General features: G+C 36.8%; 1 protein-coding gene across 4 annotated transcripts; it reads left to right on the forward strand.

Moving 5' to 3' along the window:
• The first annotated feature begins 18,626 nt into the window (after positions 1-18,626).
• On the forward strand, positions 18,627-69,494 carry LOC122345675 (regulator of G-protein signaling 3-like). Of its 4 annotated transcripts, XM_043240057.1 has the most exons (7): positions 18,627-18,780; positions 31,117-31,992; positions 50,912-50,982; positions 64,209-64,310; positions 65,477-65,538; positions 66,537-66,703; positions 67,725-69,494. In XM_043240057.1, exons 1-7 carry the CDS (start codon positions 18,766-18,768, stop codon positions 67,923-67,925), a joined length of 1,494 nt encoding a protein of 497 aa, XP_043095992.1. In that variant the 5' UTR covers positions 18,627-18,765; the 3' UTR covers positions 67,926-69,494. The 4 variants fall into 4 exon arrangements, with proteins under 4 accessions (XP_043095992.1, XP_043095995.1, XP_043095993.1 ...); XM_043240060.1 differs by lacking the exons at positions 18,627-18,780; positions 31,117-31,992 and adding an exon at positions 50,712-50,816; XM_043240058.1 differs by lacking the exons at positions 18,627-18,780; positions 31,117-31,992; positions 50,912-50,982 and adding an exon at positions 57,343-57,440.
• Positions 69,495-110,536: the final 41,042 nt, after the last annotated feature.

Consider the following 110,536-nt stretch of genomic DNA (forward strand, 5'->3'; position numbering starts at 1 on the left):
CCAAGGATCCTTATTATCAAGTAAGAGAGTGAAACCTCCTCATCTTTCTCAGTGTTCAACAGAACAGTAGTCATGTTGATCTGGCTCAGGGACTTTTTCTACCATAAGATAAGCGGTAGTGAAGCAGGTCACTGAAGTGGGGGTCTGTGGAGTCACACCACTTGGGTGTTGAATAGCCAATGATGTCTTGAACTTTTGGAGGGACAGTTTCATGGCTCTTTGTCTCTAAGCATGGTAATTCTAGATATGCACTGAATTGAAGGCTGACACACAAATTAACAGATTCTTAGAATCAGGGCTGGATTATCCAATGGGCATTATGGGCAATAGGTACTGGGACCCATGCACACACATGGAGTGCTCATTTGAGCTAGGTGCAAAAAGCGTTAGCTTAGAAGCTATTTCTGTGATCTCTGCCCATCAAATGTGTGACTGACATTACTAAAGATACACTGCTCACAACCAGCTCGGTGGTGTAGGTCATAAAGTGCACAGCAATAGATTGATCATTAACCTAGTTCGAAACTACCCTCGGCCAAACTCCTTCTTTTTTTCCCATTACACATCAGATCAGATTTTTTTTTATTGTCAATAATATGGACATATTTAAAAAGAAAAGTCTAGGAATGCCTTTTATATAAAAATTATATTTATCGATGTATAAGCAGTAATCTACTATTAAATTTATTGCTAAATAATTATAATGTCCAAAAGACCCTATTGTTATTGGTAAGCACAGCATCTTGATAATAAAATTCAAAATGGAATCTATTTTTGGCCATTTACAACGTTAACTCCCGCTGAAGTCCCTAAAGGTTTTCTACAACATTTCAATTGATGGCATATGTCTCCCCCTCTTTAAAAAGTTAATTTCCATTGCTTAGAAAGTATGCTATTTTCAAATATGTGTAGGACCTATATGAAATAGCTGCCTCAACAATAAAAAAATTATTATTACTTTACATTTTAGATAATGACACCATTTATAATCCCAAATAACCATATATGTATATATATATATATATATATATATATATATATATATATATATATATACCTATATAAATATAAATTATTTATTTATTTTTGTACAAAAACAAAAGAAATAACCCTTTTAAATCTTTAAATAACCGCTTTGTTGAATTTAGTATATTGTAAGAGTAATCATCGCTGTAGTTCCAAAATGAGTGATAGAACCAAAAAAGAGAAAAAAAGAGGAGAGGGGCGTCGTTTTATTAAGGTTTGTGCCATCTATCCAAATGTTCTTCAAGCGGAACCATTAGGGGAATGACTTTGGATAATCCAGTATAGCAAAAACATGTGTTAATGCAATGCACTTTATGTGAGAAATACTTGATTTTCTGGAAAAATTTCAGAATAATAATAATTTAGGCTATGACTATATAATCTGCAAACATATTTTGTAAAGTGTCTATAGCACACTTTTTAATTAATGGACAAGTATCCAGCACTTCTGTAGCTTTCTTTATCTACTTTACACTTTAAATGTAAAGTGAGTACATGCTATTTTAATGTGGAAAAGAAGTGCTATTGACATACTAACAGGGTTATTGGTTTTACTTAGCCTGTTTAAAGGTTTCCTTTAACACAGTTAAGTATGTCAAAGGAATATCCAACATAGTTGGCGATGAATTAATTAGAGAAAAGGAGAATGCCAATTTATTAGATCTATTTGCTATTTTCATTCCAGACTTATCAAGCAGCTACTTATGATTGATATCACAATATGGTAACTTTTTTATCATGTAAAAATTTGTACTGGTATAGTGGAGACCGAATGATATGGTATACCCTCTAGTTGCAAAAACATTTTGAAGATACCGAAAAATCAGTTAATGAGTATAATGTACATAAAAAGAAGTTTACACCCTAGTTTTGTGTACTCAAGTCAAGCATCTAAACAGCAGTGACGAGAGAGTTTTATACAGGACATTCATGATTAACTTATTAACCACGAATGTTATAAAACCTCTAATGCATGTTATAAAACATCTAAACCTCCGAGGCATATTTGATCCGCCAGTCAATGACAGAATTTTTTTTTATGCTATTGTTTGAACAGATCTGTTGTGATACACAAAAACAAGACAGGAATTTATTTTGGCCTGTAAATTCGTAAGATCATTCCGTTATCAGTCTGAAGTAAACCTTGGCTGTGAAAGGAAAACAGTTTGTCATGGGTTGGATTAGCGGATTACATAATCCAAAAGATCATCAGATCAAATGTATTTCCTCTGACATCGACTGCAGATGTTTGAATGGAAGGCTACATTTACTCCTGGGCTGACATTGGCAGCGGCTAGTCATTTGCCTCTCAAGGCCTGGAAAATGTGTACATGCAGGCAGTGAGTGGGAGGCGCCGCTTCCCCCACCCCTGACTCTCAGATGCTACGCGGTCCTGTAAACACAGCCACTGTGCGCTTTGCATTGATCCCGTCCTCTCCAGGCTGGCTGATGAGGATCTGCAGAAGGAGGTAAAACGCCCATACTGCTGGATTTTCATGCGCTGAGGATGTGTTTTTCTTGAAAAAAATTTTAACTGGTCAGAGACTGTCGCGGAGGAGTTGTTTTGGCTCAAGATGAGTTTACAGTTCAGAAATGGAGGAGCAATTTCTGTGCGAGAAAACAGACACTGAATTGTTGCTTTTGCATTTGTACAATTTTGGACTTTGTAAATGTTTAATGCTTTAAAAAGTCTTGCTAAACCTAAAAGTGGTTTTGTTTTTGCACTGAACATAGTTAGTGGTTGGTTATCAATTAAACTACACACACACCTATAGAATTTAACTTGTTCTATCGACAAATAATCTCAATTGTTGTGGTTTGCATTTTTCATTCTTGGCAAACCCATAAATCGACACTGGATTGGATTGACTTAGTAGTATCTAGAAATTTTTTCTGGCATGGGTGTGGGCAAAACAGCAGCCTCTAGTAACAACATTTGCATCGTGGCACAGGGAAGCACCACTTGCATTTTTCACTACATTTACTTTACCTTAAAAACAGCTGGCATAACATAAAAACAGATCTCTATAATCCACAGTGACTTTTTCTGTAAATTAGCTGCTTATTCTATTTATTATTTTTCCCACATTAAGTCTTTTGTTTTGTTTTACAGTGTATATCTACCATAAAGAAAAAAAACTTGCAATTTACTTCAAGGTTATCAGACTTATGCCATGCTGTAGATAAAGACTGGTGAGTGGATGGGGAATAGTTTTTTTGCCAGGACTCTTAATTTTATTTTTCTATTAAATTGTGCTTCACTCACTATCCTCCCTCCAACCTCTCAAATATCTATTAAGCCAGGTTTCAAAAACAGCTTAAGGGTTAAAAATGTTCCGGGTGCATTTTTGCTGTTCCCTATGCTGTACTCAGAAGCATTAGTGTAATAAATGGATTTGATGGAGCTTCTTTCATCTCAGGTCACAATCACCAAGCACCCCACAAGTATGGTTGCAAGCAGTCCAGTTATTTTAACATCAGGCCTAGAAGCCCAACCTAGATTTAAACAAGACAGAGTTAGAACGCAGGAAGATTGAGAGTGCAGATATCCGAAAATTCTCTCTTTTTGCTCTGTATCTAACTAAATTATCTTATTACATCGCGAGAACATTTAGTGTGACATCAGATCAGTTCTTTTAAACATGTAGTCTAGCAAATGGTTTGGAAACCTTTTTAAGGTTTAAATAAATTATTTTGTTTATAATTTTAAGAATAAGTCTCTTATGTTATTGAGCAAATATTTGTTAAATAGAGAAATAAAACTTCAGTTTAGGGAACAATTATCACTATTAAGTTGGTTATTAGCATGCATATTAGTAAGCACGGTTGTTTTATGGAGCTTGGTTCTAAAAGTCTATAAATCCATTTTGGTTAATTTGAGTAAAAATGTGTTTTATTTTTCGCAAGAAAATGGCAAGATGAAAACCACTATTTACTGGTTTCAAACCTATACGGCTTTAGGTTATAGTAACATTAAAAATGATCATAGTAAATATACATGTAAACAAAAGCTTTTATTTTGGATGTGATGAATCGCGATTGATCGTGTGTCAGCAGTAATATAATTAGTGCCTGTAGCTAGACCAACACTGATGCACTCAACACTCATTCTCAACATGAAACACTTTGTGACTGAAAGTAGCAGATTATGAGGCCCTGATTGCTTAGTGGTAAAAGGCAACAATCCACTGCTCTGCAGTGTCAGTTAATGGGTGGTCATAAATGTAATCTTGGTAAAATGAGTGTTTGACAGCATTAATTATTCATTGTGTTCTGAGACTGTAATCCACCCATAACATCCAAGCATAGTTCAATAAACAGCTCTATTCTCCTGGGCATCTTTTACAGTTCACTCAGCCTTTAGTGCACTGATATATTACAGCTGGATCTGTTTTTATGTATTTATTTATTTATTTATTTTTCTTCCTTGGGTTGTGTGTTTTCAGGGAAGTGTGTGGTTATTGGATTCTGTGGCCCTTGTCAGCAAATTTGCCAGGTTTATGGTTGCCATCTGTAGTGCTGTGGCTGTCTTCTCTGCTCCCCTTGAAATGTTTTGAAAACTGTTTTGCCCTGTTTGATCCCATAGACTTGGAAAGTTTGTACTTTTGGGAAATATTAATATTCATATTATATATTCCTATATTAATATTACATTATATTATATTATACTCTGAAAAAGACAATCTTACGTTCCCAAAACCTAAAGAGCTACATTTTTGTCTGCTGTCTAATGTGTACACAGTTATCATCTAAACTGAAGCTCTAAGAAGATTCTAAGCAACTGAGGCAGTAGGCAGTAAAATTACATTTATGGATTAGATTAGATTGGAATAGAGTTTTCTGTTAGCATATAATCCAATAAACATAAATATAGCATGTACAAATGTTTGGGTAAAATTTGAGATTGACATTTTCCTTATAGGATGGATGCAATAGACACCCCACTAGATTGGATATAAAATAAATCATGAATAATGTCAGGTTGCTACCATGTTTCTACATTTAAAGAGACAATGAAACCATGTTTCAAAAAATTGAAATCTTTTAAAGGAATAAAAGGAGAAGCCAAGTTCCAAAATGGGCACACCTTTCTATTTTGAAGCACCTTTGCATTTATTACAACAGACAGTCTTTACAAATATCTGTCAACTACTCACATTTTGATTCGTCAATTTCCTGCATACAACCCAAGATGCTGGTATTGGAACAGAACCCCTGTGCCCCTAACAAGAGGTCAGAGTCTAGGATGGATGGATTTGTCAATTTTTTCCCACCCTTTCTGTATAAAAAGAGCTCCAGATCGATCAAATCTCTTGTCTACAACCCTCTTCAAGTTAGTCCAATAGGATTTGGGCCTGGGCTCTTAATGAGCCATCCCAAAACATTTTTCTTCTGGAACCCTTCCTTTTCTGATATGAAATTCATCTTCAGCTTTGAAATAAAGAGGCCGGCTGGTTTTACTTCATCAAGTATTTGGCACTATTCCTTCATATAGCACAACACCTTCATACACCACCATGATAGCATGAGATATGATGTTGTTTGAGTGACTAGTTTTCTTGTTTTGCACCAAACATTTTAGACAAAATGATGGTTTCAACTGGGTCTCATCAGACCATAAATCCACCACAAAACGTTTTGTGAAGCTTCTGTGGTTTTCAGTGGTCCAAATTTGTATTATTATACAAATTTTCCACCAAAGGACAAGCTTCTCTCTCTTCACCAGAATGGCTGCCCACTGGAGAATTATTTACAAAGTTTTGCAATTAAGGGGGTGCTCTAGAATGATGGTACTCTCGAGGTCTGTTTTAGGAAAGAGTTAGATAATTTGCTGTTTGTACTCATGCCAGCAGGGAGGTACCACCTATAACCTGGATCGATACATAGAATATACACAGTGGCTAAGTGAATCCTGCATTACCACTTGTGAAGAGGAAGAGTACAACATTACAGATTGGCCAGTGTCTTCAGTCAGCTCCAGTTCGCTGGGTGTTGTCAATCTCTATCTCAGTACTCCTCCTGATCCATCCCCACCCTCCTTCCAGCTGCTACAGACCTCAAGCCAGCAAAAGACTCGCCACAGACCCTTTGGCATGTTGAGATCCCCTAGGCACTATGGACTTTCGTGTCTGCAGCTGCACCTGAGCCTTTGATTCCTCCTTCTCCACTGGGCTCCATCATCCCTCTGGGCCTACTAGAAATGATCAGTTTTCATGGTGATTAACAAAGGGTAACAAGGGCATCTGTGGAAACCAACAAGAAGAACCAAAGCTACTAGAAGGCAAGGGTGTAACCATAAGCCAAAAAAATGGATGTCAATGGAGGAGGCTTTAATACGTTAAATAAACAGCTTTTCAGAGGAAACGACATCATTTTATGAAATGACAGCCTATCTGTTAATCTTCAACATATTTTACACTAAAGAATACTTTTGTATACTATTTTACAACTCTTTATAATGCTTACAATAATACATCTTAAAATATAATTATTAGGTAAAATAAGCATCAAGCTACACTTGAAATTTATGTGATTGTTAATGTCTTTGCTTAAAACCCACTTTAAACCCAATTTAAGTTAAATTTTTATTTTTAGGCTATAGTTGATCCTGTAATGGGCATACTTGCACATACAGAAAATACATTGTCATTTTAATTCAGTCTATTTGCTTTCAAATTTCTTGTGTACAAATGTTTCATAAGGAAGGTCAGGGGATAACTGACTGACAGATCTAGACTGAACCTGCTCTGACTCATAACACTTTCCACGCTGAAGAAAACGGACATTGCTCTTCAGGTCACATTAGAGAATTAATATAAAGGATATTCTGCATTATGAACATGTTAGAACAAATCTGTTCTCAGATACAAATGATAACAAGAACTTAGCATCTACTCTCCTCTAAGTATATCGTTAGAAGTGGAGATATGATCAATTGGGCTTACTATGCTTTGGGTAATACAGCCCAAATCTAGTTGACCCTTCGCAAAGTTCTTGATTGATGGGTGATCTGACCAATCATAACACAGAATCTGCCATTTTGTCAACCCCCAAAAAACCTCACAAAAAAAAAAACACAAAAAAGCCCAGAGCCTACAACAAAGAGTCTACAACACATAAACAATACAATCAGGTGATTTCAGAAAGGCTAGTAATAGCAAATTAACTTTTAAAAAAGCAAGACCCCAACCCTCCCTGTGTAATCACACTGTGATTTATACCAGTCTGATGATCATTCATGTTTATTTCATATTAAGTAAACATGAAAAAGCCATCAGTTCACATACTGCTTGAACTAAGACACTACAGATATTTGTCCTGACATCAGTTGTCAGTTTCCTTCTTGCTCTGCAATGTATTTTCACTGCATGAGAGCATGATGTGAGAGTTGCATGGCTTGTTGGACCTAGTAACAGACTTGGGAGGTAAACATTTCTGTTTCCTGTACAGAACCTATTATATGTTGCACATGCAAAAAACCCAAAAAACAAGCCAGTCTCTGACATGACTCGTAGTTTTTGATTCATATTAAAGATTTGTTTCAAATGAATTGTCCCATTATGGATCTATCATTTCGATTTAAAAGAGCGATTGTGCCATATTTTCACTTTTAATAAGAAAAGGCCTTTACTGCTTTATAAAAATACTTGAATTCCAGCAGAGGTGACTTTCAGAGGTGACGTTCATATACACTTGTATGAAGGTCAAGCATCTGTTTGACCTCATTTTTGGGACAAACTGTTAAATCTTGGTGGCCTGTAATGTATGACATCTGTAAATAGTTGATAAAGATGGTGTCCCTAAAAAAGCCTAAAGTTCTGTTAGATATGTCCAGCTTTAAAATCCCACACAGGCCCCTTCATTAAAATGTTAGGCACACAGACCCTTAAAATAGCCTTCTCTTTAACTGCAGTGTGATCTGCAGTGAAAAAGAAGGAAAACTACTGAATGAAAAGACCTGTTTTCCCTGTGTGTTTAATATTAATGCCCAACCAGTCAAATCTCTGACTGCATCATAAAAAAATGCCCCATGTGCTCTGACAGTTATCCTAATGTACCACAGCCAGTCGTCCTGGTTCAGGGACTCTGTGGCTGGATGAAGACCAGCAGCAGCTGGGAAATATTGGAACAGAAGTCTCTTGGTCCCTGAGGCAGCCAGATGCAGCCTATATCTGAGCTGAAGATCTGGCTGATAGCTGTCCAGGAACACATTTCTGGAATTGGATATCCCCAGTTACTCTGTTTTGTGGTGGAGGCTGTGTGAATTAGCTAATCTTTTGTCATCTCAGTGGAATTGTTGAATGTTTAATGACTTATTTTAGAGTCCTATTTCATAAACTCCTTTTAATGTAAAACTCAGGACACCAGAGAAATTGATAAGTGCATATGAAAAATTCCGACAGTAGTATTGAATATAATTAGTAAAAATAATAATCCCGCACACTATAAATCCATGCTAGAATTTTTTTGTAGAAAAGTAACGTTTCGGTCTATTGACCTTTGTGGGCCTGATGTAAAACGATGACCATTTTATTAAAGTGTCAGTCAAAACATCACAACATAGTTTTTTATGTGATGGGACATACAGTTATGGGGATGTAAAGAGGAAATGAAAATTTGATATTCACACTGTCATTCTTTACAAAAGAGATTCTTCTTCCTAACCTTTCCTTTTGTGAAAATGAGGAAATTATACAGAGCTAGGATAACATTGAGTCAATAAGGGCAATTTCCATTAAGGGAAACTTTTTCGATAACAATTTTTAATGCCTCTCAAGAATGACATCATCATTATTGGCTATATGCAGCTTTGGTCTGAGGCTGAGACAGATGGTCTCAGGCGCTTTATTAAGTTGAAATGATTGATGCAGCAGAATGACTTATATTGATTTTGGTGCTGGGCTGAGAAGCCACTGCGTTTCATCACTCCTCAAACAATAAAAGCTTCCTCCTAGATTTAGTTTCTCTTCTGTCTGGCAAAAGGCAGAAAAGCTATCACCCATGCTAAACTTCATCTATGACCTGTGATCAAATAACCTAGAAGACGTGTTTACACCTGATACACCGTTTCTAGTATTTAATTTAATAAATACATAAATAATTGATTAAAATGGACTCAATCAGAATTGAGTTTTCACCAGTTAACATATTGCAGTTCTAAGAGAAAATGGCAGAATTATGTGAAAGGTTTTAATCCACTTTATGTTGACTACTGTATATGATAACACTTTTTTTCTATAATCCACTTTAGACATTCTACTAACATACAACATTCTGACCGAGAGAGTGTTGGTCAACTTATTCTACTAACCCTAAACCTACTTTAACAGTCCACTCTCGCAGTTAGTAGACATGTAGTTGCAAATTAATGTATAATTAAATTATACATTAATATAATTATATACGCACACACACACACACACAAATGCATAAAGTAATATATAGAAATTAACTATGTTTTTCTCAAAATGTAAGTAGTAAATAATTTGAAAATAATGATCTTCAATTAGCATTGTTATGACAGCATCCTTCTGTCTTTAAACCAGAAAAAGTGCACAGTTGGAGTCTTAAGACATTAACAAAATGGATACCCATATCTCTAATCACTTCTGGCAGTAAAAATCTCTGCACTACAAACAAAACCAAGACCAACAAAGCCAAAAAAATTTTTTTTTCTCACTTCAGTTGACCGAACCCCATAAACATTTGTATGTTGCAATATTAATTGTCTCTTCTGTATGTGTCTCAGCAGAAATGTGATTGTCTTCTGAGCCTGGAAGCAGATTCCTGGAGCAAAAATCAAGAGTGTGTCAGTGTTTGAGCGAGAACATCAAAAAACAGCTACATCTGCACGCCTTGAGACAGACTTTCTGCCCACCTCAGCAGGTACAGTACATGCTTGCTTTTTCTCTGGATTTACTTATGACTCAATAAAATGTGCCTGGTACCGAAGAGGTAGGAGTTTTTTGGCCATGTGCCCCATTAATCTTTTGTTCTTACACTTGTTGTTCATACAAAAGCCATGTGTGATGTGTGTGCTTGATCTCTTGATATACTTCTTTATGCAACAAGTGAAGATGCCTTCTAAACTTGTTCTTGAGTCAGTCACTTAAGTCAGTAACACACATATGTCAGTAACTGAGCAAAGCTGTTGGTGTCATCAGCCTGGCAACTTGCGTGTGTGTCAAGTCCAAGGAGGCGTGATGTGACTTTCTTCTGTCAGACGAAGTTCTGTCGACGTTATATTAAAAATTGTGCAGACCCTCCAAGCCTTTGAATGGGTTTAAATGGGTGGTAGCTATATTCAGTTTGGAAGCCTTGAAATAATGTGTGTATATATTCCTAATAAAACATCCTCACACGGCTCCGGGGATGAATAAAGGCCCTGTAGGCAATCCATGCGTTTTTGTATGATAAATATCCATATTTCAAACGTAATAAACATTTTTCTCTCACTTCTGCTGACTGTGGAAATGTGAGATGATAGAGTTTGCCTGTCGAATTCACAATTCAACAAAGATGCCGATAATGCTAAAAGATCTTCTATTTGGGTGCTCTGATATCCATCCCTATAGACACGGATCAGCTGATGCATGCGTGACTCACGTTTCCAGCCAGAACTAACTCATGGCTTGATGTTTTTATAAACAAATCCAATAAGGCACTTTTAACTTCAAACCATTGATAATAGTCCTCTATTAATAATATTGCTTTGAATTACTTGGTGGATTATTGTGCTTTTGTTTTCATTAGTGGTTCAGACTCCGTTTACAGCAGTGGATCCATTGTGTGCAGGGTATTTAATGCAAAATTTAGCAAAATTTTTCTGATAAAGAAATAAGCACATCTATGTATTGGGTTGCTTGAGGATGAGTGAATCGGACTAACTATTCCTTTAAGGCCTTTAGTCTCTCCATTTTCAGGGTCACACACTCATGACTCCATGAGCACGCGTGACTCAAGATTACTGTCAGCATACTGAAGGCCGCAAGGAAATTGTTCTGAAGTGCTGACATCTGTTGTACTATTAGCTGTCAGTCCATAGACATCACAGTCTGTGGCACAGTTTTGAACAGCATGAACAAAACTGGGTAATAATCTCTTTCTGGATCGTGTTGCTCATCCAGACGTCTCTTATTATCACCCATTCTCTTTCCATACATAGATTGTAGGTACAGTATATTTCAAAATCAAATTATACGGCATCAGCTAGGAAAGCTTTCGTTTTGCTTCGTTCAACACATGAAGTGGACTTGGATTTAACTATTTGGTCATTCTGGAGATGCATGCTGTCACATAAGCACTATGTTAATGATAAATAATGACTTTTGAGGAAACAAATGCTAAATCTGTTGTCAGATTTAGTCAGATCTTCACTCAGCAAAATGCTGATATGGTTGGAAGTTTGTGATATTTAGTAGAAATATCCCACATTGATTGGGACACAGAATTAGCCCAATAGGCCTTGAGTTAGATCTCACACCTGGTATCATTTATTCCTCTGCTTTCCATTCACATGAAAGAGAAGGACGTGTTGATCACAGATGCTTTTATCAGCCTTTGAATCAGCTTTTCACTCCTTTTCAATCATTTTCTCTTCCCACTTTTTGCTTTATGGCTCTCTTCACCTCTCTGTTCCATCCTTCTGTCTCTCTCTGTTTGTCTGTGGGTTTTCAGATGGGTTTTTAAGACTCACTGCAGCTGTGAAATGTGGCGGATCGGTGTAAATGTCTGTGCGTGTTTTGACCAATCAGACACAATTTATTTGTTATACTACAAAGAACCATAAAACTCTACCTCCAAAAGTTCAAGACATCATTGGCTCTTTGACCCACAAGAAGTATGACCTTCACAGACTTCTCAAAGGCCTCACTTCGGTGACCCGCCCTGTTCTGGTTTCTTTCATGTCCTTTTCTTCCTCTCGTCTGCCAGTGCAACCTTGTCTGGTGGGCCTCCATACAGCCAGTCTTAAGTTTTGTGCCAGGCCTTCAACCAATGATTCTCAGATCTCAGCGGATCTCTCTCTTAGCTCTTTTCACCTTCTACCTGGGAAGAAATTCTCATCCAAGACTGCATCTGGACCCGCACCAATGAGGCAATGGAAGTATTGTACTAATCAGAGGTTCGGCATTAGTTATAGACCCCGTTATTAACTGTGCAGATGATTTACATTTGGTTAACTGAATTTCCATTCTCTGTTTTTCCTGATGGTTTACTATCAAGCCTTTGCACTTTCCCCATGTATGAGTGTATTTATGATTGTGTGTTGTTATGTGAGTTACATACTCTACATGCTCTAATGGATTGATACTGTAAGAAGGTAATTGTGTGGTCACAAATTTATATGAACTTACACTGAATATTCACTGAACTAACAGATTAATTGATGGCAATGTAATTCTGCTACAGTTACTGCTTCCAGCTGATATAAATGATTGCAATGAATTTAACAAGAAGAAAATTTTTTCTTAATGAGCTGATTTGCTACACTGTTTTCTTTATGCTAATTATAAAGAACAGGATGGTAACACTTCCTATGAAGCACAATGAACATCCACTTAGGAATTCATCCACTTAGATTACAATGGATAATTATAGCTTTTAAATCTCAAATCTTACCATTTTCTTACTTTAAGTAATAATAATAATAATTAATACTACTACTACTACTAATAATAGTAATAATGCTAATACTACACATTTTTTCTCAAGCTGCCGTAGATCAGATATCAGATCAGATGAATGTCTAATGACACATTTGCTTCAAATCTTTATATTTTTTATAATATTAGTTTTATTATTTTGATGGTATGCTATGGAAGTACGTGTCAACTAGCCTTCATTATTTTTTATGTATTACTAGTGTGCTAATTTTATGCTAACACTTTATTTTGATGGTTCCTCAACAGGCATACTGAGTATAGGTTACTTTGCAAGCATGTGCACATTATACCTACCATACCTAATTCTACAAATACTTTATTAATAAACATCCCATTCTTTTTCAGTAGAAAGTATTAGCTAGCTCGCATTAGCCTTAATATTAGCCTCACAGGAAACACTCAAATAACACTCAGCACCTAACCTCTCACGACACATGGTGTAGTACGGTGCAGATCTTAAATAAACAATGTTAAGATATGATACAGACCATAAAAGAAGTAGATTTAATATGGTGTTCATTGTGTGTTGTAAATAATCATACTCTTAAATGTAATAATCACATATATATACATTATTATATATCGTTACATTTTAGAACACATTATAAGGTTTTATACATTCATTATAATGCCTTGAGAATACCCCTTTTACAAATAGAGGCTTCATACAAAATGTGGATCCTATTGGATTTATTAAAACTACCTTCTGCATTCATCTTCATTCTTGTGTGTTCTCTGAAGATCCATGACACATGCATTGTTAGTATAGCCAATTAAAAACCAAGCAGCTTTTTAAAATGGAGCCATACTTAAAAAAAAAAAAAACATACTTTTGTCACTGATGTCAAAGGTAGTGTGCATCCAGTCCTGGCACAAATTTATCTGTCACATAACTGGACAAATTATTTATAGTTGCTCGATGTCCTCTTGTCCTTTGATAACTAGGAACAAACATACCCAACTTCTGAATATCTCAGATTTCAAATGTGAAACCTTTTTTAGGGTGAATGAATAGAAGTATTATATTTTTACAAAGGGGTCTGTCAAGTAATTTGTGTAGAGAAAATAGTGAAGACAGGTGATGCTTCAGTGTTGGTGGTCAGTGGTGTTGTTGTGAACTTTTGGGAGCAAATATAGGCCGTCATGTGAGACACCAATTATAGAGCTTCTGAGAGCTTCTAAATATGACAGCTTCCTACCTACACTGGTCATGACAGATATTTTCCAGAATATATTGTAAGTCTCCTGTTTTTTTCAAGCATCTGAAATGTTATATTCCAAAGCGACTTTTATATGGCAATTAAAGTGCCCCAATTATGGCTTATGAAAGGTTCATATTTTGATTTTGGGAATCCCCAGTAACAAGTTTACATGGATGCAAGGTCACAAAACGCTTTCATTGTCTTATAATATGCGTTTATTTTTACCTTATTTGCTCAACGACTCCCAAATGACTCACTCTGTGATTCATTTCTCCAAACCACTCCTTTGTGTGATGCTAATCTGCTCTGATTGGTCTGATTCGTACATTTCATTTGAGTTCAGTGTTCACAGCCATTAATGGAAAAGCAGCTATTTTACCACTCTAAAAGCGGCACCTAGTGGCAAAGAATGAATTAGCATTTTCATTTCAAGTGGGCTGCAATGTACTGCTGTGTTTTGTTTGTTGGTTTGTTTTCATTCCTCATGTGCCATGTGTGACTTTCTGTGCGTTTCTGTCTGTCTGTCTTAATTGTGTCATTATGTTCAGGCGTCTCGTCATTAATGTCATTAAGTCCCCTTTATATCTTAGATTCTGTTCAGTTTAGTTTATTCGGTCTCGTCTATATGTTAGTGTGGATTTGCTACCTTTCTGTGCAAAATTATATCTCTGTAGATCATTTCTACTTTCTTTTTAGAGCAATTTATATTCAGGTGCGACTTATTTTCCAGAAAATGCAGCAGTGAATTCCATGTTTCCATATTATTATATGAAATTAATATAATCTTAAATGTCAAATATCATGTACATTTTCAAATATTCCTTGGTCAAAGGTCTCAGAAGCTAGTACATATTTGAGTGCCTTAACAAATTTTTAGTCAGTATCAAGTCACTCATGTCTGGTATACATCTGTGTGCCTTTGACACCGTGATGCTCTTGTGAGATGTAAGAGGAAATGATGAGTTCACATGAATCATAGAGGCACAGAGAGAGTGTGACTGACACAAACACAGGGCAGCTTGATTAACGGCCGTGTGCAGACTCACGGGAAATGTCATCTAACTGTCATTTCCTTCCATACATGTTTCATTTCATTGTGCGGTGTAATGATGCTATTGCTGTCTGTGGTCTATCTACAGACTCAGTGTGTTCTGTCTGCTCTCGGGTTGAACACAGGCTCAATAGCTGTTTGTTTTATTGACTTTATTTCCATGGCTTTTGGAGGCCGAAACATTAAGAATGAGATTAATTGCATAAAGCTGGCACCGTATGCATATTTTTGAAATTCGGTTGTAAATGTTCCCTTTTTGCAACTCTAACCATTCTAATAGTCTAAAAAGTAATTTGTTAGTAGAATTATTTAATTTCTGTGTCAGACGTGCAGTACTTAATAAGATAAAAAGGGAAGTTGCATGGTTTTGAATTACATTAAGCATGCTAATATACAGCATTGTTCGCTACTAAATTGATTTATTGTAGTTAAACTGACTTGTTCTTGTTTTGTTTTGTATGAAACTGTGGGAAAGTTTTCTTCAGTTTAATTAAGTTAATGAAATTGACTTTTTAATGGAACATTTCAGTAGATCCAATGTCAAGGGGAACGTGAGATAAATTTGGTTCTCATTCATATTGTTATTATTCATAATAAGCAGTTATTTTATACTTAAAGTCATAATGCTGACTTTATTTTTACTGATATATATGCACATTAACTGCATATTAACTGATATGCACCATGATGTTATTTTTGAGTCAAATTCAGTTCTGCATTAAGTGGAAATTTAAACAGTTGCAAGAGTGTTTGCAAGAACTCAGGGTTGACATACTTATATACCAGAACTAAAGAATTGCAAATGTCTTTCATAAAACCAAAGCTTATCGCAATTAATCAAATAGAAACATTGTTGGGCATGTTTCAGATTACTGTTGAAGATGGTAAATAATTGCCCAATTGTATACGATAATGCCATTTACTTCGTACATCAGTGATGTTATTCTTGAGAAAATGTTCTTTCAGTATCACTGAATTGGCTGTTGACCTTTTTAGATGGTGAAGTTTGTATTTTTACTGCCTCTGCCAAGACTGCCTCACGACAGACAATGATGTCCTAAACGCATAATACAAGTGCAGATGGCGTCACTGTTTTCAAAATTGGTGTTTTTGTAGGATACACAGAGACAATAACAATATAACTTTTTAAAAACTAGCACACTGAAACCCATTTTTAGGCCCTCAAAATGCCATTTTCGTTTAGGCGAATGGCCAAAAAGCATCAAACGTTTTCAGTTAACACTTAAAGTGACAGTCCACTCAAAAATAAAATTCTGTCATCATTTACTTTCCAATCCTCTATGAGTTTCTTTTTTCTGCAGCACACAAAAGGAAGAAATTCGTGCAGGTTTAGAACAACTTAACGGTGAGCGAAGGATGACGCCATTTTCCTTTCTTTCTTTTTTTTTGGAGTGAATAAAAAAATGTGTCTTTGACTGTATTTTTGGAACAGTATTTAACGCTTAATGCGTGTTTCAGTGTTTAATGAACCGCACTTGTCTGTTGTTGAATGTTTTACAGCATGAGCTCATGAATAATTCATAAGCATGCTGTAGTCCTTTCTGTGTGCGATGTCCCGAGTTTGACATAAGGAGTTTTATGTCCAGAGATCATAGAAACATTGTTTTCTGCAGTCGTTGTTCTGTGGCACTCCTGGAAGGGGCTAAAAATAACCCCTGACCGTTCAACTGTTCTTGCGTCATGCTGGACACTTGGACTATCTTTACCTTACAATAGTATGCCTGCGTATGGACACACACGCATGCACACGCACACACACACACACACACACACATACACCTACTCTATATCATATGTGTGTAAGACTGGTAAAAGCAGCTTATGGGCAGAAATTCATGACTGTCAAATGACCTCCTTATGTATATATTGCATATATTATAAGTGTATTGTTTTGTAATTGCATTTGCCACTATTAACTAGTTTCTTTTTAGCGTGCATATTATAGCATGCTGACATTAATGCATTATTATTAGCAGACATTAATGCATTATTCTGCATGACCGTATTTTAGAATCCTTAATTTAAAATACTTTATAGTTAATAGTAACTTAACAGTTAACATGCGTTCCCTTAACTTAAAATATTATCAAAAATACATGCAACTACCTGCAAATAATGACGCTGGCAGCTCATTTAGTTTAAAAATGTGACCGTAGTAGTTTTTGGGTGAAATACTACAAAATGTTCAGACACACTCTTAAAACACACACAAGTTTTGCAGACCGTTTCTCGGAGAGCGCAATGAGCGAATAGAACAGAGACAAATGGCTGTGCAGTAAATCTGTCATTAAAGGGATACTTAAGGATAGTGTATTAATCAATGTTTTATGTAAATGAAAATGAAATCTGTTCATCGTCATGCAATTGAGTCGATTTAAGCTGATTAATTCATATAGATTACTTTTACAATACATGGTTTTGAACAGAATGGATGTGTTATGGACGGACAGAAAGGTTAAAGGTTTCTTTCAAATATATTTAATATTATTTTATGGGTGAATGATAACAGAATTTACATTTTTAGGTGAACTGTCCCTTTAAGACGTATTCTTGACGTCTGCCTTACAAATACGAGCTAGTTCTCAATCTTTACTAATGGCCACATATACCGCACTTCAATTTTTTTTAATGATTTAATTTCACGTCGTCAATCCTCTTGTCAGGCTTAAAACAGAAATACTCAGCTTGTGATGGATCTTGTTTGGTTGTCTTTAAAGAGAGGGCAATCTTTAACTAGGCTATTCATTACTTTAATGTTATGTCAGTCCTGCATGGCAGATATGTTTTATGGTAATTAAATGGGTCCTCCGACGGATCTCATTTATTGTTTTGTGATGAACTGATTTTAGTAAAGGCTCCACGAGACTTTAATGACACTGATGTGCAGCTGCGATTTAATGTGTATATATATCATCCAGGCTAATGCAATTTAATTCATGTACTGCAATTTAGAAAATATGAATTCAGTTTATTAAAAATAGACTTTGTGCATCATCCTTCGGAACTTCAATTGCTATTTCAAGCTGGTTCTAACTCTGTGTGTACCGATTGTTATTTTTACGTGACCTTGACCAATCTATCAGATTGGTTGGCCTCATATTTTTGGCCATTATTGCACAAACTGATTATTATAGCAGCTATGTGGAGGTTTCACTGCAATATATTATACAAACTGTATAATGACCTCACAGAAATCAAGCACTTGCAGGTTCTCTGCAGCAGGGCTGATGAAATTTGCACAAATGGCTGAGCGGGGATTGTGTGTGTTTGTTTGTGTGAGATAGACATCCCCTGATCTGCCCGGCGTATGTATGACATGTGCCTGTTTCTTTCGCATGAGCCTTTGATTCACGGCTCGGCCGCTTCTAAAAATAACAGCAAGCAGAGCGGGACAGCGGCCTGTCTCTGGAGAGAGAGAACGAGAGAGAACGAAAGAGAGAGACAGGACATGGGCAGTCCTCTCTTTTCTTTCTCTCGCTCTCTATCTCTCTCTCTCTCTCTCTCTCTCTAGTCATTTTGTTCAGCAGCACAGTCGCGCCTCAGAGCAAGCTGCTACACACACACACACACACACACACACACACACAGTCTGCAGCAATTGTTGTGGAACTCATGATGAAACCGTGGACAGAGTGAGACAAATCCACACAGAGAGCAAAAAGAGCAGGTAGACTGAAATAGAACCAAACAGACGCGCAAAGGGAACTTACAGTGCATTTCTAGGCAGAAGTACAGAAGGAGACGTCTACTGGACAGGATTCAGGATCAGCACATGTGAAAGAGACGCGTTCACAGCGGCCAGATGCCTGTATTTAAGGTACACCTGCTTTAATGGGTCCAAAACTGAGCTTTTACACCTAATTTGACACAGTTTGTGCATGCGTGTGTGTGTGTGTGTGTGTGTGTGTGTGAAGACGGGAATAGATGTTTCTAAAGCTGCGCGGTTTACTTCGCTGTTTTATGACATTTATGTTACGGTTTAGTTTAATATCATAGCAGATTTTATCAAGATTACATTTTTTCAGATATTTGTATTATTTTTCAGTTGTTTTTATTTTATTTCTATATTTTTTTATCCGGTTTTCTAATGCAAATAAATAAAAAAAATTATTTATTTCCTTTTTTAGGAAGCGATATTTTATGATGATTAACGAACAAAATATATGAAATGTTTAACATGCTCATATTTTATGACTGTTTTAGTGCGTGCGTGTTTTTTATTGCTTATAAATGGAGCTTGCTGAGATAAGCAAGTGGTAAATTGTTAAATAAAGTTTCTTGCACTCGTTTCACATATAGCAAAACATACACGGTGAGCGGCGACTTGCATGATGATGAATTGCTTTATGAGGTTTAAGTGACTGACATTTCCCACAATGCTCGTGAAGGCAAGGTGAACCGTAACTGTGCGAGGCAGACGCGTCCAGAGGAAATGTCCTTTCATAAAGTTTATAATGTGCACACATTCGAAGTGGAGATTTCTCAACTTGTTGTTCTTGAACACTTCCTCGTGTAGTTGCGGCGTTTGAGAATACTGTATCGCTTTTTACAGTTCACTACAAATCGTTTACCCACAAAATCGTCATTTATACACCTTCATGCAAATCCAAAGCTGCTTTCTGCGAAACACAAAAGAAGAAGTTCAGTGTTAATGCTGCTCTTTTCCATGCAGATAAGGGGCTTTAAAAGCAGCTATATTTGGCAGCGAATAGTACACACATATTTAAGTTCCTGAAAATATTCTATCATTGCTTGTTCACATTTAAAATATGCTACTGTGTGCCAAGACGTGTCATGCCAGGTTTCTTGTCACGTCAATGATAAGACATATTCAATCAATGTCAGTGATGTCAAATATGACACGACTTGTACATTGCAACAGGACACATTGAGATGCAATGACGAATGAGATGTAAGAGCTGTTCGTGTAGTGTCGAAGGCGTTTTATGAGAATGCACCAAAAAAAGGACCTGGAAAAGATTGGACCTAGAAGGAAACAAACGAATGAATAAATAAACAGACAACAGGTTTGTGCATCATTATGTGCCGCTCTGAATATCTCAAAAATTTATAAAGATTCCACGCAGAATGCATAAATGTGCAAGTGTGCTCATGATCGGTCTGCAATCTAAAAAACAAATACTTTGGCTCAACAACAAAACAGTAATAAAAATAATTACACAACATTAGTTTTGAGCTTTGAGAGTTTCTAATGAAATAGTTTACTCAACAAATTACACTTAGTTAGAGAAACTCAATTTGTAGCATATAGTAATACAAATAGTTAAATCAATAAACTAATTCCTGTGGATCCTTCTCTACGAAATATAAAGCCTTGAAGTTAGTTATTTGAATTTTAGTTACTGAAATAACGAAGCTATTAATAAAAGTCACTCCAATCTCTGTTTTTGTGTGTCAGTTAAAGTAGCAGATGCATTCAGAGAATAGATTCATCTGACTTGAAACCAGTGCATACATTTTTTTATGCATACCTGCCAGCCAATCAGAATCGAGAATTCAGACTGACCATTTAAATAAGTTTATTTCTAGAGTACCATTCTAGAGTATCTGCTTTTCTTGCCATTTTGACTAGCACAAACAGAGCAGATAGGACTCTCTCTTTCTCAGTGTGTGTGTGTGTGTGTGTAGTGGACGTTAATGTTTGTGTATTCAGTCAGACATGGAAGTCCAGCCAAGTGGCATGATGTCTTGAGTGAGGCTGGGGTGAATGATCAGTGCTTAATGGTGTGTTTGTTAAAGACTCTCTCTTTTTCTCACACACACACACACACACACACACACACACACACACACACACACACACACACACACACACACTCTCACTCTCTCTCACACACTCTCTCACACTCTCTCTCTTTCCTTCCACTCATGATGTGTTTATGTAAAGAGGGTGTCACCCGTCCGACCACTAGATTTCTCTTTTTCTCTCAGTCCTTTCTTTCTTTTCTTGCTGATCTTAAAGAAGGAACTGGAATCTGCATACATTGACACAAACACATGCACACACACACACACACACACAAACAGATGCGCATCGTTTGATTCTCAAGGCTGTTTGTCTGTCCTGATGGTGAGTGCGTGTGTCCGAGGTGTGGTTTACTTCTGTCTGTGATCTCAAGTGTTTCAGCGTATGTGCTTGTGTATTGTATTTGTGGTTGCTGCTGTTCTATAGAAGCTTACAGGATGTTAAAAAGTGTGTGGGGAGATGTTTTTGCTCAGAGGTTGCTCTTTCATATCTCTGGAGGCATCAACTTTGTCTCAGCTAACAACTGAACCTATAGATGATATAGAGCTATAAAATAAAGGTGCTGTTGTAAGAATGAGCATTGAATGAGAATTGTTTCGTATCTGACTTCTCTGTGACTTTACTAATCTTGGCCATCTGAGCTTGAGACATTAAAAACTTAAGTGGGGAAGCACAAAACGCTACATGCAGATTGTTAGTTGAATTTTTAACAAGTTAGAGGCCTTTTAGTATAATTGTACAAATATCCACCATTAGCTCGTGTGTCTTTCTGCCATGAACTCTTTACAGAATTCTCACTATATTACACAATATGAGCTATATGAGCAATGTAAAAGCTGAATAAAAAGTTGAATAAACTGTTTAAATCTGTAGTGTCGTGTGCAAATATATTAAATGAATATTGAGAAGCGCAATGCTTTGCATGCCTTCCTTCTCAAACGAAAATGAAAAAAAAATAAATACAATTTTTCTTCATTGTAAATTATTTTTACTTCTTTAATTTTAACATAGTACAGAGAGCATGTTGCAATAAACTGCATTACGATGAGCCCTGCTATGAGGAATAGATGACTCCATGCAGTTAGATGGATAATTGACATAATTCCCTATTGTAAATTCTATTTACTGCAGCATGAGAGAGTATGAAGTTCCCCAAGGGTCATCTACAGTAAAATCATTTTTTTCTTGTGGTTACGGTTTTGCAGTTTTGCAATTTATGAAATAAACTCATGAATTTGGAAACAGTTCCCTCATCTTTTTGCCCGCAGTTTTGTAATTTGAGCCCTCTATTTAGACGCCTGTATACTCTCAGATTTGACAACTGTACTCTTAGATTTGTAATCTACAGACAGTTTTGTAAACTGTGCCCACCATTTGTAGCTAGAAATTCACTGATACGTATAATACTAGAGATGCTAAACATTTGATTTCCTCTTATGTTACTTTAGAGGGGGTTTCTATAAGAAGTAGTATCTAAATATAAAATTATTAAATATTTTGCAGCATTGTTATTTTTCACAGCTATTGTTGAGGGTACATGTGTTTTTTTTAGATATGTTCATGAAGGTATTATTTTAAATAGTGGACTTCACTGATAGAATAATTAGAGTAGATGCTATTAAATTATTTTCATTTAATTAGGTAACATCAAAACATTAGAGGGACAAAGCTGTCGTTTGGTGATGATGCAACGTGTCCTACCGATGAGTTGCAACATTTCTCTTTCGTCCTTTCATTAATCTTTTAGGTCTAACAGCCCTAAACATGTTTGTTTGTGGAGGACAGACGTTAGTGAGATTGGGCACGAGGGATCAAGAAAATAAGGCTTCCCTGCTGCGGCCATGTTAATGACTACAGCGGGCATCTTTATTGGGCCGAATGACTTTGTGATGGCTTGTGTGACCTTAATCAAGTATTGTGTGTCCCTGACCTTCTGTGTTTGATTAATTTTACCTCTGTGCCCTTCCCTCTCTCTGAGAGTAGAGGAATATATTAGGCCCTAGTAACAGAGAGATTGTCTCTAATGGCCACGAAAGGCAATGGTTGTTTTGTTTACTGTTGAATATTTTATGGCTCTATTTGGTGGATCTCCTCTGCTTGCTAAAAGTGAGATATACTGCTGGATTTTACTAAAATGTCTGTGATAAAAGTGATTGTTGGCAACTATTTAACAATTACCTCGTCATATTTTAGTGATGCAAATGGTTTTGTTTATCCATCTTTTACTACACCCTTTGGCGCTTTGCGTGAATTATGGGAGTAACTTTCTATTAACGTGTAAACAATAAGACAAAGGTTCACTTTGTGAACACAATAAGAACTGGGTACATAGTAAAAGCATTAGCAAATATCTTCAAGAGACCAAAAATAAAAATGTTCTACAGCAATATTACAGACATGTATCACTGTAGTAATATATGTCTGTATCATGTAATATACATAACACTTGCATTTTAAATAATTAATTTGAGGAAAATATTTAAATTAAAATCTAAAAAGTATTTGGGAGGCCAAATCTTAGTTAAAATTCTTAGTATATTCCAGTGCATTATTAATGAGATATATTGCAAATTAAATCAGTAGAGAAGACCACGAATGGGCTGTTTTTTCATACTGTTACAGTGGAATATACAAAAAATATATATAATAATGAGGAAAAGATTTGGAAAAATGCTCTTGTCATATATATTCTTGTTATTCCATATCACAATTAATTACCAAGTGTTAATGCTATTCTTCTGACATAGAACACATGGAACAGAGTAGTGTAGGTGTAGGTTTTGTTACTTTTGTAAACAATTTAGCATAATTTGAAGTTAACCAATATGATTTCCCAAATTGTGTTTAGACAGCTTGCCAGCATGTTCTGGAGCACTTGATAGATGTGTTATTAATGACCTCAGGATGCATCAGACACTTAACGTTACCTAATCATCACTGAAGGCTGATAGGTCCTTTATCTTGCATCCTTTGCCACATGGCGCAAGCTGACTGACCTCTGATGATTTTGTAGCCAGTTAAACTGCTTGCTCAACATTTACTGTACATTGATCCCACAAGTAGTTGTAAGGTTCTCTCCAAATAGATACGCAACTGGTAATAGCAAGCATACTTTTGGTAATAATATGTACCACTATGAAATACTAATTAGAGGGTAAATAAAGTACAGTGACATACTTTTTTAGTTTAACCAGAAATTAAAATTCTGTCATCGTTTACTCCAGTAGTTCCAAACATCAAACCAGGGTCACCAAAACAACCTGGTTACAAACTTTTTTCAAAATATCTTCCTTTGTGTTAGACAGAACAAAGAAATTCATACAGGTTTGGAACTACTTGAGATTGAGTAAATGATGACAGGACTTTCTTTTTTGGGTGAACTATTCCTTTAGAACAGTGTCTCATTTCTTAATTTTACAAAGTGTACAGTGAACTTTTTAATGTCCTCTGAAACCCCCCACCTCCCCCAGCTCCACCTGTCTAGATCTGCTATGGCCTATTCATGCAGCAGCAGCACATCTTACATGATTAAAGCAATGTGTCTGCAAGTCGCCATACTTCAGCAGTAGCAGTGTACATAGCAGATATAGTATATAGTCAGATCAAGACCAATTACATTAACACCGCCTTTTTCATTAACATGCTAAAACTCTTCAGATAGTCACGATTGAAATGTATATGTGTGTATTGTCTCTGTATCTTACCTCGTTCCTCTTGTTAGCGAGTATCAAGTGATCTGGCATGTTTTGATGTGCAAGGCACGTCCCCTCTCCATGTGCCTGCTTTGAAGTGTTTGCCCCCCATCCCATTCAGTTACGCCTTTAATCTGCTGTTTCTAATGCTGTACTGACGCTGCTGTAAAGACACGTCTCACCCACTGATTTCACTCATTCTGCGAGCACAGACACACCGGACAGCAGCCAATTATCTTCAGTGTCCCATTGATTTATCAATCATCCCAGCATTAATGCTCACCAACATTATTCTATGGTCGATTCCTGGTGACCGAATCCTTTAAGATAGCAAGCAACTGATTTATCAGTGCTTGGTACTGTGATTAGATTTTCAGTTTGTTCAAATATTTTATCATTATTTATGTATTGTAGCTGCTGTTGTCTGTCTGTCTGTTATGAATGCAGTTTCATATTTTAGGTGGCAAACGGGGAAAAAAATGACTTTGGAATTTTTGTAGGCTGACTGCGTTTTAATAAATGAACGAACATTCTGAAAGAATAGCTTCATTTTTGTTTTTTTAAGATGAAGGAAAGACTAGATTTGAAGCTTTAGGCAGGTCATGTTAGTCAAGCGTGCAAACAGCTGATGCTCAGCTGATCATAATGTCTGTCAATATAATTCAGACACATATCAGAGTGGTTCCACCTTTTTTGTGACAACCTTAAGTGCCCCTAATATCTGTCTTGAGTTTGCACAGAAGCATAATGCCAATGTCAGCATATTGCTTCAGTCTGTCATTACTGTTAAGTACAGTTTACATGCAGTTGCGTTGCACACACACACACAAACAATTGTGTTATATTTGTGTATTTATTTCTGCATTTATTTTACCTTATTCAAGGTTCTTAAAAAATCTCTTTGAAATCTTTTTTGAAAGGTTTGATGTCAACCTTGTACACTTACTGTGTGGATTAGCTTGTTTCCTGGTTGACTGATAAAGGCCTGTGCACTCATGGATATTGCACAAAGACAGCTAATTAAATTTGAGATTGCTATTTTGAGAAAGCTTTTGACATTTTCATCAGACGGTACTTAAATGGTTTGAGAATGTGTCATCTGAGGTTGACACTATGAATGGTATGACTCAGTGAAAGAAGAGAGAACCAAAATGTCTGAAAACATTTGTAATCTTTTTGGCTAAAATCCCAAATTACTGCGGATGACGCTTAAGATGAAAACTTATGGTAAATATAAAGCTGGTTCATTAAATTATTACGCATATTGATTAACAGGGTGAAATCAAATATGATAATGGCAAAAATTCATGTTGTCTTTGTTTCACCCTAACTTGCGACTATGTCTGTTGAAAGAGCATGTAGCTTGAAAATGCTTTGCTCCCAGATTGCTTTCTTTAAAAAGAACTTCTGTGGTGCCTGAGGGGCTACATGAGATAGAGAAGCGAGAACAAGACATGGATCACAAGGTCTCCATTGATAAGCTAATGCCTGCTCAAGCCTTACGTATCTCATATTCCCCTAAGGTTGCGTTGCCCCTAGTTTGCTAGTGACGTGCACACAGTGGGTTCGCTGTGCACAGTCATGTTTGGCTGTGAAGATGAAGAAATCAAGAAATCAGTACTTGTTGGCAGATGTCTAAAGATTACCTGAAACCATGTTTAAATTAAAGTTCAGTAAACAGTAAAAATTATTTCAAGTTGCAAGTCACCATATCCAATAGGCCAATTACTTAAATAAAAGTCTTGGAGTATCTAATTTGAATGGTGCTTTACTCATATTAATAATAAGCTCAAGAGAAATAATGAAAAACAAGAAACTGTTGATTTGCGAGGAGAGCAATCACGTATTTTCTAAAATCAAAATTAAACTGAACACCTCAAAACTGAAATAAGTCAAGGCCGACTCAACAGCCTCTTATTACAGGCCTGTACTCTAAAGGTCGCGGGTTTGTAAATAACCAACACTATCTCCACCTTCAATACCACGACTGAGGTGAGAACCTTGAGCAAGGCATCAAACACCCAACTGCTCCTCACTGCTCCAGGTTTCACTTTCACTTAATAGACAAAATAATATTAAGTAAAATTAAGTCTAGCCTCATCTAATAAAACACATTTTGACACCACTGTGTTTATCGAAAAATGTTGTCATGTAGAAAGTAAAACTTGCTAATATCTTTGATACTCAGGGAAACTACAAAGTAGTCAAAACGATAACTGATAAAATTTTCTAAAATATTTCACGCCACTGCTGGTTTGATCATAGTCAAATGAGGGTTCTTTGAATTTCAGCTATGATATCCGAGTTACTAAGGTTCACAGTGGAGCTTTTAAGAAATTTTAACTCAATTAGGTCAGTCCAGAGGTACCTGAATTCTCTTTGCCTAATGAATAGATCATGTTATTCTGTTGCAACATTCTTGCACAAGCAGCTCGTAAAGGCCTTGTGGTAAATGTTGTGCTCTGCTGAAGTGGATTGTTCTGCATAGAGTGAGTATCTGGTGGTACCTTTAGTCGAGGATGCCCGACTTAAGTCTATTTGCATAAATCTAAGCAGTGCTTCCAGGGAGGCATTTCCCTAAAAACACGTGGACTTGAGTAGAAAATGCTCTTAAACAAAATTATCAGGCTAAAATGCAGTGCATTTTGTAGCTTTTAATCAATTTCAAGGACAGGCAACTCTGCTCTTCTCGCAGTTTCCAACCTCAAACTGTAAACCACGTGAACTGTGGTTTGTAGTTTTATATATCAGCCAGACAGTCTCTCATTTTGGGTGGTTCTTGGCCAGAATAAGATGCAATATGGATTAGACTTTGTGGCAGTGGCCTAGCTTAGAGAAACTAGATGAAATCGATAGTACTTTGTTTAGGTGCTATAGTGTTGACTTCTCAATGGCATGTACTAAATCATTTCCAGGTACCTCACCTTGAGCCACGGTTCTGCTGATCATTAGCTTTGCCTGATATTTTAAAGCTGCTTGTGTTAGTGCAAGCAATCGCTGTTAAAAATAACAGTATATGCTGGTTAGTTATGTTTTGAAGCTGTGATGCTGGTTCAAAACATACCTAAAACAGTAAGGTAGTTGTTAAGTTTAGGTATCGGGTAGGATTAGGCAAGTAGAATAACTCCTAGAAGTTCTTTTACACATGACATTTTTTAATTGTAATGCACCCTCTTATATGTGCAAATATCAAGAGAATGTAATTTTCTATTTCAGGAGCCGTTTGAGTAAGCTCAATCTGATGCTCCACCTTTACAGCAGCTGACCTGAAAAAAATACTGTGGGAAAAAAAAATACAATTTCTGTTAATGTCCTCTGTAGTGCCCCCGTGGTGCAAAAAAATGCAATTCCACTAATTGCAGTCTAACAGAATTCAAAAACACAATGAAGGCAAGTCATCGCATAGCTTGCACATCGTCTGAGTCCACATGCGTACATAGAGGATGTCTAAAGACTTATTTGATGAGAAGAGTCGTCTCTGTTTAAAATATATTTTCCAGTCATTATGTTGGACAGCTTAGTGATTTTAATGAATAATAGATGAGATGATTTCCTGGGAGTGACTAAAAGGTTGTACAAGCATCTAGAATACAGTAATACTGCACCCTTATTGATGAAATAATTAGTGATGTTTTAGGAAAGAATCACCATTGCACTTTTGAAAATTTGGGTTAGAGCTCTTTTCATTTGAGCCACGAAGGAACCACTCAGAATATTAGCGACTGCCTAGCAATGCCACTAAGAATATCTTAGCAACACCCTCGCAATGACCTTATCATCATGGCAGTTTTGCATAGGCAAAAAATCCATTGAATTTATATATATTTTATTCTTTGTGAAATCCACTCTCTTTATTTATTTCAAAGAAAATAAATGTAGTTCGTGTTTACAATTCTTATGCATCACTGTCTTATTCTACACATTTTTTTTCTGTGAACGCTTTTAAAGCCCCTCCCCCCAGACACACGTTACGCAAGTATTCTATTTTTTTCTTCTGCGTCACGATGGGCAAGTGATGCATGAGGGACTCAACGAAGTGAACCATCCCGTCACGGATAACAGAGCAAAAGAGAGCGTTTAAGGAAATCATCTGTCTTGGTTCTTGTGTCCTAATTTCCTCTGTGTCGCTCTGTTCGGTAGTAACCTTTCGCACAACCTAAAAATACCGCAGACGAGATAAGAGGCTCATTCTTAGTGAAGCTCCAGTTATGGATGGGAGAGAGCTAATATGTCGTACATCATGTGAGCGGTGGTAATATGAATTCCATCTTATGACTTCTGCTTTTGGCTGCATCAGCTGAGCTTGTTTTCTGTTGCAGTAAAACCCTCTGAAAAGCACTCAGAGGAGTTCTTTCTTACCAGCTTTGGTCGCACCCTATTAGAGTGAGTGATAAACAGCAAAGAGTTTTGAGAGAGAGCTGATTCGAGTTCAGAAAGCTGTCAGTATGTACCAGCACTACTATATTAAATGTAGCGCTAGTACATGATATAGGGCATAATTTATTGTATTTTTCACATCTAAAAAAGCTAACAGTCTTATCTGTCATTTAAGGCTGTAAGTGATATACTAAAATCTACTAAAAAACAAGCCTAGATGACGAATAACACATGAAGAACACATGAGTAACACAATATTAGCACTCTAGTAACTACTATTAACTAACAAAAAAGTCTTATTGAGGAATTATTAAGTAATAGTACTTAGCTAATCAATAACTATTATTTTTTCATACCCCCCCAAGAACTACTAAAAATTACAGTACACAGGTTCATAATTTAAATAATACATAATGCATAATTCATTCTGAAGTGATGGTCATGGTAACCCACTAGTAACGACTCAAGTATTACCGAATACTTCAGAGGGAGTTACTAATTATTGGGATCAGTATTCTAAAGTGAAGATTATGGGAACTCATTAGTAATGACTAAAATAATTGTATGGTTTTGCGGGTTTTGTGAAATATTGAATATTAGTTATTCGGGTGTTACTACATCCTTCTAAAGGAATTACTAGGTTTTTGATCAGTATTCTAAAATGAAGATCGTGATAGCTCTCTAGCAGTCACTGAAACTTTTTTGAAAACGTTTTTGTAAAGTTCTGGTTAGTGCTGCTAAATTTAAATCATTACTAGTGGGTTATCATGATCGTCACTTTAGAATACGGGTCCAAATAACTAGTAGTTTCTTCAGAAAGATGTAGTAACACTTGAGTCATTACTATCCAAAACCTTTCATATAAACCCCACATTCATCTCAAAAGATTACAATGACGTCAGCTGATTTTAGGGATTATGATGATTTTCACTTTAGAATACTGATTCAAGTAATTAGTAATTCCTTTATAAGAACTTGACAGTTCTCGAGTCATTACTAATGGGTTGCCATTACCTTAATTTTAGAATTAATTATTTATTATGCATAATTCACATTAATTACAAACCTGTATGCAGTAGTTATTAGGAGTTCTCCAGGATATAGTTGCAGTTTCAACTGAGTGCTATTATTTACTAAATTGTTAATCAGAGTTTCTTGTTAGGTAATAGTAGTTATTACAATGTTAATAGTGCATTAGTCATTTGTTCCTGTTTAGTTATTCATAAACGATGGAACAGTATTCTAAAGTGTTACCCATGAATTAGTTACTCAAGTAGTAATTAATTATTCCCCAAAAGCACGTTTTATTTCCTTTCTTCTTCAGATGGGATCAATTTGCCATTTGCAGCATTATTTTTATTTAATGTATTTTTAATGTTTGTATTATATGGATGAAACAGGAGCACTGTCCACACTGTCTAAATTTCTACACAGAAATAAATATAAAGAATGAAAGAAAGTCCTCCATACATCTATAAAACCTGAAAGAAAAGCAAAGGCTTGGGTAAATATCTTGGCTATAAAAAAGAATACTTAAGTCATAATAAAATATTTCTCATTAAACATTCAGTCCTAAAATCGCTGACTTGAAGTCCATTTTATGTTTAATAATGTAATACCATGTGATTCTTATGATGAGTAAAACCCCATTTATAGATTTCTCAGAGGAAATTAGATAAATTTGTATTGTACAAATTTGCATTGTGGTTTTAATCCTGTGTTTTTTTGCACAGTCTCTGTACAAATTCCAGAGCAAATAACCTACCTTTTGCCTGTCTCCTCTGAGAAATCTAATCCCATCTGCCTGCGATTGCTGATATTAAATTTTCACTCCTCTTTTATACTCATGTGTTTTGGCTAACACGAATTACCATAAATTCTTTTTTCAACCTTCACTGTCTAAAATAACTACTTTTCTGTTTTTTGTTCGTTTAGCCTTTTATTGTACAAGAATTAATTTTTAGAAGGGACCAGGAATGGGGCATTATCCCCACTTTTAATATCAGCTATATTAGCATATTTATTTCAATATAATAAGACACAGACTGATTGTCCTGCACATGCTAAAACACGTTGCAATTTAAAGTAAATCAACATTGTAAATAATGGAGGTGACATCCAATATCTTACCCTGTCCTCGTGTCCTTAAACAATGATAAGATGATAAACACACAAGCCACATGTCACTTAACTTCACTTTGCGTGTTTGTTCACAAATATAACACAATATTTTCTGTAGCAGTTCTATAATAATCATTCAGTTACTGACTATAATTACAGATTGTAATATTGCACCACTGTGTTATTCTGTTGTCAGATGCTCGAACCCAAGCAGGATGAGCCATGTGACCTCAGGGGCCGGAGAATGACCTCTGAGGATGACCATTCCCTGGGCAACTTTTCCGATGCATCAGCCACCACTGCCAGTAGCCCTCAGTCCAGGAGCCTCAACCTGCTGGAGGATCTGTGTACCCCTCTGGAGGAGAACATCCACCTGGTTCCACCAACACCTCCGCCCTCCACTGAGGGAGAAGATGGGAAGAGCACCGAGAGCAGCATGAATGAGCTATGGAGGGAGGATGAAGGCAGGGAGAAAGAGGAGGAGAGGGAGAATACAGATCCAACGACGGAGGAGAAAGAAGAGCAGGAGTTCTTGCACGCACACGCAAGAGACTGTGAAGATGAAAAACCCCTGCTTGTTGACGAGGACAATGCTTCAGAGGCAGTGGACACGAACGCTCCACCCTCATCCTCTTCTTCATCATTTGTTATCCCCGAGCTGCGATTAGATCGGTCCTTCAGTGCAGACGCACTCTCCACCCCTGGCACAGATGAAGAGTATGAAGAAGATGAAGATGATGAGGAGGAGGAGGAGGAGGAAGACAGCGATGATAACTACCTGGAACGCAGTGACAGTAAAAGGAGGAGCATGGTAGAGGCCACTTCCTGCGAAAAGCACTCAGGTGGACTCAGCGTGCAGAATTCCTTGCGCAGACGCACACACAGTGAGGGCAGCCTTCTCCAGGACCCTCGCGCAACCTGCTTCACATCTGACAATGCCATCAACTGCATGGAGGTGGCCGGCACACACAAGGGCGGCTGGACACTTCCATCGCCCAAAACTCTGAAGAAAGAGCTGACTAAGAATGGAGGGTCCATGCACCAGCTGTGTATGCTCTTTTCTGGAAGAAAAGTAAGTCCTTCTTGTTCTTGTTAAGTGAGCATGCCAAATGGTTTATGACTCATTTCCTTTTGTCATGCTACTTGCTTAAGCTGATATACTAGTGAGGCCAAAGCAAGCATCACTATTACTCATACTCATACTCAACATTAGAAATTAAGGCAAGCTTATAACTTGTTCTTCACCATTTGCATTATGGGCAGTTGATATTACTTATCCAAATACCCAGACATTGGTCAGACTTAAAATTTTCAGATGAGTATAAAATCGGCAAGAAAATCCACTAGACTTACTTTAAAAGAGGGAAGTTGATTTGGATTTGAGCTTTTTTCACTTAGCAAAGCAAAACTAAGTGCAGCTAAAATAAAAAGCTAAGTAAAAGCAAAGCAAATACCTTTTAAGCTGGAAAGTCATGCATAGGTAAGCATCACTCTGTTCATCACTCACTGTCTTCACAAAAGCACATACACACCACACACAGAAATAGAAATGTCTCAACACAGCCCCGCTCTGCTGGTCACATGTGCCATATGGCTGGTGAAAATCAAAAGTTGGATTTTTATAATTTGCATTATAAACTGTACAGAACAAGGTAATAGTTTTGGTCCAATCTCTTCACATTAATTCACATCAATAATCACCTTGAGCAATAGAAGTACTGATATTTGTCTTCGTGAACACAGAATGTGTAAATGTTCCTGCAGATAAGTAGAGAAAAAATGTTAAATAGAGGAAAATTTCTAGCAACAGGTGATTAATTGGAAGGCAAATGTAAATGATGTAACATACAGTGCAGACAGTTAGATAGACAGAGGGAAAATATATAGATAGACAGACAGAGAGATTTAAGTGACAATTATCTTTTCAAGTTCAACTAATTTTATATTGCTCATCATTCCTTATCTAATTTTATCCTATACATCTGTTCATATGGCTTAGAATGTACATAGCGCTGCACTCTCAGTTTTGTCCACTAAGTGGCGTTCTGACAATTTATTTTGGTCTCTAACTTGACATGGTATTTAAAGATGTTGTCTGGAACAGTTTTAAGACCACATATTTATATGCATGCCATGATGGAAAGACTTTTTGTGTGCAAGCAAGAGTGTGTGTGTGTGTATATATATATATATATATATATATATATACCCTTACTTTTATCAGCGGCCATAACTGACAGTATTAATCTTTCATTATTTAAAAAAAAGTCATTATTTACTCACCTTTGATGTCACATTCCCTTCTCTTTTTTTGGAAAAGAGATCTGTCATCTGTCATTTTGACTTGACCATAGTCCAACCACAGTCTAAAGTATAAAGATAAATTTTGGGGGATTTATAGGTATTGATTTGTTCTTATTAATCTTGATTATTCACCACTTTCTGGACAAGTTGTAATGAACTGCTGCATCAATAGAGTCTCATGAACGTGCAGTAATGACAGCCTGGATATTCATTAAATAATATGTTACATTTCAGTTTGTTAATAACTGTTGTTATTAGTAATTCAATTATTAGTACTTTAGTCACTGATCACTTTTCAAAAAGTGATTATAGTGCCTATACACATTTGTAAATAGTTCAGAAGGCATATTATCTTAGATAATGCAGTGTAATACGGCTTGTAACTCACCTCTGTTCCTTTGCAGTTCACATAGGAAAATATGGAACAAGACCATTAATTCAGCACTCCAATGATGTCAGCTCTCACCTCTTTCTTAGCCACAGGCAGTTTTTTTAGGCCTGTGTCTGGTGCATAATGGGACTATAAATATCCTAAATGTGCACATGATCCTGTGTCTGTCTGTGCATGCATTTGGACAAAATTAATGCCTTCCTAGAATAACTGCAGAGGGGAGAAAGGACAAACATTTTCACGGTGTCTGAAAAATACAAGACAAGGCAACTCTTTACTTGTATTTATAATAATTTGGTAGTTTTCAGTGAATATAAAGAGAGTGGCATCATTTAAAAATCTGTCTGTCTGTCTACAAGTGAGCATGGCATATATCAGGGTACGCTAGTAGGTAAATGACAAACAGCTGAAGGTAATGAAACAATTATCAGTGCAATGGGTGAAGGGAACTGAAGTCCAAAACAAATAAAGACCCTGAAGAGTGCCCTCTGGTGGCTGGCACAACCCTGGTCAGCCATCCCAGAAGAGCAGATGGAGCAGAAGATCCCCATGGCAGAGGAGATGACCACCACAGTAAGGCTGACAGGACCAAAGGTTCTCTCAGTGATGCTGACAGTGTTGAATACCACTTCAGTGGAGCTGGCAACGCAGATTACCCCACTGGCTGACCAGACGGGACTGCAATAAAAAGCAGGGGTTAGTAATAGCCTCTATGGTCATAACCTGACATGTAGACAGTTCAGCAACAGTCTCTGTCTGTGACAGGACAGACTAAGAGTTCAGGAGTGGGCACCATTGCCCCCTGAAGTTGGCACCACTGACTCAGGAAGTTCTGCAGCAGAAGTCGCCACCTTGGGAGGAACTAGAGTAGGCTTAGGAGTGGATTAGAACAAGCTCAGGATTGAACATTGAGTGGGCTCAGGAGTAGATTCAGTGGGCATTGGAGCAGACTTGTAGAAAGGAGCAAACTCTGGAATGCAATTGATTGAGACTTGAGGAGCAAACACATAGTCCAGAACTGACTCTGGAGCAGAATTGTGAAGTATAACAATCTTTGGAGTAACTTCATAGACTCGAGTGAGCTCAGGAGTAGACTGATAGACTGGAATGGCATCAGGAGTGAACTCGTAGACTTGGGCAGACTCTAGATCAGTCTCCAGAGTGGAATGTACTCAGACTTGAATGGGCTCTAGATTGGACTCTGAAGGCACCCTGAATGGAGCGGACTCTGTGGGCTCCTAGACTGGAGCAGGCTCTACAGTGGACTCTGCGGGCTCCTGGATTTGAGCAGGCTCTGGAGTGGTCTATGGGAGCTTTCAGAATGGATTAAACTCCAAAGTGGGCTCTTGGGTGGGAACATGCTCTGGACACAACATTTCTGAACAGGAATGGGTCATTTCTGACAGGAGCAGGCTATGGAGTAAACTCTAAGGGCTCCTGGACTGGAACAGGCTCTTGAGTGGACTCAGTAGCAGCACATGCATGCAGAACAGTCAAAAGGTGAATGGAAAAGATGGCCTTCTTGATTATGGCAGCAGCAGTGAAATCTGGTGATTGTGTAGCAGCCTCTGATACCACAGGAGTCGAGCCCTCCAGGACCCCCGGACTTGGGACCACCGGATTTTACTTTGCTGTCTTCCTCCTTCTTGATCTTTGTTTTTCTAGTCAGAAGCCTCACTGTACTCTGGGGGTGTGGAACCGGATTTTGGGCATCTCTGCGGGCACTGCAGAGATAGTAAATAAAACATAATCAAGAGTTTTTAATCCTTCAATCTCCCACAGAGATAAAGGGTTTTCAAGGCATTCGTTAAGGCAACACATTTAGTGGTCCCACATATGGGATTTTTATTTCTGTCCCCCTGTGAGTATGATCCCCGGTACTAAGTACAGTCTATATCTTCCATCTTTTGTCACGTTATGTTGCGTGTTTTACAGAGAAAGAACTAGGTGAATATGTACCAAACTATATTGTGGGCTTAGCTGGACTTTGATGAGTATGTGTGGGCTATATATATTACATTTTACTGGGAAAGTGCTTATGTACAGCCCTCACATCATCAGTCTTGCGTTCTGCATTAGTTTTCAGATGACTCAGCTATTGTGGGTTGTGTTAACAGAAGATAGGAGTGTGGTGAACAGTTTTGTAGCATGAAGGGGCTGAATGACCTCCAGCTTAACATCACAAAGACTAAAGAGCAGGGATTTTAGGAGGCAAAAAACGTTCCTGAACTCAGCATCAGAAGATGGAGGTGGACATTGTTGAGGAGTATTTGTACATGGGCGTCCGTACTAATTTTAAACTGAGCTGGACAAAAATCAAGATACTTTGTGTACTGAAAACAGTGTAACAGTTGTGTTATTTTATTAACCTACAAATTGTTGTGAAACATTACAGAAAAAAAGGCATGAAAACAACCGTTTTCACATCTGACCTCATTGCATACAGTATGTATTTGTAAAAGTTTCCCTTTTAGATACAGCATTTATAGGAGGAGAGTATTTAAATCATGAAACAATAATGAAGACTAGATTGAGACTTAATGGGCCAGTTTTACTAACATCTTGTGTCAGCGCAAACCGTTTTTTGGCATTGGAATTTGGAATACTGTCAGGTTTTACTAAAGATATGCAGTGATGAAAAGGCATGGACACAGTCATTTTTTGTCTAGTTTTATTGAATTTGCATTTGTAGGAGTTTTACTTTCAGGTGCAAAACTTATGGGAGGAGAGTATGCAAATTAATCACGCAAAATGTTTTACTAATGTTTGAGCTTGTCAAATTACTGGCATTCGCACTGTTATTTATTGCTCCAAAAAACATGTCTTAAGCTATATTGCGTATGAAGTGGCTGGAATTATTGCTTGAGGAGGCACGTCTGAGATCAGAGTGTATGTGCTGGAAGGGAGAGGATTTTTTTCCACACATATTAATATTTGAAATGCCAGAAGAACACATCATCAGTATTTTTAATTTGCTTCAGGAAATAAAAGACGAACCCTCGTCTAGGAGTCACTCAATATCACATCTGTCTATCTTCTAGCAAACCTTCTTTTTTTGGCCTCCAGTTACTTTATTATTTATTTATTCTTGATTTGTGACTTAACTAATTTGCGCTGAGCTTGGTATATTGCGTTGATTGAAACAGTTAGGTACAGAAAGATACATCTTCACATCTTCTCTCCAAAAAAAGCAGAGCACTTGGAGGCAATTGAAAATAGACATTTGTTGCCGTTTCACTTGCCGTCTGCATTTCTGAATCATTACTGGGATCTTTTATAGCTGGGACTGCTCTATCTTTTAGTATCAAATGAAAAATACTGCATCAAGCTTGGCCTTGTTTATAAAATTTCGTCAACAATCACATGTGAAAACAATATTATCTTTCCCTTACAACCAAAACACACTTCTTTGGAGACATTTTTCCAGAGCGAGTCATGTGCAGTGCATGGCTCTCTCTCTCTCTCTCAGGCACATCCTTGCAGGAGAAATACCCATGAAGTTCAAACCTCATCTACGTCATGAAGACTAATGATTGAAAAAAGACTCTCCAAACCCGTATAAACCATACAGAAATACTTCCTGCAATCACCTGCAGAAATTTGCATTCCTATCAGCACTATTTTGGATCACTCTCATGCTTTGCCCTGCTTAGTATATCTGGCCTAAAGTGTTTAATGTTCAGTTATGTTGGAACCTATTACACTGGGTTGCCATAGAGGTCAGGAGTGGAGCGTTTGCTGAGGATGGATCTGTCTTTGCCGCTTTACTTAAGAACAGTTAAGCATGCTAATGTGTGCTGTTCACTGCTAACAGTTTCTTCACTAGCTATTATTACATAACGGTAGTGTGTCAAAAATGTAATTAAAAATTAAATGTTCTGTCAGGGAACCATATAAATCACATAATATGGCAAATTAACTTAACTTAAATTAATTTTATCTAATTATTTACCTAAATGATTAATGTTGATTAACTAAAATGATTAGTTGCTGTTGTACATGTAAATAATATAAATCCAACAAAATCTTTCAGTGTATGGTCTTTAAAATATTTTTTTTTGTCTTTAGGAAAATTATTTTATATTTTATTATAAAATATGTAGGTTTTTACTAAATCATAAATATAATTTGAGAAAACAATTTATACATATTAGCATAAACTTATCCTAATAATAATAGGAATGTTTTAGCTTTTTACAGAAGATTATGTTATATTTAACATAATAACGTCATAAATCATTAATCATAAACTGCATTAGTTCACATTCTGTTGATATATGTATATAGGTGAAAGTGCAGTATTGACAACAATGATCAGTCTCATGATTGTGATTTTTAATAAAATGATTGTTCTTATCAGTTTAACCTATATGCAAAATATGTGAGTTTATTTCTCAGACTTTTGGTCAACTAAAGGTTTGCTTATCAATGCACAGGACAGGTTGAATAAATATGATAAACACAAAAGACAGCACTGAGACTAAAAGTGGGGTCACATTTAATGAATTTCATCCGTTTCGATAGGAAAAAAGAACACTTGTGTGCAGGAATAGTCAGAACCACCTGTTTTCCCGGAAGACTGTCTGCAGACCCATCTATGTAGGCCACTGTGGGCCAATCAGGTTTTTGGAACAGGGCTTGAATCTGACATGGAGATTGAACGATCGTGTGATTTCACCTACAGAATAACTACAGAGTATTTGATGGTGGATTTCATGGGACAGCAGTTTGGGTTTGCCATTTCCTGTGGATGCTCGTCAAAACGAATTAAGCACCCGTAACCTTAATAATGGCTGGCATGCTTTAATGCTTATTAGTTTTGGAAGACAAGAGAAAATTAAAAAAATATGCAACACAAAGAAAAATATGTAATCCACTCTGAAGGAACTCTGCCTGTTTATTTGAATGATATGCTGGCCTTTTGTAGAAGGCCTGTGGGAATCTATGGGAGTTTAACACAAAATTTATTTCTATATTGGACTATTTATTTATTTAAATCTATTCTTTGCCGTTTTTTTCATTGGTGGCCTACGTCAGCTATGAACAGAACGTACTTATCGAGTCTCAAAAAGCTGAAATTATTGAATCTCAGATTTTACTGTTTAATTGAATGTATTTAAAACTATATAAATTAACTAATCATGTCTAGTATTATCTAACTACACATGTGGGTCAGGAAATAAGGTCGACTGCTTCAGAGCAAAATATGGTTTCAAATGAAAATCTTTCAATTAGTCCTACTGTTTAGCCTCAGAAGACTTGAATGCAGCACAGAGTTAAGTTAATTGTGACTGTACTTTTATCTTTCTGCTATATGATTCATATTGTTATGATATAGTGTAGCTTTAGTGATAGGGATTCACTTAATTGCCACAAAGGTATCTATATAGTAATAATAACACACATCTAAAATGATAAAAAAATACTATTCAAATGATTTCAATAATTTAATTCGTACCCCCCTGCATGAAATGTTTTTCATAGTCTTCACATTAGTCTATCAAAACTAATTTCTCATTGAAAGCAATGGGCTTACAGTTAAAATAAAAACACTAAAGGGCTCTTTTGATGTCTGTCTACTCACATACGCAAAACACTTGGACAAACAGCTGTATTTGGCGCCTCGGGAATTAGAACGGGTTGTGATATGTGATAGATGTGTCTGCATACCCAGCTGTTTTAAATGTGAGAACCGAATATCAGTTACACTCTCAGCAGGACACAGATGCCTGTAAAAGACAAATGGTGTTGAAACTGGCATCTAAAGATGGGTTAAATATAGTCAGTTTTGCTCAAATTAAAGTATACTTTAACACAGTTTAAAATCTGTTGACGTTACTACTGCAACTGCAGTCATATCATACTGTTTGAGCGCAGAACCTGTGATGAAGAAATGTTTAGGAAATGACATTAATGTTATACAAAAAACATACTGGCATCATACTGTCCTTTTAGATTAACTCATTTTCACTTAATAAAATGGCGGCAAACATTTCTGGTGGCTGACTGCAGTATAGGTCATAAAACCCACTCTCTTCATGTACACAAACTAAAAAAACATTTCAAATACATTTTTCCGCAAAGATGGTTTTCATCATCTTCGTGGTTTTCATCATTTTTCCACAATTTGCTTTTAGTTCATTATATAATGTTACAAAAATGGTGGGTGGTGTCGAGGTTGTGTGCATGTGATTGGGTCTGAAGGAATTTTGGGGCGGGGCTTATATACAATGGCTCCACCTTACGATCACTGCTGCACCAGCTCCAAAGGAATCAAGATTATGCTCAGCTCTAAGGAAATCACTGCTCTAAATGACATCTCACTGTAGTATGCAAAAGTCAAATCAGTTAGATGTGAGGTACCATTTCAATTAATTTCTTAAAAGCTTGGTCGACCAGACATCCTAACTGACACAATAATTTAAAAGAACTGGGTCAATGATCAATGACATATTGACAAATAAAATTGCCATGTTCATGAATGAATCAACTAGTTCGAACAAATTAGTGGAATGAATGATTCTATGACTCATTTGAATAAATGATTCAGTGACTCATTTGATTAAGACTTGTCGCCATCTTTTAGTGGGTATAGTTTCATATATAATGATATGATTACATTTTCCCCAAGCATTTCATATATATGTGTTCAAAATGCCATGTTTAAAGCATTAATTTCATAACATTATTTATCATAATTGCAATGTAAAAACAATGTAACTTTGGTTTTAATTTGTAACAGCTCTATAGTTTATATTGTTGAGGAGTGTAAATAATTAAAGGATTTTCAACAGTATGTAGCTTTATTCATTTCACAAATGACTACAAGAGCAGGTTATTGATTAATTAATACATATTTTCACTTAGTTTTGTGAAAAGTTCTTAATGTAATGACCTCAGAACATTATTTTTAATGTAGTGCATGATTTGTTAATGCGGTGATGACAACAATGCTGTATGTCTTTGACGCACCAGCTCTCTCTGCTGTTTGTAACAATGCATTGGGCAAGCTTTTTTCCAGCGACACTGTACATGTCCTGTTATTCAGTTGCATAATTGAGTATATTACTGGAAGAGTTGCACGAGTGGTTGACGTTAAATCACTGCAGCCCATCAGGCGTCATAGACGGAGGGTTATTTGCAGCTGTGTGTTTTACCCCACTGCGGTTGCCATAGCAGAGCTGGTGCCAGTGTGGCGGTTCTGACAGACGCAGTGCCTCGGCTCACTGTAGAGCAAGCCAATGATGCAGTACAAGTGTTTGTAAATGAGTTAAACCTGCCGTGTAACAGCCAGTTACCGTAAGTTATTGGGCTGTGTTGTCATGGTTTCAAAACCTCTGGCTGGCATGGCACTGCGTTTTAAAGCGTGAAGAGGGGGATTTTTATTGGGTGTTTTTGAAACTGTACAGGTTTGTTCCTTAAAGGAATATCTCTTCTCAGAAATGAATTTCTCATGGTCTTTTACGTCATGAACATAAAAGAGAAGGAAAAACATCCTACCTAGCTAATATTTCCTTTTGCATTTTATTACATATTTGTTTTGGTTAACTATCCATTATACTTTCGCGTTTTGCTCGGCCGTGGTCTGTATCTGTGTCCGAGTATCCGCCATTTACAGGTCAGCGTGTTTAACCCTGAGACTCCACGACACCAGACACCTCTGCACAAATTCATGGAGTCTTTGTGTCTCTCAGGAAGCCTAAATTATCCACATGCTTTTTGGCTTTCATGAGGCCTTGATGAGTTTGACCCTTCTTTTCCTGTTATAAAATCCCAAACCCTGAACAGATGCTTTTTCGAACACAATTAAAAGCATTCACGTGTATGTTTTTCCCGAACGCTCCAACTTATTAAGTAAATAGATAAATACATGTAACACTTTAGTGAGATTTGGTTTATAAACTATTAACTATAGCTGCTTATTAGCATGAATATTACTAGCATGCTGGCGGTTTATTAGCCTTTTATCAGCACAATTAAATTCAAGTTTATTTTTATAGCACTTTTCATATTGATGCGCATTATTATTCTGCATGACCATATTTTAGATCAGTTAATCCAACCCCATTTCTAAACATAACAACTACAATAATGACTATCAATAGCTGCAAATTACGAGTGCATGTAATTAATTTTTTTTCTTCTTCTTCTTCTTCTTCTTCTTCTTCTTTGTATTTTTTATTATTAATGAGAATTTACCCTCAAACTGAAATGTGGCCCAAATATTTTATTTTATTTACTTGTTCAGTTAATTTATTTGTTATTGCCTAGCTTTTCTCATAAAACTTGGCATTAGGCCCTATTATTGGATCTTCTACAAAAATTGCTTGCGATATCATCAGCATTCTGTGTTTCCTGGAGAAATGCAAATACCCAACTGGTCTGCCTAATCTGAGCTACACGAATGCTGAGATTTCAATGGAATGCCGTTGAAAGTGACTCAGAGATGCTTGAATGGACGTCTCAATGAGTTTCAAAAGCTGGAACACTTAAGAATAAACTGCTGTTGGATTTTGACCCATATAGTCTTGAGAGAGGAAGTCTACGGGACTCTGAACCGCACAACACAATATTCACAAACATCCTTCATCACAGGATGCCACCACACACACAGGAAGAGGCTACGTTCTGTTTTAACAGAGATCAATAAGAGCAGGAAAGCCGGTTAACGCGCTCACATTCACACATACACACACATTCATCATTACCGCCTTTAACACTTGTCATTACTATTGTTTTTGATTACATAGCGGTGCATGCCTCACTATTATAGTTACTTAGGTTCTATGTAATCTAGTTCCTTTTTTAAGTAACTAGTAATGTAATCTATTACTTTTTGATTTAGAAGTTAATTTGTCAGCTAAGTAACTTACATTCATGACTGACATGATTGAAGACAAATATTATTAGCTATAAAATGATTATAAAGTCACTTTTTATATTAAGTGGACTTAACTACTATGTACTTAAATCAAAATAAATTGCGCTCATATTCCAAAACACTTTTGCTGCTATTGAGGTGGGATATGGGTAACGTTAGGGACAGGTTTGGTGCTACGGATTTATTTAAGGGTGGGTTAAGGTGTAAGTAATGGGTCAACACTGTAATTATAAATGTAATTACAGAAACGAATTGCATATACGTAGGTGTTTTTTAAAATATAAGTACAATAAGTGCATCGTATCAAATTATTTAATTAAATGTGAGTGCATAGTTGTTAAGGCCACCTAATATAATGTGGGACCCAAAATGATATATACAATTATAAAATATAACTGTCAAGTTTCAGCTGTCTGTTGCCCTCTGCTGCAGCCAATAAAAATGAAACGAAAAAACGAAACAGAGTTATTATTGTTTCTTTTGTTAATTTATTAAAAATGTAACATTAGTTAGTTTTATGCCTTTTTATTGTATCCCTGTCATGTGCTATTTTTCTTCTTTCACTTTGAGTGCGATCTCATCTAAAGTGATTTCAACTATTTATGAAAGTGATCACAAGTGTTGTGTTGTCCACTTTTGATCAGATCGCTCAAAACAGGGCCCAAGAGCAGTTTTGCACTCACCTTTACTTTGAAACACGAACAACCATGTGCTGTTTGAGAGTCTTAACAGATGTGCGTATGACGTGTGAACCGTGTATGCGTGCATCGGTTTAGTGTACATGAACGCACATGACACCTGCTAGCTCCTACAACAGGTTCCTATTTCTAGCTCTGCTATAGGCCTTTCCTTTTCCTGTCTTTCTTTAGCTGAGTCACTCTCCATTGTGAAACGGGAACTCTCGGGAGCAGAGTTATGTCCTCAGAGTTCTTATCCACATCAGTCTCACCCACAACCAGCACAATGCAAGGAAACTCCAGTCCCGAGCCCTCACAGAGACTAACACAGCATAAACAGGAGAGGTCAGTTAGAAACACGCATTGTCCATGTGTAACCTACAAGGAGAGGAGGGAAATAATAATAAAAGAAAATGCGAAGGAAAATTAGGCCTGCGGAAACTGCGATTGCCCAGAAAGAAATAGCAGGGCTGACCTCTGTGTTGGATACTGCAGTAGGAAATACTGTTTTCAATTAAGTTTCTCCTAGATTTGTCGAATGAAGCCAGCCAGAAGCAATTCAGAAGATTAAATGGGAGGATAAATGGAATAATAAAAGTTGTTAGTAACTCTTTAGATTGCAAAAGTTGGGTTGTGCAAGTATAAATCCCAATAATAGTATTATTATTACTATTATTATTAGGAATTAAAAGGAATAGATTACCAAAAAATGGGAATTTGCTCAATTGCACTCTCCCTTAGGCTATAAAAAATATAGAGTTTGTATATTTGGAGAAATTTAGCATTTCATCACTTGCTTACCAATGGGCCGAGTTCGTACTTCCGGGTTTTTTGGCTTCCGAATTGACCCACATGGGTAAACTTATTTTTCTCACACCTGATTCGCTGATACTGTACATATCGAAAAGCCGGACCACTTGCAGACTTTCTTTTAATGCGAAGGTTGTGGTTATGCTGTATATGGTCTTAGAAATGAATGATATTTTAGTTTCATGGGCATAATAGGGCATTTATTTAAAAAATAATAATAATAAAAAACAAAACAATAAAAAGGCTAACACATTCTTCATTCTTGTGTTGTTATCTGGATGATCCTCAGCTTTTGTTTGTTGTTCATGAAACCCATGTTTGTCCCGAAACAGTTTAAAATATATATTTTAGGTCCCACAAATTCTTTGGTTTTCCAGTATCTTTTTGTGTTTTTGAACCCTTTCCGATAATGACCAGTAATTTTGGGATTCATCTCCAGCTGTGGTCCACGGAGAGCGTTCAGCCGCTCAGATTCTCCTTCTCACTGTGCATTACGGCGATATAGATACACATCCTCTTCCAGGGAGTTTTGTAACATTTTATATTGATCGGAAATTTAAATGTTTGACCTGATGGTGGAAATGGGAATTTTTTTTCTTATATCTTTTCTTAAAGCTGCTTTAGAAGCTCAATTATCTTTTGCTGCACATCAGAAATAATGTCATGTTCATAGTCACCATGGAGTGCTCAAAAATGTGAATATTTTACTAATAAACATTTCTAGGGGTGCCGATAATTGTGTTCAACGTGTATTTGAGAAAAACATTTATTTCATAATGATATTAACCCTATTTTAAATTCTTATTGTAAAATGAAAGCATGTAATGTTTTTAAAATGAAACATCAAAAGCATTAACAATGCAGACAATGCATATTTTGTAATAACTGTCAAACACTGTTACACTATGCATGCTTATCGTATTTAAACTAGCATGTCTAGCCTTTGTTTTTTTCTTTTTTACTTCCAAAACCATGGCTACTGAAAAAGTGAGCAGGCACTTGCTGTAGTTTAGAACGAGAAGGATGTATAACGGAATGTGTGAGCAACAAAACAATAATACGTCCCTACATAAAGAACTTATTAGATGTAATTACATGCATGGTTACATCTGACTGCAGTATGAGACTGGTTGTGTGTGTGTGTGTGTATACTATCAGTAATTCCAGGGCTCTCTATATTTCAGCAGTATGGCCACATGGGATTTGAGGTATAATCTGCCTCCTCAATGCGTCTGTCTTCTGTCTTTATTGTTTAATATAGCTTTCTCGACATGTTTCCTAACAGATTTCCCTTTTTTTGTCCTGGTTTCTCTCTCTCTTTCTTTCTCTGCGGTGCGGCCCATGTGGGTAGGTTATTTTTAGCTCAGGGCCAGTGCGCAAACCCCGACTCATGCTGCGAGAAATTCAGACGAAGGGTTAGAGCATGTGTTTTGTGGTATGCACAGGAGGGCATGAGCCAGCAGTGTTTTCCCAGAGACTGGGATTCAGGGTCTTTTACAGTGCCAACAGCATTCAGCTTATCTTAACATTCACAAAGCTCATATTAAAGACCCTACTGTCCTCGTGAAAAAGACGATTTTAGCTCGCTCTTAAAAAGAGTCTCTATTACTGAAATAATATGCTGTAAAAGAATATAATGAAATAATGAAAAACTGAATATGAATATTATATTAGTTTAACTTCAGTGTTTTTATGCAACACTTTATTTTATGGTTACACAATATTAGTCATTTATTAGTGCTAATTATACTACACTTCCGAATACCTAAACTTAACAACTACTTTACTAATTATTAATAAGAATCAAATTGAGAATTTATTGAGGGAAAAGTGTTACCCATTTAAGTGACCTTTCATTATTACTGTATAATGTACAGTAAAGTTTTTTTTAAATAAAATGTTAATTTCAAGTAAGTGATTAAGTACACTTCTTTTTCACATGGTTGTTGATGATACGCACACACGCTCCCAAAACTGCGTTAAAACAACTCAATTTGGGTTATTTTTAACATAACCTGCTGGGTTGTTTTAATTAACTCAAATATTGATTGGAAAATTACAATTGAACCAAACATAGGATGGAAATTAAAAAGGAGACACAAAAATTACTAGAGACAACAGTAAAAATGTGAACATAAGTGAAAACATGGGCAAACCCCATGGGCAAATCAACATCAATATAAGACAAATCAAATTCTGCAGTATAGTTTGCAACTTTACATACTCTTTTAACAAGCATTTTAGAATTTTAGTATATTCTCTATTGTCCTTTTTAACCGAAACAGCTGCGATTCTCATGCTGGTGTATCGTTGAAATCTGAGCAGCGGATGGGCTGCTATTCCTCGGGAAACTACAAAATTCAGACCATGGCCATGCATCTCACCCGTAGCTGAAAGAAGCTGACGTGTGAATAAAATTAACAACACAACAACACGCTGGGGACTTGCTCTCTCCTGAGAAAAATGAAAACCCAGCGATCCGCCTGTAACCCAACGGCTAGGTTAAAGTGCCCGCTCAAAGAGAGGGGAAGTGAGATTAACCCAGCCACTAACCCAACACCTGGGGTACACAAAAACTACCCAACAGTGGAAAAATAACCCAACGGGCATAACCCATCAATAGGGTGAAAAAAACAACCCAGTGTTTTTAAGAGTGCAGGCTATTACTCATATAGTGCATGGTTACTGACAGCATTATACAGTGTGAAAGTATTATTGAAGTTTGCAAACATCATATTATTGATGCCTGCTGTATTATTATTGCATTAGGGATTTAAGTAACGTCATAGTAACCACTCTGAACGCTTTAGCAGGATCTAGGTTAAAAGCACTCAGAACACCCCAGCAGCTGATAAGCAATGACCTGGCAACCAAAAATTGTAAAAACAGTCCAGTTGATGCACAATTGTGATGTTCAGTAGTCCTCTGTATTGGAACATAACTATGGCCACCCTTTAGTGCGCCAATACACACACGTCACCATAGTTAAGAATATGGCCCACCTGCTCTGGAATAAATAAATACAGTTATAGCGACATGAACTGTGCAATGAACTGTTTACATAGCAATCTGACACTACAGTCTATACTAGCCAGAGAGTGAGAAACGCTTCACCCAACATAGCCTACATCAACCAGTCCATGAAGCCTTATCCTCACTGTTTAAGCTTTATCCTTACAGGTTTTACACAATTTTCTATTATAACGTCCCTGTTGTCAGTGCTGGATACCACATATTTAGATAATTATGGCATTTATTACCAGAGAATGATAGCTGAATAAAGATATTTAGGTTATTTGTTTGCCACAGTTTGGTTTATCTTGATCACTGCATGGCCCAAGAATAGTTTTCTGTAAAGTTTCATTGAAACAGTGTTTTTCAAAAACTGACGTGATCTTACTTGGCAAGTGATGGAAACATAATTCATAAACATCCTGTTGAGAAACATTAGGGTAAACATTGTTACATCTGCAATCCACCTGAAGGCTTGGCATGACTGTTTTATAGAAGCCTGCTGGTCACACACTAATGGATTTTCTCTAACGTCATTTTATGTGTGTGCGTTTACGTCAGTATCATTCTAATGTTTTTACTTGGCATTTTAGTGGGCTCTTTTCATTGGAGAACAGCATTTTGTACATAAACTCTGGGGAAATCCTTCTGAAGCAAAGCTGAGCCACTCTCTTTAAAGCACACCGGTGTTTATTTTCTCAGTCACTGCTATTTTGGACAGAGTCCAGAGCATTAAAGGAATCGTTCACCCATGAACTAAATTCAATTCTGCTACCATCTACTCCAATCAGTCTGATATATGCTGGTGCTCTTTTCCAAGAAAGCATAAAATCATTAATCAGTAAACACATCAGTAATGTAAAAGAAAATGAATGAATTAGTTAGATAAAAATGCTGTCAAACAATGAATCATATTTAATCTATAATATTTGTTGTGTGCTGTGCATATTTATTATGTATATATAAATACACACCAATGCATGCATTTAAGAGAAAGGTTTTCAGGGTGCAAGGTTTCTGTATCTAGTAATAAAATGTAATTTTTTTCATCATAATAATTCAATTCTTTTATTGACGCTTTTCTTTATATTTATGTCATCCTTGTATTTCATTTACACCCATATAACTTGTATGCCATGTTTCTAGTCTACCAAAGCCAAAATTAAAGTATTATTCACAAAAACCTTCCTCTCTGTAATACTGAAATACTGTTGTTCATGCAGTGTGTTTGGCTACAAAATGGAATGCCATTTGGCATTCATTACGTAAAACTTAGTGGGAAACATTTCCTGCTGGGATGCACCAAGTTTGTGCATGTAAACGTGAAAAAGATTTGAGAGGCATAGTGTAAAACATGATTTTGTGAACTATTACTTTATCTCTTAAATTCTTAGATACAACGTACAGCTAATTCGATACAATACGCCAGCATTACTGATGGATTTCAGTGTAAACACATATATGGAAGCCCATTTTTACATGCAAAAGTATCCTATTGTGTTCATTTTTTGTTTGTCTTGCTCTTTTGAGAATATATCCTCAAAATTTTAGTGATGCTGAAATTGACAATGAGAGTCATGGCTAAAGCTTCAACTTGCGCATCTTGATATAGTCCATTGTGGATTTTGCATGTGTTTAGGAGCATGATTCTGTTGTAGAAGCCAGCCTCTTATCATATTAAGCTTTTTAACAGACAGTAATGTTTGCTTCAAGTTGTTTAATTAGATCTATTCTTTCCTCTAGCAGTAAAATGTTCCCCATGTCACTGGCTTCAACACAATCCAACATGATTCATCCAAACCCATGCTGAACAGTTGCAGAGGTGATCTTTTAATGAAATTCTGCAGAATCTCCCTCTAAAAGCATATTTGCTAATTACTGCCAAAAAAGTTGTTTTTTCATTATTTCACGTTTCAAAAACATGTCAAATTTGTTTGGATGTTCATTTTATAACTTCAGACGGAGTATTTTGTAGTGAGGAGACAGGAAAGCTTTTCTTGACTTGATTCATCCACAAAGGTTTTTTTAGTGCAGCACCACGGTCTGCTAAATCTTTTTGAATCAGATTTATTGGTCTTCCAGAATTCAGCTTGACCTCCACCATTCCTGTTTGTATTACGAACCAAGAAATTATTGTTCAGAGAACCCATGGCTTTTGATTGTTTGGACTTTTGAGTAGTAAGAGTTATGAAGCATTGAAGTTTGGCCTTTCCTAGCTTATGTCATTGGTAAAGGTTATCTGAGAGCTCAAGTCTCTCTTGCATGGTGCGCATTTCCTTTTTATACTCTTTAGGGTGTCTAAGGGTATAAGTCTGCTACTTACAGACTTACAGGTCTGCTACTTTTTTTGTTTGCCGATATTCACTTTCACATTGCACTTTTTGTGAAAGAAACAGAAATTGTAAACAAAACTGCACCTATGCTGAAGTCATCCATTTATTTTGTCATCATGAAACCAGACAGAGACCACTTCTTCAGCTGGGTCTAGGTACGGTTGTTTGAACCGCACCCGAGTGTGATTGCTGTATTCACACCTGACCAAAAGATCTACATCAAGTGTGATTTTCGGTTTAATTTAATCAAACAAAACGAGACAAGATGTGAATGTACTTTAAAATGATAAACAGACCTAATAGTCTTTATAGTCCACTTGCTGGAAAGTAGCTCTAAGTAAATAGCAACAATTAGAGGTGAAGAAACTTTTGAATGTCACTGTTTGCGTGCTATACCTATTTTTGTTTTTCTAATCAGCAGTTCAAAGTGAATATTATGTGCCATTTGTATAAACTTGTGTAAATATTTTGACTGCAATATTTTGAATGTCAGCGGTACCCAAGAAGCATTATACAATTGCGAGGTAAAGAGAAAAAAAATCTATAATGCAACCTCAACTGCTCCTGGCATCAGAGTTTACAGATATGGCTCCTCTGGGAATCTGGGTTTCCTGCTTCCCACATTCAGGGTCCTAAGATTAGTTGCTTTATTGTGATGCCAGAGCTGACCGTTCTGACCCTTCTGAGAGCATGGGTGGGTTCTGATAACTCTCCCATCTAAATTCAAAGCTACCCATTTAAAGAGTTTTTTGACTGTCAGATAAGTCAATCATGCCCCAAGACGTGATTAATTCTAAGGGGTATACTTATAGATACCTGTAAATAATATAATTAAAAGCGTTTGTGTAGTGTTGTTTTGAAATGTACTGACGATTCATCCATGTACTAAGTACATACTCCCAAACACCCTACACCACAATAAAGTAGATACCTTGCTAGTGTAGAGAATAATGCGCCATTGTCACAAGAGTTTGTTGAAACAGTGGTTTTGCTCGATAAGGCCTCATTTTTAGAGGTGTGACAAATCCTGACGGAGCTCAGACCCAATACAAAACATTATATATACAGAAGGGGAAATATTTGTCTAACTGAGAGAGCCTAGAAAAGCTGTTTATTGTCCAGTCGCAACATGAGAGGTTTGTGCCATGTATGGCCACAGCCAGACCACGGGTCAAGATGGGACTCGCACACAATGGCTTATTCTTCTACATACAGAGTGGTCTCAAACCTTCAGACTGACAACCCACTTTCGCTCCCCCTCCCCCTGTTTTCTCCTCGGTCCGTTCAGCCTATTATATCCCTCTGAGGACAGGAAGTGTAATGTGACTCCACGGTCTGAGCCCCTTGCTTTAATCCAGGCATGGCTGGAGGCCAACTGAGCCTATCACAAACGCAGACAATCTCACACACTCGCTACCGAGGATTACAGAAACCAGGGTCACACACACACTCACTCACACAGTGTAGAGCTATGGCCTGTACCAGGCGGTGAGGATTAACTTGTCTTGGTTTAGCTACTTGTGGTACTGGAATTCTGCATTGCTTTCCTTACTTTATGATGCCGACTGTTGGTCTTTCCACAGCTGAGCGCCGGCTCTGAATGCAGCTGTGACGTGGGTCCTGACGGGACCAAGAAGAAGAAATCCAAAAACCTGTAAGTCCCATTCCCATTTCCTCTGCGTTACATGTTTATAACCGGTGCCGGTGAGAGTTATCCGTCTCCACAAGTTGCTTATTTTTTAGCATTAAATGTGTTGTTTTGAAATATTTGAGGGCGCTCAGAAATTCCGTTGTTGGTCTTCAGTTTTTCGTAAGTTTTAAAATGAAATTTCTACTAATTTTGGGGAAACTGGCAAACGCAATGGTAGTCCATGAACTGATTTGCTTTTTGAAGAGATGGGCAATGCTTTACTTTATCTTGCATTTGCTACGATTAGTTAATGCATTAAAACATGTTATCTTACAATAAGCAATACATTGTTACAGTATTGGTGACTTTGCAACTTTTCATTTGTATTGCATGTTAGCTAGGGTCAGTTAAATAAAACAAACAGATACAAGACTCCAATAATGCACAGTATTATTAAATATTGGAATTAATTTTAACTAAGATTAGTAAACAGTTTAGAAATTGTTGAAATTGTCTTAACTACATTGTGATATATTTTATTTGACAAAATTGTAACTGAAACAGAATATATGGGTACTTTTTGTACACGAAAATGCTAGTCTTAATCCAATGTTTTAGTTGGCATTTCTTTGAAATAGTTTCTTAAACTTACTAGCAGTTTCTGACTGGAAATAGTTTTAGGAAAATCATTTTAAGTGTATTATTGTACTGATGTTTACAAATGGAACCCTACTCTGTAGTGTTACTTAGAAATGTATAACGCTGAACCAGTTTTGAGACAGTTTTGATAGAATACAACAGCAAATCAAATTGGGAAATAGATTGACTGTAGTCTGAATTTAGATCGTTTAGGAATTTGTTTAAATTTTAAAGATATCATTTGTTGCACTAGCTATTAAAGTTTACATTAATAGTTTCTCAAACCTTTTCAGTTCGATGATGGTTATAATGTTGTTGTCATAGCTCACTAGAGCTTGTGAGTATGTGTGTATGTGTACATGTCTTATCATGTGTGACACTGTGTTAAGCTCATCACAGACTGTTAATCTCATCCTTTGTGTTGTGAGGTGTGAATTGAGCCAAAGTTTCTCTGGGTATTTAACACTTTTCACACCTACAGAACAATAGAATTAAAATGGCTCCTCATGGTATCAACTGCCCTGTGCTCATCAACACAATAGAGAGATAGTCTTTACTGTCTGAAAGGGTGAACTGGAACTTTCTGAATGAAACTTGAACATTGTCCAGAGAGAATGCTTCTTTTGATGAGGTGACTAAAATTTAAAAGTAAAAATAGTCATGCAATAAACAGATTTGGTGACACCTTGAACAAACCAGTCGTCGCTATTAGCCTATTATTCCTTATCATTCAGAGAATTAACTATTTCCACAAACTTTTAAAGTCTAGACTATCCTTCAAAAGAGTTTTTGTGTTGATATTTATATTTATCTATCCATGTAAATACATTTTTGACATTAACATTTTTTATTTTGAACTTTACATTTGAATAAATGTCTATAAATGTAATAATAATCTTAACGTTGTTTTTCAGTTTTTGATCATATCGATCTTCTATTTATAAATGCATTCTAAAAGGCACAAGGAGATGTGTTTAGAGTACTGACACTATTCTTTAGTCTTTTAGGCCTGGTGCCTTAGGCTAATCTGTGGTGAAATAATCTAGTATGTTTAGCAGCCACTACTTTCCTCGATCCGCTTGAGGGATTAAAACTTAATATCCCACTGACTGAATATCTCTCTGTCTCTCAAAAGGGATGTAGTGGTTTAATCTTCTTGTAGACACTTATTTTAAGAGGTGTTTAGGGAACTAGGTGACTACAGCAGATTGAAAACATAAAAATAAAACATAAAATAACTGACCACATTATTTCAAATTGGAAATTCACCATAGCACAAGTAGCGCAAGTAACGAGAGTTGTTTATTTTACGCATACACACTGCTAGTTTGCAGCTGTTCTCATTCTGTTGTTTCAGCTGCATTAAGTCACAGTAACACTAGACTTTGCACCGAATTCACTTCCATTCATACACATGTGAAAGCAGGACTGGAAACACAAACTCACGTGAATACTGTAAGTCTTCCACTGCGTACCAAAGTTCAGCTGTTAGTTAAGCTAATTCAACCAACAAAAAACCTCAATGTCACAGATTGACCAGTTGACTAAGGCTACATCCATATGAAGCCAGAACTTTCCCTATCCAATCTTTTTTTTTTCCTAACTGAAGACGAAAACCACGAAACTGACACAAAACAATGTAGTATACATGCCAGATCAGCATGTGGCGCTGTAATTCTATAACAGAGAAACACTAAAAATGGAGAAGAACGCTTGGATTATGCGCCTAAACCTTGTAAGCAGTATACAAACAAACAGACATGGAACAATACATTTATTAATCTGAGTTAAAGAATACTCCAGCTTGAAATTAACATTTTGTCATTGATCGCTTACGCTCCCCGGGATGTCAGTGTTGACGCTTGGTGCTGAAGCAACCTTCATAGTGAGTTTAGTGTTTGGCGTTGCATGAATGTGATTGGCTAGCGTCTGTGCTAGGGCATTTGCATAAGGCAGTTTGACTGGTTGGTGCCTGTGTTGGCGCTTGAAATGTTTTTAATGGACCCAACAATGGACCCGTTGCGACGTGACAGACACGACCCATTTCGACAATGCTTGACGTCACTCCATTCAAAGTTAAGGAAAGGCATTGACATTGAGCCCCATGCCGTTCCAAACCAGTAGAAAGTTCAATTTTTCTATTATAAATGAAAAGTGGGAGGCTTGTTACTGTTACATTGACTGGCAAGTAAATTACACTGTCAAGGATCCAGTAAATTTTGAAAAGAATAATCCATCTGCCATCAGTCGTTCAATACGTCAATTTTGTGTCGAGAATACTTTTTTTATGCAAAGAAAATAATGATGACTTTATTCAATATTTTGTTTCCTCTGTCTCATCTCCTGAATCAAGGAAAATATACATGTAGAAAACATATCACGGCTGGAAGAAAAGCATAAATAGTTTGCTTCAAAAACAAGTCAAGACAAATTATTGAATAAAGTCATTATTTTTATTCTGTTTTCATACAAAAAGTATTCACGTCGCTTCATGACCTTTAGATTGAACCACTGATGGTAGATGGAGCATTCTGATAATGTTTTTCATACTTTACTGGATCCTTGACAGTGTAATTTACTTGCCAGTCAATCTAACAGTTAAAAGCCTTAAATATCTAAAATATCTTGCTGTTTTTCTTGTGTTTAATTATCCTTTGTTTTAACATTCAGAATGTTAGTTGAGTCTAAATTCAAATAGACTGTATTGTTGGAAAAGTTTACTCTGACTCCACCCATTATTGTTTGATGTTTGAAACTGGGACAGTGGATTAGACATTCAACCAACACACATCCACCTTTATCTGATGCAATACTTCTCCATTTTCCTATCACATATCAGTTCAGAGAGGTTTTTATTTAAAATATTTGGTTACCACACTCCACATTGTTCCCTTTTTGGATTCTTTATACCCAGACCAAGATGGCCTAGTTGAGTCCACACACACGCTTTTATTTTTGTACATGACTCAGTGAATACCCACAATGCAGCATATGCAATAACAGAAGTGTTGTTATAGCAAGAGTGGAATGTGGGCAGCATTCTGTTGAGAAATGTATGTGAAATTGTGCTTCATTTAGTTGAATGACATCACAATATTAAAGAGGAATATGATACCACATGTCTTCTCTTCTCTTCACTGAATTCACATGTCTTTGACATTATGTAGACAACATGTGCTCAAAGGTTGAAGAGTCGATACACAGTGACTTAAGACATCGTATCATATTCGTCTCTTAATAGGAAATATTAAAAGGTGGTCAGGAGTCTTGTTCGAGAAACTTGTACTTGAAAGAAGTGTTTCTACATGTTTACCTCCAGGATATGGGAAAAAGAGGTCTCATTAATCTAGCTTGGCCAATGTATTAAATGATTCCTGAGTGATCTCAGTGTATTATCTGTATGTTCACTGAAAGGTCAGGTCAGGTACCTCACTAAGATAATATCTATATCATATTGAGGGAAATACGAAAGTGCTGGCATTGACAGTGTAGCCTATCAATTGTAATTCCTAGAAACACCCATGTAATAGCTCTGCCTGTAGTCAATTTGGTGGCACTATAACACAACAAAATCAAAATGATTGTTTTTGTCGTCGTTATTCATCCCACCATTGCTGCTTGCAGTAAATTATCATCAATAGCGAACACATTTTCACACGTGAATTTAATGTTTGAACACAATCTTAATTGCATCTTAATGTCGAGTGCAAAGGCTGGTGTTCTTACAGTATACCAAACACAACACTGTCTCGTGAATAATTTGTATGTATTTTATGAGGTGGGTAATTCATAGGAATTTGTGCAACCTCACTCGTACGACTTTGCAGGAATTGTCTAAACCCCATGCAGAGCATTTGTGTGTTGTGTTTTGCAAAAAGTGTTTCATGAAATTGAAATCTAATTGAAAGCCTAATTGAAAGCTTGTCTACCAAATTTGTACCAAAACATGAGCTAAACTTTACATCATCTCCAAAATCCTCCCCTTTGGGGATATGCATGTTTGTACTTTTTTACCCTTATTATTAGGAATGCACCTAATGTTTGTTAACCGTAAAAGACCAAATTATGCCAAAAATTACGCAAGTGATCAAATATAGACACCCACTAATGCTGTTAACATGTCAGCTGTGTACATAATAATTATAATAATAATAACTACAACAGCTCTTTTGATACATTACACACAGTGTTCACATTGGGATCTGTAATATTTTTCAGTGTTTTCAAAGAATTATCTTCTGCTAAGCAAGGCTGCATTTATTTGTGCAGTAAAAAAAATACATGCCTGATTCAAGAAGGGGGTCTCAAAAATGGCCAAAAAAGTTTTTTATTTTAAGTTCAATTGTGCTTTGTTGGTATAGTTGTATACTGTAGGTATAAAGTGTTGGTGGAGTGTTTCATTTTGTTTTGGCTTCGGCACAATTCGGTGCATTTTCATTTCGGTGCCTCACTAATTATTATATAGGGTCTATGTATGTATCCATTTAGATCCTATTTAGATTGTGGAATGTCCCCACAGTTCACAAAAACAAACGTGTGTGTTAATGTCGTAACATATCTTATATCAACTGTTGGCTTTGAACTCATTAGAAGCATATCTAAAAGCTGAAAAGTGGGAAAAGTCCACCTACACATATCAGTTCATGTAATAGCAGCTGCACCTGGTTTGGCTCTAATAGCGGGAAGTTTTTTTTTTCTACAACCTTTTTGGCACCTGGTTTATGACAGCGGACTAGACAAAGAAAGCAGACTCTAGCACTCATCTGAGATCAGTGTAACTGCAGACCTCTGGTAAAAGAGAAAGACGCTCAGTCTGCATATTCAACTGATCTGAAAACAGCTGAGCCGTGGCTCACCCAAGGGCCCAGGACACAGCTGCTTTCACATTACATGATGAATTTGCAGACTCTAACCTTCACTGTCAACATGAGCTTGCGACCGCAGATCCCAGGTGTGGTGGCTGGAATGGCTGTCATCACATTACCTCATTATGAACGTTTCCATTCAAAGACAAATTTAACTGAGATGAAATTACTGGGCATCTGGTGAAAGCCACTGAACGTGATCATGAATGGTCTCCACGATCCATTGTGCTAATGTAAATGAATACAAATGTACAAACATGATATTTAATCAGCTTTTTAGTGGATGGTTTAGGGCGGTTTTAAGCCTTTAGGTGTACAGTATATCCATTTTATAATTTGAAATCTTTCTTTACAATTTATTTACGATTAAAGGTAGATACCTTTTGGGTAATAATAAATATATAAGGCCAAACTGCCAATAGTCTACGTGTCCTGGACAATTCAGTAATTAGTTTTAGATATATCGTTTAGATCCAAAAGTTTGGGGTCTGTCAAATTTGTATTGTAAGGCTTAATAAGGCTTTATTAATCAGCAAGGCTGCATTTATTATTGAAAATAAACTAAAAACAGCGGTATTACAAAAATGCCATTACAGTCTGAATGAACAGTTTTCTGTTTTACACTAAAGAAGCATTTTCAATTATTATCGAAGTCGAAAACAGTTGAACTCTTTAATACTTTTGAAGAAACTGTGATACTACTAGTTTACAATTTAGTGTCACATGAGATAGATAGACTGTATGAAACAGTTTGCATGCTATAAACACAATGACACACGGTACAGCAGTCTGTGGTAGTGGAGATCTGGCCTGTGATTGGCTCACGCTAGTTCTGCCTCCCTGAGATCCTGTGCTATATAAAGATACAGAGGCTCTGTGTGCGGTTAGAGGAATGTGACTGTCCCAGCACCCTGCTCTTCCACCCCTCACACACACCTTACACACAATGGTGGATTTCTCTGAGAAGTACCTTGAAAGGTAGGGACCAAATGCTCCTATAAGCGTCTCCTCTGCTGCTCCGAGAGTTCTCACAGTAATGAGAAGAGGGAAGGAGGGAGGTAAAAATAGAAAGCATGAGGTTACTTTAGAAGAGGAAAAAGATGAGGGTGACAGGAGTTCACGTCTCTTGTGGTTCGTCTGGCAGGGCGTTTGGGAGAGCTTCACGTGAAGTGCTGATGTTTCAGCTTTTCTTTCTTTTGGAATTTGATGTCTGGTGGTTTCATTAACCTGAAAGTGTTTTTCCCATTTTGTGTTGGTTTAAATCTGTCAGTAAACCTGAGTGTGTTTTCTTACCTGATGTTCTTCATGTAAGATATTTTGAATTGTCTCTGGAATGATTCAACAGTTTGATTCTCAAAATCTCAAAATGTATCAAAAATGTCGTGGAAAAGTTCATTTATTTCAGTAATTCAACTCAAATTAAATAAATTCAATGCACAAAGACTGAAGTAAGTCTTTGGTTCTTTTAATTGTGATGATTTTGGCTCATATTTAACAAAAACCCTCCAATTCCAATCTCAACAAATTAGGATACTTCATAAGACCAATAAAAAAATAAAAATTTTCAGTCAATTGTTGGCCTTCTGAAAAGTATGTTCATTTACTGTACAAGTACTCAATACTTGGTAGGGGCTCCTTTTTGCTTTAATTACTGCCTCAATTTGGCGTGGCTTGGAGGTGATCAGTTTGTGACACTGCTGAGTTGATATGGAAGCCCATTCTAATTTATTGAGTTGCACCTGCACTGAAGAAAAGCTTAATTGAAGAAAAGGACTTTATTGAGATGATAAGTCCAAACAAGAGTTTATGTATTATGCATAGGAACACAAAAGCACATAGCTGAACAAATGTGACATAATTCGTAGCGAAATCAATATTTTGGTGCAGAAATCCAGCATTTTAACAACAGGACCTCTATTGGGACATGAACCCACATCACATTTGTAAGTCCTTACCTCGAATCATCACAATAGTTGTCACGTTCTAAATGTCTTTCCCACAGCAAGTGTCCTGGTTTCACGGCCTGGAATAGCGCTGAGCTCTATTATGGGCAGTAATATGAGCCGGGCAGAGAGGGAATTGGCAAAGCCTGGAGATAATTGTGGCTTGCAACCATCTCCTCTCCTCCTCTATCTCTGGCTTACCCTGCAGGGCCGGCCGTGGGGAAATGTCTGTCAACAGACACAGAGGAGCTGGATCAGAGCATCCTAATTTGATAAATTCCAGTGAGGGCGTGTCCTTCCTGCCAAGAGATTACAGGCCTGTGCCGTGAGGAGGCGCGGGAGCAGCTGCTTCTGCTTGATAATTAGCCCAGTGTTTTTTCTCTAAATGAGGGGTCACGATCTCTTAAGCACGATAGACGTTTGACTGCTGCCTCGCTCAAGCAATGCAGTCACGTTTAATGTCTTTTCCCGCTGCATGTGACCCGCTGACACGGCTTTAGACACAACTGGACATGCATCCGATCATGCACTATGCCATATGGCGTCTGAAAAGTCTTAATTAAAGAGCTTAACAGTTCAAAGGTTTCAGCTTGCAGATTAGTAGGTGTGAACAAATGATTTAAAATGATTATAGAAGTTTCAATACTTTTACCTGTTTTTTTTTTTAAGTCGGAGTTATGCTTTTGACATTCATTTAATAGTTCTGTATATTCACTTTGTCAACAAGCGGTGCCTTTTTGTAATTCAAACAGTACAACATGGCACTAGCAGTGGCAATGGGTTCGATTTCCTGATAAAACTAAATGCAAGAAATTTGAAATATGCTAAACGCATAGCCAAATGTGTAACGTAAAACAAATGCATCATAGTTTTTAAATCTAATTCTAATAAGTCAATCGAGTGTGAAGCGAGAAGTATGCATAAATCATGCATACTTTACAAATGAGAACTTTCCAAAATAGCTCTAAACAAATACGCTGGTGCATTTCGATGGTAGTGGACAACAGGCAATGGACTTTTTCAAGTTTTAATTTGGATTACGGATTCAATCAATCCGATCTCACTGCAGTTCGTACATATTGGTACAAATAGTACAAAATGGCTAATTGCCCATTTGCCTGACCTACACCTGACTCTGTCCCTAAACCTACCTGTCACTGGGGTTTTAGACAAATCGCTTGAGTGAGGTCGTATGAATTTGCATTGACTAGCACGACTTAGCCACCTCGTAACATACGTAGGAATTGGTCGTGAGATTCAGTAGTTCATTTTGTGAACTTTTCCTTAAAGTGAAACATAGCTGAGATCGCTATTTAGGCTCCCGGGCTATGAAAGAGCAATAAACCTGGCATGCAGTGCATCTTATTTTCCTCTGGTGAAACTCATCTAAACCAGCAATCTTTACTCACTCTACATTTTTGGGAAGTTCCGTTACAGCACGGTTACTGTGCTTAATCTTAGCTAGCAGGCCAAGTGTTTAAATATTTGAGCGATTTGCAGTCCTCTTTTTATAGCTGATCTAATGCTCTGTAACACATTTTCACTGGCGTGGTGCTTTTCTCGTGCAGAAGGGCAGGCAGACTGATGCCACATGGCCATTACTAACGGTGTTGCAAAGCGGTGTGGAATCTCAACACTGTGGCATTGAATGGCAAGAGGGTGTTTCCTTGGCCACGTGCACACACACATACGGAGGAATACTCACTGAATGTGGACTGTTAGTGGCTAAAAGAGAGACACTAAATGCGATCTGGTTATCTCTTGATCCATTGACACTATTTTTTATACTTATAGTACACTTCGTTTATCTTTATTATTATGCACGTGACAGGTTAAATATGGTTGAATGTGACGGCTGTTTCTTATCTCTGTAATGATAAACACATGACGTGTTGATGGTTGTTTCCAAGTATTTTAGAGAAGTTGCCAACTTCTAAATTTAGTGTGACTGACTCGATTAATGAGATCAGAACTTTGCGCTGGTCATGCTTTAACTTGTAGGACACATTGTTCACAGCGTTTGCTAAATGAAATTAATATTTTTTTCTGGCACATGAAATAAAAAGATAATAACCAACTTAAAAAATGTCTTTGTCAAGCACTTAGTTTGTTTATTTTATCTCAAATACATAAGTATCGGTTTATGTTTCCATACATTCCTTTTGCTTTTAATTGTAATAATTCAGTGTGGGTTTTGTGTCTAAAAAGTGACAACAGGTAGTGCTTCCAGACACGGATCATCCAGTCCATTTAATGACGTTAAGAAACTGAAAAAACTAATGCTGAATGAATCCAAAACTCCACAATGCTTTCAGAGATCTGCAAAGCTACCTAAAGAACTATGTGCACACTCATAAAAAGAAGAACCTTTTTGTCTAAACGATTCTGTAAACATCTGAAGAACATTTCTGTTTCACAACAGGTTGTTTGTGGGAAAAAATGGTTCTTTAGATAAAAAAAGCTAAGAAAGAGATCTTTGACTGAAAGGTTACAGTATTTGTGGAACAAAAATTGGTTCTTCTATGACATAGCTGTGAAGAACCTTTTAAGCATCTTTATTTAACAAGGACAATAGCTGTTTGAAGTTTTTTAAGTTTTTATAGATTTTATTTAGTTAGTTGATTATATATATATATATATATATATATATATATATATATATATATATATATATATATATATATATATATATATATATATGAACAGTGCTTTAGCTTTGCAGGAAGAAACATAGAAACATTGACACAGCTCTTCTGGATTTAGTCTATGAGTGTGCGAGTGTGTGTGGTTCTCTAACATGATTCATACACACGTTTAAACTGTATGGGATGCAAAGTTTACAATTGCTGTTTCGCAGATCCTCTGCATTTCCACTGAGTTCTCTTTCTATCAAGTTCCAGCAAGTTTGTTTTCTATAGGTGGTTAAACTGGTGGTGTCATATACAGTGTTGATAATGATCATGTCCAGTAGGTGGCAGCATTGTATTTAATGTCACTGAGGGCCTTACAAAACCTCGATTTCTGTGCACCGAATGAGAACAACTCAGCCTTATGTCACTGTCTGCGCAAATTATAGACTCAAACGACTGTTCTTAGTCCAGTTTTCCTATTGTTTGCATTAACGTGTTTTCGTCAAAGCCGCAGAGCTTGTAAGATCACAGTGAAACCTGACCTGGATTATAAAATGTTTCATTACACTTCTAAATATTTTCCAAAGCTCATAAACCGAAGAGAATCTTTCCTCTGGTGCGTCTGATCCAACACCCTCCTTCTCAGACCTTCTCATTTTAAACCAGATCTCCCACTGGAAGTTAAAAATAAATCAGTCTGACACATTCCTGTTGGCCAACTTTCGTTTATTCCTCTATTTTTGTACAAAGAGAGCTTTGGAATTAAATATCTCGTGATTTATTTGTTTCCTCCACTCCGTTTCTTTCGCAAGCGGGCAAAGTTTGACATACAAATTTGCAATCAGCCGGAATCCATCCAAAATACTGCATTATTTGGCATTTTCAGCGTTTGAGAGCTGTTTGAAATGTAAGTCGTGTGTGTGAGTCCATTTATATCCCAAAAAGCTTGATGTTATCGGAGAAAACTCGCATTCTTATGCCCCAGCAGGGAATTCACAATAAAAATTAAAATGCCTTTTATCAAACGTCACAGATCTTAATATAACAGATTCGATTGTACGATTTTAGATAATCATTTAAATTACATATTAAAAAATTACAGATATCAAATTCTGCAAAATTGCAAACAAATCTGACAAAACTTTCTAATGGCGTCATTCTTGAAGGTTAACACCAGCAATAAATTGTATATTAAATAATGTTTGATATGCTATTCATAAGTTATAGGTGTGTAGCATTTAAACTCACCAATAAGTGGCATACTTTTTCATTTGATAGCTTTTAAAATAGCTTTGTTGCCTTTCTCAAACATCTGGTGAGAGGAACTTCCTCTCAGTTAGTCACACCACGGCTGACTAACGTTTCATCATCTCATTTCCCAGCTCGCCAAGCTGATTGGATTCTCAGATACTAACAGCCTCAGCTTTGGAACTTGGGGGTACTTTTAGTGTAATTTAACTACTTGAATTCTGTAATCTTGATGTATGATCTTTTCTCTCAGTAGAAGAGCCTGGTGTTGTATTTTGGCCGGCACGGTCACCAGCTAGTCCTCTTTAAAAAGGGGGAATTTTTAGCAGCTCTGACTTACAGGGCAACATAATATGTCATAAATAGTTGCAGACTTCCTTTTTCCTGTTGAGGCTCGTCTACACATTCCGTCATCATAGCCAGAGGAGTGAAACCTTTTTGGTCAGATTACTAGCCGGTGGTTATTACAGAATTAGATTTATTTCTAATGTCTCACTGTAAAGGCCGTTTCTGCGTTCGCACTGTTGACTCAAATCAGTGCATAACCAAAAATTGCTTGAATTAATGTCATAACGAATCACAATTGATCAAAAGTGATAGCAGAGTTATTTACATGGAATTTAAATAGATTTCAAATAAATGCTGAATTTGTTTTCAGATATATTATTCATACCTTAGATTCCTCAAAGAATCCTGAAAAATGTTATCGGTTTTCAGTACAAAATACATAAATAAAATCAACTGGTCAATCATTGAATCTTTCTTGATCAGCAAATCATCATTAAAATGATTTCTCAAGGATCATGTGACAATGAAAATGGGAATAAATGACATTTTATATTCAAATTAAAACATTTCACTGCTTTACTGCATGAAGACAGCTGTGGTAAGTAGCAGAAAATCTTTAAAACGTTTAACACACACACACACACACACACACACACACACACACACACACACAGACTTACTGTTACTTTGAACAGTAGTCTATATACAGTTAAAGATTTCTTACCAACTGTCTGAAAAAAAGAAAAGAACAATGAACATGAACACTAAATTCTGTTTAGATAAGTTGGTATACAACAGCTTATATACAGAGCATCACGTTCTCATGTAGCTCAACAACTGTGATCGGCTGAACAATTATACGAACTTCATGTTGTTTCTAAAAACACCAACTCATGCCTGTTGTACAAGCATGGTCCGCAGGAACACTCAGTGTGTGCTTTAAGCAGGAACGGTGGCCTTGGGAGGGCCAAAAATGGGATTCAGCTTCTTTTTTTGGTACTGTCATCAGCCTGTGCTTGCGTTACGAGAGGCCAAATGGAGCTGATGAGGGCAGAGGATCTGCAAAGCCACAGTGGAAATCAGTGGGCGGAAATTGTGCGAAGCCTGTTCCTCTGGAAGAGGTACGTGAGGTCAGGCAGAGGGAGGACGGGCATCTGGAGGTTCCGGAGCTCAGCGCGCATCTCATGAGACATGGATCCAGGGGTGAACAGTCAGGTTTTTGGAGATTTGGAGATGCAGCTGCACTCCACAGCGGTCCCCGGGGCCCATCGGCCCTAGGTTAGGGCCTCCGGGACTCCCGGTGGCACCTGAACAGCGGAGCGATGGTATGGAGAGTGGCACAACCCTCCCTTCACTCATCCTTCCGCTCAGACACAGGACTGGCGAGAAGGAAGAGAGACTGACAAGAGGCAGAAAGAGTTTCTCAAAACGGATCCGGGAACTTTAAGCATCCTCTCAACTTTGATAACTGTGGATTGAGGAAAACATGTACGGCGGAAGAACTTTTTAAGGGTTACTGAATTAGCCGGTTTTGATTTGGATTTACGGGGTTTTGTTTTCCGCGACTTCGATTGATTTGCTGCTTGGTTTATGACCTGCAGAACTCAACTCTTTCCCTTCTGTGCATTTTTGTGCAGGGCCAAAGACATGAAGAACCGACTCGCTTTCCTGAGGAGGAGGAATGAGTCTCCCGGAAGCACCCCAGTCGGCAAGCTCGACAAATCCATGAAGTCTGTCAAGTAAGCGTGTGTGTTTGTGTGTGTGTGTGTGTGTGTATTTGTGATGTCCGCCTGCATCCTGGGTAATGATCCAGCTGGTGGCTGCCTGCTCATGTGTGTGGGCTAAAAGAGGCAAACACACTGAGAACGGTCTAAAAGATGTCTTTTAGATGAATACCTTTAGAAGTGTTTTTTTTTTTTTGAAATTATAAATTAGAAAGTAGCTTGTATTTATAACCATTTAGTGATTTAGTGCTTCCCCAAAATAAATGATTCATTTTAAGAGAGTTGCACATCTGTACTTCAAAGGTAAACAGATGGTTGTAATAGATATTCCATATTCCACAGCCATATGGTTTATCACCACTTTTGTCACAGAGTTATCTAAAAGTAAAAAAAAAAAAACACACATTTCGTACATTTCGAAAAAGTTTACTGAAATAAAACATATATTAAAATGTAACTATTTTATTTCAGTTTATTGCTGAAAAATATGAATGAAATAATAATAAATAAAACTATATAGACATACAAAATTAAAATGACAAAAGCACACAACAAATTTACAAACACTTTATATACATTTGGCTGTCAGTTAAAGGGTTAAAATTAAATTCAAAACATTTAAATAGGGATGAATGATGTTGTTAGTATTAGTGTTTTAAGTGTGCTCAGCTATGAACTGCAGAATATAAAATGTATCATGGTACAGATCTATAAATCAGTGCACAGAAGTTGTAAGTAGGTCAAAATAAAAATTACAGTCTTAAAACGCACATCTTTAAGTGCACTCTGTGATCTGATTGATGGTTTTATCATAAATAACACTCCCCTGTTAGATACAGTTTCCTTATTTGGCAGTGTCACAGTAAGTGTTAAAGCGGCAGACTGTAGGTGCTGAGTTTAGACAGACAATGAAGGCAAGAATGGGTCTTTGAGAGAAGCTGTGGGCGGAGCTTCTGGCTGACACGCAATCCAATTGGAGCTGGCTGATCCCACCCCCTCCTCTCCACAGTGGGCAGTATAAAAGAGGCCGTCCAAGAGAGACTTACTCAGACACTCACACACTCTGACCGAAGCTCACACACACACTCAAGTGACAGAAGGGCAGAGCTTCGAATGGGTCACACAATGAGAAACCTGACAGAGATGGGTTTGCTGAAAAACCGTTCTGCCTTTATTTGCAGGCCCACTCCTGAAGAAGCAATGAAGTGGGGAGAATCGTTGGACAAGCTGCTCATCCACAAATGTAAGACATATTCTCTTTATGCCATGTTTTTTCCTTGTGTGTGTAATGAACTTGTTATATTGGATGTGGTTGATTCCATTGGCTTGGCTTGAATCCACAGGGATGATGACTGCATTGTTGCAGTGTGTTAAGCATGCATGCTTTCTCTCGACTTCCTGCTCTGAGTCACTGAATGAACGGTCTGTTGAACATGGTGAATGGCTCTCATAGTAATCCTACATAAATTGAATCCTACATCCGTATGCAGTCTGAGAAAAACCACAGATAAAAGCACTCAGACAGGAACCCAGCATCCACTGCATGGTTTTTAATCAAATTCTTTCGCTTTGTGAAGTTAAAGATTAGATTCTGAGATTTGACGCAGCGATTGTTTCCCTCATATGAAAACCGGAGAGCATCCACATGCTGTTATCAGCAGGCTCTTATGCGAACGGAAAGGTGATTGCGTGCTTTGGGACGGGGCCACACTTCCTTCTATTTTAATACTGGGCGCCTTTAGAACTGAAAGGAAATCTTAAAAAATGCCTGTTAAAAATGTGTGTAATAAGGAAGTCGCTGTGATGCATGTGCTGTAATATAATCATAAGTTGGGTAAAAATGCTGGTTACATAAAAATGATCTAAAATTACTGGAAATATTATCTTTTTGCTGCAGCGCTTACCTTTTTGTGCTTGGCAGCACAGCAACCTTCAGTGCAAATAATGGGTTTATAATTCAAGTTCAGGAACTTCATTAAAATAAGAAATAATAATAATAGAATAATTATGAAAATGTTTCGTGGTGCCCAGAACATGGCAGCAGGAGTCTCGGAGGAGAACAAATGTAATTAAATCGTCGGTTGGAGTTGTGTTCTCATGTTTATGCGTTAAGTAGTGACTCAGGGTTTGGCGCTCAGTGCTGCCTCTTCAGTGAAGGCTGCCGTTGCCATGGTTCTATGTTTATCCATCCAATAACATCTCCCCTTTTCTGCCTCTTTATTTTTCCCTCTCCCTCATCAGATGGACTGGCGGCGTTTAGAGCTTTCTTGCGCACCGAGTTTAGTGAAGAGAATCTGGATTTCTGGCTGGCCTGCGAGGATTACAAGAAGATTAAATCACAGTCCAAGATGGCATCAAAAGCTAAGAAAATCTTTGCGGAATTCATTGCCATCCAGTCTTGTAAGGAGGTGAGGACGAAATCTTGTATTTAGTTAAATTTTTACAGAAAAGTTTGACACTAAAAGTCAGCCCAGATAGCAGTTGGGAATTGAGTACCGCTCACCTCAGATAAATAATGCCTCCATTCTGTATTCAGCAGCATAAAAAAGGCCGGAATTGTTCTTAAAATAATCTGCTTTGTGTCATGAGCCTAAAAAATTGGTCAAAGAAGCAGCCATGGAGGATATGATGTCATGCCTGACTAATGGCCTCCCTCTTGGCCGCACAACACAGAGCAGATAGCATGAGTGCATGTTTTCATTTTGCAAACTTGGAAAGCAGTTTGGAAACTCAAAATCAGTTGAGCAGCAGGACCTCGCAGCAATTTTTCAAGCTGTAAAGCTAAAGACTAGGCTTTGTGCCAGATTTTTGACTTTCAGCGTAAAGTTTGGTCCAGGTTTCAGCTTACTTTGACTACTATAAAGAGATCTTAACAACAGTGTGCTATTTAGGAGCTATATATATATACACACACATGTTTTTTTTCAATCCTTTTTAAAAGTTTAATAGCTTTGGTGTGCCAATATTTATGAATGGTTTTAAAGAAAATGTCTAACAAAGTTATTATGACTTTATTATGATTTTTTCACAAATTGTAAGGATTTCATAGTCAATGAAAACCATGGCTTTTTTCCCATGTGGATTAAATTTAAAAGATTTGGATGATGCGTAACGGTAGTCATAGTGCATTGGATGCTATTTACCATTTCTGCACATTAGAGAGCCATTTCCTGTTGAGTTTAGCTCCAACACACCTGCATAGAAGTTAGTATGTCATCCTGAAGACCTTGATTAATGGGTTCAGATGTGTTTAATTAGGGATACAGCTCTGCTGGAAGTTGGCCTGGAGCAGAAGGTCTATAGACGGCCCATAAATGGACTAGGAGAAATCCACATACAAGCTTTCTATCTATACTGTCAGTAACCTAGATGTAGCATGAATTAAATGTCTCTTGACTTGGAAGTAATGACTTTTTGTTTGTCCTCCAGGTGAATCTGGATTCCTACACCAGGGAACATACTAAAGAAAACTTGCAAAACATTGATCGTTCTTGCTTCGACCTGGCTCAGAGGAGGATATATGGCCTGATGGAGAAAGACTCGTACCCTCGATTTCTGCGTTCAGAACTCTACATGGACTTAGTGAATCAAAAGAAACCCAGCACCACATCGACATCCTCCTCCTCCTAAGATGGCAGAGAAAGCGAAAAAGAGAGACTATATGAAGTAGCATTGAAGAGGTTACTTTCACTTAGCATTTAATTCTCATCAGCCATTCTATCTGTTAATGTGGTGAAAAGACAGGGAGTGGAGAAATGCACAAGGCTTCGTTTACAAGAGGTGAAAAAAGGTAGTGTGACCGACCTAGTGGCGCTGGACGAGTGGGGCACCACCATGCTGAATAATGCTGGTTATTCCCATTTGAATTTTATTATTTAATTGGTTTTCCAAGTGTACTGGAGACAAAGGAGGCTATTATTGCCTCTTTAACACTAAGACAGCTGGGTACTGTTTAGCATGTTTCTCTTCTTCTGCTCAAGCACTGCACCTCTCTTTGTTCTCCATTTCATGATGACTTTCCTGGACATTTCAGAAATGTCTTGTGCCTACGGGTTGGATGTCTGGATGGCACGTAGAAGACATTGATGATCATGCACTTATCGCTCAGTGGTGTTCCTGTGAACCTTCCTCCATGTCTGTCGACTCCATATCACATGAAGGGGTGCAAAAAAATGCTGGCACAACCCTCATTTAATACACACATCATAAATAAGTGTACAAACGCTCTAGAGGACTGGACCAAACCGCATCTGAAGACTGGAGCATTTCGCTCTGAGCTTGAAATGGACTGTTTTTGGTCTCTAAAGACTATACAAAACATGCTTAGCTGCGTATGTAAAGCCAATAAGCCATTCATTGTAGCTTCACATTAAGAATGGAAGAGACAGTATTCTCAGGACATTATGGCACTCAACTATGAAGCTTCCAGACCTACTTAACCTTCTGTTTCTAAACTTAAAATGTTGTTTTTCCGGACTTTAGGTTTAATCATGCACTCTATATTTAATAGGGCACAAGGTCAGTTAGGATCTTCCCTATATTTGTTGATAAGACGACATGTTTTACCAATACAAAAAAATTTAGTTATTTATTTAGAGGTTTCACTGGTTGCTTTGTTCATTGCACTCAGCTGAATTTCCCTTTTCCACTTTGATCCAGGTCCACAGCTGTCCTGAAGTAAGTGCAATATGTTTATTATTTTCATTTGTTGACTTATCTTATGGATAAGTTTACCTTTTTTATGAAAAAGACAATAGATTGAGCTCTGTATTAATTTTATTGTAAGTTACAGGTAATGTAAGAATTACATTAGTACACAAATTATTGTAACTGTGTTTCCCTGGCAGCAGGCAGCCGGGTTAATGGATGTATATATAATTCTTAAGAAAAAATGATAAAAAGATAAAAACACACAAGGTTTTGTGGGTGCCATGAGGCGTTGCTGTACCTATGTAAATATGTGAACCTTAAAGCTATAAAATGACATGTATTGTTATAAATCGGGGGGGAACAGGTATGGTCGTCCTCTGCCTTGGACGTACACTGCTTGTAAGTAGTTTTATGAAATGTATTTTATCATTTTCACTGTTTACAATTCCAACGCATCTCCTAAGATAGCAAGTGCAAAAGAAAATAGAGATTTACAAAAGCCAGTGTCATTGCAAAACACAAATAAAACATTTAGATGGTAAAATTGAACAACATTGCCTCCTGCCTCTCATTTATTATTATCTTTTTTTTTTCCAATTCTTACACAGTTTAGCCTTTTTAATTATGTATACACACACACACACACACACACACATATATTACTTTAAATTTTTTATATACAAAAGGTATTATTATTTTCATGACAATTTAGACAGTTTTTTTACAAATATTAATCATTATATAATCAGTAACAAAAAATCAAGTGTAAATCATTTGGATGCATTACAATGAGTTTTTAGGTGGGGCAAATAATTAACATTAAAATACAGCATTAAATATTTAATTAAATTCCTCTTTATTTCATAACATGACTCTGTAATATTCATCAAGTCCCTTTTCTCAGGATATCCCATCTTTTAGAACTGAGGATCAAACAAATCCCAAGAGAATGTGTTGTTTTACCAGAGGAGATGTGAATGAGCTTTAATCTAGGGTTTGCCTCTCTTGCAGTCTCAACACTGCAAATAGCAGCAATTGAGTGACCTCTTCAGTGAGTTGTCAGGGAAATATCGGCTCTCCTGCCAGTCGCCGCTGAGAACCCGTGGCCCTTGATTGCTGCAAGCGGCTCTGCCAACCCAACAAGGACACTTTATCAGAATGAGCTTCGCAATAGTCATGGCCACCTGGCAGATCTGAATGCTCTCATGAGCAGCTGTCTGCTCTTAGTCATTGGAAAAAAAAGGGAGAAACAGAAAATTCTGGAAGGGATCGAAACAAAATTCTAAATGTTTCTCTTTTGATCTTGATTTCTTTGCTTTTAAATAATATAATTAGTGAACTGTGTAATCTGCTGATTATGCAGAGTAAATACGAACCAATCAAGTACTCAAAAATAATTACATTTTTGCTGTTGATGTTACTGGCACTCCAGTTCCCAGCATGCTTTGAATAGTTAGACTTGATGGTGCTAACGTTCGAAACGTTTTGAGAATAATTTTGGTTACACTTACCTTACCCTTGGGTGGATGATTGGAGCGACTATGTAAAGCCAGATACATAGTGGCATCACCCTCGCCTTCACAAAAGTTATTAGCGAGTCTCCCTGATGCCAAATACACAGGAAAAGCCTGTTTATAAATGAATACCATCTAATACCCCCAATATTCCTTTTAAGGAATGCCACACAGTTTGAATTGAATCACTTGTAGGCTAACCAACAAAATATATAATTTGTATCATGCTTGCATAACAATCACCTGACATGCTGAGATGAAAGTGGCGAAAGCATTTTGAGTCAGTGAAAGGTATCCTGGTTTTGGGGGTGGCTTTACTCTATTGAAACTGCTGATAAAATGAAAGTTAATAAATCTGAGAAGCTACTGCAACTTCCTCATGGTGGACAGTTGACATTTTCCATCTGAATGGCCTTGGGACCAATGACATTCCCCACCTTTAAGGTACAAGAGATATTTATCAAGGTGAACTGAATCCAGAGTCACTGTAAACACACACCTAGAGCAGTGGGCAATCAAATTTCTTGAATCTCTCCTCGGGTACTGGGATAGATCTGTACGTGATGTGTATAATGGCAGGATTAGAAGCAGTAGTCCACTCTAAGGGATAACTGGATGATCTGTTGAAGCTTTATGTTATCGACTACAACAACAAGTTCTAGTGTCTTTGTTAACTCATGGAGATAAGTGGCTATAAGAGCAAGCTCATTCCAAATATAATCACTTAGATATTCAAAGGTGAATGACAAACATGTTGACTGACTGGGCAACTGGACCTTCCTGCCTCTATATCGTAGAACCCCACTATACATCTTTCCTCATCAGGAGAGAGATGATGTATGCAATTCTTGTTCAGTAAAGACTCATTATGACTACTCACTCATTGAGACACCTCAAATACCAGACGATAAAGCAAAAATATTTTGCACTCTGTCATGGTGCCAGAATAGCATGCCAGGGTTACCATAGGCTAAAATAAACTGACACTGTGAGAGGTGGCTCTGTGGAGCTGATGTGGAACCCACTGAACCTATAAAGCTGCTTTATGGATTATCGGTGACTTTGAAATACCTGCTTGTGAGCGGCAAGGGTTTGCTGGGAAAATCACTAATAATAGTTTTACTAATAATTTGTAATGGAAATTACAGTAGCAACTTCACCTCTTCCTTGACATTCCATTACAGTCTTTAAATAGAGTGTGCTTTACTGGCTTGAATCCCCATTGGTAGGCATGCTTTGTAATCTGTCAGGCAGTTGTTTGTCATCCACAAAATCCTTCTCAAGATAAATACAGTATTTTTAATTTCTCATTCGTCTATGTATTTGAATCATTTTCTCAACCAAGTTTGCAAAGCGCTGTTTTAGCACTGTTCTAGAAATGTCCTCCTTCTATGAGGACAATACACATGCCAGATATGGGCAGACAGGACTTTTTCCAGATGTTTATCCCCCAGTTTACTTTAATTAATTGCCTTCCCAGAGTCACTTCCCCAACAACTTCCATTTCTGTTTTGCCTGTTTCCTGAGAAATTATAATTGCATTGTTTTAAACTGACAACTGGAAACATAACTTTGCCAAATCTGATTCTCCATGACTGTGAAGGCCTAGCAAACGAGGAAGCTGTCAAAACTGGATATGAGTTATGCTCGGTATGGCCCTCAAATAACTTAAAGGAATAGTTGACCCAAAAATTAAATTCTATGGGTGTCAGTTGGAGACCCAAAACAGCCTGGTTACAAACGTTTTCCAAAATTTCTTCCTTTGTGTTCGGCAGAGCAAAGAAATTCACACAGGTTTGGAACTACTTGAAGGTGAGCGAATGATGACATTTTTGGAAGAACTGCTCTTAAGTAAGTCTCCCTACTTACTCTCAAAGAAAATCTGACTAAAGTGTGATTTGTTTTGTTGTGCAAGACTATTAGAGTTTTGCAATCCTCCACGCTGCAGAGGTTTCGTCCTTATAAAACTAGCTGACGCTTGAGACTCCCACGTTTTTGTCATTTTATGATTGCTGCTTGTTGTTTTTAGATCTTATATTAACAATATCTCATAGTAACAGTAATAATTTCATGAAAATAGTCAATAACAGCATCATTACATAAATAGGTTTAAGTCGGAGATACTGTTGCAATTTCAGATTTTTCTTGAAAATCAGCCCTCAATGTACAAGTAAATCAGAATTAATGTGCTCACATTGTACTATGCATAATCATTTGAGAACAGTTGATCTTGTGGAGAGAAATATTTCTGTTCTCTGCTAAATCTTTAACCAAATGCTTTGCTCAACCAATTATTCTATTTTCTGTCCATTTCTGTCCAAAGCTATGGCATCTACAATGTGACTTACTGACTTACATAAAATACAGTTAAGTTAGTTCAACAGAGACTCATGTCAATAAGATAAGACAGCATAGATTATCAGGTTGAAAAAATTTTTTGTAACATTTGTCTCAGAAATGTCGCTCCAGTGTTTAATAAGCCTGAACGAAACTGATCTAAATCCAACAGCATGCCCATTGTTTTCTGCCCACACACTGACAAAGCATAAAATGATTCAAAACCTTTACAAGATAAATAAAACATCCAGTTTTGACACCATTACCTCATTTTAAATTGTCTTTTGAACTTCCTATTTCATTATTTGTTATACGTTGTAAAATTCCATTTGCAATGTGACATTAAGCAGCTCGACCGCACCAGTGAGTCATCAGGGTGGAAACATAAGAAAAAGACTATTTGAATAAGAGCAAATGGACTGAAATAACCTGTTTAAGTTAATGTGACGCACATGAAGATGTCAGTGATATTTCCATAAAGCTCCGACGTAATTCATAAAACAATACAGTATACGAGCGTTTTGCAAATGGCAATAAAACAATAAATGTTTTATGTGAATGAACAAATACTTGCCTTGTAGATTGATCTACATTTTAAGAAGTCTGGTCAGTTATTTTAATCCACCATAAACTACAAAGAAATATTTTTAGACAGTTTATGGAAAGTCATGTTGGGTTCTTGCTGTCATTCAACTCATCCACTATGCTCCAGGATTAAACCCATTATCTTCTCCTACTTAAACTGTAAATTTTTTTCTTTAACCAGATTACAGGCATCACACTGGGAGAGTTGTGCAGTGAAGCAGCCTAGCAACGGGCCAGACTTACAACCTCTTGCTCTGCTTGAGTAGGAAAGTTCACTGACAAACCTTGCACAGTCATCTATTTGTATATTAGTCCCCACCCTGTCTCTCCCCCATTATATAGTTAATGTGACTCACACTGTTTGTGGCCACCAACACGGACATCAGAGGGAAAAAAGAGTTAAATTAACTAAATGAATCAAGACTTAACATTACATCACTCATAGTCTGAGCAGACAGAGTGGAAAAAGGGCAAACATGATCTTTTGTAGTACTTTTATTCTCTGTATTATAAATTTTCTCAAGATCTTTTTGATTGAACTGTGGTTCCTTGGTCAACACAACTAACTCGGCAAAATCAGGATGTGCCCCTGGATTGGTAGGTTTTAAAGCATGGATGCTGGTTTAAGCTGTTCCTCAGTTGGTCATGTGCTGGTCCTAAGCTGGTCGGCATCCAACAGTGGAAACATACCTAACCAGCGTATGCTGTTTTTTAGAGTTATAGACACGTGTTCTCAGTCACCTGCCCTATGCTGTAGCCAACAGTAAACAGTGCTGTGTATTACATTTAACCTGTTTTCTGTTGTGCTGTGAAAAAAGCATAAAGCTAGTGTGTGATAGTAATAAATAAATTTCCCATAATCTGATACTGATGAACACTGACCAATGCACTCTAAACTCTAAAACGTGCATATGCTGATATTGTTTTAAAGCATTCCAGCTGGTTTGAGCTAGTTTAAGATCGTCCTCAATTGATCATCAGCTGGTTTAAGATGGATATAAGCTGGTCTTGAGCTGGTTATGTGCTGGTGCTGAGCAGGAGCTAACCAGCTAAGAACCAACTAAAGATCATCACAAACCAGCTATGCTTTAAAACATATCTAACCTATCTATCATACGCTGTTTTTTTCAACAGGTTAGCTTCCCTAGATTACAGCTGAAGTTATGGTTAGAGCTGTTTTGCACCATCACATGACACTGTCCATCGCAGACATTGATCTCTTCACGTGAACCGCACGTGAGGCAGTCTCGAAAAACAACTCAGTCTTAAAGTCTGGAATCAGTCTTAAAGCACTGAAACATAACAGCTGTGTTTTTAAACGTTTCTTAAGAATGACTGAAGACATTGCTTCAGGTGAACACCATTAATAGCGCTTAGTGTTTAGAAATGTGTTCCAGTTCTATTATGGGTATCTCTTCATCATTTGGTTCACAGTCGCATAAGTTGTTTGTAACACAACTCAAATGTTCCCAGCTCTAAAAACATACATCGGTGAAACAGTCCATGTGACATTAGCGGCTCAACTTCAGTTTTGGAAGCTACAATTTTTTTTTTTTGCGCAAAGAAAATAAAAATAACATAATTTACTCCTCCGAGTTACGTCTTCCTCAATTTTAGAGAGTATCAAAACGCATACGCACCCTTTCCTACATGCACTTTCCCATCGAACGTAAACAATGCTGATTACCTCAAATATGTTTTTAAGTAATCTCCAAAATGGCGGAAGACTTAACTCAGCAAAGAAGAATTATTGCACAAAAAAAGCTGAGCAACTGTTTTACCTATGTGTTTAGTAATGTTACATTTCTGGACCTGAGAACATTTCAGTTTGTATTGAATGTTCAGTTGTATTAACATAATCTGAATTAGCGCATCAGAGTTTATGACGATAGAATAAAACAAGAAAATAATTAAATTGTATGATTATCTGCTGAGAAACTTGCAATGTCTGCATATTTAAGATTTAAAAACCTTTTGTGTGTGCTGCAACCAGATTTCATAAATGGTTCGGATTTTAAACTCCTGTAGCGTGAGCCCAGCTTTAGTGTTTTTTTAGCGTGACAGTTTTACTAGGTGCATTATCCAGTTGTTTGCTCACGTTAATATTCCTGTGAAACACAGCCAAACGATAAACGATCACGATAGGAAAAACTAAACAAAACAAAGAATATACTTTTTATGTGCAGTAACAGATTGTTGCTCTTAAGAAAATAGCAGAAAAATAGAAATAAATGAGCAAGAAAATTAGTTTTGAAAGTTTTGAAAATTTCACTATATGTCAAGACTAGACTAGTAGGCTATATAGCGTGTGTGGATCCTGCAGGAGGGGGATCACCAGTTTCTTCCTAATGATCCTCTCAATCCTAGTGATCTGAGTAGTCTGTTGGGTTTATATTTAGTGAGCATATCTGCAATGTATTTAGGTCCTAGGCCATTGAGTGATTTATAAACGATCCTAAATGTTAGTGGAAGCCAGTGTAAGGATCTGAGGATTGGTATGCTTAGATTTTCTAGTTGTAGTCAGAATCCTGGCAGCAGTATTCTGGATGAGCTGCAGCTGTCTAATGGTCTTCTAAGGAAGGCCAGTGAGGAGACTATTATAACTGCAAACTGCAATTGCAAATATATATATATATATATATATATATATATATATATATATATATATATATATATATATATATATATATATATATATATATATACAGCAGTTATCAATATACAAATAGCTGTTAATTCACTCTTTTAGATGCTGGGCAAAAAAATTAAATAAAGAAAAATAAAAAAGTTTCCAGGTACACCCACAAACCGTAGGAAAGATGCCATTTAAAGTGTGTTTCTGGAGTCAGGGATGTTGACTCACTGGTGAATGAATATGTTTTATATTCTGCAGGAATGGATACGTGTGATATTGAATCATGTTGATGATGTCAGAGTGGGTGAGGTTTCTGGTATCTAAATATTTGGTAACCGAACATTAGATTTGAGAGGTTATGTTATATCAAGCACAAAATGAAAGAGTGGGAAACCATATCTAAAATTAGAGCCAGTTGTAATGAGAACAAGACAATTTTTTTTTACATTTTTTATCGTTAAACTTTCCTATCATTAAATTCACTATAAAAGTAAATGCAATTTGTTGTGAAATAAAAGTACATTTATTCATTTTAAAGATTTATTAGTATATTTTATCAGTATATTTTCTAGGAAATGGGCCTTGGGTGCATTGTGACCATTTTAGCTACTAATAAAAGTTGTATGTCAAGGTCTCCTTAAAAAAATTTATAATAAAAATAAGTCACACTTTATTTCAGTGTTCGATTTTGACTGAGACTTTTCCTATCATTAAATTCACTATAAAGTAAATTATCTCAGCATAAGATATCACATAATTCAGTATTTAGATTATACATATATATTTAGATGATATATCTAGAAGTATATTTATTTATTTGTAAGATTTATCGTATATTCGTATAAAACCTTTAAGAAAGTGTTACCTTAATGTTCTCATGGTTTATTTGTTTGTTTCAGGTAAGCAACTAGCTAAGAGACCCTAAAATAATGTTTTCCCAGTGGAACTTTAGACTTGTTATGAAGGAGACTGAGATCCATAGCAACTAACTTCATAGATAGTTTACAGAACTGCTCTGAAAAAACAGTCCAGGAGACTGCAGCCAACTGAATGTCTGCTGTGTGTCATATTCCATGGAAGAGATGAAGAAAATGTTTGTCAGGCAAAACAAGAGTTGGAGGCGAGTAAAGGTCAAATAATGTTTATTGTTCGCACAACTTAGGCAGTCTGCCGCTTCAGAAACAGGGCTTGATAATGCACTGATGCAAACTCAGGAAGGCATGGAAAAATTAAGACTTGACAGAAACTGAAGATTAATACTCCTGCCTGGGGGGGTGGGCCTTTGGTGGGGTTTTGTCGGGAAGTATCTGGGGTAACCAGAATGGGCGCTGAGATAAATGATTCCTTTATTCGGTCGAACGCTTGAGTCAAATTGGACCACATGAAATGGGACTTGGTTGACGTAAGGGCCGTAGGGGGGTGGCTACTTGAAACTTAATACCTCAAGAATCTTTGGAGAGCCGTACGAGAATCAGGGACAGGACAATGACGACATGCACTTTAGCAGAATCCGTACTGATGCCCTCGGTGGACACGACTGATCCCAAAAATGAAACTGAATGCACTTCTCGACAATTCTCTAATAGATGCTGTAGAACCCGACAAACATGCTGGACATGTTCCTGGAGGGACAATGAAAAAAGCAGAAACAGAAAGATATCGAGCATGACCCTAAGGGGTACTACCCTGTCTTCAAAGTGACCTAAGGGGGTATTAAAAGCGATCTTCCACTTGGCTCCTTGCTTGATGCACTCGTAGGTCCAATTGTGTGAAAATCTTTGGTCCCTGCAAGAATTTGAATTTATTCTAATCAAACAAATGTTGTGAACCGGGACTTTACATCGAATAATAACTGTGTAGAATCACAATCACTATATTCTACCGGGTCACGTGGCATGAACGTACCTTGGTGCAAATTTTTAACGAGACACAAACTATGTACCAATAAGTTCATATCACTGCAGTTTCCAAAAGAGATGAAAACTAGAGGCAATAAAACTTTTTATTCTTTTTTCACACTATTTTACAGAGTTGAAATGAATAAAGCGTAATTTTCTCAGAATTACTTTAAGAATATCATGTTATGACTTCAAAACAATAAAAATATGCTGGGATATTTGACAACTGATGCCTCTGAATGTTAGCATAACACATATAAATCCATGGGTTTTCATAGACGATAGGTTTTTAAAAGTAAGTTAAAATGGCACGGTTGCATCAACAAATGTGTTTTCATATCAGTTTTGTATTTGTTAACGCTGTCAGGTAGGCTTAGGTTTGGATTTGGTGTAGGGAATATTTCCAACGTGATACAGCATTGACTTTTAGCAACAGTCCGTGCATATTTCAATTCTGAACCGCCAAAATACAATCAATGTAATAACATTACCGTAACGTGCCAGGGTTCATACGTAGGTTCATAATCTCTGGTTCATTTGCACATTCATTATAATGTGCTAATGTGCTATGCTAATGTTTATTTTCTCCGCTTCATATATTGTGGCATGAATACATTGAATACATATTGTGTTTGTATGTTGTTTGAACATGTTTCTGTGTTTGTTTTTTGCTTGAGCACATCCTTGTGTAGTCCTCATTTTGTTGTTTCTTGTGTGTCTGACTTTCCATTTATTGTGCCTTCTTTCCTCTGTATATGCCAGATTATGTTGTAATGCCAAACACTGCAGCCTGTTTGTTTGTTGCTTAACTTTGAGTCTTGTGCTTTCCAGCTCTTGTTCATAAAGGTTGGTCTTGTCTGTCAGTCTTCTTTGCCTTACAGAAGGGCTGTCTCCTGGAGGGCCAACATCCTGCAGAGGTTAGAACCAGACGCATGATTTACTATTTCGTTCACTCGATTTATAAACTGTGCACCCGATTTACTCATTTGTTTGCTCAATTTGCAAAATCATGTTTTAGTAAATTGTATGCACAATTTATTTTATTTTTTTTCCCCCATGCATGCAACGTGCGGGTCTCCGTAATGGTCTTCCTATCCAATCACGTCAATGTGCGTATAAATAGCACACAAAATAAAAATGTGCATGTTTAATTATTGTTTTTGGTAACACATTCTATGAAGACTGTTTGTAACATACAATAAATACCAGATTAAATCTACTTCATTTATAATCATATCTTGACATTGTTTATTTAAGATCTGCACCGTATCTTACAGCATCTTGTAAATGGTTAGCTTCTGAGTGTTATTTGTATTTTTCCTGTGAGGCTAATGTTAAGGCTAACGTGAGCTAGCTAATACTTTTAACTGAAAAATGCAATGTTTTAATTACAGTAACATAAGTAAAATGGCAAGATCTGAGACTTATAATGCATTATAACTATGAGAAATATAATCCATTGTAGTTTACGTGGATGAATCATGCTCACTGTGTGTTATAAACAATCATACTCTCAAAACCTATTAGCACAAATAAGTAAATAATGTAACACATTTTATCAATATTCATGAGATGATACAACATATTACAATGGTATTTATAATGCATTATGGATTCATTATAATGCCTTAAGAATACCCTAGGCATTATCTAATGTATTATAAATATGAGCTTCATAGAAAGTGTGACATACTAGTTTTTTATATAATTCTACAACATGCAGGTTCTCAGCACACTTAACTTAGTCTGCTTTCTTTATAGCAATATTATTTCAAATGAATATAAATATTCTTTTTACATTTTAAAATTTAGTTTGAAATGAAACTACTATCAAACATGTTGTGGAAATTTCTCTATTTTACAGTAACAGCTGTTACAAAATCAGTCACCAGCATTTAAATGGCCTCATCCGCGACTCTCAGCAAGTTTATGAACAATTTGTTCATGGATTGTGTATATCTGCAGGTTGTTTTTGGATGAATGGTCTGTCTGTGAGTTATGTAACACAAATCTACTCTCACCCCCTTCATCTTCTCTGTCTTTACTCTCTTTTTACACTCTCAAAATACACACGCTCCATTGCCTCTTCATAAAAGAGTGCTCTTTTACTATTCTTTTTCCTGATTATTTTGCAACAAAGCATGTGAATTCCATGCTTGCAGACAGGCAGGCAACGCAAGCATTAAACCTTGTTTCTACATGACAGAATAATTCAGATGGACCCTCTAATACACCAACAGGGCTGCATTCCAACATCTTATCATGTTTTATTTTACATTTACATCAGTTCAATCAAATCAGGAGAAAAGTTGTTTTCCGAGCTATATAGCAATTTAAGGCATCTGTAAAGGGAAAAGCTGACTATAATGTGTTTGTATTTCAGTTGATATTAATAATATCATCACTATTTGGGTAATGTAGAAGTAGAGAACAGTAAATAGTTTTATCAATACTTTTAGCCAATGTATTTGTATTAGCCATAACATTAAGACTGACAGATGAATAAAATTAATTATATTGTTATGCCACCAGTCAGCAGTTAGTTCTTGAATTTTTGAATCAGTTGGATGGCCAGGTAGTGTTTATCTGGGGAAGAGATAGAAGCAAACACTATAGGAAGAAGGCAGGCAGACTGAGGCAGTGTTGTGCTCATTTTCTGCTCGGTCCTGGCATTACTGGCAACAACCTAAAGACTGATGGCAATGATCATGGCAATGGTGTTCTTTTTTGGTGTTTCAAACAATATTTTCCTTAGGCAATGAATCTGGGGCTACTTTCTTACAGGGAGTTTTGTGCGTACTTTGTTCAAGCCAGGAACTGGCTCTAAGAGTTCTGATTACTATGATAAAAGGTTCAAAGTAATTGTCCAATATTCTGGATCCTTCTGCCCATTACTGAAGGTGGTAGCTTGATGACAGGCTCATGGTCACATCTCAGAATTTGAAGAAGCTTTCCAAACCAATTTTTCAAATTTGATGTGAGCTGCAACCGGGAGCCAATTCAAGGACAAAAAGAGAGGTGCAACGTGTGCTCTTTTGAGCTCATTGAAGATCAGTTGTGCTGTTGTATTCTGAATCATTTGTAGAGGTCTGACTGTGCTAGCTTGTAAGTCCAGCCAGAAAAACATTGCAGTAGTCCAGCCTAGAAATGGCAGGGGCCTGGACAAGAAGTTGTGCAGAATACTCTTTTAGAAAGGCCCTGATCGTTCTGATTGTGTTGTGTAACGCAAACCTGGAAGACCAAGCATTCCGTGCAATATGATCTTTGAAGGTCAGCTGGTCGTCAAAGATTACCCCAAGATTTCTGACCAAAGTTGATGGGGTAATTGTAGACGAATTAAATTAAAGGCTAATAGTTCTTAATTACTAATATAACAATTCGTCTTCCAGTGGTAGAAATTGGCAAAGCCCAAAAGCACTGATTTTTCTTTATGGTGGTGGGAGTTGTGAAAGGCATTCACCTTCCTCTATTCCACTGTGATACCATCCGGCCAAGGTATTGGATTTAAGATTGATCTTATTTACATTTCTCAGCCTTCTGGAACAGACTGAGTTTCTTGAGAACCTCCACAACGTTTGGCCAGGTTCCAGATTCAGTATACAACAGTGGAGGTACTCTTGGAGCGACTTTGTAGTCCTGGAACACAGAGGGCACACTGACTTGGACAACCTGATTTTCGCGCTGGTCTGAGTGAAAATGCAAATTCATTCTTTGGCCACTACCAATCATCGCAGAATTTGTGTCACGCAAAGGAGTGGTTTGTAAAAATGAATTGTTTGGAAATCATTAAGTGTCACAAATTTGGACTCTTTGTTTTTGTTTTTCTTGTCCCATGTGCTTTGTGTGACCTTTTGTTAATTGTGTCATTGTGTTCAGGTGTGTTCAGTCAATTATGTCATTTACTTTGTGCTTTATAAGTTCCTGTTTGATTCATGTCAGGTTGTCTGTTCTCGTCTATTAATGCGTGTGGTTATAGTCTATCTGTCTGCCTGAATGTTTGTTTTGCTCTTTTGTGGAAGATTAAATCTATTGAAAGTTATATTCTTGTTGAATATTCTTGCTCCATCCTGAACCACAACCGTGACATTAAACAAATTATGTTATAAGAAAATTAAAGCGTTTTTGACCCTGCTTGCATGTTAACCTGTTGTTGGGGTCTCCTAAAACCTACATTTCATAACCATTAATACTTTTATGTTATATTATTTTATAATACAGTGAGCTACTGTTCAGCTTCCACACTTCGCACAGACACTTCAATAGCACACAGCAATGTAAATGGAAGTTCAGTTGACAATTTCTGAACGTATGTGCAGATTCAAGATACAAACAATGCACTAGTTCCAAAAAACAATCCTAAACATATTTTGAAAGGACAGGGGAGCTATGAATTGTAATTTGGGGAGGGTTTAGGAGTAGGTCATTCATACAAATTCCTATAATTTGGCAACTCATAAAACATGTACAGTTTAGAAAATCATATTGATTTGTACGAGTGAGGTCATACAAATTTGTATGATGTAGCCACCTTGTAAAAACTGTATAAATTGCCGTTTGGGCTGATGACACAGTTCGCTGGAGAGATAGGCATCGCATAAGCTCTGGTGAGAATATGTTAGTCTTGTGAGAGGTTTTGTTTACAGCAAAACAAAACCACTACTCTTGGCTTATATAACATAATATTTTGTTTACAAATCCTCTTTTTGTTTGTGACAAGTGTGGTTTTTGTTCTGTTTCATTCTAAAACTGTAAAGACAGAGGACATTTTTTAACATAACTCTGATATTAAAAAATGTTATATACATTGAGGGTGAGTAAATGATTGGGGAATTTCCATTTTGGGTAATCTGTTTAACACATCGGAAGAGGAGTGGAATTAACACAAGTATTTTTTACCAAAGGACATGGTGAACAGATGGGGCATGTGGTGATTACACTGCACTGCACTGCAATAAATACAAAAAAAAAAAACACTGGGTCAGCTGTTGCCTTCACTCAGCAATGAGAAGTCAAGTAGAGACTGGGTATGATGGGAAACTCAAATGACCAGTTAATCCCTCCAATCTGATGGTATCATCATATGCAGCGAAATGCAGCTGGGGTTACAGGGAGATAATATCTGATGAAATTTGGTGAAAAACAGTCGGAGTACAAAATTTGAAAGAGTAATTAGAGACAGACATCTTGCCATGATAAAGCTTATCACTCAGAGATCGGAGCAGGTAGAAGCAGTCCACAGACTTGGAGACAAAGAAGACAACATCAAGGTAGGTAACACAGTTAAGCAGATCATCTGATACGTCAAAAACAATGCCAGATGAAACATTGATGGTGTGTGGGGTGCAGGCTTTTATGGAGGGTGTTGATAAATGAGGGAATTGGCAAAAGGTGACGGTGATTAGATTTTAGGGGAAGGTGCATGTTTTGAGGATGCAATGGTGGAGCCTGGTGATTTTGTGACAGCATAATCATTTTATTTATTGTAATAATTTTATATTAGAATCCCACTAAGGGATCATGTCTAACATGAGCATCGGGATAGAAAGAAATACATATTGAAATGTAATATCCAGTCTCTGTATTAGGCATTTAATCATTAATTCATCAGAATCAAAATGTTTCTATAAACTATAAATGCTACAGAACACACAATACATGGATAGCATCAGTTTTATTCGCTTGGTTGTCATAAGAAATAAATAAATAAATAAATAAATTGTCATTACCATTACAGTAATGTCTGAGAAGGCAGCTGAAAGAAAATTTTTGACTATAACAGTATAAGTTATATAGGTTCACAAGGAGCTTAAAACATTTAAGCTTAGTTGGTGAATGATACAACATGTAGATGCACTGTGACACATTGTCAGTGATGTATCCTGGGGTGTGCTATGAGTCTTTCGAAATCAGACATCCTCACTCAGATGACTTCATCCCAGAAGCGATTGCCCACAGTTCTGCCCTCTTAATCCAAAGCCACCTAGTGGCTTTCTCTGTAATTTCAGTTGTGGAGCTAATCATCTTTATTTTTGCCTCCCTGGTGGTACCTAGTAGATTAAATGTAAGTGCTTTTGCAAAATGATCGACCTACAGTCTAGAGCACTTATCAACTAGCTTTTGGTACTTTTGTCTGCCTCTCTCTTTTCTAAGGCACAGTGAGCTCTAGCAAGACCAACTGCATGGTGAAATCTGAGACAATGATCAAGTCTAAGCGAAGTGATGTAGATGTTATTCTGATTTTCAGCCATTTATCAAGATTCACCTTCATTTGCCAGTCAGCAGCAGTAGTGAGGAGACCAGGCTCTTAGCTGTGGGTGGGCCTTCTCTCTAGCTCTGAGGAACTTCATGGTCTTTGGCTTGTAGTGACCTATGATGGCCTTGATTCCTGTGGCAATGCTCTTAACAACTGTCTTAAGCACGTTTTTGTGCCACCAGCACTAACACCCCTTCTCCAAGGTATTTTGGCCAGCTGTGAGGAAGATGTTGCAGGGATCCCCTTCCTGAAAGAGTGGGCAGGAGGGCTGTCTTACTTTTTCTGGACTTGGTAAGATATCATAGACAGTTTGGACTAAGAACCCGATTCAATGGTAGTCAAGGTGCTTTTACATTTTTATCATTTTCCCACTTAGCAAATTATGGTAATTTTTGTCCATTGTAAAATACAGTCATGGCCAAAAATATTGGCACCCTTGGTAAATATGAAGGCTGTGAAAAAGCTGCATTGTTAATCCTTTTGATCTTTTATTAAAACAAACGCAAAAAACTAACCTTTAATTAGATAATAAGAATTTAAAGTGGGGAAATATCATTATGAAATTATGAATAATTTGGATAATTTGGATTTTGAGTTATTCTTCTTGCAGAAGAAGAGTTGGGCAGCAGTGGTTTTATGTTTTTGGATACAATCCGGGTTAGCACCGAACATCCCTTTCAGACAGCTTCCTCTTGCGTCCATAGTTACTCCTGTTGGATGTGGTTCATCCTTATCGATGTAAACCTTCACACTCTGCTCTTACTGGTGGAATGTGCAATCAATGACGACTGACCACCAGGCTGGTCAAATTTAGCCATGAAACCGCCAACACTAAATTAGCTAGTGTTTCATTTTCATTGTCCAACCCCTGTATTTCTGATGTGCAGCAAAAAATATTAATTGAAGTGGCTTTAAGAAAAGAGCTATAGCAATGAACATTCTGTTTCCACCATCACGGAAATAATTAAGAATTTCTAATCAACATAAAATGTTATGAAACTGCCTGGTAGAGGATATGTGTCTATACCGTCCTAATGCATGGTGATAAGGAAAGTTTTACAACTCTCCAAGTATCACAGCTAGAGAATTGCAAAAAAAAAGTTCAGTCTTGCGGTTCTGAAAACCTTAAAAAATGGTCAAACAGCACCTACATCACCATATGTTGTTTTGGAAAAAAAATTCTCCCAGCTCATCCAAAAACAAAAGTTATCAGATCCGACCGGAATTTCAAATGAGACTGGCCTCTTTGGTCAGATGACAATAAAAAGTGATCAAGATGGGTTTGGTAAACACGGGGATAAAACTTATCTTATAATGGGCCATGTTTGGGTCTTCCAACTGTACAATAATCTAAACAAAAACATAAAAAATGGGTCACTGAGCACAAAAGGAGGAGAAGCACCAACATGGAGCTGAGAATCTAAAGGGTCTGTAGTGATTCTGGTTGAAGCAATGGTCTCTGAACTCTTGTCAGAAAAAAACAAAAACAGAGTAAATTCATATTTAAACTGCAATTGGGTTTTTCAAATTAGGTTAAAAGATAACAAAAAACTGCAGCACAATAATGTAACACACACAGACACACACACACACGTTTATATATATATATATATAAGTTTGGAAGTCTCTGGGATAAGTCACTGTCAAAATTTAAATTCTAAAAGTGATGGTTGTCTTTAAATTCACTGTTGATTGCCTAAGCTAATATCCTATTTTAGCTGTCACAAGGCAAAGGAATGACCACATGCTGCATTCACATGTTAGCATGGGTTTCTAAGAATATGTCTCTACCTAGGAGGATTTTTGCTCGCTCTTGACTTACTGAACAGAAACATTGTGTGAGAACCTAGTGGAACTAAGCACTTCCTCAAATCCACACAAAACAGTCCATTCAGAAACAATTAACAATGCTTAAGTGCATGCATTTTCTGATTTATGGAATTGCTATTAATATCATGCTCTGGTTTTAAATAGATACATTATGAAATTATACACGTCACAAGCAGGTCAGGAGACAGATATGGGGTGAAAACAGCAACACTCCAAGCATATGTGAGGGAGCTGGATTTGTGACTACAGCAGTTGCTCTCAACTCCTCTGGACATTTGTTTTTAACAGCAGAGCTAATGTCGATGCAGAACCATCACCCAGACTGCTGCTAAACCAGCAGGATCAAATGTACTTCAACAATGCTAATCTAGGCCTAACGCAGATCCAATGACCGGCCACTACAGTATACAGTAGACAGGGAGTTTTCTTTTCAGCTCAACTGGGGTCCTAATTAGTTTGTCGCTTGTCTGATCCTATAGGCTTAGTGCTGAAGTATTTTTTAATTTATTTGTCAATCAGTCTGATTATTAATCATTACTACACGGAATGCTATTTTGTAAAATGTAAAAAACAGTCAAGCATATGTGTGTAGCATCACAACTCTTTTTTTTTCACAAAAAAGCTGTAAAATGCATAGCCCTTTTAAAACGATAAGTGCTATGCAAATAAATTTGAAATGAAAATGAAATATCACATTGGCTAAGCTGTCATGTTAAAATGACAATAGATTAATAGAAAAAAGTGATGGATGGTCTTCAGATTCTTCCGAAACTGGTAAAAAAAAAATGTAAATGAGGGAAATATTTTGGTTAATGCAACCTCTGATATATATAAATTATAAGTACCTTAAATGGATGCTCATATAAATATATTCTGAGATGCATTTCCCGGTAACAAGGCATTGGCTGTTTGATGGAAGCCGTGGACAGTTTGATAAATGGATGTTTATTGAAACATTGTTAGATGCAATTCCTGGTAACTTTATAGCAGCTACATGTCAACAGTAGAGAGTATTAGCAGACTGTCTACTTAATAGCTGCTAATGCTTAATCCGATGGCTTTACAACATGCATTCTGCTTATTATAAATACCTTCATTTATCCGACATGTTCTAATGAGAGCTAGTTGGCATGGAATTGCAAAGTTACGTAGAGTTAACATCTAAAGAGAAGAATCAAAATAAACTATAACCTGGTTTTATTAACCTGGTTTAGTTACAACTTTTGTTGATATCAGCATAGTTTTATCAATACAAGGGTATGATAAAACCATAGTTCCAGCTAAACCATAGTTCCAATAAACATTTACAAACAGCAAAGTCTTGTGGTTGTAAATAAACCTGTGGCTAGAAGCAATGCTAACAATAGCTCAAACTGTTTTGATGAAAAGGCATAGACACAGTTGTTTTGCAGCTGACCTTATTGCATGTGAATTTGTAGGAGTTTACCCTTTGAGATGCAATTTTTTTTCAGTTTTTTTTTCTGTCATAAGATATCCAGAGAAAGGACGAGTCTAGACACAGACACAACTAGACACACTAGCCACACTAGCCTCAAGAACGGTAACAACCAACACATTTGAAACAAAGTACAAAAAATAACTAACAATAATAATAAACCAGCAAAAAGTTTAAATGGAGTCAGCAAACAGGAAAAACAATAATCCTATAAAAGCAACTGCATAATTTATTCATGCTACATTGCATGTTGGGAAGTCACAAAGCCTTAACATTTAAAAAACATGAAATTCTTTGTTCAGACAACTGTTTTACCAGTTAGGTTTTGTTGGACTGAAAATAATTTTTATTTAATTTAAAGAAAATTGCTTTTTTTTAGTATTTGAGACCCAAAAAGTTTTGTTAACTGGAAAATAGTGCAGTACCATTTTTTTTTTTTCATGAAAGAGTATGCCGAAAAGCTCCCATCTTAATTTCTCCTCCAACTTCAAAATTGTACTAAATCGTCCTACAGAGATCACACAGAGCTAAACCAAAGGACTATTTGAGGTTAACAAGTATATAAATTGTGTGTGTGTGTGTATATATATATATATTAGAAAATAACTGACTGTTTCGCTAGTTCAGACCCTTCTTCCTGAGCTGGGATTGTTTAGAGCCCTTTGAACCTTCATTTAAACTGCGTTTTGGAAGATCAAACCTGGGGGCACCATAAAAGTCCATTACATATAGAAAAACACAAAAATGTTTTCCTCAAAAAACATAATTTCTTTACGGCTTGGATCTTGGATCTCTCATCTTGGATGACACTGCACCTCCCCATCAACTCTAGTCACTAAGGACCTTAATTCACTTTCACCGGTCACCCACGCATCGCAACGTTTCTGCATCTATTTTAAATAAAATCCCACCAGGGTTATGCAACTTGCCTTTTTTGGCTTTGTCTAATTCTGCTATAGTATAAACGATGTGAAGTGACGTAAGTTTGTCTTTTCTGGATGTGGATGTGAATCTGTGTTTCTATGATGACTCAATTCAGGTAAGACAATTTGTTTTGCTCCTTTCTGAATCGTACTCAGAAGTAAGCATTGTTTTCTGGGAAGGAACATGCCTAGTTGGAAGCAGTGCCGCAGAGGGTGTGATTGAGAACAGCAGCATCCCTAGAGAAACAACTCATTAAAACGCATACAAGCTGATAAACGTCATTCAGTGATTCCATATTCAGCAGTTAATTAACAATCATTCAAATACTTGTGATTCGTTTTGTTAGTTGATAATGAAAGTTATCAAGCAAAGCCAAAATATATTGGTTTTGAGCTATTTGGCTGTCAATCACGGTTCAGTGGGTAAGAAAATATTTTTGGAATTCGAGCAAGATATTTTTCCCGTTCTACATACGGAATGCATTTGTTGTGAAAAAAGCAAACCATTTTTAGTCCACAGCAAACCACTGAGGTTAACATACTGGTTTAGAAAACACTTAAACCAATTAAATTATTTTCGAGTGTCTGAATATTACAATTCGGAGATGCAATTGTCCCCAAATGTTAAATAATTTGATAAAACATCCACTTGGGGGTATTTAGGTTTACAGTTTTTAGTTATTATCATCTTTTCATTAAAAACAATATCAGTCTAAGAATACATTTAGATGGCTGTAATGCCCGAATGTGTGTGTTGTGTAATACCGGTCTCTCGGGGGGGTGCTCATCTGCAGAGAAGAGGAAACACAGCCATCTGATGACCAATTTCTCCAGAGTCCCAAACCAGACGCTCCCCGCAGAAAACAGAATCTGCAAAATGCAAACATTAATTCCTTCCTCTGAGCTCATTGCATTACCTTTGATTTTCTTGGATCATAAAAAGAGTTTTTACGTAAGGCTGTATCATATTTTTCAGCTGTGTTCCAAAGACTGTTACCCTGAGAACAAGTATCCGTTCTTTCCATCTCCCATTTATATAGAAAAACAAAAGATGACCTGGAAATTTGAATAGAAAATCTCTTTAAAAACACTCTGATAATAACATCACACGCCCACTTGCAAAGTGTGTTTAAGTATAGTGTATTTAATTTAATATACAAAATATTTAAAAGTAATTTAATACTTATTTTAAATACATTTGATTCAAATACTGCCCGTCTCTGGTAACAAATATGTGGTTATTTCATTATATTTAGGCATGCGGTTAGTGTCGGGGATAGGGGCCAGGTTTAACAATGTAACTACAGATACACGCGGGTACTTTAAATATATAAACAATGCGCCAACACACAGCTAAAAAACAGCGAATATGAAGTGGATCCTCTAAGTATAATCCCAAAGCGCCTCCAACTGCAGAACTAAGACTGGGGAATTAGGGGTTATTTGGATGTCACTTTCAAACAAGGAGACACTTGCATAATAAGTAAATAGGTCAGTAGCCAACAGCCCTAGGAAGTAAACTTCCATTACCGAGAAAAAATGGAGCGGCGCTTTCTGATTCATTCATGAGTGTCTCTACAGGGCAGTGTTTCTAAGGTATTGTGCCCCTGGAGACATACAACGAGTTCCGGACTCTGGCCAACATTTGTTGAGTCAGAATATAATTAACAATATCGTATTATGTTTTGTAATCCGGAGAGAGACACACACACACACACACACACACACACAAAAAAAATGTTTTTTGATTTTCTTTTAAAATTTTGGCAGATCTTAGCCAACACGTATAAATGCATAAAAGTGCAGTTTTTTAGTAAATGTGAATATCAGCAGTGTGAAAAAGCCGTCAGTAATGAGATCGGTTATCAATTATTTCCCAGTGTTTTTCTGATGATAAAACTATGTTTTTATTTGTTACCGAAGGCCTTCATTAACACCCTGGAACCATTTGGAGTACTTTTTTTTGTAATGGATGGATGCACTTTATTGGATTTTTTTTGGACTATTGAATATCAACAGTCATCCGCTGCCATTATAAAGCTTTTAATATTTTTTGATGACATCTCCCTGCACTTAAGCTTCTCATCAGATTTTCTGTTCAGTCAGTCCTTCAGAATTTGGTCACTTTCACAGAATTGATATTTTATATATATTTAGTCAATGAGGCGGTATACATATGCTTTCCATTGGGACAAATGAAGTCTGGTTTTACATTGTGTCACATAAACCTGCTATAGTGGGCTATACATATGACCCATTAACATTTGTTTGCCATTAACAAGTACCATTTTTAAAATGGTACTTGTTAATGAGTAAAAGTATTTACACTACAAACGTAAAAAGCTAATATAGATTAAAGGCCTATGTAACACTGCAAGTCGCTATTGGAGATTTAGTCAGATTTTCGTGCTATTTTAAAGGGTTAATTCACAAAAAATGGGTGGATGGTTATCTTTAACAGTCTAAAACATGTTAAATAAAGCGTGCACAAACATAATAAAATGTCTCCGGGGGATGTATTAAGGCCGTAATGCTTTTTACTGCTTCTGCATGCCACAGTCAGCGGAAGTGAGACAAAGTACTCATTACGTTTGAAATGGATATTTATCTTATACAAAAATGTGTGAATTTGCTACAGGGGGCCTTTATTAACCGCCCCGAAACTATGCGAGGAACATTTTCATTGCATCATTGCGTCTTCCATTCACCGGTTCACTGACATTTGTAAATACCCCAAATAAAGACATTGCTGTTGGCCGCTTCCGAGTTCCTGCCGCAGGCGCAAACGCAACCAGAAATACGTCCCAAGGGGGAAACCGGTTCTCTAGGAACCACCCTGCCGGCTAGTTCTTTGAAATGAGACTAGTGCAGGCAAGGAAGAGTTAAAGGCAAGGTTGTACCTGCAACAAATCTGCAACAAACAAAAACACAGAACAACCACAGGCCCAACCAACCTGTGCATTAATGATAATGGACAAACTACTTAACTATACAGTAGGTATGAATAAACAGGGCAAAGCAAGGAACAAGACACGGGTGAACATAATCAGTATCTATAGAAACTGGAAAGGGTAACACAAAAAACAGCCAACTTTTCAATATTGAGCTAATAGTACTGAATTTGACTTGAAACATTATATAAAACGTTCAGATTTTGTATTGTTTTATTAGTCAGATCAAAATGTAGCGCAAACATAGCTGGGGAGATTGTAAGATACTGGCTTAGATACAATGTGAAACATTGCTTTAACTTCATCAGTGTTTTCTAACGCTGTTCATGGTGTCACAAAGGCAATACGCAATGTATATGAACACCTAATCTAACACACTGGATTGAATTTATCATCCCTTTAGCAGAGCCTTTAAAACTCTAAAGACTCCAAACGAATAGGTCAAATAAGGAAGACGTGCAAAATGTATATATAGCTACTCTTTGTGTGTCTCCACAAATAAGAAACACTGATCTTATTGTTAGTTGCATCAGAGGAAATCTGCCTGGCCCAGACTAATGCTGTCACCCCCACTGAGATTCTCATTATTTAGCAACGAATAAATACAGCTTTTATTTATTTATCTTTGTCCAGCTATTCAGTTGAAATAAATAAACTTGACAAAATGCAGTTTCAAATAAACACTTCTTAAACTGCATGCACGTTAAACTTTAACTAACGCAAAAGGACGGCATATGAGTGCTTAAGTCTTTTGTTTTCTACCCGACTCTGATCTCTTTTTCCATTAGATGCACTGTTCTCCAGCGTGCCCTTTCCCTTTTAATCCCATTAAACAGCCATATCCCTGGAGATCCACCGGAGTCGTCTTGGGCTGCCCGGTTGGTGGTGCGGTCATTCAGAACAAGCTAACCATCGGATACGTCAGAGCTAATATTAGCCTCTCATTCATGACCATTCATCTAGCGTTCTCCCTGTGGATGCTTGTCAGCAGACCGGTGACATCTCAGAGACAGAGACAATAATGAGAGTCTTTCTTTCCTTCAGTTCCCAACAAAATCTTTTCATACTATACAGAATTCATTGACATAGTTTTAATCAATACAACTGTACACTGTGTTCTCCAAAATTCAATTTATAAACCATATGGAAAGAATACACATATTTCACTTGTTTATGTGCAATCTGCATGATTTAATATATAATTTATACACACACACACACACACACACACACACACATATATATATATATATATATATATATATATATATATATATATATATATATATATATATATATATATGCCTTAACACTAATATAATCCTTCTTTCAATGTTCACTGTTTGTTATGTTCATCTAGCACTCACTTTAAGCTTGCATAAATTAAACTTTGAACTTCTAAGTATAATTTACTTGGAACAGTTTGTTACGTTTACAAGGTTCCTTTAAGTAAATATCAAAGTTATGATCCAGTTTTTCCCATCATGCACTGGGACATGAATAATAAAGAAGGTCACAATTTTCACTGTTTTTGAGTTGTATTTAAATTGTATTATGTTTGCTTTTGCTGTTAGGTTTAGTAGCTTAATGTTTTGTGACATCTGGAGTTCATTTTCTACTCAAAATGACCCATTAATACGCAATATCAACTGATTGTTACCATCATTGCGTATGGTTCACCAAGTATTGACGTCTCTGTGTTTAAAAGAATAATAATTCCATTGAGTGGACATGTCATCTTAAAAGAATAATGAGACTAAGAGACTAAGAATAATCTCTAATAGAAATCTCTAATAATTTCTCTAATCGAAAAATACTATTAATCTCTCTATATAGACATCTAAAAATCATAAAAATATGAAATCAAATTGTTTTCTGAAAACTCCAACATATTCTTGATCTCCTCGAGTACCACTGTGGTGATTGTCGTGTTGTTTTACTACATATTGCATACCAGAGTCATGACAAATGCTATGCTAATGGTTACTTCACTGTGGCCTGTCACACATTTTTAAAACGCATAAAAATATAAAATCGAATTGTTTTCTGCAAACTCCCCAACAGCATGAAAATCACAGTGGTACTTGGTGAGATGAAGAACAAGCATCTGGTTGAGTTTGGAAAAAAATATTTTTATATTTCATTTTTTGATGAAAATCTCAGTGGTACTTGGTGAGATGAAGAACAAGCATCTGGTTGACTTTGGAAAAAAATATTTTTATATTTCATTTTTTTTAAATAGCATTGGAGCAGATTTTGGGGAGATGAGTGAATTAGCCCTGTGCCACAAAAATAATGGCTGCTGAAAAAACCTTTATATAAAGCTAGTCCCAAGGAAGCTGCTGCACCCTACCCAGGGTCAGATGTCACACCATCTGTCTCCACCACATGTCCCAGGAACATAGTGTCCTGTTGGGGTAGGATACATCTTTGAGTCAGTGAAGACCTGGAAGACTGCCTAAAGGTTGTGAAGAGACCCTTTAAAGTCTGTGGCAGGTAGCAACACATTAGGAGCCAATCGGAGCCAATCAGTCTTTAAAAACCGGTGGTAATGTTACAGAGACCATAACTGTTGGGTCCCCTGGTGCATGGTAAAGTCAACTTTTCATACATAGAATCTTCTCTTTCCACAATTCATTTTGTATAGGGTTATTTGAATTCTTAAAATGTTATTTACTCTAAAAAAGTTATTTTTAAGAATTGATAGCACACCCAAAATTCAGTCATTAATTTCTTACCCTCACGCATTCCAAGCATCTGATGTAACAAGGGAGGGTCAGAATGCATCAAAAATATGTTAATTTGTGTTCTGAAGATGATAGCAGAGTTTGGAACGACACGAGGGTGAGTAATTAGAATCTGGAATCTCAAAACTGTGTTTCTTCACTGTGAAAAGTCCTTTCGAAACTTTTAGGAATGCAAGTATGCAATAATTTTCATTATGTAAAAATGATCCGTTGTCAATTATTGCTTACATAAAAGCACATATTCAATGCATACTCATCAATGTGCATATTCAGGGATTTCTTAACACTTGTAGTTCCATTTATTGGCCATATTTACTGTAGACTGCTAGTCCCTTTTCCTGCTTTTATGGTTAATTGTGTCTACCAGTACATATAAGAACATTTTTTATGTACTCCATCAGATTTACACAGATTTATCATGAGCAGATGAATAAGTTCGCTTTTGTGTTAAATGAAGGCATTTCTAGATATGTTGAATATTAAAAAAACATATTAGGTGGCCTTAACTACTGTGTACTCACATTTACATGAATTATTTGGTGCAATGCACTTACATGCTTTTACGTTTATAGAAATACCTAAGTATTACATATGTAATTAATTTCTGCAATTACATTAATATTTACATTGCTGACCAATGCCTTACACTTCAATCCATCCTTAAACCTACCCATACTACCAAACCTGTCTCTAAGTTTACCCTTATCCCACCTCAATAAGTGTTTTACAATACAATACGACCGCAATAAATAGTGTACCTTTTTTTTTTTGATGCAGATAAGTCCAGTTAATATAAAGTGTGACCAAAAACTCTTGAAATATAAAATAGAGAAACGCGAGTAGTCCTTTTTTAGAATAAAAAGCAATTGTAAAACATTAGTGCTAATGCTGCTTTTATTTAGCTATGGCTCACAGTCGTCTTTTGTCACATCTGTTTGGGACTTGCTCTAGATTAAGGTCTATTCAGAAAGAGTACAGCTGCCACACAGTCCACTGCACACGTGCCCATTATTAAAATGTACCCTTCTGAGCAGCACCAACCCAGATAGGGGATTGAGGGATTTAGTATTTTTAGTTCATATATTTTACTGCCTCATTGCTTTGATCACTTATAAAAATAGTGCTGGCACGCTTCCTGAATATAAATGACGTCTCATTCTAGATTACATTTAAAACAAATAAAAGATGAATCATTGAAAGATGAGTAATTACACTAATAATGATGTCTATTTATATATCGACCTGAAACTGCCAATGAGATCATGTGTACAGTAACCACAGTTGTGTAAAATCACAGGGATGTTACAATATCTAACAGCTATTTTTTATACCGGTGCATTAGCATTTTTTTTTTTTAATGTGGGCTTTTTTTTCAAGAAGGCAGCTCCACAGCAAAATACAAATATATATGCATGCATAAGTAAAAACCCTTTTTACAATTAAGTAGAATCTCAATAACGTTATGGTCAGGAACATTACGTAGACATACTTTTTTTTTTGCATGCCAACCTTTGTGAGGAAAACAATAAGCAGGTGGTTTTTGTTCCTCGCCGTCTGCACAATCGTCTCAGACTTCTCCATCCACGCCCAGCCCCTGACGTCGGGCAGCGGACCCGAGTAAAGCGTAAGGGATCTGCAGTGGAATGACTCATCACCATCATTTGGTATTCTGCACATGTGGCTGCGAAGACTGGCCCTCTGCGAAACCGGACCATAAAATCCACGAGGCTAATGTGAGCTAAAAATAGAAGCCGTATTCCATACGCTGTGCAACAGTCACGTGGGTTATTAAAGAAAAGAAAATGTTATTTATGTAGCACATTTCGTGCAAGGTGCTTTACATAAAAGGACGTAAAATAGTCATTAAAATAATGATCATGATAATAAAAACAAGGAGTCTTTTTTTTTTTAATGAAGTTAAAAACTGTTAATAATAATAATAAAAAAGTGCAATCAGTGATCATTCAACAAATCCACAACCAAATAAAAGTTTTTAGGAGTTTTGGATTTAAAAATGGCTAAGATTTTAGCACAACTGGTCTCCTCTGGAAGCTGGTTATAGCTGCTGGTGACAGTAACTAATAACTAAAAGCGGACTCCCTTTGTTTTGTGAACCTTGGTATTTCTAACTTACTCGATCCTAATGAACTGAGTGGTCTGTTTATATTCAGTGAGCATTTCTGCAATGCATTTAGCCTCTATGCCATTGAGTGATTTCTAAACAAGTAAAAGTACTTCAAACTACCCTAAATTTAACTGGAAGCCGGTGTGATGACCTGAGGACTGGTGTAATACGCTTATATTTTCTGGTTTCGAGTCAGAATCCTGGCAGCAGCGTTCTGGATGAGCTGCAGCTGTCTAATGGTCTTCTTGGGAAGGCTGTTGAGGAGACTATTACAATAATTCACCCTGCTGGTGATAAAAGCATAAGCAAGTCTGGACTGGAAACAAAACATCTCATTTTTTTTGCAGTGTTTTTGAGATGAGAGCATACAGATTGAGTTACTGCTTAGACATGACTGAGAATCACCCCAAGATTCTTGACTTGATTTTTTAGTTGTTTGACCCCTAGAGTCAAGGTATGCGTTCAAATCATAATTCAGATTTATAATGCACTGTACACTGGAGGAAAAATAAATCACACATATACAAAAAAAGGCAGGTTTTGTCTCAGATTTACTGAATATATTTTATTTCAGCAATCAAGTTGGCTTTGTGAATCACCAAATTCCTTTCAATAACATCCTTGGACATTTAAGTTAAAGATGTTGGGCGGATCTGATCAAGAGAGGTCCTCACAGAACAACGTGATCTCATTCTTACGCATTTTGTTATGCATGTTGTATTTTTAGCATCTAAAAAGTACAAAAATGTATTCATTTACAGCATTTTAATGTACACTCACTACACCTAAAAACGGATCCTTGTGAATATTAAAATTGCGCCATTAATTGTATTATTTTTGTTGTTTTTAGTTGTCATATTAACAACCTTCGCAATTGCATTATTTAACTTTTTTCTTAATATGAAATGATAACATTTCATTCTGTTCTGCGTGATTTCTGCTGACAGCAGAAATTAAAATGAATAACATTTCTGCAGCATTTATTCTTTACTTGTCGTTTAATATCTAACATACGTGCCATGGGCATATTTTATATAAGTTTTTTCTGACAATACAACTATAAAATACACCAAAAAAACGTTACAAAATAAACCAATTTTATTTGTGTGTTGTTGTCCAGATCTTTCAGATTCATACGACTGAGAGGAACACATCCGAATCCAAGCCTTTATTTGGTCATACTTTTGGTACTGCTTTTGACATTTTTGCAATAAATAAATGATTGGAATTGCATTTATCTGTCTGTTGCATTAAAAGTCCCCAAAAAACATGTCAATAATATCGACCTGCCTCCAAAGTCAAAAAACATTTTCATTGTCTTATAATATGCATATATTTTTACCTTACTTGCTCAGCGACTCCCAAACAAATTGCTCAACTATTAATTTTTCCAAACCTCTCCTTTGCATGACGCTAACCTGCGGTGATTATTCTGATTGGTCTCGTATTCATACAATATCTTTACACACAGCGAACATTCAAATGTAAAACTTTGCAGGATGTTTTCACTCAGAAATGCGTTAGACTCTGCATGAGAGAAAAGTTTCAAAAATCCATAATAGGGGCACTTTAAGAATACATTGCAGAAGATTAAGCAAAGAGACTCAAACATATGTGGCTGTTAAGTCTTTCTTCAACTCTAGTGTACGCTCTCTTTATGAAAACAGTACATAAAGCTTTACCGAAACGATCATAAATCTGCTGTTTAGAGAGAGGATCGTGAGAGGCTTAGTGGAAAATAATTTATTATTACATGCAGACATAACATCATAAATCAGCTTCAAGGAAAATTATAACATATTTCACAATTTGTAGGCTCTCCCCGTTTTTTTCACTGCTAATATATTTTGTTTATAAATCAAAACCTTTTACGATTAATACCACAGAACTGTCTACTCAAAGACGTGCTGTGTTTGAACTGGAAAGCTGATCTTAAACTCTGCAATAAATCAGAGTCAGCCACCCTTCAGCTCTGATGCCTCTCTGCCTGGTAAATTAGAGGAAATGAACGACTCTCGTCTCCGCTCTGAGCAGCTAACCTGTCTGATGCAGCACACCTTCATTTATCTTTCTAAGATCTGAATCTGCCCTACTTACATCTAAATAAAGCTCAGCTGCAGAGCAGTCACAATGCTCGCCCCCCTATTTTTATCTCCCGCTGGTGAGCTTGTATTTAGGGTTGAGAGCGAAGCCTGCGAGAGATGGAGCACGAAAACCTGTGCTCTCGTTTCTTCGGTCCATATGTGTCGCTTCAAGGTCAAGCGGGTCCGACGGTGTTGTGTCTCATGCAGGCACACGGTGAAAAGAATATCGAACGGGAGGAATATGGAGTTAAATGGAGCCGAGTGATAATGCAGAGCGTGTAAAATCATTGCAAAGTAATCCCTGATTACGTAATTATGACCCATATGTTTGCTGGTGTTGTTTTTTTGCCACATATGTAAGTCTAAAAAAATATATATATTTTTCAGCTGATATACTTTATGAGCTCTATTGTAATAAACTAACAAGTGTAGCCATCATGATTGTTACATACTACTAGTAAAAAAAGTAGACATTAGATATCGATTTGAGTTGAAATTATTATAGAATCACATGTCTGTTATTTTAAAGAATGTCAAGAGAAAAAAATGAACAAAATATGCACAAAGTAATCCAAATATAGCAATAATAGTAATATATGGAAGCCTGTTTTTGCCACTGTACAAAAAAGTAAAAACTTTGTGACTTTTTTACTCAATTTGGAGATATAAACTCACATTTCTGGCTATTTTTTCTCAGAATTGCGAGATATAAATTCTCAGTTGCGAATCATAAAGTCAGAATCGTAAGATGCATTATGAGAACATATCAACACACAATTATATCACACGATTTTGAGGAAGAAAAAAAAACTGAACTGTGAGAAATTTAGTATTTTTGATGTAATAAAACATCTGGCTAATGTTTGCATTGTTCCTCTGTCACCAGTCGTAACCCTGACCTTGAAATCAGGATTAGGCGTAAAATATTGTCGACAGGCGATTGGGCAAATCTTTGCAATCCTGTTTAGAGAAAGAGAGGAGTCATGTAAATATTTCTGTTGATTAAGGGACAATCGTGTTAAAAGCAAAAATGCTAGCGAGAAAGCATGATATGCTACAGAGCAAATCTGACAGTATTGTTTTTGCTGATTTTGTGTAAGGCGGAGTTACTGAGATGCAAAACAGCCGTGGCGTCATCAACCGGCTGAGCTAAAATGCTAAATTCATAAACCAATGTGACCCCGAACTGCAAAATGTGAGTCTTCGGTCCTTTTTATAGTATTTTGAAATATCAGCCTATATTTAGAACTAAAGGAAGGATATCAAATCCATCTGTGATTCAAAATAATCACACAGAAAGCATCGAAATAATCACCCGCCCAATTGAGCTCCCGCTAAAAAATAAAACTCATAATCTGAGCCCGGCAAGGATAAACATCCCACTTTGTCAGATTATGCAGCGAACGTGACAGAGCTGTGATGTGCTGGCACGCAGGATTCTGCTCTGGAAATGGGAGTGCTTTGTACCTGAACAGGCTTTATCTAAAAATATTTGAGTGGATCAAAACCATCTCTCACACGAAATGTTAAGAGACCAATATGTTTTTCTTCTAAATTTAAGTGGAAGAAAATAAAGAACAGATCGCTTTGTTCGCAGTTTTTTGTGTTAATCCTTTTCTTTCTTTCTTTTCTTGTCCGATAGCAGACTCCCCTCCGTAAGGAAGGCCGTGTTTCCTTGAGTTCAAGCAGCGCTTAGCATAAACATTACATTTATGTCGGCTCTAAATGATCTGTCCACTTTCAATATGCCTTTAGTAATAGGCCTACGGTTTAAAGTATCACTGTATTATTCATTGCACTGAATAAACTATTTTTTTTTCTTGAGTTATGTGAATCACTACTGCAGTTGACATACTGTAGAGCACAGAAAATGTAAAAAAAAGCTTATTTTCATATTATTAACTGTCCCTGCAGGCTATAACTTTCTCTCATTTATCTGCTTAACGTATGATAATAGTAGAGATTACTGCGTTACTGCATTGCTGACAGGAGAGCAAAACCCCTGGAAAATAAGCATATCTGTGTACAGCAGAAGGCAGCAGATTCTAATTCCTTCAAATGGATCCAACATATGGCTTTGGAAACCAGCGCAACGCTTCTCTCTCTTTACATGTGTTTCTGCTTTGGGATCTTGGATTTCAGGATGGAGCTCAGGATTAAAGAGCAAAAAAGTCTTTGAGTTCAGCAGGTAGCTAACCAGAATAAGCACACACTGGTAACACGTGAAGCTCATCCGAGAAGTCACCATCGGAGGCCAGGTGTGCAAGTATGGTTTCAGATTAAGCTTTAGGTTACTTTGAGCAAACTCGTTTTTTCGGCGTCAGGAGGGTGGATTGGGTTTGCATCTGGAGCGTTCATCGCCATGGTAACTTAGGTTGCACAGCTAACCTGCTCTAGAGCTGTTTTTATGCTGGACTAGAGATGATAAACCAAAAAGAGACCAATCAGCTGTAAGCAGAGTGACTAAACAAATATTTAGCTTTTTCTGATAATTATTTGTAATATTATATGATGTATAATTATTTATAATTAAAACACAAATACTACTATTAACTATAATATTTAACTTTGCTTCTAAATTAAAGGGATAGTCCATTTGCTGCTAATTTATTCACTCTGTTTTTATTTATATATATATATATATATATATATATATATATATATATATAATCATAATGATTTTCCATCCATTTTAATTTTTTTAGTTTAAAGAAAGGTTAGATTTATTTATTATTTAATAAAAGATCAAAAGAAAATTTTTTATGTGTATTTATTTTTACTGGATTTATTTTTTTACATATATTTTATAGATTCAAATATATATATATATATATACACAAACAAATCAGAGAAGGCAGGATTAATGGTTCGCAGAAGCAGAGCACAAAACAACAGTTTAAACAATGAAAGAAAATGGAAAATGATGCAAAACTGAAGAGGAGAAATATTTAATATATCAAATTATTTAACATTTATGTCTTGAAACTGTTGTTATATATCAAATATTTCTCTTCAATTTGACCTCACTCTCTTTCAGTGTTAAAACTGTTGCTCATCTTCCGTGAACCGTGAATCCTGCCTACTTTGGTTTGTTTGGGCATCTAATCATGTATCTAATGAGCCTTTATTAGATTCTATAGCGGACAGGAAGCAAAGAGGGGACGAGATAAGAAAGAATCACAGGCTCAGATTTAAATTCAGCTCCCTCAAAGCACAAATACACTTTAAGTATGTGCACTACCAACAAAAAATATTGCATAATGCTTTGCCTATAAATGAACTCCTCTTCCTAGTCTTCCGTCCTGTTTGAGGTCCAAAGGGATTATACCATACATAGCTACAATGCACGAGTGATCAAATATAAATACCCCATTAGTTTACCATCTAATTCAGACAAAAGAAATATCTCTGCAATCCTCGTGGCCAGCACTGGTTCACCATGCTAACCCAGTAACCTCACGCTTGCTTAAGAAAAACCCCACCAGACCATGTTAGTTTTTTGCATTCTTCAGCTAGGCCTCTTCACAGGAGTTAGACTCGCTAGGAATGCGGCTCTCATTTTCTGGCCTGTGGTCCTACGTCAGATAGTTGCATAACGTGTCTGTATAAATATTGCAAGTGCTCTATCCCCTCATTGTAATTTTTCCTACGCTATTAATACCCCAAGAAGTGGATTATGTGACAGGGGAGGGAATAAGGAGTTCAGGTTTTAGAAGTGAAAAGTATCTCCGTCTGACTGGTGATTTGTCCTGCCAGCAAATACCGATGTCTTCTATTTGCTAGCGAAATCCTTAAATGTTCACAATTTAAGAGTGAAGTTAACTGCAGCAACTTTATGAAAACGTACAGGTTCTGTGGTTTGCATTGTTTGATGTATAATTTGAGTTCAGTGCTCCGGCTGATGTTAATGCATTTAGGCTTTATTGAGCAAAAAACATAAATATTTTAATTAAGGGCATGTTTCAGTGGAAATTTCTTGTGAAACCATTTTTTTTTATTAAAGGCTTAGTCAATAAAATGACACAATATTAACGATATTAACAACTTTAATCATATATTTGTTATGTATAATATTCTGATTTTCAATGCATATGCATATACGTTACCACAAAGATTAATTTAAATAATTTATTTTAATACTCTGTTTCATTGTAGTTATAAATTTGATTAGTCACTGTAAACTGCAAAAAAAAAAAATCATAAATAATAATAATAAATGTTAAAAATCATAGCTTCATTGGAATTAGATGACATTTGATGAAAAAAAATCATGGACATGATTGGGGTATGTTAAAGGGTAGAAAAAACCTTTGACCACCAAGGTTGCAAGCGTGATGATATATAAAGAAAAACCTCTCTAAATTTTTCTCCAAAAAAAGCTATTAGAATCAAACAGTAGTAATTGATCATGCCCGAAGAGTTGAAAAGACTTGAGTGAGGAAAAGAGGGGTTCAGCTCTGGATTTACTGGCAGATGAATGCCGCGAGCATCATGTTGCTTCTGTTCTCAAAATTTCTAAGACAGAGGTTCATAAGAACAAAGTCAAGCTGCAGACGCTGGGGACAATAAAGCTGCAGACAAGCAGCGTGTGAAAGCAGCTCTCCACTGACTGGGATGATGACCGCTAACTCATTCAATGTCACTCAACAACCACAGGATGTAATCAAGTGACCTACGAAAAAAATTGCAAATGGTGAAGTGCACAGCAAGGACGGTTCTAAACAGTCTCCTAGGGGCTGAAGTTGTGCAAAGTAAGAAAAAAGCCCCATTTGAACTATTGCGAGCATGCCAGTGAGTTTAAGGGCCAGTAGCGTTTCCAGCACCACTCCCAGGACTTGAGCGAGTCTTGTTGTGGCTTCCTCTGTGATCTTCAGCCTCTCTAATGCCAAATTGGTAGAGTTTATCTGAGTTAGGGAACGGCTGGCACCCCTGCTTAATGTTTTCATAACAAGCTACCGTCAGTATTTAAAACTATTCCAATGAAATAGCTTAGAAATGCGACCCAGTGGGAACTACGTTCACTTTATGAGGTAAAAATACCATGTTATACGAATAGCTTGATGTTATATGTCTTTAACTGATACCGGACCTCCGCATTCACATATGTCACATATTTCATATTCTCTTCTGAGCTCATAACTCCGGATTTCTCTTTTTAAGTTCGCTTTGGTGCTTTGGCTGAACAGTATAGGGAGACGGAAGACAGCACCCGAACATCCTCACATTACATACATTGTGGAAAAGTAAAAGGTTCATATGATTTTGCTAAAAAGAACATAATTTCGTGTATTTGGTGTAATGCAAAGCGTTTATGTGGTTTAAATAAAAAAAATATACCGTCTTTTTACGCGTCGCATTGCATCGCACCTCGTAAACAAAACAGAAAACAAAACAAAACAATTGATGTCTTCAATATTTTTATATATGTGTACACATTTGGACCTAAAAGCCCTAATGGAGTTTCATGCATTCCTGTGAACACAAATAAATGGTGCAGCTGTGACTGAACATGTGCGAAATTATTTATGTGAAATTATAAATATTCACGAACCAGCTGTAATGAGAGAACTTGCTCGAGAAACAGCTTAGCCGCTTAAGACCGGAGAATTTTTTTTGATGTTTTGATGAAAAATTATATTTCATTTATAAGTTATGCCATGTCTTCAGTTAAGGACATCAGGATTGAATTCAATAAAAGAACATGCATAGGCAAAAGCAATCACCACTAAATGTTTAGTTTTGAAGATTTTTTATTAATTTTTTTTATACCAAACAAAGATGAATCTGAACTATGCATATATATATATTATTTTCATATTCTATAATATTTCATATAATACTAAAATATAATTTATTTCCCTATTCATCTGTGGTGTCTACAAAAATGTATAATAAACATGCTTTTAGTCCCGGTGTCCTCATATGAGTACATGTATGAAATCAACATCCTGTTTTGTAACAGAAATTTTTATTTGAAACCCCATAACAGATGTTGAGATGTTGATTTATGACACACATTATAATTTTTCCATGAGCGTCACTAAATTAATTTCAGACATTTCTGAAGACCAAGCAGAGGAAGTGGTCATAGTGAAACATCCAATTATTTGGCGTCTGTGAAAAGCCCTTAATGCACTCTGTACAAGACATAAAACTGTTTTTCTATGTATAGAAATTCCCTAAAACATAATGTTTTTATATGAGGCCACGGGGTATTAAGAGGTTAGAAATGAAAAATTAATCTACAGTATGCATGAAATATCGGTGCCAAATTATTGGTCACTTCCTAAATAATAAAAAATATATATATTATACTATCAATAAATCAGTTTTTACTAATGCAAATATGCTAGAAATGATCCATTGGAATACAAAAGCTATTTTTTATTTCACATGGTTGACTTTTATGCTGGTGCACTGATGACAAACAGTGAATTATACCATCCCTAATGTGCACTACTGGCACAAATTAATAAATTACTTTTTATTAAAAATCACTGTTATTTAAAATTTCAATGCTGAAGCATTTTATGTAAAGACCAAAGGTATGTTTGCTTTATTTGTTTATTTATTTATTTTTTGTGATATAGTTTAATTTAATTTATTTTCCCCTTACTGGTGAAATACTGTCATTGTATGGTGTTTGCTGGATGACTGGTTCCCTGGTCCATTCCCCTTCACCTGGGAGTGCGAGCGACGTTTTCTCCTCATGTATGTTCCCAAGATGTTGTACCCTTGTGGAGCTTCTTCCGGCACCCTCGGCAGCCAGACCTGGCAGAGCGGTCTGACACCAAGCCTAGCATCGGCATAGCTTGACCGGTTCTGGTCAGCCCCTGTACTGGGCTTGGTGCTCCATATAGCTGATTCTCCATGGGCGATTCTGTGTATCTTCTACAATAAGGTTTCCTCTTGGTATACCCGTGTCTTCCCTTGACAGAGTGTTCTGTGCCAGTTGATCTTCTCATTCCTGGGATAGGACCTGCCACAGAGATAAGTCATATACTCTGCTGCTCCAACCTTAGGTCAGTACATTGCAGCATTCCACATGTCACCTCCCCTTGGTCAGAATGTGGTCTCCGTAGCGTTCTTCTTAGGAAGGCCTGCTTCCCCATTGTTCTGCGAACAAATAGAAGAGGTTAGCACCTCCTGGAAGGTTGGAAGTCATTCTGGCAGAATTTTTGAAGAGTGGGTTGACTTCTCCAGTAGTCATGTACTCACCTCTAGTCCCCGCGGGCACCAAGGTCAGTGAATTGTTCGATGGGAGGGTTACGACCTTTGCATAGCATTTGTTTGACAAACGTTGCTTGCCTACATTTGCAGCGCTATCAGCTGGTAACGGGTTCAGGCTGTGAAGTTTTGCATTGGACCCCAGTCTGTCGTCACAACATAACTCATAGTGACGGACAGACAGGAAATGTCTCAGTTACGTATGGAACCCTCATTCCCTGATGGAGGGAACGGAGATGTTATGTCCCCTTGCCACAACCTCAAACCATCGCTGAGAGCTGGGACTTGGTTCTTGGCTCCTCAGCGGATCTGATGAGTGGTTACCCTTGTCGTCTTTTTTAACCCGTGTGATGGGGAGGGGTTCAGGATTTGCCCAATTTCATTAGTTCTCTTATCAGAGCTAATCAGGGGTCTAAGCAAGACTCTAGTCTGTCGTCACGACATAATCTGTTTCCTCCATGAGGGAACGAGGGTTCCATATGTAACTAAGATGTTTTAATTACCATGAGACAACGGTATAAAAAATCCACACACTGCATGTAAACAAAACACATATTTTGATTGGTAATGACAGTCATATGTCATTTTATGAGAGACGCAACACGACACTCATTTTGTTTACACCCGCTAGAGGACGCTTAACTTAAAAATGTAAATATAGGTCTTATACGGTACTTGCGCAAACGCCCTATAGGGACTGATTTTTCATTGTGTCCACTTTTTGAAGCACAAACAAAGTAATTTGAGTTTCACAAGAAAACACACCAGCAACAATACTAGAGCGACAATAATAGTTACACCTTCTTTCTTTGCCTAAACATTTGTATTAAAATGATCCAACACAGTGACATAGAGAAGTGGGGGCATGTTTAAACGAGGCGTTTTAGGAAGGAGCTTTTAGTCAAGTCTTTTTTAGTCTCTTTAGGTGTGAGTCTTGCACTAGAAATGATCTATGCACTAACTTTAAAATAACTATGATTGGACTCGTTTGAAAGAAGAAAGTCATATGCCCCTAGGATGCCTTGAGGGTAAGTAAAACATGCTAATTTTCATTTTTGGGTGAGCAAACCTTTAAGGGCAGGTTTTAGAGAAGCGCTGGTCTGACGCTGGAAATGCAGATTGAATTTGGCTTTGGAGTTTGAAGTGCGAGGCTATTCGCCCTACCTGGAGTGTTGTTAGCCCTTGCTCGCTCTGGCCAGATAGTGGAAAAGCAGCAAAGAAGAGCCAGGTTGAAAAGACCATAAGGATTGAACCTGCACAGATAAGACCAATTTTCAGGCTTTGCTCAACACCTGAGCATCAAATGGTTCCATGAAAAGATGGAGAGGCCACAGTGATTCATACCCACTGTAAAGGTTGGTCAATCAAGTTGTGAACAAAGGACTGACAACCAGATCATAACCCTGATAAATGCTCTGAATGACGATATGTTTATTTGGAATGTGGTAGAGCTATTGTCAGTAGTTTATATAATAACATAAAAACAATACTTTTACTCAAAAGCATACATATAAATAGTAAAACCAGAGAAATGCATCTGTTTTCAGACTTCTCTTATTTGCATTATTGTAGTTATACAACTTGAAACGTCTGAAAAAGTAATAAAGTAATTTCTCTTCGCTGTCAAAAGAGCTGCTGGTATTAAATCCATGGCACCGTGAATTGCTTACTTCAAGTACTTGAGACAACAAGCGCCAAATCACCCACTGACTTACATTAAATAGGGAAGTTACATTGTACCCAGAGACCCACTTCAGTCGCTTACTGCCTGTTTGAATTTATCAGGCATGATATATTATTTTTGCTGCATGCAACGTGAACGCTTATGTTAAAACAAGTTGTACAGCAGCGGTCAAGTTGCACGCATGTATCACGATGGGACTGGACCCACTTTTGTATGTTGAGGCGCCTTCTGTTACGAGGCGAAATGGGTGAAACATAACAAAGGCTGCTACTGATTAAAGTGCATTGTCATAATAAACATGAAAATAGAGCAATTTCACCATAAAAGAATTTAAGTCACAAGCCACAGTATGACTAGAGTAATCAATGAAACACGACCGAGTCTTGCAATAGAGACACTGGTCAGTCAGCATGGTTCTGCAACAGAAGGAAGTATATTTTTATCTAATGCTCCAATTTCCTCTTTTGCCCAGTATAGCAACTTCTGCAAAACACTTTCCGATGATATTCAGTTAGTACCGTTAAAACAAGACATGTCCTTTTGGGCCCATTTGAGCGTTTTGTCATGTTTTTGCATAAATAAAGCAGATATATGCAACAGATGTTTGTACATCTCCGAACGTCTCTGTTTCAGGCAAAAAGAACGAGCACAATTTGGTTCAGTGTTATGTGGAAGTAGAACATATCCCTAATTTATCTGCAAGTCTGGATATAAATTCACTATGACTGTGGTATGACGCACATTCGCAGGAGAATTGAGTTCCGCTCACGCCTTTCTGTAAATCCAATTGAGAGATGGCATTTTTCCAGAGAAAATGTGGCAGGCTCTCTGTGACCAGATATTATGGATTCACACCATGGTTACTGGCTCAATGTGAGTCTCAAGTAAGCTAAGGAAAGTGTGTGCAATTCTATCCAAATATATACTACATCGTGGAAAAAAAAATATATTCTTGTAGTATTACAAGTAGCTGTTCACCACATAATTACCCTACTTCCTCTCTGCAATTTTCAGACGTTGAATTGCATTTAAATCGATAGTCACGCCTGTTAAACAAATCACTGGCAGGCTAAAAAAGGACAGAACATTTGATCTCTGGGAGTCTTGCAATCAGGTTCTGTTAGATGTAAAATCGCCTTTCTTTTTGAAGTCCAATAATATCTTGATGTTCTACAAACAGGCCATTCATTCAGTAAGCAGCAGCTTCAATTATATATATATATAATTTATTAGCATTATAGATTTATTATCATTATATAATACCATTCAAGATTCATCAAAACAGAGAATATGCACAGCGCTGTTCATGAGCAAAACCAGTCCAAAGCAGATCTAAATGAATTTGATGCGAGAAGGTGTGTGTGTGTATTTTTGTTACGTAATAACAGAATGGTAATAACGAAATGTTCATTTTGGGGGTGAACTAAAATTATCAGAATTCAAAGTGATTTCTGAAGTAGGACTGTAAGTGGTTCAAGATTCAAGATTCAAGATTTTAAGTACAACATCCCAAAGAGACGCATTTAAATGTAGAAATAAATATGTACGTGCCTTTATTTGTAATTGAATAATTACCGTGTTTTGCTAAACGTTCTGACAACCTTTTATGGTTAACTACAAGGTTGTGCTTTATTATTAAGGTGTCCTTGATTAACTGTACGATTAAGTACTGATTAATTAACGGTATGAATTTACTTTACGGTTGGGATTAAGATTGAGATTGAGTTACGTGTAATTAAACATAATTACCCGCTGTTACATGTAACAAGGACGTTGTAAAAAAGCATTTCCTTAAAATAGTATTTCTTTAATATATGCTAATTATTTCTGTATTCAAGTATATTAGCAATTACACATTTGTCAGCACACCAGAATAAGTGTGCTTCTTTAATACACAATGTTTATTTAAAATGCACCTTAAATAGACAAGTAAGTATGCTTGGCCTTTTAGTCCGATCTGGTGTGACTCCTTCCTAAAAAAAAAAGGCCAAGAAAGATGCAGCGGTGCAGTGAAAGAATCTAGTTCCTAAGGGAATGTGGTAATATTACCCACTATGTGTCTTTGTGACCACCAGAAAATCAGATTTCAAGGTTCCAAATTCCTTGGCTCTAAAATGCAATATGTAACACAAGGTCATATTCTCTCTCCTTCTCTTGTCAGTTCGGTGAATCATTAAGTAACTTAGCGTTGTCAAACCGTTTTGCATTCCAAGTGTTCTGCCTTTTCTGTCCAATATCGTCTGTTAACAGAACGACCTTGCAGACGCCTCAAAGGAGAACGTTCACTGCAGTCAGTAGGACGTTTAACATCCAACATCCACACAGTTCAAAGCAGGACTGCAAATCGATGCATGCGTATAGATTTATTAAGGAACTCAAATAAAAGCATAGATGCGCATTAATATGCCAAGCGCGCTATTGGTTGTTTCCTGACTGGATTATATAACAAATAAAACATCCATGCATATCTGGGCAGCATTTTAGCACTTATTGCGCTACGTGACCGCAGGAGCACATAAAGATAAAACGGCGAGTTTCCTGAAGGATACTGAAGAGACTCTGAATGCAGTGTTTCATAACGAAACACACGCATGGACGCACACTTAGGAGTACAACCGCCGTTCTGCTATCTGTGTCGAAATGTGAGAATTACATCAGTTCTGTGTCAGTGTATAAACATGCCGAGACCGAAGGGTGCCACACATTGGACGCATCTGGCAGACGACACGAATGTCCTCAGATCTGAAAGCATTGTGTTCCGTGAATGTACCGAGTCCAGTGCCACCACTCAGAAAGTATTTTTGGACGTCTGTGAGTGCGCGATGATTATGAATAAAACATAGAATTTTATAAAAATGTTACAACTATCCCCATTGTTTAATACGCTAAATGAAATATTAGGCCTGCGTTTAAGTTGAACGTATCGATACCCCTTGTGAAAAGGAAGTGCACTTCATTATTTTGAACTCGTATACTATAAGTATATTTAGTAAAAACTGTGCTTGGAGGCTATAATATAATATTAATGAAATAAGGGGCCACTGAAGTGTACTAAAAGCTGTACTAAAAGTCTCAGTTTGAAAGAAAATTGTAGGTTACTTGTAGAGTTATGTATTTATTTACCAACCCTACATAACCCATGCATTATAGCAAACTACTGGTCATTTTTAATTTCATAAAACACTTTTGCATGCTTTTTAAGCGTTTTGTTTTACAGGGACACATGAAGCGTCCTCATAAAGCATGGTTACATTGTAGTACCCATGTCATTATGTTCTCATAAACCATATATAGCAGTACACACATAGCCCTGCATTGTGCTTTGACTTTTTGTCTTCAACT

The sequence above is a fragment of the Puntigrus tetrazona genome, chromosome 5, assembly GCF_018831695.1.
Source record: "Puntigrus tetrazona isolate hp1 chromosome 5, ASM1883169v1, whole genome shotgun sequence".
NCBI lineage: Eukaryota > Metazoa > Chordata > Actinopteri > Cypriniformes > Cyprinidae > Puntigrus > Puntigrus tetrazona.

What these genes read in the sequence shown, in the direction of transcription:
- LOC122345675 (XM_043240057.1), top strand. An exon ending in TGCTCTTTTCTGGAAGAAAA is followed by an intron (nt 31,993 to 50,911) that starts GTAAGTCCTTCT and finishes GTCTTTCCACAG; the next exon opens with CTGAGCGCCGGCTCTGAATG. An exon ending in CCATCCAGTCTTGTAAGGAG is followed by an intron (nt 66,704 to 67,724) that starts GTGAGGACGAAA and finishes TTTGTCCTCCAG; the next exon opens with GTGAATCTGGATTCCTACAC.